General features: G+C 41.0%; 7 protein-coding genes and 1 non-coding gene across 19 annotated transcripts; 5 read left to right on the top strand and 3 right to left on the bottom strand.

Moving 5' to 3' along the window:
- Window positions 1-1,589: 1,589 nt before the first annotated feature.
- LOC130134362 (cullin-1-like) lies at window positions 1,590-10,013 on the top strand. 4 transcript variants are annotated; one of them, XM_056306323.1, is made up of 20 exons: window positions 1,590-1,788; window positions 2,235-2,404; window positions 2,522-2,621; window positions 3,771-3,956; window positions 4,152-4,199; window positions 4,283-4,486; window positions 4,577-4,654; window positions 4,843-4,932; window positions 5,025-5,105; window positions 5,195-5,257; window positions 7,033-7,071; window positions 7,161-7,244; window positions 7,320-7,469; window positions 7,554-7,609; window positions 8,204-8,324; window positions 8,406-8,567; window positions 8,696-8,839; window positions 8,971-9,189; window positions 9,329-9,496; window positions 9,581-10,013. In XM_056306323.1, the coding sequence occupies exons 2-20, from the start codon at window positions 2,265-2,267 to the stop codon at window positions 9,680-9,682; spliced, it is 2,235 nt and encodes a 744-aa protein (XP_056162298.1). In that variant the 5' UTR covers window positions 1,590-1,788; window positions 2,235-2,264; the 3' UTR covers window positions 9,683-10,013. The 4 variants fall into 4 exon arrangements, with proteins under 4 accessions (XP_056162298.1, XP_030473864.2, XP_056162296.1 ...); XM_030618004.2 differs by lacking the exon at window positions 7,033-7,071 and having other exon boundaries at window positions 7,158-7,244; XM_056306321.1 differs by lacking the exons at window positions 4,152-4,199; window positions 7,033-7,071 and having other exon boundaries at window positions 7,158-7,244.
- A 10,984-nt stretch (window positions 10,014-20,997) lies between these two features.
- Window positions 20,998-29,388, top strand: LOC115691390 (cullin-1). Its single transcript, XM_030618000.2, has 20 exons — window positions 20,998-21,177; window positions 21,921-22,090; window positions 22,192-22,291; window positions 23,633-23,818; window positions 24,021-24,068; window positions 24,152-24,355; window positions 24,445-24,522; window positions 24,712-24,801; window positions 24,894-24,974; window positions 25,064-25,126; window positions 26,397-26,432; window positions 26,523-26,609; window positions 26,685-26,834; window positions 26,924-26,979; window positions 27,613-27,733; window positions 27,816-27,977; window positions 28,106-28,249; window positions 28,375-28,593; window positions 28,734-28,901; window positions 28,983-29,388. The coding sequence occupies exons 2-20, from the start codon at window positions 21,951-21,953 to the stop codon at window positions 29,082-29,084; spliced, it is 2,235 nt and encodes a 744-aa protein (XP_030473860.1). The 5' UTR covers window positions 20,998-21,177; window positions 21,921-21,950; the 3' UTR covers window positions 29,085-29,388.
- Window positions 29,389-32,367: 2,979 nt separating this feature from the next.
- LOC115691391 (pentatricopeptide repeat-containing protein At1g03540) lies at window positions 32,368-35,367 on the top strand. Its single transcript, XM_030618007.2, has 2 exons — window positions 32,368-34,539; window positions 34,653-35,367. Exon 1 carries the CDS (start codon window positions 32,628-32,630, stop codon window positions 34,437-34,439), a length of 1,812 nt encoding a protein of 603 aa, XP_030473867.1. The 5' UTR covers window positions 32,368-32,627; the 3' UTR covers window positions 34,440-34,539; window positions 34,653-35,367.
- A 1,711-nt stretch (window positions 35,368-37,078) lies between these two features.
- Window positions 37,079-39,153, top strand: LOC115691392 (H/ACA ribonucleoprotein complex subunit CBF5). Of its 2 annotated transcripts, none has more exons than XM_056306306.1 (5): window positions 37,079-37,262; window positions 37,407-37,561; window positions 38,377-38,435; window positions 38,498-38,629; window positions 38,702-39,153. In XM_056306306.1, exons 1-5 carry the CDS (start codon window positions 37,174-37,176, stop codon window positions 38,759-38,761), a joined length of 495 nt encoding a protein of 164 aa, XP_056162281.1. In that variant the 5' UTR covers window positions 37,079-37,173; the 3' UTR covers window positions 38,762-39,153. The 2 variants fall into 2 exon arrangements, with proteins under 2 accessions (XP_056162281.1, XP_030473869.1); XM_030618009.2 differs by having other exon boundaries at window positions 37,083-37,262; window positions 38,734-39,153.
- Window positions 39,154-56,823: 17,670 nt separating this feature from the next.
- LOC115691394 (zinc finger CCCH domain-containing protein 58) lies at window positions 56,824-65,745 on the top strand. Of its 3 annotated transcripts, none has more exons than XM_056306366.1 (7): window positions 56,824-57,158; window positions 57,316-57,458; window positions 57,778-57,861; window positions 58,020-58,139; window positions 58,250-58,558; window positions 58,641-58,958; window positions 59,419-60,255. In XM_056306366.1, the coding sequence occupies exons 1-7, from the start codon at window positions 57,092-57,094 to the stop codon at window positions 59,497-59,499; spliced, it is 1,122 nt and encodes a 373-aa protein (XP_056162341.1). In that variant the 5' UTR covers window positions 56,824-57,091; the 3' UTR covers window positions 59,500-60,255. The 3 variants fall into 3 exon arrangements, with proteins under 3 accessions (XP_056162341.1, XP_056162340.1, XP_030473870.1); XM_056306365.1 differs by lacking the exon at window positions 59,419-60,255 and adding an exon at window positions 64,675-65,745 and having other exon boundaries at window positions 56,827-57,158; XM_030618010.2 differs by lacking the exon at window positions 59,419-60,255 and adding an exon at window positions 64,675-65,745 and having other exon boundaries at window positions 56,828-57,158; window positions 57,796-57,861.
- A 19,372-nt stretch (window positions 65,746-85,117) lies between these two features.
- LOC115691401 (putative serine/threonine-protein kinase) lies at window positions 85,118-88,952 on the bottom strand. Of its 5 annotated transcripts, none has more exons than XM_056306310.1 (9): window positions 88,654-88,952; window positions 88,475-88,583; window positions 88,016-88,209; window positions 87,681-87,916; window positions 87,148-87,274; window positions 86,985-87,056; window positions 86,706-86,889; window positions 86,483-86,612; window positions 85,118-86,003 (listed from the first exon to the last, which is right to left on the bottom strand). In XM_056306310.1, the coding sequence occupies exons 3-9, from the start codon at window positions 88,167-88,169 to the stop codon at window positions 85,755-85,757; spliced, it is 1,152 nt and encodes a 383-aa protein (XP_056162285.1). In that variant the 5' UTR covers window positions 88,170-88,209; window positions 88,475-88,583; window positions 88,654-88,952; the 3' UTR covers window positions 85,118-85,754. The 5 variants fall into 5 exon arrangements, with proteins under 5 accessions (XP_056162285.1, XP_056162288.1, XP_056162286.1 ...); XM_056306313.1 differs by having other exon boundaries at window positions 88,475-88,562; XM_056306311.1 differs by lacking the exon at window positions 88,475-88,583.
- Window positions 88,953-99,891: 10,939 nt separating this feature from the next.
- On the bottom strand, window positions 99,892-103,835 carry LOC115691412 (uncharacterized). Of its 2 annotated transcripts, none has more exons than XM_056306390.1 (6): window positions 103,349-103,835; window positions 102,716-102,853; window positions 102,432-102,480; window positions 101,156-101,479; window positions 100,521-100,944; window positions 99,892-100,205 (listed from the first exon to the last, which is right to left on the bottom strand). In XM_056306390.1, the coding sequence occupies exons 1-5, from the start codon at window positions 103,750-103,752 to the stop codon at window positions 100,933-100,935; spliced, it is 927 nt and encodes a 308-aa protein (XP_056162365.1). In that variant the 5' UTR covers window positions 103,753-103,835; the 3' UTR covers window positions 99,892-100,205; window positions 100,521-100,932. The 2 variants fall into 2 exon arrangements, with proteins under 2 accessions (XP_056162365.1, XP_030473894.2); XM_030618034.2 differs by having other exon boundaries at window positions 101,232-101,479.
- A 30,889-nt stretch (window positions 103,836-134,724) lies between these two features.
- LOC130136226 (5.8S ribosomal RNA) lies at window positions 134,725-134,878 on the bottom strand. The gene has a single exon (XR_008815220.1). It is a non-coding gene; the product is annotated as a 5.8S ribosomal RNA (ribosomal RNA).
- Window positions 134,879-143,030: the final 8,152 nt, after the last annotated feature.

Here is a 143,030-nt window from a genome sequence, read left to right as displayed (position 1 = left end):
GTGAGGACATACGCCAAGATGGGAACGATGTTCGTCTTCCATATCATGATCATCACGATCAGGAGGAAGGTCGGACTTGTGAAGACCATGGCAACTGCTATTCCTGTTACAGCTATAATCAAAATTCTCACGATATTAATTTGGTCTAGGCATCAACCTTAAGCTCTCAACTAGCCTTGTCATTGAACAAATGTAAGAAAACAATCGTTTATTCAGGAGATATGTCTGGGCTTCCTTACCATAAGCAATATTTCCAAGCTTGACAGTGTTCTTGAACCAAAGGACTCAACACACATGCCAACATGAGGAAGGCGTTTATTTCCGGGATGTACATTCCGCCTTTGAGCTCTTCCAAAGTGCGTGCGACCTTCCCTCGCCGGAAACACCCGAGTGCTACCGACTGTTTGATTATGGAAAAGAAAGCCGAGATCAAGGCCTGACTAGCAACAATTGCCGCCATTGCGGTCACGACAAACATAGGCCAGTATGCCGGTTCTGCGAACTCTAGCCATATGTATATGTAAAGTGCGCGCAAAATATATGTAAGCACGCATCACCTGGAATGGGCAATATTAACAGGACTTACTCGGAATTGAACTGAAAACGACAGCTGCGGAATTCTCGGTCTGCTTTCGAATGTACGAAGCTCGACCAAAGTATGGGAGATCAATGGAAGGATGGCCGACGAGGCGTGAGCTTATTTGAATCGCGCGGACGCCTGAAACCGGCTCTCTGATCAGCCATTTTATTCAAATTTTCCGTCGACAAATTCCCTCCCGACTGCCCCTCCGAACCTAAATCCCGGTCCCGGCACCGATAACTTCCGACCCTTACGAGGGCGACCGCGAAAATGGAAGATTTTTCCCTCACGTAGCAAAGTAAATTGGAATTTGATCTCGCATGTCGCCATTTTAAACCGGCATTATCTAATGCGTTAGGAAACATTTTCGAGTGATTTAATATTTTAATTAAAGTTACCGTAGAATTCTCTAAGTTGTCCATGCCCCACCATGTTGAATGTCTAGTTATGGCAAGACAAGGCGATGTTACGGGCACCGCCCAAATGTTTCCATTGTTAGCAATTTGATAACTAACTATTAGTTGACACTCAGATTGTACCGGAGGATTCGACCCAAAATCCCGAAAAAGAGATCGGAATTTTATAATAGTTAATATTACTCTATTTGTTTCACATAAAATAATGATTTGATAAATATATTTTAAAATAAAATGATCGCTCGTCTCGTCTCGAAATAATTAATCGACGATAAATGCTTTCATTGTCTCAATAATTTATATTAAACATTTTCATGAACGATGAAAATATTTTTCTGTTCACTAATTTTAGTGGGCGACATATACGATTATTTTTTTAGAAAATATTTTTGTTTTTTTTTATCATTCGTTTTTTCCGTTGAATAAACTAACCAACTTCTCTGTTTCTACTTACAGCGTCTTCTCCAAGCTCAACGCACGGCGGGAGCTGTGTCTTCCACCTGCCTTCTTCGCCAAGGTATCCGATTCTGCGCCTACAAGTCTCCGATTTCCCTGGGGTTTCTCCGATCATCCCCAATCCCAATCAGGTCTCTCTCTCTCTCTGGTTTTCGGGTTTTGCTGGATTTTTCGCTTTGCAATCCCGCTTCGAGGCTCGCGATCGCCGGTGGTCCGCCACCGTTTCGCCATCGGATTCCGTCCGGTTGGTCTCGAGTTGATCGGCCTCGGACATCTTGCCGTGCTCTTGTTCTCGGAGGGATTGCACCTCGGTTGTTGGCTTTTCCGCTTTTTCAGGTTGGAGTGTGAGGTTTTATGCTCTGTTTGCTTGCCCAGAAGTGTGGAAAGCTTGTTGATTTGTTTTTGTCAGTGGTAGACTGAAGTTAGGGTGGAGTTGAGGAATTTGAGTTAGAATTACCTGAGGTTAGAAATTCCGGGTGCGGGTTGAGATACGGCGAGTTAGATTAGGAAGCTGATACTGCTCAAGATGATAGTGGCATTATCAAGTTTTGGGAAAGATGGATCATTTAATAGTCCAAGACTTAAACCAGAGTCCTAATGGGATACTTGTAATTATTTGAATACTTCTCCGGCGGATTAGTGATTGTCCTGCTGGAAGCAGTCGATAGAAAATTTTTTGGCCTTGCGGAAGAGTAGTTTTCCTAGGCTTTATTGCATCGTTGGATTTGGTTCAGACTCGCAATTTTTCTTTCATCGATGACTTAATCAGCTTCTGCGTGCAGATTTGGTGTTGAGAACCAAATTGTGGAGATATGGAGGCGAATGAGAGGGAAACAATTGATTTAGAACAAGGATGGGAGTTTATGCAAAAGGGTATAATGAAGCTCAAGAATATCCTCGAAGGGCTTCCTGAGACTGAGTTCAGCACGGAAGAATACATGATGCTCTACACGTAAGCCTTGCTTTTGAATTTGTGACTTCAGGAGTTGTGATAATTAGAATTGTTTTCCTAATGCCTTGATTGGTTTGATTATAGTTGATTTTTTTTCCTTCTCAATCCTCCTGGCAGTACTACTTACAAAATGTGTACTCAAAAGCCTCCGCATGATTACTCCCAGCAACTGTATGACAAGTATAGAGAATCTTTTGAAGAGTATATCATGTCAGCGGTGAGGAAGATTTACTGTCCACGACTCCCTTTTCCTGTTATACTGGTTGTTGTTGGAGTTGCATTCTTGTATATGCCATTGACTTTCTCAATGGCTGGTGTATTAGTTGGGTGCTTTCTTTTTTCTTGTACTTGCATTGCCTAAGTATCAGTTTTGTATAGTAAGTATGTGTCTTCATTTAAAAATTCATGACAGTGTCCTTCAATTCTTTGGAAATTTTCAGAGCTGTTTTTCCTCATTATAGCCTAGTACTTTCTCTTTATTCTTTAGAAACGGTATTTTATGATTGTTTTTGTGAATTTTAGAAAAGATAGTAATTTCAAGATAGAAGAACTGTCGCATGAGGTGAAAGCTTGAGTTGTTTTTGGAGAATAGATAGTATCAACCGACTGAGATTACATAAAGTGGATTAACAAAGAGTCGGCTGTCAGAAGAAGTCTGGTGACAAGGTTTCTGGAAGAATAAATAGCTCCAAAAGAACAGCAGAAAAGCCAAGAATGGTTAATAGATTCAAAATTTTTCTGCAAAGGAGTCTAGTAAAATTCTAGAGAGTCAATTTCTTTATCAGTGCAAAGAGTCATTTATTGCTGCAACTTAGATGTAATCTGGAGGGAGATAGCTCATCATTCTGCTCTACTACCAAGCTAATGTACTATGCCCAAATTTATGGCCACTTAAGTTGATGGTCAAACAAAAAGAAAAGAAGAGAAAAGAAAAAGGGCTGAAGTTTGCTGTTTTATGGAGCTTTGTCCAATATTTAGATGCTAATATGCCTTATTTTCGACTCTGCAGTCAACTCCTCCAGAATTTTGTTGCTTTCTGATTTGTAGCCCATGATTCTAGGGGTTGGCCATTTACCTATATTAGGAGAAATTGAGGAATTGTACATTCTTTCCCCATCCTCCTTGTTCTTGCTTTCTCCTTCTCCTCTTCTCTCAACATGAGATCAATTTGCATATATTGCTTAAACAAGAACGCTATTATTTTATTTTATTTTTTTGGGCGGTCGGATAATTAATTATCTTATGATTATGCGAATGCAGAGTTGGTTATTATCTGTATTTAGCTTATTGGTTATATCTAGCTCTGTCATTTATGTGGCTCCATTCTCCTCATCCATTAAAAAATCTGCTTCTGCTTACAATTTAGGTATTGCCATCATTAAGAGAGAAGCATGACGAGTTTATGTTGAGAGAGCTTGTCAAAAGGTGGGCGAATCACAAAGTTATGGTCAGATGGCTTTCTCGTTTCTTCTATTATCTAGGTCGCTACTTCATTGCAAGGAAATCACTGCCACCCCTTAATGAAGTTGGCCTGACCTGCTTCCGCGAACTGGTATGAATTGTTGTTCTCTTTATTCTTTTTTTTTTTTTTTTTGCGGAATTTAGCTTAGATTGCATCCTAGGATAGTTGTGGCCTTTAGACAGTTCATAATTGATTTGTTGGTTGACTCTAATACAGTCATTTTCAGTTTCCTTCATAGATGCCACGCTAAAATTTGACTATTGTACATTGTTTGCTGTTTTAAAGGTATATCAAGAGTTAAAGGTGAAAGTAAGGGATGCCGTGATCTCATTGGTATATTTGTGTTCATTTAACTACAGTCCCTTTCTGTCTTCTGTGTTAACGTTGCATTGACTAACATACATTGTTTACATTAGATTCATCAAGAACGTGAAGGCAAGCAAATTGATCGAGCTTTATTGAAGAATGTATTGGATATATTCATGGAAATTGGCATGGGAAAGATGGATTATTACCAAAATGATTTTGAAGCAGCTCTGCTGAAAGATACTGCTGCTTCTTATTCCCGTAAAGCTTCAAGTTGGATTCTAGAGGACACCTGTCCTGATTATTTGTTGAAGGTGAATAAGAATTTAATACCTGTCTAATCATTTGCATCTTGATGATGATGATATTTCATAAGGTTTGATGTTTGATATTGGGATTCCCAGGCTGAGGAGTGCCTAAAACGAGAGAAAGATAGGATTTCTCATTACTTGCATTCTAGCAGTGAGCCCAAGCTACTAGAGGTTTGTCCCTTTACTTGTGTTAATTTTAGCTTTTATGGTTCGTCTGATGAGATAACTTGTGCAATTGACTATGAGTATAGTTCGTATCTTTGATTCTTGTTTAGATTTTGAATATTCCAAGATCCAGATGAAATTTGGTCCATACACTTTTTAGTTTTGCTATTACAATCTTTTTGCTCTTTCTTCAGAAAGTTCAACATGAGTTGTGGTCTGCATATGCAAGCCAACTACTTGAAAAAGAGCATTCAGGATATCATGCATTACTCAGTGATCATAAGGTATTCTGACTCCGCTTTTGTCCCTTTATGAGCATCTGATCCTAAATATTTTTTAGGTGTATTTACCTACCAAGTTTTCTGATACTGTTTAGGTTGAAAATTTGTCGAGGATGGTCAGGGTTTTCTCAAAAGTACCAATATTCTTGGATCCTCTCGCTAACATATTGAAGCAGGTCCGTTTCCTGTCATCCATGTTGGATCCACATTAAGTTACACTTGCCTTTGTCAGCCTTTACCTTGTTTTTCATACCTCATATGTCAGCATGTCAATGACGAGGGCACTGCCTTGGTCAAACAAGCAGAAGATGCAGCTGGCAGCAAGAAGGTTGGTTCTCAATTTATCAGTCCATGGCTATGACTTTTTCTTATGAATTTGCAGAATTTTCTCTAGTTCATTCGAATGAGCAAAGTCTCCTTCCATTCTTCTGTATAGTTGGATCATCATCGGACACTGAATTTGCTTGCTTTAATCATCAGTTTCTGCTCTCTCATCTCAAAATGATTCTGCGTCCTTAAGTGTTGTCTTGATGATCCAGAATCAAATGAGTCAACAGAGGGAGACTCAATTGGATTAACATGGCAAAAGAAAACAAGCTGAGATTTTGGAATGTTTTGGACTAAAATCTGATGTCGTTCATTGATGTAGCCTTCTAGATTAAACAAGCTATGCATAAAGTTATTATAACCATAAGATCACTGTCAACCTTTAGTGAAAATGGAATATTTTGATTGTCCATGGCTATCTGGGATAGCCTTTCTAGTTGGACTATTGTCCTTCTTACAGAATAGAGACCTGCTAGGATTCTAGTAAGTTTCGTGTTTTTTTAGTTAAAGCAGGGTGCTAGCTACTTGGAGCAGTATTAGCGTCAGCCAGTTAGTTTATCCCCTATGCTAATTGCAATATAGGCTAGTCGAATCAAAACAGGATTTGTTGCTGACTTAGATCGCCGTTTTGGGAAAAAGTTTCTCCTTCATTCAAAAAGATGGAAATTAATCTTCAAATAAAAAGATTGACCTACAAAAAAATGCAGCTTGCTATGAGAGACTAGTTGAGCATTGTCCCAAAAGGAAATCTAGAAAGATAAGTTTTGCGTGGCAAGTGTGTGTGTGTGTGCGCGCGCGCGCCCGTGTGTCTCAATGTACAAAAAATGCAGCTTGCCATGAGAGACTAGTTGAGCATCGTCCCAAAAGGAAATCTAGAAAGATAAGTTTTGCGGGGTAAGTGTGTGCGTGTGTGTGTGTGCGCCTGTGTGTCTCAATGTACAAAAAATGCAGCTTGCCATGAGAGACTAGTTGAGCATTGTCCCATAAGGAAATCTAGAAAGATAAGTTTTGCGGGGTAAGTGTGTGTCTGTGTCTGTGTCTGTGTGACAACTTCATTTTGGAGGAGAATAACCCAAAGATTAGGAGCCAATATAATATGGTGTTCGGAAAGATGTAAATCACACTAGTGACCACTAGATATGCCATACATTCCAAGATCTGACCACTAGATATGCCATACATATTCCAAGTATACATGTTAGCATAGATAGCTGACACATATGCATTGTTATGTTATTGTTTTAGCATTCGGGCCTATGTGAACCACGATCTGAAGTAGTAATTCAATCATTCAACTATGATTGCAATGCCATACTGTGTACCAAGAGACCTGGCTTATTGCATACTCATGCCTGTACTGCCTTTATGTATAGTAATAAACCACTGTCCGTGAAACACTCGACAGGATTTTCAAAAGGTCTGCATGTACAGTTGTAGTCTTCTCTTGCGCAGATATTGTAAGGAGTTTATTGAAGCTCTAGCAGTCATTTAGTTTGAATTATATGGTGCAATTTTTTATTTAGTATGATGCTTAGGAAATTGTCCTGCGATGCTTTCTAGCTTTAGGGTTTCATAGAGGAACTTACTCTTCACCAAGTTACCATTTGTGTGTTATTTTAATTCCGATCTAAATCCAACTCAGCTTTTGGGACTCGTCATCCTTATCACTCTGTAGTTATAGTGTGTGGTTTGCACATCTATCATAAATGCATACCTTTGTTTTGATTTGTAACATTTTATGAAGCAAGCAATTAGTCCCTTCGTTCCTTTTAACAGGCCGATAAGAAGGATGTAGTTGGCTGGCAGCAACAGTTAATGCAATCGATCTTCCACTTCTTCTCCATAAGTAAATAAATTTTGTTGGACTGTCTAGGAGCATTGATTCAACTCATTGTTGGCAGGATTTCGTGAGGAAAGTGATTGAGCTACATGATAAGTATGTGGCATATGTGAATGAACGTTTCCAGAACCACACCCTTTTCCATAAGGTTCATATCTTGTGATTGAAGTGATTTCAAAAAGCTACATCAGATATAGACTCATTTGGACGTTCCTTTTGACAGGCATTTAAGGAGGCTTTTGAGGCCTTTTGCAACAAGGGTGTTGGCGGAAGCTCAACTGCAGAGCTATTGGCTACTTTTTGTGATAATATACTAAAGAAGGGAGGTAGTGAAAAATTGAGCGATGAAGACATTGAAGAAACACTTGAGAAGGTTTGTTGTTTGGACATTAATTTTTGTAATGTAGTCTAGCATCATTTATTAAAGTATCACAGGTGGTTATTGTACCTTTTGCAGGTAGTAAAGCTGCTCGCATATATCAGTGACAAGGATCTTTTTGCTGAGTTTTATAGGTAATATTTTTAGTATTGGAGGCGTATAGTGCATAGCCTACTGACCATATTGTTGGAAATGAAATTAACTAAATCTTTTATGTCACAGTATCCACAGTAATACTGTATAAAAGATAGTTCATGATATATTGAAATTAGGCTTACTAGTTTTATACATCAAAACTAGTTCTATCAGTTTCCTGAGTACTTTATATCATAGGACACTAGACCCTTGAGTAATGGGTGCAAGTTTACTGAGGGGACCGTGCTAGTCTTTGTGCCAATGATCTTCAAGATGAAGAACCTAAATTCTCAAGATTGATTTCTCTTATATATTAATTAACATCTCTCTTCTGTACTCTATAGTAAAAGAAAAATTGATTACAGTGATTCTGAGAATACACATCAAGCATGTTATTCATGTTTGCAAACAAAATTTATATGCATTAGAATATGAAACTTAGCCATATCAATTTTTCGAAACAAATGCCTCGTCCCACTAAGTGGGATCTGTTATGTGGATCCAATTTAATATTCCATTGTTGTCGTTGTCCATTATAATTGACGCTTGGTGATGCCGTCAAACTGCTTACTAATAATCATCAAAACTGCCAGGAAGAAGCTTGCTAGACGATTTCTCTCTGATAAGACTGCCAATGATGACCATGAGAGAAGTATGCTGACGAAATTAAAGCAGCAATGCGGTGGTCAGTTCACATGGAAGATGGAAGGGATGGTTGGTGTTCCTAGATTTCCTTCTTAAGAACTAGTTTCACCTGCAGCCAATACGTTCCTAATTCACTTCTCCGTGTACCAGGTTACGGATTTGACGTTAGCAAAGGAAAACCAAACTAGTTTTGAAGAGTATCTCAGTAATAATCCAAATGCAAATCCTGGCATTGACTTGACAGTCACGGTTCTGACTACTGGTTTTTGGCCAAGTTGCGAGTCCTTTGATTTGAACCTTCCAGCAGAAATGGTACTTGCAGAATTTTGCTGAGATATAAAATTTGGAGATTTGTTTGATGTTCTTAGGCAATTTCGGATAGTTGAAATAGATTACTTTGCTCTGATTTAAAAGTTATTGTTAATTTATGGTTGTTTCAGGTAAAGTGCGTCGAAGTTTTCAGGGAATTCTACCAGACAAAAGCAAAGCATCGAAAGCTAAATTGGATTTATTCATTAGGGACTTGTAACATTATTGGTAAATTTGAGCCAAAAACCATGGAGTTGATAGTGACAACATACCAGGCAATTTGTTTTTTTGAACTTTTTGTTTTTATCAATTTTGACATCTGGTACTCTTTGGGATATGTTCTTTCTTGTTATGTTTTTTTTTTTTTCGGTTGAAAACTTTTTGTCCCCTCTCTATTGCTTTGTAGGCCTCAGCTCTGTTGTTATTCAACTCGTCTGATAGACTGAGTTACTCGGAGATAACGACCCAGTTGAATTTGACTGATGATGATGTTGTGAGGCTTCTCCACTCCTTATCATGTGCCAAGTACAAGATCCTTAGCAAAGAACCAAACACAAAAGCCATTGCTCGTACTGATCACTTTGAGTTCAACTCCAAGTTCACTGAGAAAATGCGGAGGATCAAGGTATAACCGACTGTTTTTAGATTGTCCTGAATTGTCTGACTTTGTCTTTCTACATCGACCTTTAATTGCAATCCTGTTTTAGTTTTTCTCCCCTAATGTGTGTCGGTGCAATCTTGTTTTGATATTTCCCAACATTCAGATTTCTCTTCCTCCCGTGGATGAGAAGAAGAAGGTGATACAAGATGTTGATAAGGATCGGAGATACGCAATCGATGCCTCACTCGTGCGTATCATGAAGAGTCGAAAAGTTTTGGGTTATCAGCAGTTGGTCATGGAGTGTGCCGAGCAGTTGGGTCGCGTGTTTAAGGTCTTTACTAAACACCGGGTCGACCCATCACCTTCATCCTGGTTCTGTGAGTTTTTGTGTCGACTGATCTTTGTTTTGTTGCAGCCTGATGTCAAGGCAATCAAGAAAAGGATTGAGGACTTGATCACTCGAGACTATTTGGAGAGAGACAAAGACAACCCCAGTCTGTTCAGATATATGGCATGACATTTTCTGGATGATTGTCCAGATCGAGTGACCTCTGCTCCTGCAACGGCACGGGAACAAGTTCGAGATCCCTTTGTGGCGCCGGAAACAATGTAATTGCGTCTCTCCTCAGTGCTGGGAAGGTAGGACCTCAGAATGCTTGTACATTTTGTCCACACGACTGAGCGTGAACAGGTAGAGTTTGTGTTTTTGCCATGTTGTAAAGTATTTAAAGGGAACAGTGCGCCAAAAGTTTTAATAAAACTTATCAATTGAGTCCTAAAAAACTTTTAAAAGTGCAATCAAGTCAAACTTATCAAATTGGTGCAATTTAACTCCGGAAATTGTCCAATGAGTCCTAAATCAATTGTACATATGTCATTTCAGTCATAATCTTTTAAATTTTGTTAATTTATTTTTAATTCTTTGCGAGAAATTCCACTGTTGTCTTTCTGGTCAATTTGAAGGACTATGCCACGTCAATAATTTTCGGTGAAAATTGAAGGACTATGTTGGAATTTCGTGCTAAGGTAGGATTAAATCAACAAAATTGAAAAGTTTTAGACCAGATTTGCGCTCATGCAATAGGTTAAGGACCGATTGGGTAATTTTTCCTCCAATTTGACTAACGGAAAATACTGACATGGCTTCTTAAGATGTGGCGATTTTTATTATTTTTCGAAGAGGGAAGCACTAATGCGACATATGCTTCCTTGGTCCAACATTTTGACACCTGTCAAATTTGTCCACTTAAGGGAAAAATTATCCAAAAAGTCATATACTTATGCTAATTTAGTCCTAAACCTTTTAATTTTATCAATTGAGTCCTAAACATTTTGACAATTTGTCAATTGAATAAAAGAGGATAAATGCTTTTGACGAATTTGTTATCGAGAGATTGACGTCGCATTCTCAACTTCCATTTATTAATTAAAAGATCTTTTTTCATTGTTTATGAAAATATTTGGATATAAATTATTATCGATAACATTTTTAATAATATTTTAAATTTTTTATAGTTTTTATGTTTTTTCCCTTTTCTTTTTTTTTTTTTTTTGTTGTTTGGAGGATCCCAGCACATGGCGGTTGGCCGCTTTGAGCTGAACCACCCATGGCCTAGCCGCAATCTTCGAGCTCAAGCTTGAGCCATGGCTAGCCAAATGATTCGAAGCCAGCTCTAACCAGTTCCGGTTCTACATGAACATGACCGTCGCAGACTACCAAACCTCTATGACCACGTGATGGCTAAGCGACATTGTGCTGCTCAAGCTCGACTCCATTTGCCAGCCATTTCTCCAAAACCAAGGTCAAACAAAGATTTGGGTGAAGAAAAAGGGGAAAAAGAGGAAATAAATTTGGGAGAAAAGGAACACATGTCACTCACCCTAAATCATTCTAGCTAAAATAGATTAAGAAAGTTCATTTAAAAATGCCATGGCGTCAACTTGTCGAGCCAATGAAACAAGGGCCATGCCCTTGCATTAGCCGGCGAGAGCCACCAACCCCTCGTTTGGCCACAGTGAGGGCTGCGAGCCCTCGACTAGTGGCCAGCAATTGTTGGCCAAGACCCTCGCCAGCCATTTCTCTAAAACCCAAAAAAACAGCAAAGAAAAAGGGAAAGAACTATTAAAATATTATTTAAAAATGTTCACATTAGCGCCAAAATGCCAAGACGACAAAGGTCCCGTTAGCATTTTGGTCAATTTTGGCCGGATGAAGTCAATCGAAAGCGTGAAAAAGTTTATAACTTCAAATGAAAGTTTAGGATATTTTGGACAATTTTCCCTACATTCAAGTCCATCCGTTAACTCCATCTGATTTGGTTAGCGAACAATGCTTACATAACTTTTCTTAATGCTTTTTTAAGACACGTGGTGTTGACGTGGCATCTACTAAGTGCTATATTAGAAAAATTCCCAAACTTAAAAGGAAAAAAGATAAAAGAAATTCAGAAAAGAAAAAAAAAATAGTTTTCTATTATAAAATAAATAAAAAAAAAAAAGGGCAGGATCATCGGTTTTGCGGCACCTCGACCCTCGTCGGGTGTACATTTTCGAAAAAGAGAAATTCTCAACATTTTCAGAAAAATCTCTGTCGAAAGATTCTGGAAGCTCCAACACAGCTACCGAGCCTTTTCGAAACTTTATGAAGCGTCAGAACTGGACCACAAAAAAAGGAGAAGCCTCAGCGAAGCTTGAGGACTTCGTCAAAAGCCTTGAAAGATGGACATTTGAAAATGCAACCAACACGTTGTCGTGTGATTTTCCAGCTTTTGTCGAGAGTTAAGATGTCCATATCGATGGAAATTGGGTCTGCATCTAAAGACACATGTCAATGAATCTACTCCTGAAGCAAAGCAGTCATCTTGCTCTCGCTCTCGAATTCTTCTCTCCTCTTGCCCTCTTAAACTTTCCCAATTTCGTAACTCGCGGTTCAAATATGGAGAGAAATTTTGGCAGCTATTTTTCATTAGGTTTCGCAGTTCTCTTTCCAGGACAAAGAAAAATGTCTCGGATCGAAAAATTGAGGCTGAATCTGGACAAGAACAGCACTAAGGTGCTTAGCCTCGCCATCCTGGAGCGAGTCGAACATCGAAAGAAAGTTGTATTGGGTTGTTGGAGAGTCGCGAGGATGTGGGCGGATCTGTGTTTTGGCTGAAGATTTGAGATTTGAAGAATCGAACTCTGTTTTGGTTGCCAAGGAAGCCGAAATCCCAAAATAGACAAATCAATCCTCTCCTTTCTTCATTTAATGAAAAATAAGAGTCGCCGGCCCTTGCCAATGCCTAGATAAGGGTCGTCGGAGAAGGGGAATCAATGGTTTTGCCTTTTTTTCCTTTAAATCTTAGCTTTTCTATTTTTTTAATTCTTATCTTTTTTTTCCTTTCTTTTTGTTTTAAATTTTTATCATTGTCTTATTGTCTTTTCAAAATGGGAAAATGACACAAATGATCCATGAACTTTAGCCCAATATACAATGTAATCCCTGAACTTTTAATTTGTTCAATGTGATCTTTAAACTATAGTCTAATGTGCAATGTCGTCTCTGAATTTTTAATTTATTCAATGTGATCCCTGAACTTTTGATATATGTTTAAACTAGTCTTTGGACTATATGAAAATGTTTAGTATTGTTTATGAACTTAAATTAATAGAAGGATGATATTAATATTTTCACATAGTCCAAGAACTAGGGGTGAGCATGGTTCCAAGATAGAACCCGGAATTTGAGAACCAGACCGATATAACCTATCGATTCTAGGTTCCAAGGTATACATGATAGATTCCACGTTCCAAAATTTGAAAAAAACCTATTTCGATTGGTAGTTTCCTGGTTTTAGGTAGGTGGAACCTGAAATCTGAAATAAGTTTTTGTGTTTTTTTTTATATGTTATCGCGCGATCCCGTGGTATTCCATGGCGTTCGATAATAAGTGATAATGTAGAACCACTAGTCTGAGCTTTCATTTTATGACTAAAACTTTTACTTTTTTAATATTTCATCTTCTTCGTGTGTCTAATATAAGTTGTGGTTAGTGGAATGTAGCAGCAATTGGTAGTCATTAAAGGTGATGATTCACTATAATCATTCAATTAATAATACAGGTGGAATATTAGCAGACCTTGAAACCAACCTTGGAATCGGTAATAGGGTAAGTTCCAAGTTCCAAGGTATGCGGGGTAGGTTCTAGGTTCCTGAAAATGAAATACTTGTTCCAACGAGTAGGTTCTAAGTTTCAGGTGGAACCTGTTCGGAACTTGCCTAAAACCTGGAACCACTCATCCCTACCAGAGACTAGTTTGAACATATACCAAAAGTCTGGGAACCTCATTGAACAAGTTAAAAGTTCATAGACCACATTGCACATTAGGCTAAAGTTTAGGGACCATATTGAACAAATGAAAAGTTCAGGAACTGCATTGCACATTGGATTAAAGTTCATGAACTATTTACGTTATTATCCCTTTCAAAATTTTAAGTTTTTCTTTTTTCTGATGTGGCGCTTGGTGGGCGCCATATCAACGCCACGTGTCTTAATAATGAAATAAAAATCACCACATCAGGTATTTTCATTAGTCAAATTGGACAGAATTAACAAAAGGACTTGATTCCATCAATTGGACTTGATTGCACTTTTTTGAAATTTTTAGGACTTAATTGCACTAACGTTACAAGTTTTAGGACTTTTAATGCATATATCCCAAAAAAATAATAAAAAGTCACGTTAGCATTTTCCGTTAGGGACTCAATTATACAAATTTGATAAGATTTAGAAGTTGATTGCACTTTTTAAAAAGTTTTAGAACTAAATTGTACTTTATCTGCAAGTTTTATGACTTTTGGTGCATGCATCCTAATTTTAAATTGTTCTAATGAGTAGGACGAAATTTTTGTTCCATGTACCGCAAAAGGGGTATAGCCGTGATTATGAGAAGAAATCTATCTAGTTTTCTTTTCCTCAAATTTGGTAGGAAAAAACTCTAATTTGTCAGAGATTGAGGGAAGTTCCGTCATAGACTAGTCCCCTTACGTTTTGTTTGAGCACGAGTCTAATCTTAGTACTTTTGCCTTCAGGTGTTCATCATCTTCGCGAATTGTGATCACAAACTTCTACCATGCTTCCTTTCGGGATTTTAGCTTTCTCCTTCTTTAAAAGGGTAACCGATTCACGATCTTGCAAATTGTCCGAGTTTGCGATAGTTGATGTCGTTTTCAATATGTCGAGTCTTACCCTATTTTCTCTCTGCCGATGCTCGAGCAAACCAGGTATCCTCCGCGACATGTTCCCCCACCATGCGCCGTCCCATCTTCTGGGTGACATCCGAGTACAGAAACACCTCCTCTTCATCAGCAATTTGTCACAAAATGATTTCGCTTTCCATCTCGAAACTGGCTAAACTTGAGTCGTCGTCCATTAACACACTCACGCTTTGTCAACTAGAACCGACACAACATGACTTGACATGACACAAGGACAAGACTCAAACACAATACGAATCTATCGCGAGAAATCTGAATGTGACATGACATGACACTGCTTAACTCGAAACTGACACGAAATGACACGTGATCTTTAATTTTTAAAGGAAAACACTTTGAAACCATATTGAAACATTCATGCAACGACAAAGAATGACGTAAGTAAATCGACAAAAATACAGTACAAAAACACCAATTGCCAGCCCCACTTCTAAATCAGAATCTTTCGCTAGGATTTGTATCTTGGGTGAACAGTCTTCTTGATGGCCTCAATTCCGTCCTTGCCACACTCCTTCCAAGTAGTGTATTGAATTCCTTCATGTCCAATGCACTCTATATGCAACGTAATTTGTCAAACTCATAGCAGAGCGCTGGAGAGCGTGAATACTTGTACCTCATCTCAAATGGATTGTGTCATTAGTGTCACTCTCCAATTTGAGTTGGTCGATCGCCATTGTTTTCATGCAGTCCACGAGTACTTTCCAGATCCAGAGGGTTTTATCGACCCTCTTAGCGGGATCTACCTGTTAACCGTTTTCGAGCACTTGGTAAAAGAAGGTGTTGTACGGAATGTAATCAAGTTCTAAGTTTTTAATTGGCGCACTTAAATTGACGTAATCGAGTTCTAAACTAGGGCCTAGATACGTAATGAATTCCTAAATATATATAATAAGGCAACTTATGGTTGATACGAGGGCAACGTTTCATAGCCAACATATCCGTACTGTTCAAGTGCCATGACCAAATTTCGATACGGTAAATGAAAGGACATTATTGCACTTTTTTGAAAAAGAATTAGGTCCCGATCGCATTCCATGCATGAAATTTAAGAGTTTTAGTGTATCTGAAAAAATTGCTAAAATCAACATTAAATCTATTTTACTTTAAACACACGTAATTAAGATATACACCCTTCATGTAGTGTACATAAAAAAGAAATAAAAAGTTCGCCAATATGACATAATCAAGAAACCTGTGTCAATGCTGAAACTTGGCATTACTATCCACGGAATATGTGTTTACTTTTTGACAACCAAGTTGAATCAACTTGGTGCCTGCCATTTGAGTAGAATAAGTGAAGGAGAATGTCATGGAAGGACAGAAGCACAGCACATACTTGTTGGTTGCACAAAATTTCCTGGAAGAGGTGGAAAAATGAGTGAAAAAGACACAGAAATATCTAATTCCAAGCTCAAGATGTAAATTTCTCTCTTAGATTGATGTTTGTTCAAGAGAGAGATTTAGGAAACTATGATTTGATTGTCACCGTGCATTGAAACTTTAATCGTTTATCTGTTTGTTGCTTGTGCGATTTCATCTTCTAATTTTTCATCGTGCAATCAAATCTTCTATCTTTTTCAATTTGTCCAATCATATTCTTTCATTAGTAATCGTTATTAACATTATTAAATTGATGACATGACGAAAACTATTCATGTGGCGCCTCACGAGCACCACATCAAGGATGGGTAGCCCCACTTGCCCCTCTCTTGTCTCCCTTGATTTTTTTTTTTCTTAAATTTCTGCATTTTCTAATATGTTGGCGTGGTGTTGACATGACATTGCATATGTAAATTTTAGCGATGTTGATGGTGTGTATAATATAAATGGTGGAAGAATTTGATTGCACCACTTAAAAAAGAGATAAAGAACGTGAAGATACAATGAAAAGAACTCTCAAACAGCAAAAGCTAGAGGATTGAACTGTATTTAATCCACTGGCCAAACAAAAAACGAAAAAAAAAACTGTATTTAATCCAAAATTTAACCCAAGGAAAAGAACCACACACTAGAATAAAGAGTTAATATTATGAAAAATCCTAAACGATACAAATTTATCATCTAACATATTTTTGACCTCAAACTAATTTTTTGACCATAAAATATTTACCTTAAACTAATTTTTTGACCAATTGTGACAAATTTACCCTTCTTTAAATTGGATTAATACCATGAAAAATCACAAATTGGTAAACCTGTGATAAACGGAGAGGTAAAACCGTAAACTAATATAGCGTGTCATCTAAACTTAGCAATTTGATGATAAAATTTAACAAAAATTAACTGAAGGTAAATTTGTTACATGTGTTTCAGTTTGGGGTTTTCGGTGGTCAAAAAATTAATTTTGTGTAAATTTATCACAAGTGCATTAGTTTAGGGTTTTCCGTGGTATTAACCCTAAAAAAATGCTTAGAGTCCATTTGAACGATTCGAGTTTGTGATCATGTAAGCATCACGTGTTGGCGAATCTACGAAAACAAAGGATCAATTTCATCGAACAGAAGATCAACCTCAGTCACTTCTTCGCCGCAGCGGTACGAATTTTCCGGTCATCTTCAACGGCGACCTTCCGCCGTTATCAGCTTCGCGTGGATTGAAACGTGGTAGATTGATGTTTCCAGCGATTCACGAGCTCTTGCTTTCGATTCAAGCGATGGTTCTTTCTAAATTCGAATAGCGTGCTTTGATTGCTGACGTCCAGATTGAAGCGAACAGGTCCCTACGTTAAGAAGACGACAATGTTTTCTTGGGAAGCTCTTTTCCTGAAACGCCATTTTTCGGCGCCATTCTCTTTGAACCCTTCTCACGCCCGTAGAACAAAGCACCAGAAATATTCTTTTACGTGCATTTTGAAAATAATAAAGAATTTCACTATTCGGCTTCTAAACTCCACAGATTAACCCAATATTTAATCGAGATTCAATACTTGAATTGTAGGTGTGATTCCACGAAGAAAATCACAGAAGAAAACCCATGCCAAGCACTCGGTTGAAAACGGGACCTCAAGACCACTATTCCACTTGCAGGAGACATATATAGAGTTAAAAAGCGGTTTGATCGATGGAACCTATGTCCATGGGGAAAATAGTAAAGAATTTCACAAGCACTCGGTTGAAAATGGCGCCTCAAGACCACTATATATATATATATATATATATATATATATATATATATATATATATATATATATATATATATATATTGATGATATTATATATATTCCAAGTTTGACCCAATATGGTCCAATTCAAAAGTCCACAATTGACTTTCCAATTCAGCCCAACTCTCCAACGCGCCGTAAGAAAATTGATTTCCATAAAATTCCTTTTTCTGTTTTGCTTGGAATCCTTGGCCCACTGGAATTCTTACACCAGAGAAAGAAATCTGAATTTCCATGGCATATATACATGGGCGTCCACAGACAATAATTTATCTTGAGTTGAATTTCGTTTACTGGATCTCATTCGAGACATATTTTAACATCTATCAATAGGCCTATTCTCTGTGCTTCCCTCTTGCCAACATGTTCGACCCTGGTCTCCGAATCCGTGCTCGTGTAATTAGGTCCGGCCTCGACACCAATGGGTTCGTCGAGAATAGTTTAATTACTCTTTATTTCAAGTCGAGTTTTGCCATTTCCGAGACCCGAAGAGTGTTCAATCGCTTACTCGGCAATTATGTAATGTGGCTTATCATGTGCCAATGATAGAGGCAAAGTTAAATGCCATGGCGAGCATAGTGAATGTTCTCTAAACTCCGATTTGACTATAATATGCTAGTCACGCCACAAGTAGCCCAACTTTTTACTATTGTACAGTCAAGTATCTAAATTTTTTTTTTTCAATCTAGTACCTCAACCTTTCAAAAGGAAGTTAACTTAAAGCCTCCACTAAATTAAGTGCCATGTTACGTCATTTTATAGAAGAGGACTACCTAATTCGATTAAAGTGATGATGTGGATAATCACGTCGTCCTTCTACCTCGATTCGTGTATGAACAGCTCCCCTCCACCCTCGAGGCCGTCATGCCCGCCGCTCCATCGCCATCGCCCGCCACAAAGTTGCCATCACCGTCTCGGTGGTCGATGTTAGATCCCACACCTAGCCACCATCCCCGGTGAGAATGGTCCTTTCCTTGTATTTTCATCAGAAAAATGCAATTTCAATACATAGTGGCAGTTCTAAAATTAGAAGATACAAAATGAAACTTAGATCATGTTAGACAAGGTGATCAAGATTTCCGTTTGTTTCGTGAAACATGAATGATTTAAAAAATATATTCCAAAAAAATAATCGCTTATATCGCTTGTGAATGAACGAAAAATATCTTTATTATCCATGAAGAAATTTAGACATAAATTGTTACCTGTAACGAAAATATTTTTCATTGATTAATTATTTCGAGCGACCATATTTAAGAAAACATTTTCCAGGTCATTCATTGTTTGCAAAATAAACGAAGATCAATCATCTGGTGATCAATTCAACTATACCTCAATGTCCTTCCATAGATTTGCCTTTCCTTTCATGCGAGCACGATCCGTCTCTAAAACTTTTGGGCGGATAAGAATTACTATATATCAGGTAATAATAACCACAACAAGAAAGAGAAGATTGAAGAGGAAAGTGACACTTTCGTGGGGTTACTTTATAGTTTTAGTCCTCTGAGTTGTATAATTTTTACGATTTGGTCCTCTAACTATTTTAGTTTAATGTAGTCCTTTACATTCCACGATATGTGCAATCTAGACCTTCATCTTAGCATTAGTTAACATCATTGATGTGCTGACATGGCTTCGCCATGGCACGAGATAGACACGTGTCGATAACGCAACGGCACATTAACATTTTTAACAACTTTTTTTGTTTTTTAATTACCATGTAGTTTTACGTTAGAGATATGTCGATACCTAAATTTTGGTAACCAGTTTAATTATTCATTGCACAAAAAGATTTAGGAATCGACTCCGATCCCTGACAAAAAAAAATCAATAGTTGCATTTGCATATTAGTTAGCATTTTTCTCTTCATGCATTATTAATCCTCATAATTTTTTGAGCCAGAAAAAAACCCATTATTTGCATTGGACCGACGGCGGATGAACTTAAAGCAATGAGGTTTGGAGCTTAATTTAAATCATTTGGTTTAAACCAGCGGCAATGTAAATTCGGTCAAGCCCATCAGTCCCCATAAAAATTAGGGATGATACCACGAAAAACCCCAACCCGGTAAATTTATGACAAATTTACCCCAAACGAATTTTTTGATCACCAAAAACCCTAAACTGATATACCTGTGATAAATTTACCATTCGTTAATTTTTATCAAATTTTACTATCAAATTACTAAGTTAAATGACACGTAACAGTTGACGGGTGTATCAGTTTTGGGTTTTGCCCTCCGTTTTGTTATAGGATTACCAGTTTGTGATTTTTCACGGTATTAATGCAATTTTTACGGAAACTAATGGAGGGTAAAATTGTCACAAATGTACCAAATTGGGGTTTTTGACGGTCAAAAAATTAGTTCGGGGTAAATTTATCACAAGTGTACCAATTTATGATTTTTTTATGGTCAACAGATTAATTTGGGGTAAATTTGTCACATGTGTATCAGTTTGAGGTTTTTCATGGTATTAATCCTAAAAATTAATAAAGAGGGGTGCCAGGTTGGAAGATACTGATTAATTATAGATAAACTTGGGGGAGCAATTAAACCTGATGCTGTCACAATTTGAATCGATAAGAGATAGTTTCCTATTGTAAACATAGAATGTATCTAGGATTCCAAAATAGGAAAGGAAGGAATCGCGCTCCTAAAGGAAAAACCCACGACTTGAGCCTCTATATAAACAGGCGAGGGCATACAGTACAATGTACGTTCTGCACAATACAAGGAACCACAGAGAAAGAGAGAGAGAGAGAGATCACAGGGACGCTCCGAAGAGAGAGAGATCGTGAGTGGGAGCCGGGAGAGACGGCGAGTGGCAGCTTCCGTCGAGACCCTACGCCGGTACGCCCGTAACATATTTACCTTCCTTTAGATTTCGTCGAATTTTATCTTGAAATTGCCGAGCTGGATGACGCTCGGCGATAACTCGATCGTGAAAATCCATATAAGCTCGGGGTATATTTGTCACAAGCATACGCTATTCTTCGTGATATAAACCCCCGAATAAAAGGTACACGGTGCTAGTGAGTTTCGGTATAATCGGAAGACCAAATTGCAGTGTAGATTGGAGATAGACGATGGTGAGTCGAAGATTTCATCAAAACCCCAAACCGACACGCCCGTGACATATTTACCCTCATTTAGTTTTCGTCAAATTTTATCTCGTAATATCCGAGCCACGTGAAAATCCATATCGGTTTGGGGTAAATTTATCACGAGTGTACCAATTTAGGGTTTTTCGTGGTATTAACTCCTAAATAAGGGTCAATGAAAAGAACCGATGGGGGACCCGGACCCGAACCCGGACGCGGACCCGAACCCGAACCCGGACCCGGGAGACAGAGATGAGGGATTTGACGATGAAAGAATTATATATAAAAAAAAAAAAGAGTGGCAGAGAAAGAGATTTTTCCCCCAGTTGTGCCGTTTTCCTGCTTCACAAATCAATGCACTGTCGGAGGTCTGCGTCTCCCTCCCCACCATCCTCCCCCTCCCTCCCTCCTCCTCCTCCACCGACCGGTGGCCTCCGATCCCCCTAGGGTTCCGCCGATCCTCCATCCCCGCCGCCGCCGCCGATCACGATCAGGTCTCTCTCTCTCTCTCTCTGGCTTTCCTACTTCGTGCCGTGATTGTCCCCTTCCGCAATCTCGCCGCACCGTGGCTCCCCCCGATCGCCGCGCGGCCGCCGCCGACGACGACGACGCCGACGCCGATCCGCCATTGGATTCTGCCGCTCGATTCCGGGTGAATCGACCTCGGATCTGTCGCGCTCTTCCCGGAGCGATTGCGCCTCGCCGTTTTGCCTCTTGGCTCTTCCCCCCGCTTTTTTGAGGCCGAGGCGCGGAGGCTTCCTTTTTTTTTTTGTTTGCGCGCCCCGTCTGTTTGTTTACCTAGGAGCTCGTGGAAACGGCGCCGTGGATAGGGGGGAATTTCTCGGTCCGGTAGCTTTGTTGATGCGATTCTGTCGGCGGTAGGCTGGAGTTAGGGTTGGAGTTGTGGAATTTAGGATTAGAATTCCAGGTGCGGGTTTAGATTAGGAAGCTGATGATGCTGCTGCTTGAGATGTTGGCGGTATTATCGAGTTTGGGTAAGGCGGATCGTGCGATCGTCCGAGGCCTTAATCGGAGTCCTAATAGGATACTTGTTTTGAATTTATTTTAAAATACTTCTCCGGCCGATTAGCGATTGTCCCCTGCTGGATGCGGTCGATTGAATATCCTTTGGCCTTGCGGTGGAAGAGTAGTTTTCCTAGGTTTTATTGCATTGTTGGATTTGGTTCGGGCTCGCAATTTTTCTGTCGTCGATGACTTAATCGGCTTCTATGTGCAGATTTGGTGTTGAGAACCAGATTGTGGAGATATGGCGGCGAATGAGAGGAAAACAATTGATCTGGAACAAGGATTGGAGTTCATGCAAAAGGGTATAATGAAGCTCAAGAACATCCTTGAAGGGGTTCCCGAGACTCAGTTCAGCTCGGAAGACTACATGATGCTCTACACGTAAGTCTCGCTTCTGCATTTGTGACGCTTAGAATTGTAATCCTAGCGTCTTGTTTGGTTTGCTAATAATTGATTTTTTTTCTTCTCAATCCTACTGGCAGTACTATTTACAATATGTGTACTCAAAAACCCCCGCACGATTACTCCCAGCAACTGTATGACAAGTACAGAGAAACTTTCGAAGAGTATATCATGTCAACGGTGAGGAAGATTTACTGTCCATGACTCCCTTTTTCTGTTATATCGGTTGATTGTTTTCCCTTGAATTTACTTCATTAGCTTTGCATGTCTGGAAAACTTGAAGTTGTGATATGGAATTAAAGAAGTTTTATCTAGCGCTGTTGTTGGAGTTGCATTCTTGTATATGCCATTGACTTTCTCAGTGGCTGTTTTTTCTTTCACTTGCATTGCCTAAGCATCAGTTTTGTATAGTAAGGAATTGTCTTTATTTAAAAATTCATGACAGTGTCCTTCAATTCTTTGGAAAATTTTTGGGCTGTTTTTCCTCGTTATAGCCTATTTCTTGCCCTTTACTCATTAGAAATTTTTACTTTTATGATTTTTTTTGTGAATTTTAGAAAATATAGTAATTTCAAGATAGAAGAACTGTGGCATGTGGTGAAAGCTTGATTCGTTTTTGGAGAATAGATAGTATCGACCATCTGAGATTACATAAAATGGATTAACGAGGAGTCGGCTGTCAGAAGAAGTCTGGTGACAAGGTTTCTGGAAGAATTAAGAGCTCTGAAAGAACAGCAGAAAAACCAAGAATGGTTAATAGATACAAAATTTTTCTGTGAAGAAGTCTGGTAGAACTCTAGAAAGTCAATTTCTTGATCAGTGTGAAGAGTCAATTTATTTATTGCTGCAACTTAGATGTAATCTGGATTGAGACAACTCATCACTCTGCTCTACTTCCAAGCTAATGTCCAAGCTAATGTTCTACACCCAAACATAAGGCCAGTTAAGTTGATGGTCAAACAAAAAGAAAAGAAGAGAAAAAAAGGATTGAAGTTTGCTGTTTTATGTAGCTTTGCCCAATATCTAGATGTTAATATGCCCTATTTACGACTCTGTATGGTTGTTCCTGTTTTCGTGGTCAGTCAAATCGTCCAGAGCTTTGTTGCTTATAGTTTGTAGCCCATGATTCTAGGGGTTTGCCATTTACCATTTCATACTTCGGTATATTATGAGAAATTGAGGAAATGTACATTCTTTACCCATCCTCCTTGTTCTCGCTTTTTCATCCTCCTCTTCTCTAAACATGAGATCAATTTGCATAAATTGCTTATACAAGAACGTTATTATTTTTTTCCAGGGGGAAGGAAAAGTGGGTTGGGGGGGGGGGGGGGGTGGGCTGACATTTATTGCTTTTTCTTTGCGTGGGGGTGGGACGTCTAATAATGAATTATCTTATGATTATGCCAATGCAGAGTTGGTTATTACCTGCATATAGCTTATTTGTTGTATCCTGTCATTTATGTAGCTGTTGTCATTTTAGTTTATCATCCATTGACAAATCTGCTTCTGCTTACAATTTAGGTATTGCCATCATTAAGAGAGAAGCATGACGAGTTTATGTTGAGAGAGCTAGTTAACAGGTGGGCGAATCATAAGGTTATGGTGAGATGGCTTTCTCGTTTCTTCTATTATCTAGATCGCTACTTCATTGCAAGGAGATCACTGCCAGCCCTTAATGAAGTCGGCCTGACCTGCTTCCGCGAACTGGTATGAATTATATACAATCTTTCGATTTGCTGTTCTCTTTATATTTTTTGCGGGATTTAGCTTAGATTGCTCCATAGATGGTTGTGGCCTTTAGATGGTTCATAATTGAGTTTTCGGTTTATTCTGATACAGTAATTTTCAGTTTCCTCCATAGATGCCCGCTCTAATATTCGACTATTGTACATTGTTTGCTGTTTTAAAGGTATATCAAGAGTTAAAGGTGAAAGTAAGGGATGCCGTGATCTCATTGGTATGTTTGTGTCCATTTAACTACTGTCCCTTTCTGTCTTCAATGTTAATGTTGAATTAACTAACAGAAATTGTTTACATTAGATTGATCAAGAACGTGAAGGCGAGCAAATTGATCGAGCTTTGTTGAAGAATATATTGGATATATTTGTGGAAATTGGCATGGGACAAATGGATTATTATGAAAATGATTTTGAAGCAGCTTTGCTAAAAGATAGTGCCGCTTATTATTCCCGTAAAGCTTCAAGTTGGATTCTAGAGGACTCCTGTCCTGATTATATGTTGAAGGTGAATAAGAATTAGTTACCTATCAATCATTTACATCTTGATGATGATGGTATTTCATAAGGTTTGATGTTTGATATTGGGATTCCCAGGCAGAGGAGTGCCTAAAACGAGAGAAAGATAGGGTTTCCCATTACTTGCATTCTAGCAGTGAGCCCAAGCTACTAGAGGTTTGTCCCTTTACTTGTGTTAATTTTGGCTTTCGTGGTTAGTCTGGTGGAACAACTTGTGCAATTAACTGTTTACATAGTTCATCTGTTTGATTCTTGCTTAGATTTTGAATATTCCAAGATCCGGTTGGAATTTGACCTATACAATTTTTGAGTTTTGATATAATTATCTGTTTGCACTTTCTTCAGAAAGTTCAACATGAGTTGCTGTCTGTATATGCAAGCCAACTACTTGAAAAGGAGCACTCAGGATGTCATGCATTACTCAGAGATGATAAGGTATTCTGGCTGCGCTTTTGTCCCTTTATGAGCATCTGGTCTTGGATATACTTGAGCTGTATTTACCTACCTTGTTTTCTAATGCTGTTTAGGTTGAGGATTTGTCGAGGATGTTCAGGCTTTTCTCAAAAATACCAAAAGGCTTGGATCCTGTCGCTAACATATTTAAGCAGGTCCTTTATTCGTCATCCATATTTTATCGTCATTAGACTGCCCTTGCCTTTGTCATCCTTTACCTTATTTTTCATACCGCATATTTCAGCATGTTACTGCCGAGGGCACTGCCTTGGTCAAACAAGCAGAAGATGCAGCTAGCAGCAAGAAGGTTGGTATATAATTTTTCAATTCATCAGTCCATGGCTTTGGCTTTTTGTTATGAATTTGCAGAATTTCTGCTCTAGTTCAGTCGAATGAGCAAAGTCTCCTTCCATTCTTCTGTATTGTTGGATAGTCGTCGGACACTGAATTTGCATGCTTTACTTGTCAGTTTCTGCTCTCGTCTCAAGATGATTCTTCATCCTTCGGTGCTGATACAGAATCAATTGAGTACACAGAGGGAGAGTTCCAATTCTTCATATTGGATTAACAAGGCGGAAGAAAACAAACTGAGATTTTGGAATGTTTTGGACTAAAAATCTAATGTGATTCATTGATGTAGGCTTCTAGATCAAACAAGCTATGCACAATGTTATTATAAACATAAGATTACTGTCAACCCTCAGTGAAGATGGAATTTTCATTGTTGCCGACTTAGATCTCCGTTTTGGTAAAAACCTTTTCCTTCATTCGAGAATATGGAAGTTAATCTTCAAATGAGGAGATTGACCAGCTTGCCATGTGTGTCTGTGTGAGAGAGAGAGAGAGCCCAAAGATTAGGAGCCAATAACACAAGAAAGAATCTGCCAGACCCATCATTAAGAGAGATATGGTGTTTGCGAAGATGTACATCACACTAGTGACCATTAGATATGCCATACATATTCCAAGATCTGAATTTATGAGAACATGATTTACTTACACATGTTAGCATAGATAGCTGACACATACATCGTTATGTTATTGTTTTATTAGTCAGGCGTAAGTGAACCACGAGCTGACGTAGTAATTCAATCATTCAACTATGATTACAGTGCTATACTGTGTGCCAAGAAAATTGGATTATTGCATACTCATGCCTGTGCTGTTTCATGTATAGTAATGAAACGCTGTCCATGAAATATTCAAAAGGATTTTTGAATATTCTACATATACAGTTGTAGTCTTCTCTTGAAGAATTATTGTAAATAAACTGAAGCTCTAGCAATCAATTAGTTTGAATTGTATGGTGCAATTTTATTATTTAGTATGATGCTGAAGAAATTGTCCTTCGATGCTTCCAAGCTTTAGGTTTTCATAAAGTTATTTACGCTTCACCAAGTCACCATTTATGTGCTATTTTAAATTCCAATCTAAATCTGACTCATTGTTTGGGACTTGTCATCCTCATCAATCCGTAGTTAGGGTGGTTGCACATCTATGATATTTATGCATAATTTTGTTTTGACTTGGAACATTTTATGAAACAAGTAACCTAGTCCCTTCATTCGTTTTCACAGGCCGATAAGAAGGATGTAGTTGGCTTGCAGGAACAGGTAATACAATCGATCTTCTACTTCTCCTCCATATGTTAATAAAATTTTGGTGGTCTGTTTAGGAGCATTGATTCAGCTCATTGTTGGCAGGTTTTTGTTAGGAAAGTGATTGAGCTACATGATAAGTATGTGGCATATGTGAATGACTGTTTCCAGAACCACACCCTTTTCCATAAGGTTCTTATCTTGTGATTGAAGTGATTTCAAAAAGCTACATCAAATATATACTCATTTGGACGTTCCGTTTGACAGGCACTTAAGGAGGCTTTTGAGGTTTTTTGCAACAAGGGTGTCGGCGGAAGCTCAAGTGCAGAGCTATTGGCAACTTTTTGTGATAATATACTTAAGAAGGGAGGTAGTGAAAAATTGAGCGATGAAGCCATTGAAGAAACGCTTGAGAAGGTCTGTTGTTTGGACATAAATTTTTGTAATGTAGTCTAGCATCATCTTTTAAGTATCACAGGTGGTTATCGTTATTGTACCTTTTGCAGGTAGTAAAGCTGCTCGCGTATATCAGTGACAAGGATCTTTTTGCTGAGTTCTATAGGTAATATTTTTAGTATTGGAGGTGTATTTGGGGGTGCATAGCCTACTGACCATGCTGTTGATAATGAAATTAACTACATCTTCTATGCCTCTGTATCCATTGTAGTACCGTTTAAAAGTTAGTTCATGATATATTGAAATTAGGCTTACTAGTTTTCTACCTATTATTTAGTTACATCAAAACTAGTTCTCATTTTCTTGAATAGTTTAATATCATAGGAGACTAGACCCTTGAGTAATGGGTGCGAGTTTATTGAGAGTACAGTGCGAGTCTTTATGCCAATGATTTTCAAGATGAAGAACTTATGTTATCGACATTTGTTTCGGTTATATATTATATTAACATCCCTCTTCTGTATCTCTATAGTAAAAGCAACATAAGACCATTTCCATGTTCAATTTACAGTGACCGTCAAGAATATATATCAAGCATGTTATTCACGTCTGCAAATAAAATCTCCATGCATTAGAATATGAAACTGAGCCATGGTAATTATTGGAAACAAGTGCCTCATCCCACTAAGTTGGGTATGTTATGTGGATCCACTTACTAGTCTATTGTGGTCGTCATCCATTATAGTTGAATCTTGGTGATGGCATCGATCTGATTACTAATGATCATCAAAACTGGCAGGAAGAAGCTTGCTAGACGACTTCTCTTTGATAAGAGTGCCAATGATGACCATGAAAGAAGTATCCTGACTAAATTAAAGCAACAGTGTGGTGGTCAGTTCACATCGAAGATGGAAGGGATGGTTGGTGTTCCTAGATTTCTTTTCTTAAGAACTAGTTTTCACCTGCAGCAATACGTTCCTAATTCGCTTCTCTGTGATCCAGGTTACTGATTTGACGTTAGCAAAGGAAAACCAAACTAGTTTTGAAGAGTATCTCAGTAATAATCCAAATGCAAATCCTGGCATTGACTTGACAGTCACGGTTCTGACTACCGGTTTTTGGCCAAGTTACAAGTCCTTTGATTTGAACCTTCCAGCAGAAATGGTACTCGCAGAATTTTGCTGAGATATAAAATTTGAAGTTTGGTTTGATGTTCATAGGCAATTTCTGATAGTTGAAATATATTACTTATCTCAGATTTAAAAGTTATTGTTAATTCTTGGTTGTTTCAGGTAAAGTGTGTTGAAGTTTTCAGGGAATTCTACCAGACAAAAACAAAGCATCGAAAGCTAACATGGATTTATTCCTTAGGGACTTGTAACATTATTGGTAAATTTGAGCCAAAAACCATGGAGTTGATAGTGACAACATACCAGGTAATTTGTTTTTTGAACTTTTTGTTTTTATCAATTTTGAGATCTGGTAGACTTTGGGATTTGTTATTTTGTGTTATGTATTTTTTCACTTGAAAACTTTTTCTCCCCTCTCCATTGCTTTGTAGGCCTCAGCTCTGTTGTTATTCAACTCTTCCGATAGACTGAGTTACTCGGAGATAATGACCCAGTTGAATTTGACTGATGATGATGTTGTGAGGCTTCTCCACTCCTTATCATGTGCCAAGTACAAGATCCTTAACAAAGAACCAAACACAAAAACCATCGCTCCTACTGATCACTTTGAGTTCAACTCCAAGTTCACTGACAAAATGCGGAGGATCAAGGTATAACGGACTGTTTTTAAATTGTCCTGAATTGTCTGACCTTGTCTTTCTACATTAACAAAAGTTAATTGCAATCCTGTTTTAGTTCTTCTCCCCTTATTTATCAGTGCAATCTTGTTTTAATATTTCCCAACATGCAGATTCCTCTTCCTCCTGTGGATGAGAAGAAGAAAGTGATAGAAGATGTTGATAAGGATCGGAGATATGCAATCGATGCCTCAATTGTGCGTATCATGAAGAGTCGAAAAGTTTTGGGTCATCAGCAGTTGGTCATGGAGTGTGTTGAGCAGTTGGGTCGTATGTTTAAGGTCTTTACTAGACACTGTGTTGACCCATCACCTTCATCCTCGTTCTTTCATTTTTTATCGACTGATTTTGTTTTATTGCAGCCTGATTTCAAGGCAATCAAGAAAAGGATTGAGGACTTGATCACTCGGGACTATTTAGAGAGAGACAAAGACAACCCCAATTTGTTCAGATATCTGGCATGACATATTCTGGATGATTGTCCAGATCGAATGACTTCTGCTCCTGCAATGGTATGGAATCAAGTCCGAGATCCCTTTGGTGGTGGCCCCGAAAACAATGTAAATGCATCTCTTCTCAGTGCTGGGAAGGCAGGACCTCAGATTGCTTGTACATTTTGTCTACACGACTGAGCGTGAATGAGTAGAGCTGGTGTTTTCGCCATGTTGGTAAGATTTAAAATTATTCCAATGGGTAAAGTTGCGCCAATTGGACCATCTTAACATCTTTAGTTAGTAACGCAAGCTCTTTTTCATGCTTGTTCAATAATCCCTTTCTGCCTGTCCCGAGAGAAGTTTATTTGGAGTAAGATATGTTTCATTCCTATGTTTTAAGCTATCGGCCATCCGGTGAATTGTTGTTTCGTGAACCGGGATTCAGACAGTCAGAAATTTATGTGGTGGTGTATAGCGATGTTGATAAGGTGAAAAGTATCTGGTTTTCTTTTCCTCAAATTTGGGAGGACAAAACTCTAATTTCTCAGAGATTGAGGGAGGGAAGTTGCCAAATCGATTAGTCCCCTTACGGTTTGTTTCAGCGCAGAGTCTAATTGAAGCATTTCTGTCTTTTGGTGTTCCTCATCTTCACACATTGTCATCACAAACTTCTACCATGCTTCCTTTTGGGATTTTAGCATTCTCCTTCGTTAAAGGTGTACCGATTCGCGATCTTGCAAATTGTCCGAGCTCGCATTAGTCGGTGTACATGGAGTCTTACCCTTTTATCCTCTACCAACACTCGAGTGAACCGGGTATCCTCGGTGATATGTTCTTTCCATCTTGAATCTGCTTAACCCTTGTTCTCGTCCATTTGACACACTCTTGCTATGTTTGCTAGGAGGGATAGAAGTATATTGGAATGCAAAATGTTTACGAAACTCGGATCTTCTCTTTTTCCCTCAAGAGAGAATTACAGACTGGGCACTTTTTCGTCTAAACTTACATTACCTTCATTTTTCTCTTCTTTTTCCAAACATAGCGTAGATCTCCTATCGATCCTTTGCCCTTCGTGAATTCGTTGTCGACTAGACACTAACAAGACATGAGAACCAAGGCTCGAGCGTGAGAGGAATTTCTTATGAGAAATCCGAACTCTACTTGACATGACACTACTTAACATAATGACAAGAAAAGCGCTTCGCAACCATATCGATGTATTTTTGCAATGACGGGAAGTGATATGAATAACACGAAGCACGAATTGTTACCACTATTTTCGAACCGAAATCTTTCAACAGAGCCAATATATGTCGTCGGTGAACAGTCTTGATGGATTCAATTCCGTCCTTGCCACACTTCTTAGCGGTGCATTCGATTCCTTAGTGTCCGATGCACTCTATGTGCTGACATAATTTGATAACTCGTAGCAGTATTGCTGAGGATGAAATTGCCATTGTTTCAGGCAGTCGATAAGCACTTTCCAAATCCGGAAGGCCTTATAACCCCCTTAACATCGGATCTACCTTCTAGCGTTTTCGTTAAAAGAAGATGTTGTACAGAATGCAATTGAGTTCTTTTAAAGTACTTAATTGGTGCACTAAAATTGGTGTAATCAAACTCTGCACTGTGGCCGAGAAAAATAATCAATTTCTAAATCTATACTAAAAAAGGGCAACTTAAGGTTGATACGTGCGCGACGGTTTGATTTCCACCGTAATATTGAAGTGCCACACCCAAATACCGATACCGTTAAGCGCAATGACATGATTGTGAAAAAAAATAATATTAGATCATTGCATTTCAAACATGAAAAATTTAGTGAATGTGAATAAATGGTTAAAATAAGCATTAAATCTACTTTACTTTAAACACACATAATTAAGATATGAATACCCTCCATGTAAGTGTACATATAAATACAAATAAACAAAAAGTTTCACCAATATGACAACAATGGCAGTGCTGAGAGCTTGGCATTACTATCAACTAAATATTTATTTACTTAGTTGATTCAGCTTGGTGCCTGCCATTGGGTAGAATAAACGAAGGAGTATGCTGTTTGTTCAAGAAAGAGGTTTAGGAAGCTACATACGATTGTTATCATGCATTGATCTCGAATAATAATAATAATAATAATAATAAAATTGATGGAATCTATTAATAAAGCCTGATTTGAGGAAGAGATTTTTTCCAAAAGTGGCATTTATTATTTATTTGTGTTTTTGATAGTTATTTCGGTGTTAAATATAACTCTAATAATTTATTTGTTGTTTGTCCGTGCGATTTGGTCTTCAGATTTTTCATTATGCAATCAAATCCTTTATTTTTTTTTTTCAATTTGTGCAATCAAATTCTTCCATAATTTATCATTATTAAATTGATGACATGATGCATTTAACATGAAAAAAACTACTCAATAAATTAGAAAAATAAAAATGGAATTTAAAGAGAGAGAAACGCATCCCGCCCCAAGGCCCATTGGCGAGGATGACATTATCCACGTTGGTGACTCGCGAGGGACTCAAGACCATCTAGCAAGGGTCCAGCAACTCCGAGCACCATCAAGGTTGTCGAGCGCCTACCGGTATCATGCGAGAGTCGGTCCACTTTTTAAAAAAACCTAAAACTTATCATGAAAATGCAATCAAGTTCTAGAATTTGTCACGAAAGTGTAATCGAGTCCTAAACTTTTTAAAAAGAGCAATCGATTCCTAAAACTTTTAAAAAGTGCAATCAACGGAAAATTTTGATCTGACCAATTTCACAAGTTTTAGGATTTGATTGCAATTTTTATAAGTTTTAGGACTCAAAAGCACTTTCATGACAAGTTTTAGGACTCAATTGTACTTTTTAAAAAATTTATGACTCAATTGCATTCAAGTCCTAAAACTTGTCGTGAAAATGCAATCGAGTCTTAAAACTTTCAAAAAATGCAATCGATGGAAGGATTTGATTGGTTCAATTTAACAAGTTTTAGGACTTCATTGCACTTTTTAAAGGTTTTAGGATTTAATTACATTTCCGTGACAATTATTCGATCACGCGGCGTTTTTTTTTTCAGTCAGAAACCCGGCTTTCATACGACATTATGTGCATTAATCCCAGCGACGCCGACCGCCTATATAAAACAAATGATGGAATAATTCGATTGCAAAAGAACGAGAACCTGAAGATCAAAGGAACTCTTATAGCAGCAAAAGATGGAGAGGATTGAACTGTTAACTCAAATCCCCGGGCCATTGACCAATGTATGAATCACGTGGAGGTCACGTGCTCTCATCTGCTCATACGGGTCGGGTCGGGTCGGGCGGGTCCGGATCTCCCGCCGGGAGCAGTACATCCACCTTCCCGTTGCAAGCGGGACTGCGTCCAGAGCAGAGGAAAGCGCGAACACTGCTTCGAAACGTGGTCGAACGATGTTTCTCGGTCATTCACGAGCTCTTGATTCGATTCGGGCGACGTTGTCTTTCGAATCGAACGATGTTTCTTGACTGCTGACGTCCGGATTGAGGCGAACCAGCTTCTGGGTCGAGAAGATATTGGTCTCTTGGTTCGTCTCCTTAACGTTTCATGAAGCTCTTCTTGAAGCGCCATTGCAGCTCTCTGCCCTCTCTCGCCGCCCTCGACATACCCAGGAGTTTCTCGTCCGACAACGCTGCCGAAATCGTCCGCCTCTGCAGAGCGAGGGCGCTTGCCGACGCCGTCCGGCTCCTGAACTCCACGGATCCTTCCGGCGTAAGCAACAAGCCCGGCCTCTACGGTTCCCTCCTGCAGACGTGCGCCGCGGCCGGCTCGCTCGACCCGGGCCTCCAAGTCCATGCTCGCGTGATCAAGTCCGGCCTCGACGCCGATGGGTTCGTCGGGAACAGCTTGATTACTCTGTATTTCAAGTCGAGTTCCGACATTTCGGAGACCCGGAGAGTTTTCGACGGCTTGTTCGCTAAGGACGTGATTTCTTGGACGTCGATGATATCGTGGTACGCGAAGGTGGGGCAATGCGAGGACTCGCTGGAGCTGTTCTGGGAAATGCCGGGGAGTGGGATTGAGCCGAATTGTTTTACTTTATCCGCGGTCATCAAGGCGTGCTCGGAGCTTGGTAGAGTGAGGTTAGGTTGGTGCTTTCATGGGGTCGTTTTTAGGTATGGGTTCGGCTCGAATCGCGTTATTACTAGTGCTCTGATAGACATGTATGGAAGGAACTGTTGTTTGAATGAAGCACGCAGGGTGTTTGATGAGTTGCTTGAACCAGATGCTATTTGCTGGACTTCCGTTATCTCGGCGTATACGAGGAATGATTTGTATGAGGAAGCATTGGAGTGCTTCTATTACATGCAAAGGAACCATTTGAAGCCAGACAATTTCACATTTGGAAGTGTATTGACTGCTTGTGGCAATTTAGGGTGGTTGAAACAGGGCAAACAAGTACACTCCAAAGTGATCACCTTTGGTCTTTGTGGACATGTTGTCGTCGAGAGCAGCCTCGTGGACATGTATGGAAAGTGTGGGTTGCTTGATGAAGCTCAACGTGCTTTCGATAGGATGATCAACAAGAATTCGGTTTCCATGTCTGCATTGCTTGGAGGGTACTGTCAAAGTGGAAAGTTCGAGACCGTAATTCAGCTTTTCCGTGAGATGGGTAATGCTGATCTCTATGATTTTGGGACAATAATTCGTGCTTGTGCAGGTTTGGCAGCTGTGAGGCCAGGAAAAGAGGTCCACTGCCAGTATGTGAGGAGAGTTGGTTGGAGAGATGTTATCATAGAATCAGCTTTGGTTGATTTATACGCAAAATGTGGTTGTATAGATTTTTCCTATAGAATATTTGTGAGGATGCGTGTCAGAAACTTAATAACATGGAACTCAATGATCTGTGGCTTTGCTCAGAATGGAAGAGGTGGAGAAGCTCTTGAAATATTCGACGGAATGGCTGAGTCAGGGGTCAGACCTGATTATATCAGCTTTGTTGGGGTTCTCTTTGCCTGTAGCCAAACAGGTTTGGTCGATCAAGGGCGACAATATTTTACTTTGATGACTGAAGAGTATGGGATCAAAGCAGGAACAGAGCATTACAATTGCATGGTAGATCTTCTTGGCCGTGCAGGTCTCCTGGAGGAGGCTGAAAAATTAGTAGAGAATGCCGAATACAGAGATGATCCATCTCTTTGGGAAGTTCTTCTCAGTGCATGCACCACCAATACAAACTCTGCTTCTGCAGAGCGCGTCGCAAAGAAAATTTTGGAACTGAAACCCGATCACCACTTGAGTTATGTTGTTCTGGCAAATGTTTACAGATCTGTTGGAAGGTGGAGTGATGCTTTGCAGATTAGAAGCCTAATGGATGATAGGAAGGTCAAGAAGATGCCGGCTATGAGCTGGACATAGAATTTAAACCTGCAGTTTATTGGATGAATTGTTTACACATTCACATTAAGGTGGTAGCAAATCGCCGAATCCATTTGGCAGCAGAGCAGCACACAATAAGGTAAATTTTTTGTCATAGCGGGCTTTATTTTTTGAATAAGTTGAACTATTGTTTAAAAGCATCTCTTTGCCTAATCTTGCGGAACTTACTAACTGGATTACCACTGTGTATAGCCTTAAGGCCAATCAACAGTTGTTGACACCGTCATCTATCTGCCGGCACCATCTGCACTGGGAGCCTGGGACAATGATCACCACAGGTGTTGCCACCGTCATCGATCTGCCAGCACCATCCTCACCAGACCACAGACTGCTGGATTTGGCTGTCTCCAGAATCAGACTGATTACCAACTAAGCTTTTTGATGACTCTGTTAGGAAAAATCCCTACGGTGTTTTGAGAATGACAAAACATTTTAAGTATACTGCCATGTGTAACCGAGTGTGCAGAAGATGTTGCCTTCACATACATGGATTTATATGCAGATGATGTTAGTAACAGGACGGGCGTCCAAAGTGGCTCTACAGAAGGTGAACAATGAATTGGACGTGGAATATGTTAATGACTGGACAGACTTTTGAAATGATGAACTAGTTATTGGACATGAGATATGTCAATGTCTAGGACTTTGCAATGCGAATAAAATAGAGGACATGTGATTGTCAAAAAGTTTGGATGGAACAACAGAAGTTGAACTGACTAGAGGACATGGAGACGTCGGTGGGCTTGGGTGGACCTTGCAGATGGTGAACAAGCTAAAAGACATGTGATTGTTGAAGAGTTTGGATAAACCAAGTAGAAGGCGAACAGTCCACAGAACATAAGTGAATATGCTTGGTGGCACCTAAATGTAAAAGGAGAACAAGATTGGTTATGCAAAATCTTGGATATACCTGACTGCAGAAGATGTTCTAGCTACAGACCGTTGTAGAAGCAGAACTGACTATTTTGGAAAACTGTTCCTACGGAGCTGAGAGTGAAGTTCCACAGTTGCAAACGACAGAACCAATGCTACTCGTGGGATTCAAAAGTCACTTGATGTGCAATGGCATTAAAATTCAACCAAAGGGCAGAAGTTTAGTTGGGAAAAGAACGAACAAAAAACTAGTCTATGTTCTGAATGTTCATCTTCTAGCTGTTCTTGTGTGCAGAAGCTATGTATATCTGGATGTATTTCTACGTAGAGATCTGTGCATCTACAATTTCTGTATATGCGGTCAACGTTGCAAGAATTTCAATAGATGATTCCAGCGTTGATTTGGGCTGTTACGACTCGGAGAGAGGTAGGTCGCTCGAACAGGCTAAATCACTATTAAGATGCTTTGCATTGCTTCTACTCTTCACTCCCCTTTATATTCAATTGACAGAAGTAGTTGTTTTTGTATGCGCACGGTCGTTCTATGCACGTTGCACATACTGTCTAGCACTTGAACGCGAAAGAGGTTAGGATTTCCTCGTCCCCTCTCGGTTGTTTGTGCCTAATCCGTCTATCATATATTAGGCTCTGATATGATAAACAAATCGCAATCAGTCAAGTAAAGACGCAAAGCACAACTGCTACAATAATCTTGGAAAAAGACCAGAGTGAAGTGATTATATACGACTATGCAGACGTAAAGCACGATTGCTTATGTTTTTCTTTGATAATGATGCGAAGGTAATTACATATACATGAACATGCACGTTTTCAAACTAGATGGATCCATTGTGACATGATAACGTAAGCACCCGTGTGTTGTTGGAAATTTTGGGTAGCTAAAAGATGTCTTTTTCTCAAACTAACATGCTCACTATAAATGTAAGGAAAATAAGTAACTCTTTTGAAATCTCAACATGCTTTAGCTTTTCTAAATAGTTTTGCAAATTTGCAATAATTCATTTCATGAAAGAGAAAATGGCATAGATGGCCTCTGAACTATGGCAAAATAAACAAAGTCGCTCCTGAACTTTTTTTTTGTTCAATGTGATTTATGAAATTTTGATATCTATTCAATTTATCTAAAATGTTCAAAATTGTCTTTCCATTAGTTCAAGTTAACGAAATTCACTGGTTTAGTTTCCTGTTCGATACATTCAAACGATTGAAAAAAAAAATTTCATATGAGTTAGGGTTAACACCGCAAAAAATCCTAAACTGGTACACCTGTGATAAATTTACTCCAAACTAATTTTTTTATTATCAAAAACTCCAAACTGGTACGCCTGTAACAAATTTATCCTAAACTAATTTTTTGACCACCAAAAATCCCAACTGGTACATTTATGACAAATTTACCCTCCGTTATATTTAATTAATACCACGAAAAATCATAAATCAGTACACATGTGATTAACGGGGGATACAATCCCAAAGTAGTACATCCATTAATTGCCATGTGTCATTCAATTCGGAAATTTGACTGTAAAATTTAACGGAAACTAACGGAGGGCAAAATTATCACATGTGCACCATTTTAGGGTTTTTGATAATCAAAAAATTAGTTTGAGATACATTTATCATAAATGTATAGATTGAGATTTTTCGTGATATTAACCCTATCAGTTATCCACGTAAATATTTAAACTCCCGTGCATGTTTTTGTTTCAAAGTGAAACAGACAGGCGAGGGCGTGGGGCTCACGAGCCCCGGACACGCTCTCCCTCTCGCTGTTCCTGCTTCCGTGGGTCTGAAAGAGAGAGAGAGAGAGAGAGAATCCATGGAAGGACTGAGCGAAGAAGACAAGCGAGCTCTTCGCGGGAGCAAGTTCGCGCCTCTACCTTCCTTGCCGCCCCCTTCTCGACCCAGGTACGCTCTCCATCACGCAGTCAGTCCCCATTCGAAACCCTTCTCCCCCCCCGAAGAAAACTATGGGTGGGGGGAAAAAGATTGGATGAATTCTGTGTTTGAATTGATTCGAATGCGCGAGAGCGGTCGGCTTGCGATTCGCAGGTTGGCGCATCCCGGTGGGGCCATCAGGACGAACAAAGCGGCGGCTCTGGCCAAGTTCCTGGAGCGCAAGCTGCAGGAGCCGCAGGGGTTGGCGTCCATCGACCCCAATCTCGTCGAGCTCGCCGTCAAGAATGCCAAAGACTGTGCCACTGCAAGTAATTGTTTTTTGTGCAAATTTCGCTGGCCTGTGCTCTTAATTGATTTGGGTTTTCTTCTGATTGTTGTTATATTGCGCGTTTTATCTGGTGTGAGAATTTGGGAATGATAATGTTGATATAGATAGTTGTGGCTCGGTGTGGTTGTAATGGTGATGGCGTGTTGTTGGTTGATGATGAGAAATTTGATCTTGCCAATTGTTCATTTGTGAGGTTTGGCTTCCTTTCTTGGTTATCAATAAAACTTTGTAGGTATCGGTTAGCTGATGGGGTTTTAAGGCTTAATGTCAAGTGGGGTTTGTTGCATTCAAATTGCTTTCCGTGACGATGCTGTAATCGTTCTTTATTTGGACTCAGACCAGGCTGTGAGGCATTGCCTTTGGAAGCTGACAATTCACTCTTTTGGTGTTGTTACAGCGTCGAAGTAAATCCGTGTCCTAATGGATGCTAATGTTCCCATGGTCTCTTTCTTGAGTCTTGGCCACATTTTATGCTTTACCCATCTGTTATTATCAATAGAAGGGAGGATCAATTTGGAAATAGTATTGCTCTGTGCTTAGTTTATGTTCTTGGTTGATGCATGTTGGTAAAATCATATGTCAGCTCCAGGTTCGAGCAAAAAGTTGCTCAGCTAGAGGGTGGAGTTTCTACCCTTCTTGTTTTGGCTTGTGTGGTATGAAAATGTGACCTTTCTAATTTGTGAATAAAATTTTGACCTACAAAAAAATTGTGAATAAATTGTGCGGTGCTGAAGTCGAGGAAATTAGTAACTAATTCAGACTGATGGCTAAGCTTTTAATCTCCCTTTTCCTCAGGCAGTATCTCAACTTCAGGAAAAATAATCAGACATGTTGATTCCTTCGATGATCCTCAGGTAGGAACTGCTTGTGCTTATTTGCCTGTGTCTCAGTTCTTGGATCTTATACGCTTGTGCAGGATCATTTCGATGCAGGACAAACTGGAACTAGTACAGAGACGAACAGCAATAGGAAGAATAAGAAAATGATGAAGAAGGATAAGAAAAAGAAGAAGAATAAGAAGGATGATAAGAAGATCAAGAAAAGAAAGGTACTTTCTCAATACTGCTTCAGCTTTGTTTGTTAGTCGCTACCTAATTTGCCTCCCTCCTGCCACTGCTAGTTTTGCCAATTTGGAAGTTTATTTCATTGTAGATACCAGAAGATGTTGTATGTTCTGTGAAGAAGAAGTCCAAGAAGATGAAGTTGAAATTGTGAGGGGGGATGATTTTCATGGTAAAGCAGAAACAAATTGAAGTACAAATCCAGTTGCGCTAAATTGCGAATCTCCCGGAGGAAACACAAATGTCGTTTCCTAAGGTAATTTGAGGATCTAGTGGCGAAAACTAGGACAAGTCAAATGCAAAGGCTCTTTCCCCCATATGTGCTGTTTCATTGAATGTTTTTGCGACATTGAAACAGTTGTTTACCTGCACATTTCAGTAGTTCCTCAGGTAACAACTAGATTTTTAGTTCATTCTTTTGGAGAAGATGGTAGTCACGTATTTGGAAATGAGTACTTGGGGAATTTGTTTTCGGCCTATGAAGAGCAATTTAGACAGCTTTTTCTTACCAGTTTCATGTTTCCTTGATGGGCTTTTATAGGTGAAGAAATGTGACTCAATTCATAGGGTGAGATTTATGTAAATTTGTAATGTCTGCAAGGTTGTAGTTTTGGATCTCGCATAAACTGTCATCCAACATCGCTTTCAGTTCTCTCATTTGAGGAGACTGATCAGATGTCCGGAATTATAATTCAAGAGAACTCTGGATATCAGAATATCCTTGACCAGAAAATGTTCGATTTTGGGTGCGCAATCACGTTGCAGATGCTGAATATTTCGAAATACTACTTTACCATCTTATTAGGAAAAAAAATGATTGGAAGAAAAGTTTATACAATAACAAAAGCCACCCATCATTACTGGCAGTTTCTTGTGCATAGCACAGTTTCCCTTTAGATTTAGGTCTTGTTCTTTTGGGCCAAACTTCAGGTTTAAGTCTTAAGCACGTTTTAGCTTGAAAAGGAAGCAGAAAGCTCTCTCTATGCACTTTTAGAAGTTACAGTAGTCTGTTCTATTGTTGTTGAAGAACTTTGATGGTTGAATCTCTGTTGTGTTTGCTCTTTCAATTTGGGACTTTCGGTGGCCACATGGGCCTGAAAAGCATATTCTGGTGGAAGCCCACAAGACTCCATGAGAGGAGTGTGAAAGAGGATTGTTTGAGATGCTTAACATGTTCTTGAGTATGAAAATTGGAAACAAGGAAGAAAGATCAAGCCGTCAAAACAAGGAAAAGAGAGAGCAAGAAAATTAGAATGAGAGTGGTTTTCGAGTGACACGCCGTTTGCCAATCGTTCCATTCGACCTACCGCAGCCCTCCTGATGGTGAGGCTAAGGTAGTCCCGGTGCACCGCTCTCCTCAAATCATTGTCTGGACAATGGAAATTCTCGGGTTTCGACCGATTGAATTCTTACCTAGCGCCATAGTTCTTGTATCTGAATTGACAGATGATGGTGCATCAAGAAATGAATTAGAACTTGACAATTGGGTTCTAAAACTCATGCAATGAATCCACTAATGTCAACACAAGTTCTTTTCGAAAGAATAAGAGCAAGTGTTTGATTGACAAAAGGGAAGGAATTGCTGGTAAATTTTGTCTGTCGGATGTTTGTTCGTGTCTTTTCCATTTTGGGTGTGTTCACGGGTGGTTGGTCTCTTTAAATGACCGTCTCCGCTTTTTGAAATTTGATGCAGACTCCATAGTCAACACCTTCGATAACTATACCTCGAGTTTGACGGTAATAACTGTCCTGCTGTTTCTATCCTTGCCGTCAATGTTAATGCTTCTCGACTCAACCAACATTGACTTGATTGAGATCGACTCGACTACCGTTCAGACGGAGGAAAACTGTTCCCGCCTTGTCGATTTAATTCTATTAGATTCTCATAATCAATACTGGTGTTTGATTATTGATTGTATTCATGATCAATAACATGTTCTATTAATCCGTCTATACTCATCCTCCTGGTTCAGTTCTCAATTCTACTTTGGAACCGTATTGGACCGGATCGAGTATATATACTTTTTTTTTATATTTTTATTTCTTCGAAAAAATTAGTAAATGGTGAACTAAATGCTAAGTGAAGCACATTTTGTGATTCATCTTTTTCAATTTGAGAATCATTGCATATATATTACTTAATTCAACAAGAAAAGATAGCATCAAGTAGTGGGAAAAAAGAAGTGATCGGTTCAATTAGACCAGACTGGCGATCCAGTTCGGTTCCCGGATCTAGGACCAACCAAACCGGTCCCTGGTTCCCAATTTTGGGAACTGATCACCTTAGAACCGAACCGAACTGGAAACCGATAACCCCTATTAAATTTCATTAACTTCAACTCTTTGATCAAAATTGACTCCTTTAGGATGCAAACAGATTCACTTCAGAAAAATATGAGCAATTGAATTAAATGCCTAGTCAACAGGTAGCCATTTGACAAAGGCTCACATGTTTCATCATAAAGTAGTTCAATCATCGTAAATATTTTGATTATGATTATAATGTTTTACGACGTTTTACAACGACTTATTTCATTTTGTCGTAAGCTTGTGCAAAACGTTGTAATAATCTAAATAATCTAATTTTTTAACCTTTTATAAAGCATTACAACTTTTTCTTGTAACCTAACTACCCTAATATATATTTTATTTTACGACATTTTCTAAGGGTTTTCAATTTTTCATTGTAAAACAGTTCAAAACGCGGAATCATGGGTATTTAAGTAATCCAATTTTTGGTACTATATGACGTTTTACATAACAGTTTGAAATTTTTTTTGTAACCCAATGCAAAAGGTTGTAAAAATTAAAATATCCTAATTTTTATTAATTTACAACATTTCGTCGTAACGTAATTCAAAAACAACGTAAATATTCTGATATTTCGATGATTTTTCGATGATTAATATTTTATGACATTTTACAAAGGTATACGACGTTTTACATAGTAGTATGGCGTTTTGTTGTACCCTAATGCAAAACTTCGTAAATATCTAAATGTCCTACTATTTATTAATTTACAAAGATTTGTAAAGGCTTACGACACATCCTAAACTTTTTAATATTTTAATTATTAATATTTTATGACGTTTTACAAAGGCTTACTACGTTCTGTCTTAACCCAATGCATAATGTCGTAAATATTTATGTTAAATATTTTACGATGTTTGAGAAAGCATTAGGACGCTTTGTCGTTATCCAATGCAAAATGTTACAAAATATTTAAATCTCCTAATTTCCAGTAATTTACTACATTCTTAAAGTGTTTCGTTTTACCACAGTTCAAAACGTCGCAAATATATTGGTATTTGATAACATTTTACAAAAGCTTACCATATTATATTCTAACCGCAAAACGTCACAAATACTTAAATAATCTAAATATGTTCGACGATGTTTTACAAGGGCTTACGACGTTTTGTTGTAACCCAATTTAAATCGTCATAAATATTTCGATGTTTAGATATATTTATTTTTTAATAATTTACGACTTCGTGCCAAAACTATTGACTTCTCGGCATGACGTCGTTCAAAAATTGGAAAAATATTAAAGATATTATTTTTTCGACAGTTGAGAATGGCTTACAACATTCATCATAAGCAAAATAAACCCTAATTTAAATTTTGGGATGTCTTGCAAAGGCTTATGACATATTGTCATTACCTTAGTTAATTTAAAATGCTGCAAATATATCAGTCTGTTCTAGTTTCTAAAATCTTACGAAGTTTTATAAAGATTAACAATTTTTTTCCGTACCCACGAACCAAATATATTCGATGACTAAATATCTACTATTTCACGACGTTTTATATAGCTCTTATTGTGGTGCACTAATGTTCTTTTTTGTTTTAAGTTCTAGTAATTTCTTCAATTTGTGATGTTGGCACACGGAAAGCAAAACAATTTGCTAAAGTTATTCGTGCAAGAAATTACTAAAATTGTCAACACACATTTCAGATTCACCAATATTTCATCTGGATATGCAAACGAAGAATTGTTGCCGCTTATTATAGAAATGCACTTGATAATAAATAGCTACCTTAAAAAAGAAAAAAAAAGATAACTTAAAAATAGAAGGCATCTTCTTGTCGCCGGTCAAAGCGACCACAGGCTTGCCCCTGTGGCCGCCATTCACATACGGGGAACGGGGAGATGGGGAATTCGAAACCCTCTTCTTCAGATAACGGGGTTTATGGGTTTTGGGGTTTCTCTGGGTGGGCTCACTAGGGGCCCACCAAACCTTTCATAAGTGAACTCCTCATAAGTGAACTCCAAACTCCTCACTAGGATAACTTAAAATATCCTAATGTTTATTAACTTACAATATTTTCGTGTGATTTATAACGTTTTGTTGTAACGTAATTCAAAAGCAACGTAAATATTCTGATATTTCGATGATTAATATTTTATGAAATTTTACAAAGGTATACGACGTTTTACGCAGCAGTACGGCGTTTTGTTTTGCCCCAGTGCAAGACGCCGCGAATATCTAAATGTCCTACTATTTATTAATTTACGAAGATTTCTAAGGGCTTACGACACGTCCTAAAACTTTTTAATAATTTAATGATTAATATTTTACGACATTTTACAAAAGTTTATTACGTTTTGTTTTAACCCGATGCATAATGTTATAAATATTTATGTTAAATATTTTACTGTGTTAGAGAAAGCATTAGGACGCTTTGTCATAATCCAATGCAAAATGTTATAAATATTTAAATCTCCTAATTTCCAATATTTAACTACATTCTTAAAGTGTTTCCTTGTACCACAGGTCAAAACGTCGCGAATACATTGGTATTTGATAACATTCTACAAAAGCCTACAATGCTATGTTCTAACCACAAAAACATCGCAAATACGTAAATAATTTAAATATGTTTGACGATGTTTTACGAGGGCTTACGACGTTTTGTTGTAACCCAATTTAAATCGTCATAAATATTTCAATGTTTAGATATAGTGATTTTTAATAATTTACAATGTCGTGCCAAAACTAATGACCTCTCGGCAATAACATCACTCAAAACATTGGAAATATATGAACGATATAATTTTTTCGACAGTCGAGAATGGCTTACAACATTCATCATAAGCAAAATAAACCCTCATTTAAATTTTAGGATGTCTCGCAAACTGTCACACCCTTAGTGTCTCAATAAGGCTCCACCCATCGAATCAGCGGGTATGCTCCCGAGCTTAGCTTAAGTGGGGAACCTCGTAATTCGGGCGCAAAACACGTCGCGGACCAAACGCGGGTGTAAATCCTACACCGGCTTTTTCTTCACGCCATGCAGCTTCCGGCGCTTCCGACTCTTTCAAACCCGGAACTTCTGATATTTCCACGACGCACGGGCATTAACATTTAGATTTGCTTATGATTTTTTTTTTCCCGTAATTTCCCGAAATTCGGATGATATTGTATGTCTGACAAGAAAGTGAGGCAAAAGAAGAAGAAGAAGAACCCTATTGGCTTTACTTTGGAGCGCGAAGAGAAACGGACGAGAGATCCAACAGGGAACCACAAAGCAATTTCGAACCGCTGGCGTTGGGCCGGACGCGGTCCACATCATCCAAATGGGCCCATACCGACGCAGACAGATAGAGATAGAAAGAGAGAGAGAGAGAGCCACTCCAAAATTCCAAATCGCAATCCGAACAAAAGTTGACTCCGACAAGAGAAAACATTGGGGAGACAATAAATAATGTAAATAAGTAAATAAATAATAGTATAAATAAATAAATGGTTAAACCAAATAGAGGGCAAGAAATTTAATCAATGGAGCGAAGAAAAGAAGAGGTTCGAAAAAGCGCCACTTGTGGTGGCCCCGCCATCCCTCTCCCCAAAGTCAAAGCAAGACCCCACGTTTTCACCTTTCCACCTGATGACCGGCTGCTCCTCTTCTCCCCACTTCGCCCCACCGTGATATTTATGGGCCCCTTGCCATCGTGCTGACACGTGTCCCCTACTCTAGAAATAGGGATTTTGTCGACAATTTAGATGCAGCTTTTCAATATAAGTATATATATCGGGTGTTTTATGTGATTAGTGTTTGCATGGTAAATTTGTGCGTACCCGTTAGGCTCGTCAAATAGGTGAGTCGGATAGGATCGAAAATGGTCCGATCCAAATTGACTTATTCAACCCATTTTGACATATTTTCATGCAATGCAAATTTAGTGATCCATATCGATCCAATTGATACCCAACATATTCGATCCGAACCATATTGGTAAAATACTTCCATAACTAAACAAATTTAGGAAAACTCATACCAATACTAAGGTGAGAGTGCCGTGTGAGCGAGCGCGAAATTAAGTGAGAGCGAGAGAGAGTGAAAAGGGAGTGTAAATTGTGAACCCATTTAACACTCATACTATCAAATTATTTCATTCGTATTTTAGCTCCATAAAAGTTCAAGAAACCTCTATTTTTGGCCATATTTACTTTACATTATGATGGCGGGTTGATTTATATTATATCTGAGTTATAGAAAAAAAAAAGAACCGATCTAAATTTTCGAGATAAGTGCATTGGAAATCCTAAAACTTGTTATAAAAGTGCAATTGAAACATAAAACTTTCAAAAAGTGTAATTAAGTCCTAAAACTTGTCACGAAAGTTCAAATCGAGCCATAAAACTTTCAAAAAATGAAATATAATCGAGTCCTCAAACTTTCAAAAAATGCAATCAACAGGAGGACTCGATCAAACCAATTTGATAAGTTTTAGGACTTGATTGCACCACATTTACCGTGACAAGTTTTCAGTGTTGATTGCACTTTTCAAAAAATTTAAGATTAAATTGCATTATGACGACAAATTTTAGGACTTTAAATGCACTTATCCCCGATTTTTTTTCACCGAACAGCACTGCACGAGCAAATCGCTAGTTGCATACTCGTCGTATTTCTCCAAATCATTATCTACGGATGCGGAAAAAGGAAATGAAATTTAACAAGCGTTTTGAAAAATTTCAAAACACTAATTAAAATTATGTTTCTCTTTCTTGTCTTAAGCGTGAGCAATATGATAACGTAAGCTGGAATTATATTCCCTTGGGGTGTGTCCAAAACCGCCGTCTGCCAAGGCGCGTCGCTGGATTAAGGGGGGTACGGCTCACCTACCGGTTACCGGCTCGACCGGTCGCTCCTGGGGTCCCACGTCGCGTGCCCGGATTCAAAGGGGCATTTACGAACCTGCCACCAACGTGTGGGCAAGGTCAACGTCATTCCCACTTCAGCGGAGGACCGACGCCGACACTCGAGAGATCTCGGCCGCCCATCCCTTGTGAAGGGAGGACATCTCCGCCGTCAATTTACTGAGCTCGCAAAAAGAGCTCACGCCATGCTCTGGGCTACCGAGTACCAATTCACCCGTGTCGCTGAAACTTGCATAAAATATTTTGAGTTAATATCACAAAAAAATTCCAAATTAGTATATCTGTAACAAATTAATCTCAAATTAATTTTTTGACCACTAAAAACTCCAAACTGGTACACCTGTGATAAATTTACCCTCAATTAGTTTTTATTAAATTTTACCGTCAAATTGTTGAGTTAAATGGCACGTGACAGTTGACGGGTGTAACAGTTTGGGATTTTATCCTCCGTTTCTCACAAATGTACAAGTTTGTGAATTTTCGTAGTATTTATCCAATTTAACGGAAATTAACGGAGGGTAAAATTATCACAAATGTACCGGTCTAGGGTTTTTGGTGGTCAAAAAATTAGTTTGAGGTAAATTTGTTTCAGGTGTACTATTTGGGGTTTTTGGTAGTCGAAAAATTAGTTTGAGATAAAATTGTCACAGGTGTACCAGTTCGGGGTTTTTCGTAATATTAACCCAAATATTTTTCACTCATGAAAAATTTTGTAATATTTACATTATGAATTTACAAAAATAAAAACATGCTGTATTTCGCCATACAAGTAGCTCATCTACTTTGATATTAGATAATTAAAATAGTCCATGGTATTGTGTCGTGTGTAATTGTGTAAGTTTAATCGATTATATATATAAAGCAAAACTTTAAGTTTGTTTAACTAGTAATTGCACTTTTTTTTTTTTAAAAAAAAGTAGTAATTGCACTTATATAGATGCTATGAACATGTTTAGGATAATGTTAACATGCTTACGTTGGTAAGGGGTGGTTCTCTCGGTTAGGAGGGGGTTTATATTTTAGGATAAAATAAGATAAAGATCATTAATCGAGGAGTTATTATATTTTAGGATTGAATAAGTGTAATTGTCCAAAAGGTTTTAAATTTACTGTGCGGCGGCCAATTTAGTCATAAACACACGATATATGTGTTGACTTGTTCTCAAACCATGACTGATTTCTTGTGCTCCTGTAGATTTATTTGTACTTTTAGATGGTGCATTCGTTCATGAAATTTAAGAAAATACCAAAATTGTAGCTCGCTTTTGAGCCAAATATCACTGCCATACCTCTATTTTCAAAATTACTTTTATCATACTTTTAGACAATACACAATCGTAAAAAGACCGTATTATACCCCTTAAAAAGAATAGTTAAGCCCCAAATTCCCCTCAACTTCCTGGCTTCAATCACTCGACGTTCTCATCACCCACCTCTGTGCATCGTGCCCCGCTGTTGCTAATCCTCGTGCCCGGCTGTTGCTAACCGCCATCCCGTCTTGACAGCTCTAATCCCGTCCTGAATCCTGTGTTGTTAAAATCATATAGTTCGATTCAATTCACACATAAAACGATGTGATTTACGGTTATGAATTAGAGATGCGTTAGAATCATGAATGTATCTCGTGATGTGATGGGATACGATTTGGTACCATATGCCACGATTTGATCGGACTCCTAGAAGTCCAATTGCTGGGCTCCAAAAGTTTTGACATTAAAGCTTTATACACATTACATGTTGCGAATGCTTAAATATTGCAATTTTATTGATAGAGGCATCATCTTCTTGAATTTCTGAGTGAAAACCATTTATTTGTATGTCTTATTACATTTTTTTTCCATATGTTCGCAACTAATATTTAAGATTTGGTAAGATGTCCTTCTTTTAAGTTATTCTAAAAGTTTCCGTTGAATGTTATGATTCACAAATGGAGACTCAACTTGAAAAATGAATATTACGATCCATAATTTGAATCTCGGTTTGACAACATTGTCGGCAACCACCGCTGCTCCGGCCTTGCTCTATGCCTCAACCATCACCTGGCTTGTCACTCGCAGCCTCGACTCCCTTCTCTTCTCCCTGTCGTCCGTTGTTCGCAGCTTGGACAACCATGACGAGGTCGGCAACCTCAGTCGTGGTTATCGACCTTGATCATGGTCGTTAGTGACCTCAGATCAAGGTCGCTGCGTTGCCACTCAGCATCAACCTCATTCCAAGGTCCAGCCAACACTGACAACCTCAGTCGAGGCCATCCCTGGCTTTGATGGAGTCGATTTGAGTTCGTGGACGCCACGGTGATCTCTTATTTGGTGACGATCAACGGCAATAGGTGGTACGGTAGCTGAGTTAGGGTTGAGTTGAGTATGAGGGGTTTCTAATGGTGGTGGATTCGAAATTTGGATATGGGTATTTTTGGAACGAAAATGACAATTTCGTAAATAAAAACAATAGAATTTGGTGTCCGCGTACAAATTAGAATTTGTAAAAAAAATAGAGCTGTGAGAATAGTCATAAAATGAAAAAAATGAGCAATAATATTAGTATTTTCCCTTTTCAAAGTTTTCTCCGGGGTAATTGTCATGTTGAAATGTTAATATGACGTCGGAGGTCCAATCGACATTTTTGACTGCTAAAATTTTCTAATTAGAATTCAAAGTCTATCATTCTACTAAAAAGGAGCATGTTCCTTCTAGTCCCTTTGACAAGTTAGATCGGTCAAATAAGAACTTTTTCCTTATTGATACCGACCTAATGGTTAACCTAAACCAATCCTTTTGAATTTTTTTTTTTAAATGCCGTGATTGATACGATCCTTATTTTTATGCAATTGCCTAAGGTTTGGTACCTCACAATTCTACCATGCAATCCTTTTGACTAGGCTATTTTAGGAAGCAATACAGAAAACGCTATTTCGGATAAATCGAAGCGTCCATTTCGAACGATTTGTGTACATCATACTTCTCACGTATTTGGGTGTATTATAAAAGTAGGACGCTATATCGGGCTCAACATGTAGGTCAAGTTAAAATACTCGTAATAAAACAAAAATAAAGTACTAAATAATTTCATAGTTACTTTTTTCTCCTATACGGGTACTAATTTTACTAATTAAAGTTGCCAATTGTATATATACACACACACATGTTGCAAAATTGTTGCCCATTGAAATAATTTATTCTCTCCTTAAACTCAATCTCCACATTGGAAATTGCGGAATACTAAGCTCCGTTTATTTCGTAGAAAATGAATGATTTGAAAAATATTTTCTTAAACATAATTTCTTGTATCGCTGACAAAAATGAATGAACAAATAGACATAAATTGTTATTGATAATGAAAACTTTTTCCACCGACTAATTATTTCAAATTATACAAGCGATCATTTTTAATTTTTTTTAAATCATTCATTTTTCGCTAAACAAACGGAGTCTAAGAGGAAAAATTATTTAATATAGAGATTACGAGTGATAAATCTCGTTAATAAGAAATTAACGCATATAAAAGTATAGCAACACATGGTCAACATTCTCCTAACAACTCCTCAAATGCAAGAATTAGTAGTATCTCTCAACATTGAGATGCTATAGCTACGTGGCAACCACTTAGTCTTATGAAATAATTTGTAAATACATAGATATTCCTAATTTAAAAATAAAAATAATAGGAGAGCTTACTTCTCAGATGGTTATTGGTCAAGAGATCAGACCAGGGTTACGCCGGCAGTGAATATCCAATTGTTCTGTCTGTATTCCACCGTCCGAAAAGAAGAGAAAAATGAAAGCGATTATTATTTTTGTTCTTTTATTTTCGGCCAATTTTTCGTTTTCAGAGTTCGATTAATCTCGGCATCTGTTCGTGGAATGCTAGACCGTCATAGTGAAATCCAAAGTAACATATAATAATAAAAGAGCTTATATACTTTTTTTTTATGAAGTGTCGTATCACCCTAATGACTATTCATCGACACTTTCTAGGAATTTATGCAGCATGTCATGTTCTATGAGGATACAACGGTGACGGCGGCGGCGGCAGCAGTGTCGATGACAATAAAAAAGATATTAGATGCGACGCGCTGCAATTGGAGATCGGTCCCTCAATGATCCACAGAACATCTATTCAAATTAGGTTATTCTTATTGGTGGGCGGTGGATCACGGAGATAGATAGGCTTCTCTTTAAGGCTTCGGATGTTTCGCGAAAAATAAATGATTTATAAAATATTTTCCTAAAAATGATTGCTTATATTGCTTGAAAAAGTGAAAGAAAGAAATTTTTTTTATTGTCCACAAAAATATTTAGATATAAAATATTGTCGATAATGAAAACATTTTTTATTGGTTAATTATTTCAAGCGATACAATCAATAACTTTTTAGATTTTTTTTTCAAATCTTTTATTTTTCGCGAAACAAATAGAGCCTAATTGTTAAAGTGAGAGAAAAAGGCCAAACGATGAGTTTAATTTGCAATTCAAACTTTATGCCACATTAGTTTGCTTTTGCATGTGATTTTCCTAAGATTCGTATTAATTGGTATAAGAGCAATTCACTATGATTCTTAATTGCGATCGAGCGGCGCCGGTGGTGACATCAGTTGTCGCAATCAAAAGGCGGAAGTGTGAACAAAGGCAACAATTCGAGTGAGAGATAAATTGCAGAAATTAAACCGGCCCACGGACGATTTATGCGGTTTGGCGATGCGCCCACATTAACGTGGAGAGAATGACCATCGAGATGATTCCACTATAATTAAGGTGGAGGAAATTATTATTATTGCAAAGTGTTTTCTCACCCTAGAAACCTCCAAAATCCACAAGAATCAATCACAAGAAAGTAGTTTTTCTGAAACTCTCAACTCTCTTGGACAATGATTCTCAAAGCACTTGTAATCTTTACGGCACGACCTCAGATTGCTCTCTCATCGCAAAGAACAATGCAAGTCGCCGAGGACGACGAAAAATTGAGTGGGGGAGAGTGCCACAAGTCCTTTGTAAGTGCCTCGATTCGGGCATCTCTAGAGCACATTGTTCGTGGCCCTTGGGTCCTTTCACATTTTCTTATTTTTCGTTAACTTCTAGACGGTGCTAATCTTAAGTACAAGTAGGCTCCGATTGTTTCGCGAAAAATAAATTTTTTAAAAGATATTTTACTAAAAATGATCGTTGTATCGCTTGAAATCATTAGTCAATAAAAAAAATATCTCCATTACTGACAATAATTAATGTCTAAATATTTTCATGGACGATGAAAATATTCTTCGTTTATTTATTTTTATAAGCGATTCAAGTGCTTGATGTACACTGCATTGTTGTTGATTAATACAACGTAGAGCATTTTCTCGCTAACCGTTTTCATTCTTGCTATTTCACAAACGATCTACAAATTATGCATACACACCTTAGTATCAAGGTATTGCGCCCTTGAGTCGGCCAGCGTACAATCATTATCGAGGATAGTAAACGCGGCACAGTCCTTTGAATAGTGTCAACGGGTAGATTGTGGTACCTGGCCACCTCGCCAATTGAGAAAATATTTTAGTGATTTTATAGCGTGGCAAATATTTTCCAAAAGGAGAATATTTTCCGCCAAACGAACGAAGCCTTAGCGATTTTGTAGGGTGGCATCAACGGCTAATGCGACAGGCATTTTTTTACTTACATCCATTCACAAATTGACACATGTCAATTGATGTGGAATTAAATAGCATAATTAAAAATTGCTTCTTCTTCCTTCTTCAATTGCTAGCTCCTTATTCTTCAACTAGCCAATGGCCATGGACGACGAGCTAGCCAAGCCAAATTTGGAGGCACCTACCGTGGACTAATGGCGTCACTAGCCACGGATGAGCAAGGGTCGCGGCATGGCCGAATTTCTAGATTTAGAGCCTTGGCCGCGAGCGCTTATCATGGGCGCAGAGCAGTGGCTGGCCATATATGCCACGAGTGAAGACAGCTCCCGAGATAGATCTGGAGGCACCGGCCATGGATGAGCCGGCTAGCCAGGGACAAAAAGAGGAAGATGAAGCATAGTGGTAGGCCATGGATGAAGAGAGAAGACAAGGCCGACCATGGCTTGGTCGTACAACAGTGCTGGTGACTTCAGCGGTGGCGACTATGGGTGGAGGCGCGGGCCGAACGCATTCAGGCATCGGCATTGCTTGTCCATGGCCGATCTCTGCGGTATTTATAGACGAGCCATCGATTGTGGCTGACCCTTCCGATGTGTCTTCAGATTTGTAAATGAGCCGCCATTTAGATTTGGAGGCACTTGTTCGAAAAATTTAAAGAACATACATGAAAATGAGAATCGTTGGAAATTTGTTGGGAAAGATGAAAATATAAAATCAATTGTCTGAGGCGTGCAAGCATTGTCCTTGAGGATAATTCCGCCCATTAAAGTACGAAATTCGGTGCTATAGGCTCTAGCGGTTATTCTCTTACGATACAACGTACCTTTTTCTTTATTTTGCACAAAATATTAGAAGGAACATAAACAACTGAATTGTATGTATAACCCAACAAAAAAGGGCAAGAGCATTCAAATGAGAGTAAAGATATTAATGTTGTTATATATATGTATATATTTTCAATTATGATCGGAGTAACAATTAATAAGTAAATGAAAGAGAGCCGTTTTCCATCGTCAATTATTGTATTGAATTGAAAACCGTTACAAATGATTACTGACGTGGCACCACGAGATCACTGAATATTTTCTCTCGTCAACTAGCCTAGGCATCGGGCCAGGTGCTTGGTTCATCCGGGGATAAGCTAGGCCGCCATTTTCGATCTTCTGTCCCAATGCCAATCACTCCAGGTCTCCTCAAAACCTTCGAACTTGTGTTTAAGGGACAAACTTCAAGCCATATCACCATGAGTATTGCGAGGTTTGCCTACGTTGGCGAAAGAATAGCGCACAACGAACCTGATGTTTGCATCGCGAGTGAGAGCGCACAGTGGATTATTAAAATCCTAAATGCAAGTCGTGGCATTGGACCTCACATCGATGGCACGGGACATTGACGCAGCATTTACGTAGCCTTTGCTCTCCCACTTCAATATAGCTATTTTTGGGATGTGGTTCCTCCAGGTTCATATCCGTTGGTATCGTAGCAATCCAACGTGTTTCCTAGTCACAATCGAGTGGCAAGGATATATGGTGGCATTAGTGCTGGCGCGTTCAATCCAGCCATAGGATAAGGCTAGTGCACAACTGGCCCCTAGAGACGTACGGGATATGAAAACATGGTGAAACTTTGTTGCGACTCGAATCACACAATAAAGGCATAGGACCTCGCCGTAGGATTCATACGGCATTGGGCTCTTTCACCTTGATAGCTAACTTCTGGACCGTGATTTTCCCAAATCGCTAAACTTTCATAGCGCGTTATTATTTAAATTACATCGTCATGTATCCCCCTCTCCCACTATATATGTGATCATGGTGCGTCATTCTAATTCAATTCTCATTTCATGAGCTGTAGTACCTTATTCATTTTCATTTTCATCACTTATTGCAATTCTTTCTTCTGCTTCTGCTTCTTCTTCTTTTTTCTGCTTTTGTTTATGGAAACTCAAAGAAATAAATGTCACCCTCCATCTTATTCATAATTAACTAGTTATCTCCATAAAAAGACTCTAGATCTGTACTTGTGCATAAAGAATGACTCTTGATCGGTTTCCATGTTAAACATGATTAAGACATACATTAGTGTGCTCACCACATGCCAATTGCCATAAAGGGTGACCACCAACTGATTAATTAACATTTGAAACAACGTTTACTTCTTTATAAAGAAAGGAACAGCCACATACAATTCATGCCCACATGAGGATGTGACACCAGAAATATAATAATAATCTCCAACTTGTATTATTAAATTAATTTGACCAAAACCCATAAAAATTCTCCAACTTGTATTAAAGATGAAGCCACACAAATTTTGTTTCCATTTGCAATTTTAATAATTTCCACCCAAAAAGTCAAAAAATGGGAAGAGTGTGGGATCAGCCTCCTTCCTTAGATCCTCACCATATATATTTTATTTAAAAAGACATGATACTTCAAAAAGTGGCCCCTTTTTTCAACGCTCGATTAAATATTGAACAAAAGAAGTTTTAATTTATTGGATTCACCTTTGTGGAATAAGAATAAAATCTGACCACATGCATACAAAAGCTTATGGTACTATCTCCAATTCCAAACTCTCCTTTCCCATTTTCTCCAGGAGATCTTTCTTACCACGTTTCATATTGCCTTTCTGTATTAAATATTGAGGTCTATTTCCTTTGGAAAAAAGAACAGTTATATCATACTATAGATTTATTCCAAACACCGTCAGTAAAAAAAAGAGAGTTAAGACCCCGAAAAATTCCAAACTCATACATCTGTGATAAATTTACCCCAAACTAATATTATGACCATGAAAAACTCCAAACCGGTACACTTGTATCTACCCTAAACTAATTTTTTGATCACCAAAAATCCCAAACTGATATATTTGTGATAAATTTACCCTCCGTTAAATTAGATTAATACCACGAAAAATCACAAATTGATAAACCTGTGACAAACGGAGGGATAAAACTCCAAACTGGTAAACTCATCAACTGCCACGTGTTATCCAACTCATAAATTTGACGGTAAAATTTAATGAAAACTAATAAAGGGTAAATTTGTCATGGGCGTACAAGTTTGGGGTTTTTTGTGGTAAAAAAATTAGTTTGGGGTAAATTTATCACATGTGTACCAGTTTGGGGTTTTCCGTTATTAATCCAAAAGAAAATTCTCCATATTACTAATGATGAAGGCCGTATGTGGAGAAAATTTTCTTTACTGATAATGTTTCTAAGTACAGTCCTTGTCATATAAAGCTTATGTTATGAATGAATGTGATTAATTTTTTTTATATGTTTTAATTTATTAAACAAAAATTACTTAATTAGTCTAATCAAACCAAGGTGGACCACCAGCTCCTCAAACATATCATATATATTAGTGAAAGGACCACCACAATGCAATAAACAATTTCATTTTTTTATTTCTACCTTACGATCATGTGTCCAAATACAAGTTTATTTAAAGATTTTTAAGCACCGTCTGATCCAGAGGAGCCAAGCAATTATAATCTATTGCTACAGAATTATTGCAAGGTTCATAATTAATTTTTATTTAATATTGGTGGAGAGAGGTGCCCAGAAAATGGAAAATAAAAATAAAAAGAGGAGGAAAACATTATACCCAAGTTCGCGGTGTTTGTTTTCGGAGACTAAATTTTAGTTGTTTTTTTTTTTTGGTCAGAGAATAAATTTTAGTTGTTGTAAAATCAGGAATGATGGACTGAGAAAATAATTAACAATTATTTTAAATTCGAACTCGGGGGGGTAATGTAATCAAAGATTGTAAGTACGGTCTAATCTAAAGATAGGCATGTCGCGTAATATTTTTTTGGTAAATTATTGATATTAAAGTTTCTATTAAATTAAATTAATTTAACGTAGAGTAGTGTTTCATAAAACAATAAATTTTCTGTGAAAGCCCAATTCAGAATATTCGTCGTATTGCTTGCTTCCGTGCGTTCATTTGCTTTATTTTTATTTTTTCTAATATCGGTCGATTTTCAAGCAAATTCCAATATTTTGACTTGAAGATTTGCTAGATCTCAACATTTACAAGTTAAAAAAACATTTATAAGTTTAATAATACAATGGTAATTTAATTTTTTTTTCTAAAAATACCAACTGCAGCAATATATGTGGATTGTTATGGGAGATCTTATATTTTTTTACATTTTTTTAAATTTAGATCGTTCAAAATTTGCTGATCTTCTTACATAAACATTCCGTATGGCCAAATTGATTACAATTCCTTAAAAGCAGAGACTTCTTTGTATATATCCCAAATGCAAACCCCTAAGGAATCATGTGCAATTAGAATAACAACATTATAGTAAATCGTTTTTCAAAATTGATTATTCATCGCGATATGACAAATTATATGGCAAAAAACCCGAGACGACAAATTTTAATGGGTGGTTAACAAAATATACGATTGTCGGTTTTCGATAAAAGTCTATTCAATGAAAATCTACCATATCACGTACGTTAATTTGATAAATCATTCTAATTTCACTCAATCAATCATTTTACGAAAAACAGAAGAGAAAAGCAAAGAACTCTCAATTTGCATTGTTGAATACTATAAGCATCCCGTTCCCATCGTTAACCATTTTAAAGAAAAATATCCTCAGCTCGAATTTCGCGAGGGTCCGGAAATTTAAAAGCGTGTATTATTTAAATTTAATATTAGAGGAGTCATGGATGCGGTCTTACGAACGGAACATTCGTTGATGCACGCTAAATTAATCACATGTATTCGTGATCATTAATCATGATTAGTTCTATACAAAAAAACAAATTAAAAAGGTTAACCTCTTTGAAATTAGCGTGTCCAACACCATAATAATGCATTCTAGCAAATTTTTTTTTAGCAATAAAAAAAAATTGCACTCTAAGAATATTTATTTATTTAATTGATTATTGGCAATATTTAGAAGGGGGGGAAAAAAATAGTTGGTCGAGAACTCTGACAAAAGTCAAACTTTCCAAGTAAATGCTCCTGAACCAGGGGCGGTGGTCCTTTTCCGACAAAGTTCAGAAGCAAAGGAAAGGCCCCACGCGCGCTCCCGTGGGCGCGACCGCACCGGATCCCTCCCCACCCCGAGCGCTCGCTAACTTCCTTCTAACTTCGATATTTGGCGCGTACAACAAACCACCTTCGCCTCACAAAAAACAGGAAAAGAAAAGGGGGGTCCAAACAAATTAAAAAAAAAAAAAACCGAAATTCGAAAATAGAAAATTAAAAATAAAAAAACGAAATCCCCGCATACATTCCCCGCATAAGCAAAGAGGAAATAAACAAAATTAAAAATTGAAAAGGAGGTAAAAAATTGGAATAAAAAAAAAGGAAAAAGGAAACTGAAAGAGCAGCAGCACAAAGAGTGAAGAAGAAACATCTCTTCTCTCTCCTCTCTCTCTCTCTCTCTCTCTCTGCTTCATCGCGCACGAGCTCGAGCTCCGCCCCCCCCCCCCCCCCCACCTCCGCAGCTCGGAGCACCGCCGCCCGATCGGACCCCATTGCCGCCGCGGCCGCCGCCCCGCCGCAGCGCCGCGATCGCCCGATCGCCATTCCGCCGCCGGTCCCGACGAGCCCGGCGTCCCCGCTCCTCCCACCACCACCACCGCCACCACCGCCCGCACCACCCCCCGGCCCCACCCCGACCGTACGATGGAGCCGTACGGCCCACCCGGCGAGGAGCCGCGGTCCGATCCCGGCGCCGAGACCGGCCTCGAAGGTGAGTGGCGCGCCTCGTTCGGCTCTGCATTTCGGCTTCTTTCCTTTTCTCCGGTCTTGCGGGGCGTCGCCGCGCGGCCCCGACGATTTTCGGCGGCGACGCGTGCCGGGAATGCGAATCGTGAGCTTCGGTCGGTTTTCTCTTTTGCGTGTTGCAGAGCGCGTGTGGCGGTTGGAATTGGGAGGCGCTAAATCGTACCCGGAGAGGCCCGATGAGGCCGATTGCATCTACTATCTGCGGACAGGGTTTTGCGGATACGGCGCGCGCTGCCGTTTCAATCACCCGCCCGACCGTAGCGCGGTACTTCCCTGCCGCCTCCCTGTGGTTCTGCAATCCGATCGTCGTTTTGGTTGTTCGTCGGTTGGTCGTTTGTTCGATCCTTTTTGATCTTGTTTTGGACTGGTGTGATCTTGTCGTTTTAGATTAGTTAATTAGGCGTTGCGGTTTGATTTTGGTAATGCTGTTTGGACAGTGAATGACGCTAGTTTGACAAAACTTGTTGATCAAGGATCTGAAAATGTTTGGCATGGAGTAACTATGTTCGGAATAGACAGACGTGCGATCTTTCTAGTTGCCATTTCTGGGTGTCAACTCAGATGTCATTCACCAAACAATGTAGATTTTGTACGCTTCTCAGGTGCTTGGGGCTACACGAGCTGGTGCAGTTGAGTATCCTGAACGCTTGGGCCAGCCAGTGTGCCAGGTAATACATTTGGTCTTCTTTTTTCCCTCTGTGTAGGTATGCTCAGTGCCGGATGTGCCGGGGCATGCTCTCTGTTTTTCTTAGGTAGTGTACGACGAAGGTTTTTGTTCCTCTCTAACGGGCTCTGGTTTGGATGCAATGCATTTTCTATACTGCAGTACTACATGAGGACGGGTACATGTAAATTTGGTGTGTCCTGTAAATTCCACCATCCTAAGCAGGGAATTGGTTCTGCTGTCCCTGTCGCCCTCAATTTTTATGGTTACCCATTACGCCCGGTTCGTATAACATCACTCACAGAGTTTAATAAATAGATGCCTTGTTATGTATCATTATCAGATTCGCTCCACATCTAATTCTACGAAAAATGAACTTTTAATGATTTCAGGGCGAGAAAGAGTGTTCCTATTATGTAAAGACAGGGCAATGTAAGTTTGGTGCCACATGTAAATTTCACCATCCTCAGCCAGCTGGAATCCAGGTTCCAACACCAGGAGCAGCACCACAGATTGCTCCGGTGGCTGCTCCGGTGGTGCCATCTGCAGTGTATCCTACTGCGCAGTCCCCTGCTGTTCATTCGTCTCAACAGTATGGTGTTGTAGTTGCAAGGTCTCCTGTATTGTCATCATATGGCCCCTACGGTTCTGTTTTTCTTTCCCCCAGCATGGTTCCTTATCATGGTTGGAGTCCTTATCCGGTAGGTGAATCAAAGTCCACTATTTCCAACTTCATGCCCTATTTAGTGCATGCGCTCTTTAATTGTATGATGTCTTCCTCAGGCAACGGTTGGCCCGGTTGCCTCTCCAAGTGCTCAACCTTCTATGGGGTCGGGTTCAGTGTATGGAGTAACCCAATTATCTCCACCGATGTCAGGTTTCCCTGGACAATATCAACCTTTACTTTCCTCTTTCGGTGCTTCAAGTGGTTACCAAAAAGATCAGTCATTTCCAGAGAGGCCTGGCCAACCTGAGTGTCAATATTACATGAAAACAGGATATTGTAAATACGGATCTTCGTGTAGATACCATCATCCGCCAGATCTGATTTCACAAGAAGCAAGTGTTTTGCTTAGCCCCATTGGCTTGCCAATGCGTCCAGTAAGCATCTTTCCCTTGTCCTTTATTTTTCTTGATTAAGTTACTGGTTCTATGGAAACTCTGTGCTGGTCCTAGGTTCTCGGGCCAATCCTGCTCTGTCTACTTTAAAAGCACATGTTAAGAATGGGACTAAGCTGGGCTTTGATGCGGGGTTTAATCTGTGTTTTTTTCTTTTTATCTTCCCCACATGTTCTTGGGAGAATCTTCACAATGCTTGACTAATAATTGACAATAAATTTCCACGATGTTGCCTTCAATACTTTGTGATCCAACCTCGACTTTTATGGTTGTGAAGAGAGGAAATTGCCGACTCAGTTGAGATCCTATCCTGGGGGGATGCGTATATCTCACTACTTAGAGATGGAGTATAGAGAACATAATCTTTCTAGCATACTACTTGAGAGGCTTATTTTCATGACCACTGAAAAGATGTCTTTGAGCAATGTTCTGTTGGTTACAGGACATGATATATTCATGGACAACAAGCTCCAAACTGCAATCTGCAGCATTTAGCGGTTTTAAAGTTCAGCCAATGATGTGATCTACCTGGAGTCTTCCCTACCAATGTCCATAATTTAACTTGTAATACCCACATGGATTTTCTATTTCCAAGCATTTGTCATCCTTTCCATAGTTCTTCCCTGTTCTGGGTTTTCTCAAATGTGTTTGAGTTACAGTTCATGATACTATCAATTCCTTACTATTTTGTTGCTATGGATCACGATTCTTCAAGTGGAAAGAAGATGGAAACTCGGTTTTTCTATCCTGCCAAGTTCGTGATGCTAGTGCGAGCGTGTGTATATTATATATATATATATATATATATATATATATATATCTAGTCCACTCTCTTCCCTCTCAATTACTACAAACTAGCAAGATACAGTTGTATCTTGAGGAGTCCCAGAGTCTGTAATATAAGAGTTTTCTTTCTCTGCAAGCATGAAGAGTGAGACTACTCCATTAACCATATCTACTTCTTGAGTTATTTGTGGAAACTACCTCTGCTTATCATGTCCTTTAGGGGAAGGCTTTGTGCTTTAGTGTTATAAATGCTGTGGAGAGAACTACGAGCCAAATAACCTGCAAGAGTATACAAAATCATCATCTTCCCAAGAACTTAGAAATTTTATGGCATGAGGCTTGTTATTTTTGGACTGTGTAACCATAAATAGAAGTCAAATTGCATGTTATCTTTTAGTGTTATTGGCAGCCAATGCTGGTAGGGGAGGTCTCGTATCCCTAGACTAGTATAGGAGATTCAGATTTTCTGGTACCTTCCAACCCCCCACGTAAATAGTAGACGAATGAGCTAATAAAGCTCAACATAATAAGTGTAGCTTTGTTTGCCCAAAATTGTGTTTTCTCTATTGTCTAGTGACTAATGTGTGTTGTTTAGCCATTTTTCGAAAAGTGGAACCTACTGAAACTGTCTATTGCTAATTGACGAGTAAGTACGCAGCAGTGGATCCTGTTGTTATGTATTCAGTGAGCCATAATGCCTTTGTCTGACTGAAGTGTTTCACTGAAGGTCTTCTATGTTAGGGCGATGATGCAGCTCACAGGAATGATCAAGTTGATATTTCGCATGATGTTTCCATTATCATTGAGTTGATGCAATAATTTACCTTCACCAAAACTTGGTGATTATGGAAATATGGTGACACCTATCAAATTGATCGATATTGTGGGCTGCATCGGCAAACGGTGTCAGTTTTTTACTGGTGCAATTGGTAAGCGATCATCTGACTAGCAACTCAGCATGATATTCATGCAGAGACTTCTCTCCAATACCTAGTGAAGAGTTTGCTGAGATAAAGATTCTTTTACAGTTAACAATTTAGACTTAACCGTAAATTTTGGGAGAAGTTTCTCCCTTTCAAAATTGAAAATCAAGAGTAAAATCTTTCACAAGAGTTGCATTACTCCAGTTAAACTCATAGAATGTTAAATGATAAGTTGTTCCCGTAATTCTTTTCTATTTTCCGTTCAGATTTTTAGATCTTGAAAGAAATATGAATTCTTATGTTCAGCCTTTTCTGACTGATTCAGAAGTCTAGGAAATCTAAATTGAGAGTTCCATGTGTTCCTCTGTTATTGATATTGCCATTCTATGCTTAAGTGGAATGCATCTGGACTTATCATCGATGTGTTACATGAAAAATGTCCATTTAGGAATCTGAGAATAACAAAAGTAGCAGATAAAGAACTGATAAGGTATTGCTTATTCTGTTGACTTAGCTTATTGTGGCAAGTGAGAAGATGGACTATATAGGGAAGGCAATGGTAGATCTAATTCGGTATGCAAGAGTGCACATATTAACATCTGACATTGTGAAAACCACCCTTTGTTTATTTTTTTCTTAAATTTTTGGTTGGCTGCTTGCTTGACATCAGTGTTTGTTTATGTCTGTTTCTGTGTGATGTCTGCATATCGTTTGAATACTCAGTCTACTCTTTCCACATGGCTTGATTATCATTTGCAGTATGCATCTTGCATTCCATGATACCTAATCTTAGGCCTTAAAGATCAAATTAGGTTTTCTTATAGAAACTATGGCCTTAGTAAGAATCTTGTAAATACATGATGCTAAGAAAAGGTAAATGGGTAATAGTTTTTGGAGTAAATCTAATCTTGGGATAGGTTTGATATGAGTTCAAAAGGTGAAGATTCATTTTGATAACCTCAAAAAGTGGGGATAAAATTGAAAAATGGAGAAAAAGTGACAATTTTTATTGCAATTTGGCCTAGATAAAAAGGAGAATAATCATTTTCTACATACATGATGAAATTCTTATAAAACCTTCAAAAAGTTGTTTAGCTTATAATTGAATTCTCGATTTGAATGCAGGGAATTCTGTTTTCAAATTATAAGATATCCTAATAAGCTATGATGATAGCTATATTTATAATTCGGTACGTGAAGTCTTGCTCAATGTGTGTTGACACCTTGCTAGTAATAAGAATACTAAATGCTCGACATATCAAAAAAGAATCCTTGCAAACGAACTTTCAATAAGCTATTTTTGGACAAATTAAGTTTAGGGTATTTGTACTATGTTTAATAAAGAAATGTTTTCATTAGCAAAACACTTAAAAGAATCATTACAGTATTGCAAAAATAATAATATTTTTTATTTGGATGTTTAAAAAATCTCTTTTGTCTTGACTTTTATTTTTTTTGGTAAGGTTGTCTTGACTTTTATTTATCTTTCGCCATTCCAAGAATCCAATGGCTTCTACACTTGGCTGTACTCAATCCACCAAATATTATGACGAACTTCAGTAAAGTTTGATTCAAAACATACCAAAGCACAAGGCTTACCTTTCTTTTCAAACCAAGCTTTACGCTTCAGGCATTCTTTATGTCTGTTTCTGTGTGATGTCTGCATTTAGTTTGAATACTCAATCTACTCTTTCCACATTGCTTGATTATCATATGCACTATGCATCTTGCATTCCATTGGGTATCGAGTCTTACCACAAAGGTGCTTATCTAAGATAAAAGCTTAAGCGTTTCAGAGTACAATCTAATGCTGGATGACATATCATGCCTCCTGAGCAGTGATAATACCCCTACACTAGCCCCAAAGGAGTCTCATAACTCTACCTTATTTTGCATCTTCCCACTATTTATCCTTCTAAAAGATAGCTGGATCAGCTCAAGTATGGCTAGACTAAATTGAAAAGTACATTTTGCCGCCTGAAGCGTGTCCACTGTATCAATCTGCCCCATCTAAGTTTAATTTTATCTCATTTTACCTCCTACACTATTAGAACTGTAGGAGTTTGCCTCAAGTTCCTGCTACTGGTGAAGTTTTTGTCTAATCTGATGCACGAAGCATGTAATCCACAATTGCTGTAATGAATATGAAGAGGTTGTTTTATGTGAATCTTGGCGATTAAACTGTGAAACTTCAGCCAAGAGTTTCTGTATCAGTCCCAATCAGAGACTACTATTCTTTTTTTTTTTTGGTCAAAAGAGACTACTGTTTAATAATTGCAAATATTGATTCTATGCAATCTCTTTTGGAATTATATCAAATTGGCAAGTAATTGAGTGTGGCATGCTAAAAAGGGTGACTCAATAGAAATTCGCTAGTGAAAAGTACTTCAGGCAAGCTAATGTAAATTCTGAAATTGTTGGGGTAAAGTAAAGGAAAAGAAGATTTCAGGGGAGAAAAAAGATTCAGATTGTGCATACTTCATGAAATGAAGTGTGTTTTTTTTTCTAAACTAAATTTCAGTCATGTTATAGGTGTTTGCTTCTCTGTTCTTAGATGGATTGCAGTGTGCATGAGATCTGCATCCTGCAACTATATTGAAAATTAGGAAGTGTTCATGATGCTTGCCAGTATGTTTTGTGCTATAATAATACAAGCCAAGGTATTTTTCACAGATCATGGTTAATTTTTTTGAATAAAAGTATGCCTATATCGATACATAGCGTCGTGTCTCACTGTCATGTAGGTTTATCTAGGCAAATTTACCTCAGTCAAAAGGGTTTCTTCTCTTCTGCACACATGTTTTTCCCAATTTATTTTTAGTACTTAACCCTGATGCTAATTGCTGACTTGTTGATTGTTATCCTGCATTTCATTCTCATTACAGCTATGACAGGAACAGAATGTAGCTAATGTCTTTTCTTCTGCAAAAGCAGATTTATTTTTGTATTTTTTTAAGATCTGTCAAGTGGTATCTACCAAAAATGACCATTCATCACATAATTCCCAAATAAAGAGTTCCATTATGGAGTCCCATAAGAGCTTTATCTCCAGTTGAATGGCTATTCCCGCTTTCTTATTTGACTTGCGATACGTCGAATATGCGATTGGCCTGCAGGTTTAAGTTGTCTCACTCAACTTGTGTTTGCATTTGTTTGCGAGACTGGAGTATGAAAATCATGAAATTGCAAGTTTACTATTTCCAAGCTGTTCTAGAAAGGATAATTGAATACGTAGGCATTTGGCTGGGCTTCTTCCTACATGATAGTGATGCTGATGCTCACTGCTTGTGACTTGCCTTTGGCAGTCAATATAAAATTTAATAGGAAGTACGATCCCTGGAGAGTGAGTGGACTTTTTCTAATGTGCCTTGCTTATTGCTAATCTGGTTATGTTTAGATGCTCCCTGATTGGGTTAGGGTGCAGATGGTATGCGCTTCCCTAATTAAGACAGGCACAACTGCAAGCTCATACTCAATTTATGGACACTAACTTCTCTCGTCAAGAGTGAATTTTATCACTCTATGTTGTATGACTTTGCCATCTTCTGCAGTCCCTCATGACATCCTAGGCATCTTCTATTGCTGCTAAATGGTACGCTAGTGACTTGATAGTTAAGACTCAGAAGGTGTGGCACGCATATAGGTCGGCTGGCCTTTCATATCTGCATTGTCTCTAATTTCATTACTCTGACATCCCATCGTCGTGATTGTTCATTTAGCTTTTCTCCTTATTTCTATTCTCCCTCCATTTTTACACAATAATATGGGATCGTTTACTTTGATATACTTATCACGGTCGTATTGCTACTTTTAAGTTCATGATTTGTGTGACTGGGCATCTCAACTTACCTTTTTCTCATTGTCTCCATGAAAATTTCAGCTGTTGTAAAGCTACTCTTGTTCGTTCATGCTTGTGCTCAGCTATTCATGATTAATTTGAGTAACCCTACCATGACTTCTTATTTTGGCCTTTTTTTTTGGTCAATTAGGGTGCGCCACCCTGTACTTATTTTGCGCATCATGGAGTATGCAAGTATGGGCGAGCTTGCAAATTTAATCACCCAATGGGAATGCTGAGTTACAGCCCATCTGCATCTTCTCTGGCAGACATGCCCGTGGCACCCTACCCAGTGGGATCTTCCATTGGCACACTAGCTCCGTCTTCTTCTTCTTCAGAATTGCGGCCTGAACTTATTTCAGGGTCTCTCAGGGAGGCATCATCTACAAGGTCATTCTCATCAACGACTGCATCCAGTGCATCAATTGGTTCAGTTCTATCGAAGAGCGAAGCCGTTTCTCTTTCTAAATCCCAAAAGTCTTAGTCAGACTCTGGCTCTTCACCTGGCAACAACAGCAGGACTACTGAAGATCAGAGTACAATATGAATTAAGGGAACAAAAAGCTTTTCACAATACGTAGTTAGCCCAATTTTTGATGAACCAAAAACATCACATTTTTTGCCGAAACAGACCCAAGTAGGAGGCGCATTCTCAGATTCTGGTGCCAACATTCAGGTCTAGCAGACCGCTGCAGCTCGTCAGTTCCACTCTAGTACAATTTTTAGTTGGCCACACTTTTTTCTTGAATAAGCATGGCCAATCGACAAAGGATTAGCACAAGCTATATAATTTTCCTTCATTGCTTTGAATATGGGCAAGGGAGTCTGCAGTCTGAAACTTACAATTGTCTGCCCCAAATTTTGAAGGTTGCGTTTATTTATGACTAAATGGCGAAGATTGCTGGTACTGTCTTTCCTCATTAGACACATCTTGATGTTGCATTTCACGTCAATTTTGGGAACAAGCTTCCAGTTCAACTGAGAGAGAAACTTGAAGTTCTTCCCCTTCCCCTCTTTTTGTGCAGGGTGTATTATTGAATAAAAGCAGTTGACAAGAGAATCCAAGGACTCACTCCGGGTTCCTTTACCTGATTAGTAGATATATCATCCTCTTGGTACAATGACTGCTTGACTCGGTCTTTGAAATTATACCAAATACAAGTACATGAACAGTCTCTCTAACTTCTTTGTTGATTTCAGTCATGTCCCTTTCTTCCGAGCATGAACCTTGCTTCTTGTGATTAGTTCTGACTATCATTGATCGGCAAAATTGCTGAGTTATTCTTGCTGGAAACTGATTAGCTTGCTCGAGTAGTTATTATGTTTCTCTGGTACTAAAAATGAGATACAGAGTTTTGAGTGCATTTATGTATGACAATTGCTTGCTAGAAAGAACAGAAAATCCTTAAATTCACCTACGTAAGTTGGGTACTTCCAGAAGGCTGCTGGCATTAGTTGTTACAATGCGTTTTTCGTGTAAAAGGTAGTAGCATAAGGTATTTAAGGCGTCAAAGCCTTAATTAGTGAGCGATTTGGCTTGAAGTTTTCTGACCTTTGCGATGAAACTCCAACATTGTCTTCGAATTACGTTTTTGGCTCGGATTACTAAAGAAATACCAATTTTTTTGCTTATTCTTCTTGTTTGCGGTTTTCGCCTTGTTTAGTTGCTTTTATGTTCAGTATTAATGCTATGTTGGTGTTTTACATGAACAAGGAGAATGTGCATGTATGCGTTTCATTTGGATTTTCATCTTGTCATAATCAATGCACTAGAAAGTGTCTCCTGTATCAGTAAATCAGGAGTTTACCCACTTTGATCCTACCTAGTCTAATCAACAAGGTTTTGCATCGGATTGTCGAGGGAATGACGACTTTTCTTCTCGTTCCTTCTAAGACTTGAGTTTTCAGTTCGACTGTCTTCTCGATATGTGAAGATGAAGCAGAATGTGCATATATGGTGAAAGCATGATTAGATCTATTAGGGTCACATGCATATTCTGCATCAGCTCATCATGTCTTTCGGCTCGGTACTTATGGAATCTCGACTGTAACTTCAAACAAGGTAGCTAAAAATGGCGACAAGAAAAGGCAGCGCAGCAGTGTCCCTTTCTTTTGTAGTTCTTGCTATTCCGAGAAGTCTTGGTTCGCCAAGAATCACTAGTTCAAAGGTATATGAGTAGCCCCAACTTCACACTAAGTAGGCCCGTCGATATTATTTTGATACATGCAAATATAGTGATCGGAATTGCTTTGGCATGGTGCTATGTTGTATTGGTAGGCCAATCTCGGACGGCGTTACACTCTCTCGGGCGATTCGAGATTCGAGAGCTCTTGCTGCCATGTTGCTGTGACAATCCATTCATCTGAGGGCAGAGAACGATTGTAGAGACCGGAGGGTTAGGATAAGGTGTGTCTCGTGTCGAGTGTTAGACAGTCGACCCATGTCCCAAACCAGAACCGCAGAAGTCCAGACTGAAAACTCCAACGAGTTCCAAGTCCCGCGCGGCTAGCTAGCCTTCCCATACTCACTCACAAGAATCTAAGAGAGAGAAACTCTAGAGAGAAGCTCTCGAATGTATTTCACTTGAGAATGAGGGGTAGGGAACACCTTTATATACAAATATAAGGTTAACCGTATCCGTAAATCTCTCCTTGATCTAACGATGGAGATTGCACCTCCTTATTGTCCAATCAAAGGCCACCTCTCTATCGGCCAATAGAATTACAAGGATGAGGTACAATTACAAAATACCCGCCCCTAGAGTATTCTAGAACATATCAAGAAATTTATAGTACATAGAATACCCAAGGTCCGCTTTCTCGTTCATGAATCGGTCACGGTCCATCGTTCAGAAAACCTCAAGAACGATCCAATTCTGTGGGCCGTGACACTTAGATCTTTCTAATCTTGATTCTTAGTGATCTACTAAAATGATTCGAAATTTTGAAAGTAGACTTTGAGCTGATCTAGATTGATCGAACATCTTAAGTAAATTTTAGGGAAAGGATAATGATACAAATAGTCCATGAATTTAAATCTAATGTGCAATATGTGCAATGTAGTCCGTGAACTTTTAATTTGTTCAATGTGGTCCATGATCTTTAACTCAATATGCAATGCTTTCACTGAACTTTTAATTTGTTCAATGTGGTCCATGGACTTTTGGAACATGTTCAATATAGTCCTTGAACTATATAAAAATGTTCAATATTGTCCTTCTATTAATCAAGTTTAGGGATAATATTTAATTTTTTTTATATAATCCAAGAACTAAATTGAACATTTACCATAAGTCCACGGATCACATCAAATAAATTAAAAGTTTAGGGACGATATTGTACATTGGGCTAAGTTCAGGGACAATATCGAACAAATTAAAAGTTCAGGAATCATATTATACATTGGGTCAAAGTTCATGGATCATTTGTATTCTTTTCCCTGTAGGAAAATTATACTACTGGGTGTGAGTCTACGAGCTGAAAAATGGTATATGGGCACTTCTATGGTACACCCAACGTACCCCACAATGTTATTTTGTGTAATTGTTATTAAGTATAAAAATGCCATAATCAGAGTAAAAGAATAGTCGAAAAAGAGGTTACACGGACATTATTATCAAATCCATCGAGAAGTAGTGTCAATTACGGATGTATTTGTTTTAGGAGGTGGATTGATGTCCCGATTAACTTTGTGACAAATCATAAATCTTATCTGATGTGACAAAAATGTACTTTTGAAATATCATCGTGATAATTACGAAATATCGAATACTAGAATTTCTTTTTACATTTTCACAGGAAAGATATATCGATGACCCTAGGTTTTCTAACATTTTATAAGTGAAAGGTCGGATGAGTTATCTAGAGCGTCTAAAAAGGCAAAAAAGTAATGTGAACAAAAAAAGAGAAATTACAATTTTTTTTCCCTACGAACTAAGAAAATAAAGGTTGTGGGGTTGCCTTAAAATCTTTTTGGGTCCCTTGCAAAATTTCTGGGGATCTTTGAGGACATGATGTCTAGGGACAAGTTTTTCATTACTAAGTTTTTAACCAGTCATTCTAATGCGGATTAAAGGGTGAGCACCATGTCCGGGGGTGGGGAAAAGGCACCCAAAACCCAAAAAATGACCAACTTTTGATTATTATTGACATGTGATTGACTTAGTCGATGAGAGCAGAGTTTGGTCATTTATGAATCGAATTATCGGTAACTTAAAGAGAATGGACAACTTGCTAGTGAAGTCATTAATAATACACAACGTGAAGTTATCGCTGTGAACTTTGAAATTGATCGGCTAAGTCATCAACATCGACATTGACATCGACATCAAGTGATGGACACAAGGATAACCGCTTGGTGGTTGTTTGTCTTGCCGCTATTTTCAGACTGTTGTAATTTCTTATTTGTAAGTGTTGCTAGATAATAAGAAATTACGAAATAATTTCTTGTGGATAATGTAATTTCTCGTAACCACTAGGAAGTTATTTATTTTTTTGAATTTAGTACCATCTGTAGAGGGTTATAAATACCCCAAGTATGTTCTTTGTAGACCCCCCGAACAAATAACCAAAAAACTTATTATCTCTCAATTATCTTTCAATTTTTTTGTACCTTGGCTGTGGTTTCTAAATTTTTCATTGTCGATTAAATTCCAACATGTATCTTAGTTATATTTTTCAGATTTGGCTGTCGATTAAATTCCAACGTGGTATTATTATGTCATCATCACTTTGTTGTCGATTAAATTTTAGCAAAGCTTTTATGTCATTGCACTTCATCGTTGATTAAATTCTGTTAAAGCATATATGTTCCTTGTGCTCCATAGATAACACTCATGTTTGGAATAGGTACAAAACTCATCTTCTCTAAATAAAATCGAAGAATGAATTTTGGTGAAAGAAATTTCATCGTCGATTAAATTCCAGTGAAACATATTTTTGGCACGCCTAGTGGGACAACTTGTGGTTTGATTTTTTAGGAAATTCAATGCCAAAAACAAGGAATCATCTAGAGCCACTGATAATATGGTGGGTAACAATCCCAGTTGTAGTGACAAGGCAACGCACGTGAATCTTCAGCCGTTAACCAAGAGGTAGAAGAAGGTCAATGCGAGAGGGCATACCTGCCCCGATGTCTCATTGCACCAAATCCTTATACGTTGGCCACCATGAAGAGATTGTTTGAAGAACAATGGAACAATATGGCCAATTACTTTGTGAGTCACGTGTTAGTCGTGATTAAATCGATCGTCATTAATGCCATGAGTGATGTTCTCTCAAGGCCAAGATTGTCCAATCAATTACCATTACACAATTCAGTGATAATAAGGTGCATTCCTAATCCCTCTCCATTTATTGATGCCAATAATGTTAGTCAAAGTACTTAACCCCCTATAAGAATTATGTAAATCTGAATCTTTTAATCAAGGTTACATTGATGAGTATAATCAGGCTGATGTTGATAAAAATAACCAAATTGGTGACAATAATTTGTCAAATCAAACTGGTCAATAGGCTGGTCAACTACCAAGTGTTGATGTAAGCCTAGTGGCTCGATTGGTTCCACCCAATGTGAATATTCCTATTAGGCCTAACATGTCGATTAATGTTCATAATCTGTCAAGACCAGCATTACTGCCTAGTGGGAAAAATGACCAAGCAAATCCACAATTGAACTTAACCCTGTTTGTCAAAGAAGCTCGACAACGATTGGGGTTAAACAGGGATATTATCATACCTGTTTACAAAGAACCACGTCCGGAATGGGTTGATAACCAGCCTATTCCAAGAGGCTTTAAAATCCTTGAATTTGCCATTTTTACTGGCGAAGATGAACAATAGACCATTGAACACATTGGTCGATTTATAGCCCAATGCGAAAAAAACAGGGACAAATGAGTTTTTAAGAATTAGATTATTTCCTTTATCTTTGTCAAAAATTGCTTTTACCTGATATACTAATTTACCACCTAATTCGTTGTAATTAGGCAGAGATAGGAAGACAATTCCATTCTCAGTTTTATAGAACGATACTAAGATATCAATTGTTGATTTTGCCATACTCTATCAATATAATAGCCAGTCAATCAATTGGTTTGTTGCTCGATTCAAAAAGGCTAGAAATAGATGCCATACTTCACTCTTAAAGAAAGAATTCATAAATATAGCTTTCATTGGATTGAAATTCAATTTTGAAGAAAAATTAGAAGGCCAAGATTTTGCCAATTTATCCCAATTGGCAACGAGAGGGTCTAAGTATGAGTAACTACTTAAGGACACAGATAAAGGGCCACGTGAAGACTTTACACAAAACATGGCTTTCATGCAAAACTATAAGTCAGAGGATGAATCTGACCACATTGAAAGTATTACAATTGCTGTGGTACAAGTGGTGCTCGACAAGCCTTATATTTGTCGATTCTTAAAGCCTGCCAAATAAAAGAAGCAACAATAGCTAGGGCTAAAAGACACTCAAGTTTACACGTTCGATGTTGATAAATTGGACAAAATCTTCTACTTACTTTTGCAAGATGGCCTAAGTAAATTAACCAGAAGGCCAAGTAACTCCAATTAAGGAAGATTTAATAAACAAAAAAATATTGTAAGTGGCACCATTTATGTAGCCTTAATATAGTTAATTGTATTGTTTTTAGAAAACAAAAAATCAAGAGGCAATTCGGTAAGGAAATATAAATTTGTTGATGACAAGTGGGCACATGATGACTCGTGATTATCCAATTTTAAAAAAATCGTATAATCAATGAATCATTCAATTTATTTTAAAAGTGGACATATGTTTACGCAAGAAGGCTTAATTAAAAAAAAAGCACCAACTTTACCTTAAGTGACAATTCTGGCTGAGACTTTTTTTTGTCTCATAAAAAATCATTAACTTTCAATTAAATATCAAATTTGGCCTGAATAATTTGAAAATTTCACATCACGGGGGCGAGATTTAGGACTCGAGCAAAAGTTGGTGCTTTTTATTGAGACAAAAAAAGTTCGGGCCAGAATTGTCACTTAAGGTAAGATTGATGCTTTTTTTTTGGAATTAGCCCCCAAAAATGATCAATTTTTTGTTATTATTTAATCGATGAGAGCAGAGTTTGATCATTTATGAACAGTATTATCGGTAACTTGATGAGAATCGATAACTCACCAGTGAAGTCATCAATGACACACAACGTGAAGTTATCGATGAGAACTTTGAAGTTGATTGACGAAATCATTGACAACGACAATGAGCAATTAACAAGAGGATAACTGCTAAGTGGTTATTTTTATTGCCGCTATTTTAGGATTGATGTAACTTCTTTAAGGTAAGTGTTGCTAGATAATAAGAGACCGTAGAGTAACTCCTAACAGATAATGTAACTTTTCATAACCACTAAAAACTTCTTACAAGTGTGTTCATTGTAGACCCCCGAACAAACAACAAAAAATTTGTTATTTTTCAATTCCTGTACCTTAGCAGTAGTTTCCAGATATTTCGTCATCGATTAAATTCCGATGGGTATCATAATTATAGCTTTCAGATCTTCATCGTCGACATGGTATCTTTATGTCATCACACTTTGTCGTTGATTAAATTCCGCAAATCTTTCGTCGATTAAATTCCAACAAACCTTTTTACGTCATTATACTTTATCGTTGATTAAATTTCGTTGAAGCAGATCTGTTCCTTATGCTCGGGTTAAGGACACCAGGAGCGCCTTAACTTTTATACGGCGTTCACTTGAGTACCATAACTTTTTTTTAGCTCACTTAAGTGCCACTTCCGGATAAAAAAGATCACTTGAGTGCCATCGGCCATTTGGCAGCCGGAAAATTCGACGTGGATGCCGGTCGTCCTACGTGGATTCACCGGAGCTGACGTGGATAATATTTTAATATTTTTTTGAATTTGTGAATTTTTTTATTTTTATTTTTGTTTTTGTTTTTCCTTTTTTTTTTGCAAATTTATTTTCAATGCCGACGAGGGTCACCGATGACCCTCGCCGGCTGCGAAGGCCTCGCCCAGATTGGGTGAGGGCCGCCTTGCCCAAGGTCGCGAAGGCTGTCGCCAGATCTGGGCGGCCGCGGGCGAGGCGGCTTCACCAGATCTGGCGAGAGCCTTCGCGGCCGCGAGCGTCGCCTTGCCCGTTGCCGACGAGGCCGTGATGTCTTTGGGCTTATGGGTGTGAGCCAAGATGAGGTCAGCGGGGAGGGGCCAGAGGGCGGTGAGGTAGGAGAGGGTGAAGAGGAAAGAGGTGACGGTGAGGTAGAAGAGGGTGGACTTGTTGGTCTTGGCGGCGACATAAGTTAGAGGGTTTGGGCAAGAGCCGGTCTTGGCCATTGTTGCCAAACAAGAAGAACAAGAATTGAGAGAAGAAGAAGAAGAAGAAGAAGAAGAGGAAGAGGAAGAGGAAGATGAAGATGAAGAAACTTGTGGTGATGTTGCAGGAACCGGGCGCCAGAGGGAGGCGATCGACGACCATTCTCGGCCTACCGAGGGGAGAGAAAATAGGGGGCTTCGACCAGAGGAGGAGGAAGAGGAGCCTGAAGGAGCGAGACAGCCTCGCCAGATCTGGCGAGGTCGTCTCGCCTGCGGCCGGCAAGGCCACAATGGCCTCGCCGTGGGCTTTTGCGGCCGTGGGTGAGTCGCCCTCGCCAAAACTGGCGAGAACCTTCGTCGCCTCACCGCGGCCGGCGAGACCGCGATGGCCTTGCTAAGGGCTTTCGCAGCCATATCGACCGATGGCGAGGCGGCCCTCACCCAGTTTGGCCAAAGGGCGAGGCCTCTGGCGACCCTCGCCAACCTTGAAAAGTTGGACATGGACTTTTATTTGGTTGTGTTTGGTCACATTTGGAGATTCTTCTACATCGAACCTCGGATCGAACGGATATAATAAGTGTGTTTTGTCGCGAAAAACCCTCGGAAACTAAGTGGAGTAATTATGATGCGGGGTTACAAGTTAGGTATCGATTAGTCGGTATCGTGTAAGCCGATTGATCCAAACTATTTGTGAGCAAAACCATAACTTGTAGAGGACTAGAAAAAGGCCTCACGCTTCAGAAACAGAGGGAACTAATAAAAGCCACAATTGTTGGAACTTAGCTTAGGTGTCCCCCTTCATAATTGGGACCAGTTGAGTGTTCCACCCCCATAATGGAGACATGGTGACTCATTGTCACAAATAATAAGCAAAGGACAAAGAAAGAGTCGGCCAAGGAGGGAACCGAGAGAAACCAAGTGAGAGAAAGAGGAGAAAGCCACATTAAAAGCTCTTAATGGCTTAGATTTGGCAAGATCACTTCATTATGCTCTTTTGGCCATTGTTCATTAATGCCATTAATGCTCAAGATTTCTCTAGATCAAGTTCATGATGGCACTTGACTTTAGGGGCCATATCACTATAACTTTGCCTTTTCTTCAAGCATGGACTACTATAAATGGAGAAGGCCGCCACTTGAATGGGAGCCTCACACGCGTACACACACCAACTGACCATTCTTCTTCTCCTTGTTGTTCGGCCATTAGGAAGTTAACGTCCAAGACCCCGCTTTTCACGTGCTTAAGCCACATGCCACTTGCTTTCTTTATTTCTCACGTGTTCTAGTTTTATCGTTTGAGTAAGTGAATTCCCTAATATCGAGAAAGGAAGTTAAGATGCGTTGTGATGTGGTTGCTTGGACCGTATCTCGGTCACTTGGTTGATTATAGTTGGTTCTTTCCATGGTTTGCCTATGCTTTGTGTTTGATGTTCACATCTTGCTATAGAAAACGGGGCTTGGCTGTGATGTTCACGTGAGGTAGCCATACTTGATGTTCTTTTGTTATTTTTTGGCATGAACTTTGCTATTGATTTGCCATTGATACCGGTACGGTAAGAGCCGACTCATGTTAACGGCGATCGATTCATCCTCGGTTAACATTAGTGAGTTCACTTATTGAGTCTCCCGACTCATTTCCCGTTGTTTTTCTCTTTTCAGGTCCGTAGGATGGCATCTCCCCCAACCCGTTTTGGCAACCCCATAGAGATGCAAGTTGAATTGCTCACCGTGATCGATGCCCGTAAAGGCCGCACCTACCGTCGGATTACAACGTATGTTATGGTGGACGAGGGCCTCGAAGAATTGGTCCCCCACACGTATGTGGCATGATACTGCCTATCTAACGGGGACTGGATTGGATCCCTGCGCGGGTTCAGTGGCCCCTTCGACAGTATGGGCGGGCCGGCTTCGGGGCATGCCGCGGATGGGGCGTGAGACGGCTAGGCGGAAGGGTTGTGGGGAGGAGTAGCACAAGTAAACGAGAGCGCGAAGAGATGGAGTAGTGGGAGTCGGATCACCTCAAGCCGAAATTTTGTTATTCATAGTCAGCCTTGTTCGGAAATGCCTTTGCAATAGGCGTGTAAAAATATGCGTGGTTTGCAAGGGCTTGTAAGATGGCCTTGTTAAAATAAGCACGAATCATGTAAATATAACGTGCGATATTTGCTTATGATGTTTTGTGATGTCTCATTTAATATTGCTTCCATTTGCGTATTTGAAAATGAATGGGACGTACTAATGTATTTCTACGAGTCATGGGCTGGAACGGGTGATGATCGGTCAACAAGCATCAATCTTGATTCCGAGTCGGGGCGTGACAGTGGGCTCATTTTTAGTATCAGAGCAGGTTTTCCCTCCAGTAGGTGTAGTTTGAGGCAACTTGCAATTGGTCTATTCGACGAGGGCAAGAGTAGCGTCGGGGCCATACGACCTGATCATTGAGCGGCCTCTGATGGAGGTGGCACTGGGGTCATGAATGCCTGAGCATTGTGCGGCTTCTAAAATGAAGTGGCGCTGAGGCAATAATACCTGATCATTGAGCGGCTTTTGACAGAGGTGACGCCGAGGCAAAAGGCCTGATCATTGAGCGGTCTTTGGGCAGAAGTGCCACCGGGGTATAACCACATGAACATTGAGTAGCTTCTGAATAGAAGTGGCGCTGGGGTGAAGGGCCTGATAATTGAGCGGCTCTTGGCAGGCTTTTAGGATGGCTAAAGAACGAGAATAACCGAACTGTGCATCGAATTGTGGAAAACGGTTCTGAAATCCAAGCGGAAATAAAAACTTGGAGTGATAAGGTGCGTTGAAGTTGTGGTAGTTAGCTAGGAAACATCTTGCGCATGTGATTGTTCGACTGATTGTTTGTTGAATAGGCCTTGGTTGATAATATTTTGATCACTGACCTGTTCTTGTATTGTAGAAAGACCTATTAGAATATCAACGGCAATATGAGTGCTCAGGACTTGGCCACGACCTCGAAAGGGAAATCAAAGCAAGACCCCCGAATAGATGGAATTTTGCAGGCTCTTGCGACCGTTGGAGATTTACTGGGACAACAGGTTTAGCAACGGCTACCAAATGTTGAGAATGCAGCGGTAAACGGAAATGGGAATGGTGACCGTACAATGCACGGGTTAGTCGAGCAATTCCTGAAACTGCGACCCCCGAAATTTGTCGAGACAGGAGATCCCGAAGAGGCGGAATCCTGGATAGATGAGCTACAAAAGATATTTGAACTGTTAAAATGTTCCGAAGAAGAGAAGGTGACTTTGGCAACATACCGGTTACAGAGTAACGCCAATCATTGGTGGAAGGCGACGAAGGAAATCATGTTTTCAGAAAATACTGCTGTAACTTGGAATGCCCTTGTCGAGTCATTCAACGGAAAGTATTTTTTCGAATGTGTTCGGGATAGAAAGGTGAAGGAATTTCTGCAACTCCGGCAGGACAATATGACGGTGGACCAATACGAGGCAAAATTCGCTTAACTATCGAGGTACGCCCCTAAACTTATTGAATACTCGGTGGATAGGGCAAAACGATTCTGTGATGGTTTAAAACTAGATATCCGGAGTCAGCTGGTACCTTTAAACTTGAAGGACTATAATGAATTATATGAACGAGCCCAATTGATTGAGAAGGATTTGCTGGAGAGGGTGACTCTGGCAGGATCCTATTATTTTGCTTCTCGAGCGAATCAATGCTTAAGCAAGAGACCTTTGGCAAGAGGAAAGCGTTCCTCATTCCTAATAAGAAGCAAATTTCCCAAAGGTGACTACTGATACCTGTTCTGTTTGTGGAAGATGATGTAGGGATGCTCCGTGCCCAATTCGCACGGGAGCATGCTTCAGGTGTGGCCAACAGGGTCACATGGTAAGAGACTATCCACAAAGACAATAGGGAATGCCTTCACAACAAAGGTAGGCGACAACATCATATGGAGTATAGCCTCGTGATAACAATGGCGATGGTCCTCCAGCACAAGGACGAATATATACATTGACTCAAGAAAATGCTAAGAACTCCAAAGTAGTTATTACAGGTATGGTTTTTCTCAACAACCGTGTTGCATATGCGTTAATTGATACTAGAGCTACTCATTCGTTTGTATCTAAGCAATTTGTGTGACTGGCAAAATTTGAGACGAAACCATTAGAAAATGCACTTAATTTTTCTACTCCAATGAAAGATGAAGTGTAGACCACCCTAGGATGCCAAGGGTGTAAGATTATTATAGGTGGGTTGGAGAAAATTATAAATCCGGCAGTACTAGCCATGTATGATTTTGATATTATCATAGGCATGGATTGGCTCAGTAAACAGCGGGCCAATATAGATTGCTATAGCAAGGTAATCCAGTTTAATCCACCTAATTATCCTTACTATACATTCGTGGGAAATGGAGGAGGACCTTCTGCTCCTCTGATTTCTGCATTAGAAGCAACCCAACTTTTGAAAAAGGGGCATCAAGGGTACTTGGCAATAATAGAAAATAAGTCAAAGGAAGAAGAGCCAAAGTTGGAAGACATCCTGGTGGTACAAGAATTTCCGGATGTTTTTACGAAGGAATTACTAGGACTACCTCCGGAACGAGAAATAGAGTTTTCCAATTGAAGTAGCCCTTGGGACGGAGCCCATTTCTAAAGCTCCTTACAAGATGGCTTTGACAAAGTTGAAGGAGCTAAAAGTGCAACTGCAAGAGTTACTTGACAAAGGATTTATCTGTTCAAGTGCATCTCATTGGGTGCACCAATATTGTTCGTGAAGAAGAAAGACGGATTACTACGACTCTATATTGATTATTGACAATTAAATAGGATTACTATAAAAAATAAGTATCTACTGCCAAGAATCGATGATTTATTTGATCAACTCCAAGGAGCATCTATATTCTTCAAGATTGACTTAAGGTCGGGATATCATCAACTGAGGATCAAGAAGGAAGATATTCTGAAAACAACGTTTAGGACCCGATATGGCCATTATGAATTTACCGTTATGCCATTCGGCTTGACAAACGCACCAGCTGCTTTTATGGATATGATGAATCGAGTATTCAAGCCATACTTAGATTGTTTTGTCATAGTATTCATTGACGATATTCTGGTATACTTGAAGAATTCAACCGAGCATGAACAACATTTGAGATTGGTACTCCAAACGCTCAGGGAACACACACTTTATGCAAAATTCAGCAAGTGCGAGTTTTGGCTATCTCGCGTGGTGTTTCTAGGCCACGTGATCTTGGGCGAAGGAATATCAGTGGATCCATCCAAAGTAAAAGCGGTAATCAATTGGCCGAGACCAATGACCGTAACAAAAGGTCGAAGTTTCTTAGGCTTGGCGGGATGCTACAGAAGGTTCGTGGAACGATTTTCTAGCATCGCTATTCCTCTAACGCGATTACTAAAGAAAGAAACAAAGTTCGAATGGACCGACAAGTGTAAGCGGAGTTTCCAAGAATTGAAACAAAGATCGACTACTGTACCTGTCCTAACTATACCCAAAGGACCAGGAGGATTTGAGATATACATTGACGCCTCTCATAAAGGGCTAGGCTGTGTATTGATGCAGTTAGGCAAGGTAGTGGCTTATGCCTCGAGACAATTGAGGCCATACGAATTGAATTATCCAACTCATGATTTGGAGCTTGCTGCGATCATATTTGCCTTGAAAATTTGGCGGCACTACTTGTATGGAGAGAAATTTGTCATCTATACGGATCATTAGAGCTTAAAGTATCTATTCTCTCAGAAGGAGTTGAATATGAGGCAAAGACGCTGGATGGAACTTCTTAAGAACTACGACTGCGAAATATTGTACCATCCTGGCAAAGCAAACAAGGTTGCCGACACTCTTAGTCGAAAATCGGCCATCGCTCAGTTAATGGTTAAGGAATGGACCTTGCTTGAAGAAGCTCGGGATTTGGATTTCAAAATTGAAGTTGGACGACATCAAAGTCTATTAGTTGCTCTCAGAATTGAACCAGAAATCATATTGAGAGCCAAGGCATTACAATAGATAGACCCCGAGATTCAGAGGATTATGAGAAATCCGATTTTCATATGACTGATGACGGAATATTGAAGTTCAATGGACGCCTATGCGTGCCTAATGATGAGCAACTTAAAGAAGAGATCCTGACGGAAGCCCACAAGAGTAATTACAGTATTCATCCTAGCAGTACCAAAATGTACCAGAATTTGCGATAACATTTCTGGTGGAATGGCATGAAGACGGACATAGCCAAAACACGTTGCTAAATGCTTAATGTGTCAGCAAATCAAGGCTCAACATTGCAAGCCTGGAGGATTATTGCAACCGTTGGAAATTCCAGAATGGAAGCGGGAACATATTACGATGGACTTCGTAATAGGATTGCCAAGAAGTCAGAGAGGAAATGATTCAATATGGGTGATTGTTGATCGACTGACAAAATCAGCCCATTTTCTTCCGGTAAGAAAGAACTTTTCGTTGGAAGATTATGCCGAGCTATATGTTCGCCAAATTGTACGACTACATAGAGTTCCAGTAACGATTACATCCGATCGAAATCCTAAGTTTACAGCTACTTTCTGACGAGGTCTTCAAACCTCTATGGGAACCAAGTTACAATACAGAACTGCTTATCATCCACAGACGGATGGCCAAACAGAAAGGACCATCCAAACTCTCAAAGACATGCTGAGAGCAAGTGTCATTGATTTCAAAGGGAGTTGGGATGAACATTTACATCTCATAGAATTCGCATACAACAACAGTTATCAACAGAGTATCGGAATGGCACCATTCAAGGAACTATATGGTCGAGCTTGCAGAACTCCAGTCTATTGGGACGAGGTCGAGGAACAGAAGGTCACGGGTCTAGAGCTAGTCCAACTCACTGTAGAAGTGGTACAAGTGATTAAGGATAAACTTAGAACTGCCCAAAGTTGACAGAAGAGTTATGCTGACAGACGTAGGAAGTCTCTAGAATTTCAAGTAGGCGACCACGTGTTTCTTAAAGTGTCACCCATGAAGAGTGTTTCGCGTTTTTGGGAAGAAAGGTAAACTCAGTTCCAAGTACGTAGGACCTTTTGAAATTCTAGAAAGAATATGAAATTTGGCTTATTGGTTGGCATTGCCACCACAACTTGCTCAAGTACATGACGTGTTTCATGTATCCATGTTGAGAAAATATGAACTCGATTTGGCACACGTGCTGAATTTCGACGAGGTTGAATTGGCCAGTAGAGTGTCTTATGCTAAGGAGCCGGTGCGGATCGTGGATCGTAAAGAACAAGTGTTGAGAAATAAAACTGTTTTCGTTGTAAAGGTCCTATGGCGACATCATAGCATAAAGGAAGCCATCTGGGAAGGTGAGGAAATCATGAAACATTAGTACCCACATTTATTTGAGGAACCATGTACGCGTTTAAATTTCAATGACGAAATTTTATTAGAGGGGGAGAATTGTGACATCCCCGAATTTGGACCTCGGTGGCCAAAGGTAAATAGTGATAAAAGAATGAGCAGGTAGTTCAAGCCGAGGGTGGGTAATGGAGTGGATAACATGGTCGGAACGAGTGTACTGATGGTTGGTCATGGTTCGATTGAAAGATTGTCCATGAATTGGCCTAGGGATCGACAGTGGAATGACTCATTGATCACGCAAGACAATTAGAGTGATACGATTGTGGATTGACCCTTCGATCATAACGGCCGTTAGTAGGACGATCCGGGATAGCTATGGATTAGTCTTGTGTCGGCATGTGTCGGTCACGGGTAATACCACACGGCCATGCATCGGTCACGGATGACTATGAGTTGATTCCGGGGTACTGAAGTCCACGAGGCTACATGACAACCGATGGTAGACCATGGGTTGTTGACACTTAAACGTGGATCGGTCGTGAATCAGCCACGGATCGTTGAGGCAGGCCATGGACGAGCCATGTGCCAGTCCACGAGCCTAATGGCTTGATCGCGGACTAGGCTATGTGCCATCCCCACTGGCCAGGCCTCATGCCCGGACATGACCGGCCATTATGCCCGTCAGCTAGGCCACGGACCGACTACGTGCCCGATCGTGTACCGGTCATTGTGCCTGACCCTTGTGCCAGGCAATATGCCCGTCAGATCCGGCTTCGACCTAATTCCGTGCCCAAGAGACTTGGCCATGAGCCATGCATGGTGCCCATTCGTGTGCCAATGCATGTATTTAGTCCGTGGACCGACCCCTTGCCCATGCAGATCGGCATTGTGCTCGGCGCGCCGCTCGTGCAGCCCGGCATTACGCTCGTGCGCTCGACCATGTGCTCGGTCGTGTGCCCGTGCAGCCTGGCAGCGTGCTCGGCCCTGCGCCCAGCCAGGCCCGATTGCACAGGCCACACGCCTGGGCAACCCGACCGGCCCGAACTTGCATAGTTGGACTTTGGCTTTTATTTGATCGTGTTTGGTCACATTTGGAGGTTTTTCTACATCGAACGGGTATAATAAGTGTGTTTTGTCGCAAAAAACCTTCGGAAACTAAGTGAAGTAATTATGATTCGGGTTTACAAGTTAGGCATCGATTAGTCGGTATTGTGTAAGCTGATTGATCCAAAATATTTGTGAGCAAAACCAGCACTTGTAGAGGACTAGAAATAGGCCTCACGCTTTAGAAACAGAGGGAACTAAGAGACAAAAATTTGATCAAGTCAAATTTTCCACTAAAAGCCATAATTATTGGAACTTAGCTTAGGTGTCCCCCTTCACAATTGGGACCAGCTGAGTTGTCCACCCCCATAATGGAGATATGATGACTCATTGTCACCAATAATAAGCAAAGGACAAAGAAGGAGTCGGCCAAGGGGGGGAGCCAATAGAAGCCAAGTGAGAGAGAGAGAGAGGAGAAAGCCACATTAAAAGCCCTTAATGGCTTAGATTTGGCAAGATCACTTCATCATGCTCTTTTGGCCATTGTTCATCAATGCCATTAATGCTCAAAATTTCTCTAGATCAAGTTCATGATGGCACTTGACTTTAGGGGCCATATCATTATAACTTTGCCTCTTCTTCAAGCATGGACCACTATAAGTGGAGAAGGCCGCCACTTGAATGGGAGCCTCACACGCGCACACACACCAACTGACCATTCTTCTTCTCCTTGTTGTTCTGCCATTAGGAAGTTCACGTCCGAGACCTCGCCTTTTACGTGCTCAAGCCACATGCCACTTGCTTTCTTTATTTCTCACGTGTTCTAGTTTATCGTTTGAGTAAGTGAATTCCCTAATATCGGGAAAGAAAGTTAAGATGCGTTATGACGTGGTTGCTTGGACCGTATCTCGGTCACTTGGTTGATCATAGTTGGCTCTTTCCATGGTTTGCTTATGCTTCGTGTTTGATGTTTACATCTCGCTATAGAAAACGGGGCTTGGCTATGATGTTCACGTGAGGTAGCCATGCTTGATGTTCTTTTGTTATTTCTTGGCATGAACTTTGCTATTGATTTGCCATCGATGCCGGTACGGTAATAGCCGACTCATGTTAACGGCGATCGATTCATCCTCGCTTGACATTAATGAGTTCACTTATTGAGTCTCCCGACTCATTCCCCGTTGTTTTTCTTATTTTAGGTCCGTAGGATGGCGTTTCCCCCAACCCGTTTTGGCAACCCCATAGAGATGCGAGCTGAATTGCTTATCGTGATCGATGCCCGTGAAGGCCGCGTCTACTGTCGGATTACAACGTATGTTATGGTGGATGATGGCCTCGAAGAATTGGTCCTTCACACGTATATGGCATGGTACTGCCTATCTAACGGGGATTGGATTGGACCCCTGCGCGGGTTCAACAGCCGCTTCGACGGTATGGGAGGGCCGGCTTCGGGGCATGCCGCGGGTGGGGTGTGAGACGGCCAGGCAAACGGGTCATGGGGAGGAGTAGCACGAGTAAACGGGAGTGCGAGGAGATGGAGTAGTGGGAGTCGGATCACCCTAAGCTGAAATTTTGTTGTTCATAGGCAGCCTTGTTCGGAAATGCCTTTGGAATAGACGTGTAAAAATATGCGTGGTTTGCAAGGGCTCGTAAGATGGCCTTGTTAAAATAAGTACGAATCATGTAAATATAACGTGCGATGTTTGCTTATTATGTTTTGTGATGTCTCATTTAATATTGCTTCCGTTTGCGTATTTGAAAATGAATGGGATGTACTAATTCATTTTTGCGAGTCACGGGCTCGAACGGGTGATGATCGGTCAACAAGCATCAATTTTGATTCCGAGTAGGGGCGTGACACATCATAGAACCCGTCTTCCCTTAATAAAACCGAAGAACGAATTTTGATGAAAGTTATTTCATCGTCGATTAAGTTCCGGCGAAACATTTGGACAAAACAAAGATTGGACCAATTCCAAGTAGAATCGAGAACCGGCGATTCCAAAATCTGCCGGGTCGATTCGAAAACGTAAACCAACTTACCCGGAAAACAACGCTATACCAATTTAGACTATTTTATTTTTCTCAATGCTCAATCACATTTTGAGTATACATCAACTTGACCCTACTCTTTTGGGGTCATCTACCCTGTTGACTGCAAGTTTGGTTACAATATCAATTAAGACCGTGATGTAATGGCGAATAGGCTGTAAATCCAACAGAGCAGTACTAGCAATTATGTTTTAACTTTTGAGACTTTACCTTGACAAAGAGATCTTGTGTTAAAGTGTTTTCATTGAAAGCAAGGAGCTCCTTGTAATCATTATTTAAAAAAACCTCATGAAAGAAACTCTAACATGGTGATTATTTGCAAAAGTTACAATTAACCTTTTAATGAATTGATTTACCATATTGATATTACTCAATAATTGATTTGAAGTATTAAACATTTTAAACTATAATTATGTATTTTTTTTTGGGTCGAATTAAACTATAATTAACGGCACAACGAATGTTATATCCTTTAAAAAGACTAAAACAAGTTTTCTAGTATAAAAAAGAATAAACTGGTTTCAATCAGAATTTAAAATTAAAAGAAAAATAAAAAGAAAGCGGGGAGAAGCGCCACTAAGGGCCCGTTTGGTTCGAACTTTTAAATCGCAACTTGGGGAATGCAAATACCTTTGTGAAAGCCACTTGGGGAAATGTAAGTGGTGTTTAGTAAAAAAATTTTGTGAAGCTACTTTGGCCTAAGTAGTGTTTGGTAAATTTTTTTTTGCAAAGGGCTTTGGCAATTTTTATTCTTAATATTCCGGTTTGCCCCTATTCTTGTTCATCTTCTTCACCGTGAGGGTGGCCGGTGAGCGGATCCGGCCGGCGACAGCGCTCAGGCGTCGCCGCCAAACCCGAGCGACGGTGCACAGGCGGTCGCCCGCGAGACCCAGGCGACGGCGCTGGCGGTCGCCCGATCCCGAGCGGCCGTCGCCTTGGTCAAGTGACCTCGCCGCCCGTCGCCGGCCCGGCTTCCGCTCGCTCCGGCCCTTCGCAGGCCACCTTCACGGTGAAGAAGATGAACGATGAGCAAAACCGGAAAATTGAAATTTGAGTGAGAGCGATTTGGAAAGGAAAAATAGGCTTAAGCATTCCACAAATCTTGAAAGCCCAAAACTTTGGGCTTTCGCATTCCAACGGCATTCCAAATCTTGCTTTCGCTTTCGAGTTCGGAAAGTCGAACCAAACGCCAGTTAGTTTTGGGAAGAGAGGCTTTGAGGCCCCTTCCCAAAGCTAAACCAAACGGGCCTAAGTTGTCGAAAGCGAAAGCACATCCATTGGGCTAGGGCAATGCACCCAAGGAGCCGCGACGTCAGGGCCACCCGACCCTAGGCTGCGTTTAGGATGAAATTGGAAATATAATAACTTAAAAAGGGCCAGAATGAATTTTTAAGAATTCATTAATCCTCTCATTGAACATTTTGAAAAACTTCATACTCAAAGTAAGTGGTACTTAGCTTGAGCTTTGGGCTACGTTAAGACAACTTTGGACTCGGCATAAATTTTATCAAACGGCCTAACTTTCACTAATGGTCCTTTGAAAGCTCGAAACTACAGCGCACCCAAAGTCATTTTCCCATGAGTTTTGCATAGTGGAAAGGAATCATACACACATGGTCCCCCGCTTTGGCATTTTCTTGTCACAAATCACAATCATCTCCTTTTTGGGACTTTCACTCCAGAGGAATGAAGCCAATCAAAACGCAGTCCCCATTTACTGGTTTTGAGCAGTACACATGTCATGAATGGCCACATTTAGTAGGCAATGACCCCCTTTTCCCATTCCCTATGCCTCCCGTTTTGGGTATCCATCCAGCTCATGTCTCCCGCCCTTTCTGCTGATCTTTTTCCTGTTTCTGATCGCTCAGCATTTTCCAAGGACACAACACTTTCGGCCAGCTTTTGCACTCTTTTCCCTTGTGGCTCCACGAGTGTTTGGGTTGATGTAGATCTCAACGTGGGAATGTCATGAGAGCTGATGCTTGTTTGAATGCGCAGAAGTATGTCTTTGGCTCAATTGATATTCTAAAATCGTCATGGTTATTTGACTTAATGCAGGTAAGGAAAAAAAAAGTTCAGGTCTGCAGCAGAATGATGCTTTTTTATTTCTTCCTCGTTAAACTAAAGTAGAGAGTTTAAATCTAATCTTATGGTTTGTTAAGACTCTTGGAAGAAAATGAAGGGCATACAAGAAGAAGCCTTCGTAGTTGCTGTGCATCCTAGAAAGTCACGGGATCTCGGTGTGCTTTAGATCAATCTTCCTTCTGGAAACTATTATTTCAGATCATCAAATACAATCAATTCATGACGTTTAGTTTGGCTGCAATATCCCACAGATCCACACGCACAGCCACGCACTGTAATTGCTCACTCCCCGCCTATAGCTTCTAATAGCCAGGTCCATCAAGTTTACAGCTTTGCTCTCACTTAATGGACCCCTATAGCACAAATTTTAACAACCCTGGATGATTAAGACGTAAACAACTCGCTGCCCGGAGTAATTGTGGCAGTTCCTTCGCCCATGACTGTCGTCAAAGCCATCTCTTTCTCCCGAATCCTCTCGAGCTCCCACGCAATCGCGTCCATCTTCGGTCGCCTTTCGCGAGGGGAAATCATGCACAACAATGTTAACCTCATCAAGTCCCTTATTCCGTCCATTGTGAAAGTTCCGACTAGCCGAGGGTCCACAAGGTTTATCAAACTTTCATGGGACTCCACCTAATATTGAATTTTCCGAGAGTAGACGAGAAAAGGTGATCACTGATGATGCTCTTTACAAGTCACTTTTTAGAAGGTAAGATATGGATGGTTAGGAAGGTTAAACAAGCAACCTGCTTTCTTCATCTCTCTCTCAATGCTATGCAAGTGATGGAAATTAAATTGGTATTACCTTACTTTACAACCAAGTTACTCAATTGGGCATACAACAATAATAATAATAAAAAAAAGGAACTTTTGACGAGAGAGTGAACTAGAGCAAGAGAAGAACCGGTTGCATTGTGATAACCTTGTTTAGGGAAATGATCCGACGATTCAAGATCTTTACTATAATTTTGCAGGTGGAAAGTATAGAATTTCAATCGATCAAGTTGTTGATAGTAGATTGTGTTGCATCTTGTTATGTGAATGTCAGGAAAATAACAAGAAGAATCGTAACTAGTTGATTGCATAAAGGTATTAGGTAGAAGTATATTTACCCACTGGATTAAGCTTTCATGCCCTGACAATATCATATTCGGAGCTGCTTCTCCGGTAACAAGCTCCAAAAGAAATACTCCGAAGCTATATGCATCGCTCATCTCAGAGAAACCACCCAATTCTCCTGCCCTAATTAGTGGAAACACATTACATTTCCATAGAAAGTAATATTTTGTTCTTTCCAACTTGAATAAAAAATGATGCAAGAAGAAATAAATTTACTCTGGATCTTGGAAAACACTGACAGATGCGCGAGATGGACCTGCTTCTATCTTTTTCTTTTCAAGAAGTTTCATGAGCCCTGCATCTGCGACTTTAGCTATGAAATTCTCATCAACCAAGACATTAGCCGTTTTGAAGTTCTTGTGCACCAATGGAGGTCTAAGGCTATACAAATGGCATAAGCCTGCACTGGATACAAATAAAAGTGTTCTCAAGTCAGAGAGTCTGTGAGATCATGCTAAATAATCTTCTGAAATCGGCTCATAGCTGTGGATCTACCTTTAGCAGCCCCAAGAGCAATGGAGATCCTCTGCTTGAACTCTAGCTTAGTCGAAGATTCTTGTCCTGTGTCTGCAAGAGCGGTGAAGTTTTTCAGTCATGATTTTTAAGTGATTTTCATTTTCCATTACTGAACCAACAAGCTTTTACCATATTTTCATACCATAAAGATGGTTGCACATGCTGCCATTTGGTAGGTATTCGAAGACTAACATCTGACACCCATTTTCAAGGCAGTAGCCCAAGAGAGTGACTAAATTACGATGGCGAATCTCTGACAAATATGATACCTGTTTGGAGACAGAAAACATATTAATCTGGATGAATTAAGGGCAAAAGACATTCAATAAAAACTTTTGCTCCAATAAGGGGCACGGAAATTGAAAGCACTGATAATCTCCATTCGTGATGAACACTCGTGGTGATGAGAATGCTATATGTCAAGATAGAGGATCTTAAACAAATGAGACCATTATGCATAACGATCCCTAGCTTTTAACCGTCATCTCTACGTTAAGAAGCTTTAACTGAACAACAAAGGTTAGGCAGTACTGATGTAAAGCGCACACAATGTATGTAAGCAAAAAGCTAGAAGAGCTTGTGTACTCGGGAAAGGCTCCAGTTAGACAAGGTATGAGTGAAACAAAGGTTCTAGATACTGATCTAAAACAAGTTAAATGTTGCATGTACTGATACCTCAGTGACAAATTCTGGTTGAAGCACACCTGTGCGCCTTTTGATGGCGACAACCGTTCCATCACGAAGTAAACCTTTATAGACCAAACCGAAACTTCCATGTCCAATGAGATTGCTCTCATCGAACTGCCTGGTAGCTAGCTCCAACTCTTGCATTGTAAACTGTCTTGCTCCCTGGGGCCCGGATAGCGGCGGAGCTGCTCCTGAACTAGACCCACCTCCCCTATTCCAGTCAACTGTCACAAGGAAGAGAATGCCAAAGTTCATACAGAAGAGGTAAATCCAAATGAATAGCTTTGACAGATTGTCCCTTTTCAGTTGGACAAAGAACTTACCCAATGCAGATGGATCAGAAGAACCCGTCTCGGAATTCCTGTTAGCTGAAGAATTCAGCTTTGACATGCAAAACCAAACGAGTCCAACTAGTACAGCCACCAATGCAAGTGCCCCGGCAGAAACTGCGGCTACTGATGCTAGTGAACTTGACATGGCTTTGGCTTCACTGCTTCAGTAAGCCTAATTATTGAACCTGCCAAGAAGAGAACAAGAACAGCTCTAGTAGCACAACCAGTGCAAATGAACCGTGGTACTGTGATGTTGGGGTTTGCAACGGGGAAAGAAGAACTAAGCGCAGTGTCTGATACTGGTGTGAGTTCAGAGGCATTAACTGGGTCAAGTAGTCCTCATTATTGAGGAAGCTCTAATATATAAATGGGACTTGCACATTTATAGTGGTTTTCTTGCCGTGGGTGAAGATAAATGTAGCTGAATTCTGGACATGAGAAGATCAATACATTCGCTTTCTCAAAGGACCTCACTCTGTGGCTATGCACAGTGCTCACTCCTCAGCACCTCCCCAGAACATCCTCCTCGAAACCAAAGCTTTTTATTTTATACGATTTCCTGGAGGAAAGTTCAATAATTATCTAATAAGTAAGATAATCTCAAGATAAGTCGCGGTTCCATCTCTTACCGCTAGAAAGATGCCTGTGTCACATTGTGACGTAGCTTTGCAATATCTTGATCCCCACAAGATTAAACACGCAAAAGGAAATTTCATTACTGCGGTTAATCTGAGGCCTTTCGAAAGGTAGGAGATTATTTTGTTGAGTTCAGGGATTCTTGCAAATGGACACTGCCAAGCACATAAGTGTATGTATGCAGGAGAGATCCAAAAGATTGTTGGAGGTTCAATGGAGAACCTCTCCATCAAGAAACTGCAGATGCCCACTTGGTTAATTTTTGTACTGAGACTGTAAGCATGTACATTTTTTCCTCTTTTTCTTGTGGGTTTTGTTTTTTCTTTGTTTTGAGATGTACACATTGACAGGTATGAAAGTGACTTTAAGTTGGACAGGCTCTCCGGAAGACATAATAATTGAAGGGGGGGAGAGGGGAATCAAAAGAGAAAAAGGGTAGTTATAAGTGTTTCGATTTGAAGCCTCTCTCCTGAATTTGCTCTATCTTCCTTTTTGCCTCTTTTTGTCATCTGATCTGGAAAGAAAGAGAGTTAATTCATATTTTTCTTTTTTTTCTAGTATAGAGAGATATCAGAGTCTTCCCTGATGGGGTCATGACAGCTTAGCCAACATGACATTGCAGAAGCAGCTTAGCAGATTTTTTGGTTCTTTCTTTTTCTTGGGCTTTGCTAATTCTTTTAGATTCATTTTTTCCCTACTCAGGTAGCAAAGTTGTTGGTTTTTACAATTTGACAAGGAGGCTTTTTTTTTTTGCTCGAGGAAAAGGTGGCTTATTGGTTGGCTCATTTTCGTGGAGATTTTAGCAAGAGCTTGTAAGACAAGAATTCTCTCTCTCTCTCTCTCTCACACACACACACACAAACTAGCTCAAGAATTGTTTCTTTTCATGTTTTTGTAGCTGGTCTTGCCTGGATTGAAAGTGAAGGTGACTGGAGGGAAGGGAAATGTCATTTTATGCAGAGTATAGGCTGGAATTAAGAGGCCCATGTCCCACAATCACAGATCCAGAGAGAGAGAGAGAGAGAGAGAGAGAGAGAGAGAGAGAGAGAGAGAGAGAGAGAGAGAGAGAGAGAGAGAGTTTGTTGGGGAATGATGCAGTTGTCAAGTAAGATGCTGTTTTGACATCTTGTCTGAGGCTGACAGCATGTGGGGGAACGGGGGTCTTTTGTACATGACCTCAGTGATTCCAAAAGATCTGTTTCCTTTCTTTGTTGTTTTTTGGGAGGGGGGAAATTTTTCACTCCCATTTTATTGTTCCTCTTTCATTCATTTCTTCATGCATGGTAACACCAACATTTCCACAAACCTAACAAAACAACCTTTCATCATCTGTCCTCCTTTATGTCTTCCCAGCTGTCCTCATAACATCCATAATTTAGAGTCCACAAATACAGAAAATGCTATAAACAATCAAATACTATAGCAGATTTATACCAAGTACGCTTGCGTTAATTTTCAATTGGACCATTCTGCTTCTTCTTCATTACCTCTTCTGTTTTAATATACCATGAAGACTTACAAACGTACCGTGAGAATGGGAAGATCTGTGCTGTACTGGCCTTACCATAATTTCAACTGTGGCTCTTGACTTCCAACTCACGCATACTATTATTGGCAAAGGAATCACAGAAAAGTGACATTGTCATCTTTATTTTCGCCATGATTGGTACGAAAGTGTAAACAGATCTGTGTGGGTTGGGATCATCATGGATGTGTCATTCATGCATCATTGATTCCATCACAGTTGGCATATGAAACTCTTGTTTTGTTCTTCTCTTCTTGTGAAGACTTTTGACTTTTTCTTCATTTCCCTTCCCAGATCGACCAGCCTATCGAGAATTCCGCGAGCCGCGCTGTGAAATTTGCGTCTAACATTGTTCTGTCAAAAGTTCAGTGGATCTCACAGTTTCTTGCTGGACTAACAGACTCGGGAAGAAGCATCAAAGTAGCTTCCATCAGGCAATGCTAAGCTCCTCAAATCATTGAATCACTTCCCAGTTATGGTTTTACCTTCTAGAAGACGCTGAACGAGCATGACTCCGAATGATTCCCCAGAGAAAAATGGGAAAGCAACAGCTGAATGACTTGGAGATAAAATGTTTTTTGCCCCTAAATGCAACAACATAAAAAACAAATGGAAATTTATTGCTCGCAGAAGTTTGTCTCTCCTCTCTTATCACTTGCCTTCGTGCAAACAAGATTCCCGAATTTGGACGTTCTTAGCATTTAAAAAAAACGGAAGAAAAATCAAAATAATAAAATGAGTTTTATTAACAAGTGGCTCTAAGGCACTCGTTAAGTTAACTAATAGTAGAAATAGAAATATGGCAAATGCTACGAAAAACCCCAAACTATGCTCATTGTGGTATAAATACCCAAAACCTTTTTTTGTGTCATCAAAAAACCTAAATTTTTTCATTGTGACACAAAAACTCTAAACTTTCTTTATGTGATGGAAAAAACCCAAACTTAAATATGTGTGTCATATATATACTCTATTTCAGTTCTATCTAAGATATATTTGTCACATTGATATAAGTTCGCGGTTTTTTACGACACAAAAGATAGTTTGGGATGCAAGTTTAGGGTTTTTAGTGACACAAAAAAAAGTTCGGAGTAATTGTGTCACAGTAGGCATAATTTATGGTTTTTTGTGATATTAACCCTTAAAAATAATAATTTTTTCAAAGTGCTTTGGAAATCAAAGAAGTATACATTTGAGAAAGTTTCATTTTACGAATAATATTTTGAAAGACTTAACAAGTGCTCCAGGCGCATTTTTAACATTTTCCTAATAAAATAAACCGAAGGAAATGAAAAAATGGGTGAAGGGAAAAGGGGGACAAGTTGCATTCTCCACATGCACTGTTTCCATGTCTGATCCCGGTTCCTACAAGCATTTACAGACAACAACACCATGAATAAGCTGGTTCATCTGAAAGTCTCCAAGAAACTACAAGAATTCTTGTCTTTCTGTTCACCAATAGTGAAATACAAAAAAATACTGTTTACCTTCTCTAAAGCTTCTCCGTCCTTGCTGCTTCTGAAAGCTAAAAATTGGAGTAAAAGCTACAGATGACATTGAGGGGAAAGGGGTTTTCTTTTTCAGGATATGAAAATTTGTGCATGTTCTTGTCTCTGTTTTTTTTCCTTAAGTGGGTCATGGGTGAAAAGTTGAAAAACCAAAGATTCCTCGTTAAAGCCAGATGCAGAATCACAACCTCCCACCTGAAAATCTATCTTCAGGCGAAAGTGGGTTTTGCGGGCATTGGATACAACAGACATCAACTCGACGTGCATCTTATCCTTAAAAAGCTTTTTGTCAATCTAAGATTTGATGGCCCTGCGTCATCAATTTTTTAATGTCCTTTGGATTAACACCACCAATGAAAAGCGGGAAAAGTACCGATTCAGTCGTAAGCTTATTATTTCAACTATAAATTTTTCAATTTTGTTAATGTAATCATAAATGTTTGTGCGAAATTTCAGTGTTGTCGATCGGGCCAATTGACGCCGGAATAGCTAACGTGGCGTGTAATCATCATTGACCATCCTACGTGGCACGCTGATTTGAATAATTTGCAGATCACCACATCAGCCATTCTGGTGGCAATTGGCTAGAATGACTACATTAGAATTTCTCGTAAAGACTGAGGATTATATTAGCAAAATTGAAAGTTTTACGACTAAATTGACATTGGTACAATAGATTTAGGCCTAGCTGGGTAATTATCATATGGAAAGCTTTACTTAGAACCGGCAAAAAGGAATACGAACCCGATAATTGAACAAACCAACTCTGGAAAATAGATTATGGGTGAACTTTTGTTCAATCCATGAAAAGGGTCAAGCCAACCCTAGACCCGAAAACTTTCGAGTTAAGTTGAGTCAACCGGTTTGACCCCATATATCTTAGGATTAAAACCACGAAAAACCCTAATTCTTAAATTATAATTTGAATTTTGAAATATTCCAAGTCTTGTTATCTTAAATATGTGCAATATCTTAAAAAATATAGGATAAGTGCACTAGAAGTCCTAACACTTATCATGAAAGTGCAATTGAATCCTAAACTTCCCAAAAAATGCAATTAAGTCCTAAAACTTGTCAAATTAATGTAATCGAGTCTTTCTCTTAACTCCGTCCAACTTGGCTAAATGGAAAATGCCGACGTGATTTTTTTAAAATATTTTCTCTCTCCTATGTGGCGATGATGTGGCTAAAACATCAAATTTAAGGCTAAAACGACTTTTTTTTTCCAAATCTAATATTTAATACAAATTTAAAGTAAATTAAATTAAAAATAAGCTAAATTTATAATACATAAAAAAAAGAAGAGGAGTGAAAAACCAGATGACGAGAGTGGGGGAAGGCTAGCAAGGGCCTAAGTGAGGGTTGCTGACCACTGGCTGAGGCTCGGTGACCCTTGCCGTTGGGATAGAAAAAATAATAACAAAATGAGATTTGGATCAAAATGACGTTGTTTTTGGCACGTTAGTGCCATGTATGATAGAGAAAATAATAAAAAAAAAGTCACGTCAGCATTTTCCGTCAGCCAAGTTGAACAGAGTTAATGGAAAGACTCAAATGGTCAAATCCAAGGCGACAAAACTAAGAATTCATCGCCTTTGGTCGACCCTAAGGTAGCAAATCTGAGAATTTGTTGCCTTGATTTACCCTAAGATGAATATTTTTTTTTTGTTTTTGTTTTTGGGTATGCCTAAGGCGATAAAAGTAAGTTTCGTTGCCATGAACTGTAATTTAACACAATAATTTGTGACCTTAGGGTACACCTAAAGAGATAAAATTGAATTTTATTTTGTTGCATTTGATTGAACTTGCAACGAGATTTTTTTTATAACATGACAGAAAATTGCATCGAATTTTTATTATTTTAAGCAACGTAAATAGTAATCATCACAGACAAACATTACATGATAACACATATGTTGCAAATGGAAATTGAATATTTATTTCTACTTGTCAACTAATGTGACATGTGTGGTATCATTAGTGAAATGTAAATATTCTATAGTATGATTAATGTATAACAAGTGTAATTATTTGATATGATTTTAATTTACTCATATAGATATATAATGTGAAGTTGGAATAACTATTAATTTGTATAATAGGAAGGGTTAATACTACAAAAAACCCCAAACTGGTACATCTGTGATAAATTTACCCCAAATTATTTTTTTGGCCACAAAAAAACCCAAACTGGTACACCTGTGACAATTTTATCTCGAACTATTTTTTTGACCATCAAAAACCCCACACTGGTACACCTGTGATAATTTTATCCCGAACTAATTTTTTTACCATCAAAAACCTCAAACTAGTACACTTATGACAAATTTAGCCTCCGTTAGTTTCCATTAAATTTTACTGTCAAATTGCTAAATTTGATGACACGTTGTAATTAACGAGTGTACCAGTTTGGGGTTTTACCCCACTGTTTGTCACAAGTTTATCCATTTGTGATTTTTCGTGATATTAATCCAATTTAATGGACACTAACGGAGGGTAAATTTATCATAAATGTGTTTGGGGTTTTTAGTGGTCAAAAAATTAGTTAGGGGTAAAATTGTCACATGTGTACCAATTTGGGTTTTTTGGTGGTAAAAAAATTAGTTCGGGGTAAAATTGTCACAAGTATACCAGTGTGGGGGTTTTGGTGATCAAAAAAATAGTTTGAAATAAATTTGTTACAGGTGTACTAGTTTGGGGTTTTTTGTGGTAAAAAAATTAGTTCGAGGTAAAATTGTCACAGGTGTATCAGTTTGGGATTTTTCGTAGTATTAACCCTAATAGGAAATACTAGTAAACTTTTTAACCATGAGAAGTCAGACAAACCAGTTCAAAGGTTATTTACAAACCAATGCAATCATTTGCATAAGCTTTTTATTTATTGATTTGATAAAGTTCTCTTCACTAGACTTGCAAGTCGATTATGAGCTTCTACCATTTTTTTGACACTAGTTAATAGGTTAGCTATCATGTTTCTTATTCTTATGTATACATTTTTCTTATAAATTAATTAACTTTGTTATCATAAGTAAATTAATCGTGCTTGTCGTTAATTATAGAGAAAAATGGCAATGCTAACATAAGTTACACTAGTGATTGACTATTTATTTCAATTGTGCCAACTAAAACCACACATGTGGTATATATCAATAAGTAAAATTCATATATTTTGTAGTATAATTAATCGTAGAAGAAATTTGTAGTATAGCCAGAAATATTGCATTATAATTATTACGAACAATTTAATTAATTTTAGGATTAACATAACAAAAAACCCCAGATTGGTACACTTGTGATAAATTTACCCTAAACTAATTTTTTGACCACCAAAAATCTCAAATCGGTACACTTGTAACAAATTTACCTTCCGTTAGATAGGATCAATACCACGAAAAATCACAAATTGGTAAACCTATAACAAACAGAGGAGTAAAACCCTAAACTGGAACACTCGTCAACTGCCACGTGCCATCTAACTCAATAATTTGACGGTAAAATTTAAAGGAAACTAACGGAAGGTAAAATTGTCACAGTTGTACCGGTTTGGGGTTTTTCGCGGTATTAACCCTTAATTTTACATATAGATAAGTAAATTTTGGAATACTAGCTTTCTAGTCTTTGACATTGTCAATTAGAAGTGCAAAAATAATTAAGATCCTTAAAACCGAACTCACTTTCTTCATATTGTGTATTTTACTGACTATTTCTTTCCATGATTTATTGATTCAAATGTATAAGACAATTTTGGTTTATATGTAATAGTACAACATTATGATTCAACTAAGTCTCATTACATCACATACAACTAATTTAGTAGAAATAATATAATGCTTTCGTTTGGCGTTTTTGGTATTAATATCACTGACGAAGTAAATTAAAAAAAAATATTTAAATTATTTTAATTACTGGATATATTCATAAATTCCTCAAAATTTGTGATTTTGTCCATGTACAGTTGTGTATTGTCATAGTGCATTTTTTTTATATATTCATAGGGTGTTTATCAACTTTTTTTTATAAAAGTTTGAGATTAAATGATCATAGGTTTTGCTTAATAAATAATATAGCTAGCAATATTCTTAAAATGGAAGTTTTTAAATCAATGATCATTGAATTTGTTATCTTCACATTTTAATACCATTTTACATGGCTAGCCGCGATTGCCTCCGGTCTTCGTACCTTTAATTTTCTCGTCAATCTGCGTTTCCTGTTAAAAAATCAATAAAGGACCCTTCATGTTCTTTATCAATTTCCATATCGATCCACGTTTCAAAAGGTACTTTGTCGACAATTTTCAATGAAACAAATACTAATAAGCACGATGTTGGCTTTCAATGATACTCTTTAAAGACATCATCTTTAGTATAATTTAAAGATATTGTTTCGTCCGAGACTTCTAATCTATAAATTATAGGGTCAGCCATCGGTTTCAAATTTCTATTTATTTGTTATTAAGATGTGTCAAGCAAACTAATTCTGCAATTATTTAGAAGTTATCACAAATTTGTGATTAATACGTAATTTTTCCGTTTATTGGCTTGGTGAAGATGTTTACTGTGTAAGATGTCTATCCACATACAAAAGGTATGACTCTTTTTTCGACCAAAAAAATAGGGTCAACTCGGTTTGAATAGGATCAAATAGGGCTTGAAGAAATCTCGACCTATTTCTTTGAACAAAAAAAAATCATCTCGACCTATTTGAAATGACCAGCTTTTCGAGCCGGGCCGGTATTGAGCCGAACCCGGATGACCCACATCGAGACTCACAACCCTGTGCACTTGCGAGGTCTCTTTACATGTTGAAATATTTATTATTGGAAAAAGTGCATTGCAAGTCCTAAACCTTATGTAGGAATGTAATAGAATTCTAAATCATTCAATTGATGCAATTTCGTCTTAAGCTTTTTTCACTAAACGCGATACAAGTCATTTCGATTAACAATACTGAAAATCACCTATGTGGCTCTCATAAATTGCCCATTCAAGTCTTAAATTGCAGTTGTCAATGTAGATTTTTGACTTGATCACATTTTTAGTAAAAGTTGATGACTTGATTGCACAAATTAAAAGGCTTAAGACTTTATTGCAATTTTAAATAAAATTTTAGAACTTCATTGAACTAATTGAAAATTTTAGAATCCAAATACAAGACTGAGGACCTCTAATGCAAATTTTGCAATTTTCGAACAACGTGTCCACGTCCGATTTCAACATTTTGCGCAAAATTTGGTGATGGATGTGTACATATATTATGACTAGACATGACCTTGCACGTTGCACGAGAGTAAATGATAAAAAGAACTATTGTATTTTAATACTTATCAATCAAGAAATAAGCATCGGAACAAATTTGCGTGGTCATTCACGGTTCAATGAAAAAGACAAGTTTTATGAGAACATTCTATAGTCTTCAAGGTGAAGAAATCATAAGAGATGATTCTTTTAGCAATACTCATCTCTCTAAAAGAAAAGGTCAATTAACACCTTCAGGATGTTGGCAAATGCTATTAAATCCAAACTACTCACAATCGACACCTTTCTAGAAACGAGTCGAGTTTAATTTCACGAACGACAGGGGAAAACACAAAATTTTCCTCGATGTCCTTAATGTTGCCAGCTAGGGCAAATTAGAATCTTCAAAGGGTGCATGATGGAGTGCTTGATTAACCTCGCATGAGGGTCACAATGACTTCATCTTGTCATAATTTGTTTTCATTTTGTTCTGATTTCTTTCCTGGCTCTAAAGCTTCGTGTGGGGAACAAATCCAGGGCAGCTCGCACCGATGAGATCAGAGCACAAAAGAAGGGGGCGTGACCCACCAAAGATTTAGCCACGCTCTCTCGTGGAAAGAAAGGTGGTGATTGAGATGGTACACCTCGCGTTTCTCTCCTGTGAATATTAGTGATAGGACCCCAGAGTGATGCCAAAGACAGAAAAAAAAAAGGAAAGATATTTGAACATGAAAGTGATTGGGTTTGGTGAAATATCTTTTTTTCTTGATACGATCATGGTGGTCATTTTCCACATTTACCAAATCGAGAACAAGTAAAATCAAGGGAAAATGACTCAATCGGTCCTAATAAACTTTTCACTTTTGTCGACTGAGTCATGAGATTTTGTGCGAAATTTCCAATCTAGTCATTCCGGTCAATTTTGGACAGAAATCGTCGACGTGGCGGTCTAGTTCTTGCCGGCTGTCCTACGTGGCACACTGCGACGTCGGCGATTTCCCGATAGAAGTTGGCCGGAACGACTATATTGGAATTTTGAGCAAATTTTAATATTTTATTGATAAAATTAAAAAGTTTAGAATTAAATTGGCATCCGTATATTATGTTTAAAATAGATTGGACAATTTTCCTGGTAAATCAAAATACGAGTTGTTTAAAAAGTATGATTAGAATATGAACTCCATCGGTCCAATCAGTCATGACCATATCATATACTTTGAGGCCACTTTTCGGAATCGCATAAATCCTGTTGAATATAAAATATGCATTAAACTTTCTTCCGCCCTCTTTTGACCACTTTTTGGGGTGCGAGCGCTAATGTTTTCCCTTACGCTGTCAAGGGACGAAAGAGCCGCGAAATAACGGTGATAAATCCCCGGTTTGGTTGCACCACCGCCGACCTCGTGTCGTCCAGCTGAAGGGTCAATGGACGTGATTGCTATCCCAAATGTTATTGACAAAAATCACCAAACACCACCATTTCCGGCCAAGAGAAGAGCCTCCATTGGGGAAACCATAAGTCCATTCTCACACCCCCGTGGTAAAAGGACTATGGGAATCCAAGGCCAAACATGTGCTGCCTCAAACTTTCAGTGGGCATCTTGTATCGATTTTCCTTTGCTTTTTGTCGGGACTCGTTGACATTCAAGGCTTATCCTAAAGGACGGAAACCGATAAACGGGTGAAAAGGTAGTGTGAGAAATTGAACCTGAGACCTTTTGGTTTGATATCAATTTAAAACACGTGCGCAACCAAACGGCTTAAACTGTGTAAGGCCGCGTTATGGTTCAACTTTCCAAAGGGACTTTAGAGGCTCTTGAGAAAAATCGGAGTCTTTGGCAAACTTTTTGGGAACTTCTTCGGCCAAATATTAACCTTGGCAAAGCTGAAAGCCCAAGAGAGGTATGTTTGGGCTTTCGGCATTTTCGGAAGGCCATGTCTCAGAATTAATAATTTTTTTTCTTTCAAAATTATCCTCACCAATTTTTTCTTTTTTTGATTTTGCCGTCATAAGTAACTATTCATCCTTTCCACGTGGTGAAGCTCTGTCAAGAGTTGCAGAGGCCGGTCTATGTTCACTGACAACCTCGGCTTGGGGAGGTTAGGGTCGCGCAACCCTAGTAGCCCCAAGCCAAGGTCACACAGTGTGACCTAGGCGATGGCCGCCTGGGGTCATGCGACCTCAAGTGGCCCTTGTTAGGGTCGCGCAACCTCCGTGCGGGGCCACTTGGGGTTGCAAGGGTCACATAATCTCGGCGAGGGCCACCCCAGGGGTTACCTTAGGTTGGGCGATCTCATACGACAGCCACCGACACAAGATCTAGCTCGCCGACAGCCTGAGCCCTTAGCCGGAGTCAACGAAGGGTTTGGGTTTTTTTAATAAAAAATAGAAAAAGTCCTTCACAAAAAATATTTTTACAAAAACTATTTTATCCAAAATTGCTTTACAAAGGACTTTTAAGTCACAATTAAACAAACACACTTTGGCATTTCGGAAAACTACATTAACTTAATATCCTATACATTTCCCCTGGCGAAGCAAACGCAGCCTAAATATAACGTGTATAACGTGAAATGTATTTGACTTTCATAACATGCTTTTTGTTAGAAGTTTCATTAGCTAACGCGGCTTAAGTGTACATAACATGACCTTTAGCCTTATAATTGTCATCTGACCAACTTAAGTCAACAAGTAAATACTGTCTAAAATTTTTGTCTTGTAAGTATTGAACTGTCATTCTTATTTGCGCCCGCAGAACATTAAAAACTAAGTTATCTATTGAACTCGTAAAATTGTTTTTCCCCTACCATGCACGGCGTTTGCCAAAAAGAAAAGAAAAGAAGCATTCAATCAGCAGATCCCTTGCAAGTTCCACCAAAATTAATGGTCTAGATCTGTCTGGCCCTCAAAACAACGCATCACAGAAACAATCTGTATCAGGTTGGGGTAACCGTAACAGGACATTAAGGAATGGATTCATTTGGATAACAGACTAAAAGATTATGTAGCGAAATCAAGTGATCAAGATGGGGGCATGCTGTGACTAGAGTTCCCCATCATTCAATTTGCACGGACAGACCAACTTTGCAGTAGAGGAAGAGAGTCAACCAAATGTACTGACATAAGCAGACCCTCCTTTCTCTTCCTCATGTGCATTGTGGACAAGAGTACAAATATTGTTGAGGATGCATATACATGAGATGGTATGCCGGGAACTAAGTACACGACATGACTTAGAAACCTGCAGCAGAACTGCAGCTCCTGCATGAAGACCAATCTGCGAGACAAGACCGTTAATGGTCAGGAGTCAGGACCCAGGAGACCAACTGGATTTCACAACTCAACTATGACTCCACTGCAATAACCACGGATGACAGAAAATTCTCAAGCTATCACAGCATACAAAGTTCAACTAGTGTCATCTTCGCTATCTGCACTACCTTTAGAGATGAAGGAAATTCAACAATTGAGTATTATCACCCATTTACTAATAATCCACTTAAAAGATAAACCAATTTTGTAGACGGGTTTTGATACGCCTAACATTGAGCATATGTGAAGTGTAATCTCTACAAAAAGTGGTTTGTATCACCTGAACGGCAATGCCAATTGTTCCAACGAGAAGATTTGGAGCTTCAGTATGGATATCTTTGCCAGATTGGGATTGGTCAATATTCCTCAGAGTCAATTTGCAGACGATACTGCAAACCACCATCTTAGACCGGAGAAAATCTGCTGTCAGTGATTACCAATTCATCTCAATCATCCATTTCACCATTTTGAGATTCAGGCCACATCACCGTTCATGTATATTAAGCAGACTCGCATTTGAAGCAGTTTTAGATCTGCAGATTTCCTCTAATCAGCATCCTGTTAATGCTTATATATGCACCTCCTACATGATATCCTCCTCATCCTGGACAGAAACAAAATCCACCTTTGACAGCTATTGCAACTTCCTGTACTCGACGACTGCATCATATGTTTCCATAGAGAGCGAACTCTCAGCAAAACATCTGCAACAACAATTACAACTAGTATATGTTTACACAAGAAGATATACAACAACACGCAGAAAGCATCAATTTGACATTAAAAGGTAAATCTCCCCATTGGGACAAAGCCCTAGTTCAATCAAATTCTAATCTGGGAATCAGCATCAGAAAAAGCAAGATAATCTATCAAAGTCTTCCTTCTACCCATAAACACACACACATGGTATTCTACCTTTTTGCAAACAGCATAAGACTCCAAATCACAGATGGAAGCAGCTTCCATGAAACTTCGGATGTAATTCACAAACCTTAATTCATGCCAGAACATATTGGTCTGTTCATGTAGAAAAGGCCGTAGAGAAGCAACCACATCTTCACCCAGCTGTCCATGTGGGACATTTTGTTTCTTCTCAAAGGTCGAAATAAACACTGAGGTCACTACATGAACTATAACAGAAGGATCTGGGTCCCCAAGGATGGCCTCTAACTCCCTCCGAATCCATGATTCTATTCTCTGTCGAATCCTTTCCTTCCAACCACTATCTCTTGGCAAGCCCTGGAATGACAAGAACAATTTTGAAGCTATTACAAACCAAAAAAGGGAAAATGAGGAGGTGAAGAGATGAAAAATTTACCGAACTAAAGAATTGACGATCTATGAGAAAGGGGGAAAAAAGCAGTGAAGCTTGATTTGAAAACCATATTCTCAAACCATAAAGGCGGGTTGGTTGAACTAGGAAGTGGGTTTGGATCCAGTCCGATATTCTTCCCCAAACTCTCACCGGTCAAAATCAGTTGCGTCAGGTTTTAACCAATTCAACTCTCAACCCAGCTCGACTGAATTATACACTACTCAAAGTTTTAGCATGCTGGAACAGGAAGTCCACCCCTTGGAAAATGTTCACCCAAATTCAAGAGCTTAACTGAATGTGCTCTCTTTGGATTAGATTAAAGGTCAAATGATGGATTTCAAATTCACTTGTAGGCTATACTTCTGCATGAAACATTAATTTGGTAGGGAAAAAGGATGAAACCCATGCTCTTGAGGAAATGCAACCTTTTGCCAACTGAGACTATGTTTGTGTCTTTGGGCGTATTATCACATTTTAGACATTGGATATGAATTCAACAGCAAAAATTGAAGAAGCAGTTTAACTGGTTGAGCTGTGAAATACGAGCTTGTCCTGACCCTGCACTGCTCTGGTATTTAAAACACCGGTGACTAAAATTAATCAAGAAACTAGATTAGGACTTACAATTTGTGCAGAGAAGTGACAAAACTGATTCTCTCAAAAGCCAAACCAAAAACGTTATCTCCCCATGAATGTAAATGCAAAAGCAGTCCCTTCATTTGTATGAACAGAAGCCACATACTTCTTAAATACAAAAAAAAAAAGTAACAGATGACTAGTATACTAAGAGCATACCTATTACCTAGACCACTAAAGGATTTCGAATACACAGAGAAGAAAACTGACTGAAATCAGTGGTATGGTAAGTTTATATACCTGAGAGTTCCTGGAAGAAGGAACAGCCTGCAAGTGTCGGTTGTATATGCTGGACAGAAGAAAAATATTGCATTCTCAGAAAATGGAACAACAAAACGAGTGGCTACTACAAACTATTCAAATATGGGTATATATAACACAGGTTATTGAGGATAGAGATGACACATTTAATCGTACTCCTAAGACAGGAACATATTATCCACAATAATGCATGCGACTGGATGTCAAATAGACTGAAGTGAACCAATCTAAAACTGACCATTTTCACAGTTGTTTTTGTGTACCTGGCACGCCATTGGAGTTTTCTTGTGGCTAAAACATCAGGAGGAACAGAGCCCGGCCTCCCAAATGATCTTCGCCATGGATCTGGTCTGGTTCGCCGGGTGGAACCATTCAACTCATCTCTTGATCTTCGGATAGCTCTATAAAGCAAAAATACTCGACTTTTATTCACGTGCCAACGAAACTCGTGCATGAGGTCAAAACACAATAATACAACATTGACCATAGTTGGGATTGGTTTACGATAGCCCTTAAGGTTCGAAAGAATCTGAATTCTCCAGCATATCTAATGTTTTAACAAAGTTCTGATTTGATGATACTTTCACAAATTAGAATCATTTTATTAACACGATCGTTTGTAATTTGAATAACCAATGCAATCATCTACTCCCTGAACATCCAAACTCAGTACTTGAGGCTCATACTTCACACTAAATCAGTAGATTCGACTTCAAAGAACGCCCCAAATTCCAACATCTAAATGCCCCCTTCCAATATTACGAAACACAACATTCCAATGAAATTGCAATGCACTCAAATGGAAAATCCGTTCAAAAGCCAATTCACCGCCCACCAAATAAAAAAAAAAACAAAACTTTCGGGAACTGGAACGGCGGACAAAGAAAAACCCTAACCCCCGACGAACGACGGGGCCCGAACCAGCTCCTCGATCGGCCTCGCCGCCCTCGTCGGCCGAAGGCAACCGCTCCTCGAGAAAACGCCCGCGACGGCAGGGGCCGGCGGTCTCGCGAAACCAGGAGCCGAACTCGGCGTTGCAGAGAGGGCACCTCCTCCTCAGCCCGCTCCACCTGCGGATGCAGTCGATGCAGTAGGCGTGCAGGCAGTTGGCGACGACGGCAGCTCCGCGCCCCCTGGCCTCGATGTCCTCGAGGCATATCGGACAGGATTGGCCTCGGATCGAAGGGAGGATCGCGCCGGAGAGGGATTTCTCGCGGCGGCGGCGGCGGCGGCGACGAGAAGAACTGAAAGCCCGTTGTCGAGAAGACGAAGAAGAAGAAGAAGAAGGTGACGACTCCATGGAATCACAGAGCACGGAGGGAGCGAGCGAGACGGTGAAAGGTTGATCCTTTAGCTTCGGGACAAGAAAGTGAGTCGGCGATTAGCCCCCATTGAAATGACTTTGAACTCACTGGAATATAAAAAAGGTAAGTGCAACGGAAAGTTGAATCAAATCCCTTTAACTTATCAAATTGATGCAATTACGTCCTTCTATTAACTCTGTCAAGATGTTAAGGTGATTTTTTTTTCATTAGGTTCTCTTTCATGCGGCGATAACGTGGCTAAAATACGAAAAAAATAAACTAGAACGACATTGATTTGGTCAAAATATAATTTTTTAATTTAAATACTATTTCAATTAGATTAAAAATTAAATTAAAAGAAAAAAAGAAGAAGAGGAACGAAGGAAAACAGTGAATGCCTACATGGCCCTCGCCACAGCCTCCCTCACCATAGCTAGGAAGGGCCGGTGATGGTGGGGATGGCCGACCAAGGATCGATAAGGGTCGTCGGGCCCTAGCTAGTGGCCAAAGACCAATCGCAAGCGAGCGCCTTCTATGCGAGGGTTGCTGGCCTTGGCCCACATCTAGCCGAGCGTCGCCAGTGGCGACTGACCCCCACTAGTGGCAGCTCTTGGCTTGATCTGAACGAGGGTCGCCGGCCACTAGTGTGACATCCCCGAATTTGGGCTTAGGAGCCAAGGGCAAGTGATCAATGAATGGGCAAGTAGTCCGAACTGAGGGTTGGTAATGGAACGTGCAATATGGTCAGAACGAGTGTACTGAGGGTTGGTCATGATTCGATCGAAAGATTGTCCATGAATTGACCTAGAGATCGACAGTGGAATGACTCTTCGCTCACGCCAGACGATTAGAGTGATATGACTGTAAATTGACCCTTCGACCATAAGGGCCGTTAGTGGGACAGTCCGGGATACCTATGGATTAGTCCGGTGTCGGCATGTGTCGGCAGCGGGTGATGCCGCACGGACATGCATCGGTCACAGATGACCATGAGTTAAGTCCGGGATACTGAATTCCACGAGGCTACATGACAACCGAGGGTCGACCATGAGTCGTTGATACTCGAGCATGGACCGGTCACGAGTCGGCCACGGATCGTTGCGTCGAGTTGGATTGGCCATGGGCGAGCCATGTGCCGAGCCACGAGCCTAATAGCTAGGCCGCGGGCTTGGCTATGTGCCAGCTGCGCCGACCAGGTCTCATACGGTCGTACTCGAACATGACCGGCCATCGTGCCCGTCAGCTAGGCCATAGACCAGTTACGTGCCCGGTCGTGTGTCAGTCATTGTACTTGACCCTTGTGCCAGGCAACGTGCCCGTTAGATCCGGTTTCGATCTAGTCCTGTACCCAATGGACTTGGCCATGAGCCATGCCTTGTACCCATGCATGAGCCAATGCATGTGTTAGACCCATGAACCGGCCCCTTGCTCGTGCGGGTCGGCATTGTGCTCGGCACATTGCTCGTGCAGCTGGTGTCGTGCTCGGCGTGTCACTCGTGCAGCCCGGCACCGCGCCCGTGCACTCGGCTACACGCCGGGCCATGTGCTCGGCCATGCGCTCGTGCGGCCCGGCAGCATGCCAGGCATGCGCCCGGTCAGGCCCAATCAGACAAGCCACATGCCTAGGCAACTCGGCTGGCCCGAATTGGTCACCAATGGACTTAGACCTTTGATTGGTCATACTTGACCATATGTGGAGGTCCTTCTACATCAAACCTCGGGTTGAACGGGTATATCAAGCGTGGAAAACCCTCGGAAAATAAGTTGAACGAATATGATACGGGGTTGCGAATTTAGTATTAATTAGTCGATTTTGTGTAAACCGATTGGCCCAAGTTATTTGTGGGTGAAACCAGCATGTTCAGGCAATCCAAACAAGGCTCACGGTTAAGCTAGTGAGAAGAACAAAATAGTTGACCAAGTCAAATGCCCTTTAAAAGCCATTTAAGGCCACCATTATTGGACTTGCTTAGGTGTCCCCCTTCTTTATTGCTGAGCAGCTGAGTTGTTCAGCTTTATTAAGGCTGCAAGGTTACTCATGGTCACCAATAATACATATAAAATAAGGGAGGGGGGGAGTCGGCCAAGACAGGGAGCCCAGAGAGAGAGAGAGAGAGAGAGAGAGAGAGAGAGAGAGAGAGAGAGACCAAGAAGAGATAAGGCCACCTTAAAGTCTCTTAATGGCACTTCATCATATCCTTTGGCCATAGTTCATTAATGCCATCAAGGCTTCCTTGACTTGGATGCCCTACCATTATTGCCTTGCTTCTTCTTCAAGCTTGGCTTTCTATAAATGGAGCAAGAAGCTCACGTGAAGGAGCCCCCACATACCTCACGCACACACACTTCCACCAACCAGCCATCATCTTCTTCTTTTTGCTTTCTTGCTTCCTCAATTCACGCCCAAAGAAGCCCCACCAACCTTTCCTTTTGTTCGGCCAACTAGGAAGCCACGTTAGAAAATTGCCTAAGGCCTCGTTTTTCCCGTGCTCAAGCCATACGCCACTTGCTTTCTTTCTTCTCACGTGTTCTCATGTGCTCTAGTGTTATGTTGAGTAAGTGTATTCCCTAATATCGGGAAAGGAAGTTGCGATACATTGTAACATGGTTTGCTTGGGCTGTTTCTTGATTACTTGGTCGATTATAGCTTGTTCTTTCTTTGACAAGTGATGTTCACATGTGATAATCATGTTTGATGTTCTTTTGCTGTTTCGTAGCACGAACTTTGCTATTGATTTGCCATCGATGCCGGTATGATAAGAGCCAACTTATGTGAATGGTGATTGTTTCATCCTCGCTTGATATTAGTGTTTTCACTTATTGAGTCTCCTCAACTCACTCCCGTTGTTTTTTTCCTCTTTTCAGGTCTGTAGTATGGCGTCTCCTTTAACCCGGTTTGGTAGCCCCATCGAGATGAGAGCAGAGTTGCTCACCGTAATTGATGCCCGTGAAGGCTGCGCCTATCGTAGGATCATCATGTACGTGATGGTGGATGAGGGTCGCGAGGAATTGGTCCCTCATATGTACGTGGCATAGTACCGTTTGGCTAACGGAGATTGGTTTGGACCCCTACGCGGGTTCAACGGTCCATTTAACGGCATAGGCAGGCCGGCTCCAGGGTAAGCCGCAGGTAGGGCGTGAGACGGCCGGACGGATGGGGAACGGGAGGACCAAGAAGCGAGGAGCAAGAAAAGCCGTAGTAGAGTTAGGGACCCCAAGCCAAAGTTTTGTTTGTTCGCTAGTTGGCTTGTTTTTCGGAATCGCTCTTGAAATGGGCATGTAAAATATATGTGTGCGGTTTACATGGCCCGAGAGTAAGGCTTGTGAAAATAAGCACGTATCATGTAAATATAACGTGCGAAGTTTGCTTATGTTGATATTGTGATGTTCTATTTATATTTGCTTCCGCGTGCGCATTGATTAAAATGAATGGGACGCACTAATTTGTTTCCGCGAGTCACGGTTCCGTTCGGGTCATGTTCGGTCATTAAGTATCGATCGTGATTCCGGGTCGGAACGTGACAACTAGCCGGAGCCCAGCGACCCTCGCCGACCCTTGGCCGACCATCCATCATCATCACCCGCAATGGCGAGGCAGCGGCGACAAGGGCAACCCTCGCCTGGTTTCCCTTCCTTTTTTAATTTTAATTTATTTTAGAATTAATTTTAAATTTCTTATTAAACATCAAATTTGGACTAAAACGACGTTGTTAGCCACGTCAGCGCCATGTAGGAGAGAGAAATAAAAGCCATGTCAGCATTCCATTAGCTTGATTAGACAAAGTTAATGAAAGTACTTGATTGCATCAATTTGATAAGTTTTAGGACTTAATTGTACTTTTTGTAAGTTTTAGAACTCAATTGCACTTTTATGACTAGTTTTAGGATTTTCAGTATACATATCGCTATAAAAAAAGTTAGATAAAAGAATATTATTGTTTATATAATTTAATTACTTCAGAAAGAAATTTAAAAAATCAAATAATCTTTATAAGCCTAGGCAAGGGCTGTCACGTCACGGTCAAGACCGTGACCCATGGCTTACTTTACGACGTCCCGTTTATTTTTATCTTTCTTTACGAACAAGCGGAAGCATGAAATCGGGACAATCACAACAAGATTAGATAACGAGGTTAAGACAAGCATCGTAAGCAAATCTTGTATTTACATGACAGCTTATATATACATTACAAGCCAAACCATTTTACATGTCCCTTCTTTTTACGGGCCAATTCACACACATATTTCCGCTATAACAAACACGGTTAGGTTATGCCTAGCCCCGCTACTGTGGTTTTCTTCAAAAAAGGTCCTCCACAAAAGTTCCTCCCAAAACGAGCTCCCAAAAAGTTGCATTCTTCCCCTATTACTCCGGTCCGCCTACACACCACTCATGGCACCCTCGGGCACGGAACTGCCAGGTCCTCCAAATGGTCCGTCAAACCCAAGAAGGGGTCCCATTAGGTCGCCATCCGCCCACGTATACTAGGCCACATAGGTATCCGGCACGGGATTATCAAATCCCTCATCCACCATCATGTGAGTAGTGACGCGGCAATATGCGCGATTCTCACGACCGTCGATCACATCTATTGCCTCTACCTCTATCTCAACCAGGGTGCCGAAGCGGACGGGAGGGGCTGCCATCCTACAAGTATGGGAAAAACAACGAGGAGTGAGTCATCGACTCAATAAGTAAATCTTCTAATTTCAAGTGAGGAGAAATCAATCATCGCCGGACACGCATCCAACCTTATCACCCCGGGTATCGATGGCAAATCAATAGCAAATGTATTTCTTACCTTGCCTATGTACTATTCATGGTGCACACAATTGCCAAGAGAACATCAAGCATGGTATATAAATGATGCATGCATAAATAGAACATACGAGATTCATTCATTCTTAACCAAAATCCCTCGGTTCTTCCGAAATTTATCGGGTATCCGAAATCCATTGGGCATCCGGAATTTACCAGACATCCGAAATCCATTCGGCAACGTCTCGAAATCCATCGTAGACGACTTTAGTCCCACGTGTATCCATGCATCACAACCATCAAGCAATCCATTTCTTATCTTTCTTTAATAGCCCATGCAAGCAAGAGCCCGAAGGCATGAGTGTAAGTGTGATTCATGGACAAACAAATCGTAATTAACTAATATGTCGGCCACGGTTGAAGGCCCATGACTTGATCCGACACGCCAAGCGACAAACCAAACCGACTTAGGTTGGATCCGATACGCCACAATATCGAACCTTTGCCAACCAGGTTTCGGTCCATGCGCCCTAGCATACATACAAGATATATGTTCCCTCTTTCGCGGCCGAATCGTGCATCACTCGAACTTATAACGTACAAGAATAAACAACTAGCAAGCATCACGCAAAGTCCAAGCACGGATCGTGGACAAACACTAGCCAACAACGCATTTCATCATCCTATTCCGAGATTAGGGAATCTACTTACACTACTCAACAAAAACGAGATTTAGTGAGGACCGAAATGAGAAAGTGACGTGAGGGAGAGATAGAGATTGGCGTGAGAAGAAGGGGAGGGGCCGGACGGTGGGGTAGGCATGAGAGAGAGAGAGAGAGAGAGAGAGAGAGAGAGAGAGTGTGGCGTAGATGATGGTCGTGTGAGGAAAAAGGGGACTAAGTGGGGACAATGGCTATTTATAGTGTGGTCCACTAATGGTCACTAATGAAGAAGAAGCCAAAATTCTAAGTTAATGATGGGGACGGCCTTGAAAGTTTTTAGCCATCATTAGTCTTCCTCTTCAAGCTTTTTATGAGAACCGCATATTGCTAACTTGGTCTCTCAGTTGCTAACCTAGGGTCATTATACCCTATTAAGTCATTCTAGACCAAGACGATGATTGTCTTTGGCTTTTTCCTCCTAGGCGTGAACCTCTCTCCTCTCTTGGTCTTGGACGTGTGTTTCATTGTCTTGGTCTTCAAGACTCAATTATTGGTGGCTTCTACATTATTGGCCCTATCTCCATTATTGGCATCTTCCTCAAGAATCTACAATTATTGTTGTCTTCTTGGACAAGCTCTATTATTGACAATTTGCTAAAGAAGTTGTCCATTTGTCTCTTAGTCCATGAATTCCCCCTTTGGGCGTGAGTCTCTCTCTATTATTGGCCTTGCAAGACAACTCCATTATTGGTGCCCAGGTTCTATTATTGGGGATTGGTCTTCATTATTCGTTCTTGTAGAACAAGTTCCGTTATTGGTGCCAAGTCAAGTCAACTTGTTTTCTTGTTCCAAGAAGCCTTCTAGGCGTGTGATCCATGTGCCTTCTCAAGAGCACTCAATTATTGGGGTTCTCACTAATTCTAATGGCACTTCTTCCTTTGGGCACTAAACTTTACCTAAGATTTAACTTAATGAACAACTAAGGTAATTAAGGGTTTCAAGTTCCATAAACGATCGACCATTCCATTTGAAATCGAGGTTCGGTGTAAAATTATATCCAAACATGATTGGACACAATCGAGTCAAATACCGGGCTGAACGGCGCAAGACCGAACTAGTTTGATTGTCCTAGCGCATGGTCTATTTGGTCAGGCTTAACGGGGCGCAGGGTCTGGCCGCATGGACGCAAGGTCGAGCACACTACTGGGCTATACGGGCGCCGGGCCGATTGCATAGGCACGAGGCCGAATGCACGGGCACGGTGCCGGGCCGCATGGACGATGTGCACACGAACAAGGTACCGAGTGCATGGATGGAACATACAGACGAGAGATCGGTTCATGGACCAGACACTTGCATTGGCTCACGGGCGGCATAACGAGTGGCCCGTGGCTAAGTATGGTTGGCATGGGACTTGCTCTGGGCTAGACCCAAGGGGCATAAGGCTTGGCACAAAAGTTAGGCACAATGGCTGGTACACGGACTAGCATAGGGCCGGTCCATGGCCTGACTGACGGGTACACGACTGGTCCATGGCCGGGCACAAGGCCTGACTTATGTGGTCGGCACAAAACCTGGTCCCCGACCAAGTCACAAGGCTCTTGGCTTGGCACATAGCTCGTCCATGGCCTACTTGACTCAACGCAATGATCCATGGCCGATTCGCGACCGGTCTATGTTCGAGCATCAACGATCTATGGTCGACCATTAGTTGTCATGTAGTCACGTGGAATCGAGTATCACGAAATCGATCCATGTCGCTCGCGATCGGTGCATAGCTAAGCAGAATCACCCGCGATCGACTCATGCCTGTGCGGCCTCGATTCATGGCCGTCCGGGATTATTCCACTATCGACCCTTATGGTCGAATGGTCGATCCATGGTCAAATCACTCTAACCGACTTGCATGATTAGGAAGTCATTCCATTGTCGATCCCTTGGTCGATCCATGGACGATCCTTCGATCAAACCATGACCGATCCTTTAAATACCCGTTCCAACCATACCAGCTAATCCATAACCGACCCTCGAATCGATCCTATCGCCAATTCCATGGCCATTTTCCCTTAGTCATCTCGGTTCAAATTGGGGATGTTACATTTCTCTCCGCCTAATAAAATTTCGTCCTCGAAATTTAAACACATATCTGGTTCTTCAAACAAATGGGGGTACTGACGTTTCATGATTTCCTCACTTTCCCAGGTTGCTTCTTCTGTTCCATGGTGACACCATATGACCTTTACTACAGGAATGGTATTATTTCTTAGCATTTGCTCTTTCCGGTCCATGATCCGAACTGTCTTCTCTTTATAAGACACTCTGCTGTCTATTTCGACCTCGTTGAAATTTAGTACGTGTACCGGATCGGGCTCATATTTTCTCAATATCGATACATGGAACATATCATGTACCTGAGCAAGTTTCGGTGGCAACGACAACCGATAGGCCAAATTCCCTGTTCTTTCTAAAATTTCAAATGGTCTGACGTACTTGGGACTCAACTTACCTTTCCTTTCAAAGCGCGACACACCCCTCATGGGTGATACTTTAAGGAAGACATAGTTACCTACTTGGAACTCTAGTGGCTTCCGACGTTTATCAGCATAACTTTTCTATCGGCTTTGGGCAGTTCTAAGCCTATCCCTAATCACTTGTACATCATCCATTGTGAGTTGTACCAGCTCTGGACCAGTGATCTTTTTTTCCCTGACCTCATTCCAACAGACTTGAGTTCTGCAAGCTCGACCATATAATGCCTCGAATGGTACCATTTTGATGCTCTGCTGATAACTATTGTTGTATGCAAATTCAATGAGATGCAAGTGTTCATCCCAACTTCCTCTGAAATCGACGACACAAGCTCGTAACATGTCTTCGAGCATCTGGATGGTCCTTTTCTGTTTGGCCATCTGCTTGTGGATGATAGGTAGTGCTGTATTGGAGTTTCGTTTCCATAGCGGTTTGAAGACTTCGCCAGAAAGTAGCAGTAAATTTGGGATCTCGATCCGAAGTGATCATCACTGGGATTCCATGTAGTCGCACTATCTGCTGAATATATAGTTTTGCATACTCTTCCGATCAGAAATCTTTTCATACTGCGAGAAAGTGAGCTGACTTTGTCAATCTATCAACTATCACTCGAATAAAATCATTTCCTCTTTAACTTCTTGGCAATCCCATTACGAAGTCCATTGTAATGTGTTCCCATTTCCACTCAGGGATTTCTAATGGTTGTAATAATCCTCCATGCTTGCAATGTTGTACCTTTATTTGTTGACACGTCAGGCATTTTGTAACGTGCTTGGCAATACCTCTATTCATGTCGTTCCACTGAAAATGTTGGCGTAGATTCTGATACATTTTAGTGCTGCCCGTATGAATACTATAATTACTTCTGTGGGCTTCCGTTAGGATCTCCTCCTTAAGTTGTTCGTCATTGGGTTCGCATAGGCGCCCATTGAACTTCAATATCCCGTCTTTAGTTACATGAAAGTCAGGTCTCTTCTTTTCTGGGAACCTTTTCTGAATTTTCTGAATCTCCGGGTCTGTCTGCTGCAGTGCCTTGGCCTTTGATAACACCTCTAGTTCAATTCTGAGAGCAGCTAAGTTTCAACCTTGCGACCATACTCCCTCCGGAACCTAAAAACTTTGATTTCTCATAAGGTGCCGACGGAGTCCTAAAAGCAACATCCGTCGATCCCTAGTCGACATCGTTTATGGTTGAGACTAGGATGGTATATGATCGTCTCCGAGCCTCTAAATTTCGTTCTTGATTAATGAAAACATCTTTAGCAAATACTTTCGCCGTTGTTTTTTTTTTGGTAAGGTAAGAAGTATATTAATTTTTCAATGCGCAACATACAGAGAGTGTAGCCGAACACAAAAACCTCGTACCTAAGGCGACACATAGGGGTGTCCCGATGGGTGCAAAGGTCTTGCGACTAAACAAAGCAGGGTAGCAACAAGTGCGCAACAAAAACAAAGGCCAAAACACTGGCCAGCAGAAAAACGAAAGCTAAATACAAGGCATCAACAGGAGATCACTCAAAGATAGAAGGCGAGATGCCCCAATTAACTTGGATCCTTCTATTACGGAGAGTGTCTTCAACAGGCTTAAAAGAGAGACCTTTATCCCTTACAACCTTAGCAAGGTGGTTGCGAAAGACCGGCAGAAAAAAGATCCGATTCCTGAATAAGATATGATTCCGTTCCATCCAAATGATATGGCACAGCGCACCAAGAGAAAAACGAGCAATGTGCTGGGGAAAGTTGTGACCACCAATGAAGCGGATGGCCCAACGGAGATTTTCTTGCCACGTACCATTTCGCCAAAAAAGGTTACACTTAGCTGCCTAGAAACGCGTAAGGGTACTCGTGATAGTGAACCCGAAGAACAAATGGTTAATAGAGTCTGGCCTACGTCGGCAATAAGCACATGCACCTTTCGACATTCTGTGATAACTCAACAATAAAACTTGCGTTGGGAGCCTATTGAGAGAGAGAAGCCACATCAAGAAACCATGTCTCGGTGCAATGTTGCAGTCCCACATGAACGAGTTCCAGGTCACAATCTGTCCCCTATTTTTTATCAGTTCCCAAGCCGAGGCAGTGGAAAAAACGCTCGAAGAATGTCCCTGCCAAACTACCCGATCACACCTCTCCCTGTCAAGAGCAGGGATAACTTCCGTCTAGGAGTTGATAGTTTCAAGTACATTTGACAGTTGCCAGTCCGAGAAATAGAAGTCCCGCACTAAAGCTGTAGCGCCCCCACCTCAGGATCATTAACGCGACATCCTGTTCATTGTTATCTTTCTTTACACACAAGCTGAAGCATAATTTCGGGGCAATCACATTCAGAACAACAGCGGAATTTAGACAAGCAGCATCATGAGCAAACCTTATGTTTACAGTGTATGCAAACATGTTTTAACAAGCCCTTCGGGCCATGGCAAACAACACATATTTCACACGCACTATGAATAGCAAAACTCGGCTTGGGTGATCCTATCCCCTCTACTTCGTCTTCTCGCTTCTAACTCCATCCACATCTCCTCCCCGTTTCCCGTCCGCATGGCCGATCTACACCCCACCCGTGGCATGCCCCGGAGCTGGCCTGCCTACACCGCCAAAAGGTCCATTGAACCCACATAGGGTGAACATCACCGAAATACCCATTCTGGGTAGTTTTACACGGTCCGGAAATGAGGCTGTCGTACTACTCATATCAAGTCCAAAAATTCTGAAATTAAAGTATGTAAAACTTCAAGATGTTTGGAGAAACTTTCAAGAAGGAAGTGTTTGGAAATTCGGATCACACAAGTCGCCACAAAAATAACAAAACGAAGGGGTACAAAGGATCCGAAATTGGGTTTTCCAGAACAAGAGTAAAAAAAATTGGTTCCAATTGAAAAACTACCAAACTTAAATCATAGCCATTTCCCGGGGACTGAAATTGAGGATGTTACAATTCTCCCTCTCTAAAAGAATTTCGTCCCCGAAATTTAAAACGTACCTGGGATTTAACTTACCTTTCCTTCCGAAGTGTGACACACCCCTCATTAATGACACCTTCATAAAGACATGGTCGCCTACCTGTAAGCGATTTCTGGCGCTTGTCAGCCTAACTCTTTTACCGATTTGTGCCGTCCTAAGTCTTTCTCTACTTATCTGGACAGCATCTATGGTGAGTTAGACTAGCTCCGGACCCGTGACCTTCTTTTCCCGACCTCGTTCCAACAGACTAGAGTTCTGCAAGCTTGACCGTATAATACCTCGAATGGTGCTATCTTGATGCTTTGTTGATAACCGTTATTACAGTTGGATTCTACCTTCCTTTCTGAAGGTAGCCCTGCTTAGGTTTTTCAGAAAACGCCGAAAAATTTCTTTATGGAAAAGTCTTCTAACTGTGACTTCCTCACGCTTCCGCTGCGCCACTCTGATTTATCTTTTACCAACCTTAAATATTTCTTATGCTTACTTGGATCTTTCGGGTATATTGAAATATCGTACATAAATACTATGATAAAATAGCACAAGTACAGTTCCAGTCACCCGATTTATCAAGTTTCCGTAATAACATTCTTGGAGTTTTCCGCTTCCTCTGGAGTAATTGCATAAATCCTTCCTTGAGCTGGAGGACGATTATCATGCGGTGGAACTCCGTTTTGTTGCATCACCTGTGGTTGTTGTGACTGCTTCACTTGTTGTCGTTGCGGGCAGTCCTTTATGCAGTGGCTTTGTTGACCACAGCCGAAACATGCTCCCGTTTGTTTTGGACACGGAGCATTTCCATGAAACCTTCCGCAAGTATGGCATGCATCGCCTGCAGTGGAAATTGGCTTTTGATTTTTTATCTTCTTGTTGGGAGTGGAGAAACGTTTTTCTCCCGACATCGGTCTCTTGTCATGATGCTGGTTGGATTGAGAAGCCAGATGATAGGGCATTCCTTAGTTAGTCACAGTGGCAGCTCGTTCCAAGGACTCTTTCTCCACCAGCTGGGCTCGTTCATACAGCTTGTTGTAATCCTTGGGGTTCAACGGCACCAATTGACTCCGGATGTCTGGGTTCAAACCATCTCAGAATCTTTTTGCCCTTTCCACTGGATCTTCAATAAATTTAAGGGCGTACCTCGACAGTTAAGCGAACCTTACTTCGTACTGGTCCACCGTCATGTTGTTCTGTTGAAGTTGCAAAAATTCCTTCATCTTTCGGTCACGAGCACATTCGGAAAAATACTTTCCATTGAATGCTTCAACAAAAGCATTCCAATTGACAGTAGCATTCTCTGGGAACACGATTTCCTTGGTCGCTTTCCACCAATAGCTGGCATTACCTTGCAGTTGATAGGCTGCTAAGATAACTTTCTCTTCCTCAGAACATCTCAAAAGCTCAAATGCCTTCTGGAGTTCATCGATCCAGGATTCCGCTTCTTCGGGATCTCCAGTTCCGATAAACTTCGGGGGTCGGAGCTTCAGGAATTGCTCGACCAATCCGTGCATCGTACGGCCACCATTTCCATTTTCATTTGCTGCCACATTCTCAGCATTAGGCATTCGTTGTTGGGCCTGCTGTCCCAACAGTTCTCCCACGGTCACTAGAGCCTGCAGAATTTCGTCTATTCGGGGGTCTTGATTTGACTTCCCCTTCGAGGTCGAGGTCGCAGCCGGGTCCCGAGCACTCATATTGGTATTCTAAGGGATCTTTCTACAACACAAGAATAGATCAGTGATCATAAACAAATATTAGCACACAACCTATTCAACCACAATCAATCATTCACATGCGCAGTGGTGTTTCCTAGCTAACTACCCCAACTTCAGCGCACCTTATCACTTCATATCTTTATTTCCGCTTGGATTTCAGAATCGTTCTCCCCCATTCAGTGCATAGTTCGGTTTCTTCCTCTCTTACCCATCATCCTAGAAGCCTGCCAGGAGCTGCACCTTGTTCAGGTCTTCAACCCCGGCGACCACTCTTACTAGAAGCCGCACCTTGATCAGGCCTCATGCCCCGACGTCCACTTCATAGCCAAGAGCCGCTCTTTGATCAGGTTCTACATCGGCGACCACTCCCCGCCCTCACCGGATCGGATCCTTTCAGGATTCCACAGCCTCTTCTTGGCTCAACACCGAACTTACACCTACTGGAGGGGAACCTGCTCTGATACCAAATTAGACTGTAACACCCCCATCTCAGGGTCATTAACGCGATCTCCCGTTCATTGTTATCTTTCTTTACACACAAGCGAAAGTATAATTTCGGGACAATCACATTCAGAACAACAGCGGAATTTAGACAAGCAACATCATGAGCAAACCTTATGTTTACAGTGCATGCAAACATGTTTTAACAAGCCTTTCGGGCCATGGCAAACAACACATATTTCACATGCACTATGAATAGCAAAACTCGGCTTGGGTGATCCTATCCCCTCTACTTCGTCTTCTCGCTTCTAACTCCATCCATATCTTCTCCCTGTTTCCCATCCGCATGGCCGATCTACACCCCACCCTTGGCATGCCCCGGAGCTAGCCTGCCTACACCGCCAAAAGGTCCATTGAACTCACGTAGGGTTCCAACCCATTCTCCGTCAGTGTAGCCATGCCATGCTACATACGGGTGAGGCACCAAGTCTATTAGGCCCTCATTGATCGTCACATACGACGTGATCCGGCGGTAGGCTCGGCCTTCTCGGGCATTTATCACGGTGAGCACTTCGGCTCTCATTTCCACGGGGTTGCCGAACCGGGTCGGGGGAGACGCCATTCTTTGGACCTGAAAAGGAAACAACAGGGGATGAGTCGGGGAGACTCAGCAAGTAAACCTACTAATATCAAGCGAGGACGAAGGGATCGCCGTTAGCACAAGTCGGCCCTTACCGCACCCGCATCGATGGCAGATCAATAGCAAAGTTCATACAAGAGAACATCAAGCATGGCTATAACATGTGCACCTTGCCATTTAAGTCTCGGTTCTATCTCCGAAACAAACGTTAGACACGAAACATGATTAAATCGAGAAATGAACCAACTACAACCAACTAAACGACCGAGAAACGGTCCAAGCAAACCGTGTCACAACGTATCACAACTTCCTTTCCAGATATTAGGAAGTTTACTTACACAACGACTAACAAAACTAGAGAACGAGTTAGAGACGGGTGAGCTCGAGTGATCTTCGAGCTTTCTCCTTGCTTGGCCGACTAATACGAGGCACACAAAGGCCAAACCGTGGGCTCTTGGGTAGAAACGAGGAGAAACATGGGTCGGTTCAGGACTTCTAGGGCGTGAGGCTTCTCGGGCCAAAACGTGAGAAAATCAAGAAACAAAAGGGAGAGGAAGATGGTGGATGGTGTTGGCGTGAGAATGGCGTGAGAATGAAGAAAGAGAGAGAGATGGCCGTGTGTGTGAAAAAGGGGAGGGGGGGCTTCTCCTACTTATAAGACTCCAAACTTGCTCCTCACTCAAGACCATTAATATTAGTCATGTTGATGGTGCCTCAAAGTCCAAGATAATTAATGATATTCATGATGATGGGGGCCTCAAAGTCCAATTTCCATTAAGGCTTGTCAAGATGAGAGTGACCTAGAAAAATCTAACCACAATTGGCTTCTAGATCTCTCTCTCTCTCTCTCTCTCTCTCTCTCTCTCTCTCTCTCGGCTAATCTCTTGAGCGGGCTCTCTCTCTCGGCTACCATTTTCCTTGGCCGACTCTCCTCTTGGTTCTAGCAATAATTGGTGTCCGAGGCATTAAATGCAAGGGACAACTCAGCTTATCTTCATTAATGGCATGTCATCATGATAGGGCCTCCAAAGTCTAAGGTCATTAATGCATGTCATGATGAAAGGGGTCCCTAAAGTCTTATGGCCAATAATGGAGGTTTCTTGAGGAAGATTTGACTAGGTCAAAGCTTATCTTCTAGTTTCTTCCCAATTAAACAAACGTGGAGCCTATTTTGGCCTTCTAGAAATGTCGGTTCGACTCACAATAACTCAGCACCATCGGGTTGCACAATAACAACTAATCGACATTTAAGTCGCAAACCCGCATCATAATCAATTCCATGATTTCCGAGGGTTTTCCACGACAAAACATGTATAATAATCTCGTTCAACCCGAGGTTCGGCACGGGAATGTCCTCAAATATCACCAAAAGACATCAAGTCGAGATTCCAACTTTCTCATATAGAAATTGATAAATCTTTGAAATCTGACAAAACCGGACAGCTTTGCACTGTTCACGAAATCGGACTTGAAAACATAGTAAATGGACTCCGAAAATTCTCAAATTTGAATATGTCATAAAAAAGGCCTTAACAAACATTTCTCATGAAGAAAAAAAATCGGAATCTTTCTGTAAACACCATTTTTAGTAGCTCAAAGACAGACTAAAAATAGTTTACTGGAACAGAATTCTTGTTTCTCAAAGTAAGATCTGTCCAGAATCCAAATCATCTTGAAAAATTCCCAAATTTATATATGTTATATAAAAAGAAGTTCTCAACATCTTTTGTGAAGGTAACTTTTCCAAAATTGTCCCAGAAAAGCTTGTAGAAAATAAAGAAAGGGTGAACATCACCGAAATACCCATTCTGGGCAGTTTTACACGGTCCGGAAATGAGGCTGTCGTACTAGTCATATCAAGTCCAAAAATTCTGAAATTAAAGTATGTAAAACTTCAAGATGTTTGGAGAAACTTTCAATAATGAAGTGTTTGGAAATTCGGATCACACAAGTCTCCACAAAAATAACAAAACGAATGGGTATAAAGGATCCGAAATTGGGTTTTCCAGAACAAGAGTAAAAAAAATTGGTTCCAATTGAAAAACTACCAAACTTAAACCATAGCCATTTCCCGGGGACTGAAATTGAGGATGCTACAAAAGCCCTTCTTGGGATACCAGAACGGTAAATGTCCCTATCAATGAATAGCTTATAAAGGGGGCCTCTGTGGTGCCAAAAATCAAACCAGAATGAAGTGGAAACTCCATTACCAATCTGCCATTTAATTGCAATTGAAATTCCTGGCGGATGTCAAGAATGTTTTCCATGTCCAGGAGTAGAAAGTTGGCTAGGAAGCAACCTAAAATTTTTTAATTTTCAGAAAGGTGGAGTGTATCCTCTTGCACCGTAACGACTCCTTATCCGTGAAGAGCACCTATATATGCTTGACCATTGCTGCATGATTACAATCAATGAGTCTATGAATACCCAAGCCATCTTCTTCTTTCGGGAGGCAAACAACACTCCAAGAGACTTTGGCACCTCCAACACCCAAATCCGGTCCTTTCCAAAGAAATTGTCTGAGAATCAACTTAATCCTCGATAATATAGACAGAGGGAGAGTGAAGATGCTAGCCCAGAATACATGTATGGCATGAAGGACCGACTTAATAAGTTGTAGACAGCCAGCAAAAGATAGGAATCGCTGAGACCAAGAGCGTGCTCCAGCGGTAATGGAGTTCACCAGAGAGCTACACTTAGACTTGCTCAGCCTAGAAGCAGTAACGGGTACCCCAAGATACTGAAAAGGGAGTGTACCTTCATGAAAGCCGAAGGATTGCAGAATCTGATCTTGTACAGCCGCCGACCCACTAGAGAAGAAGATCTCACTTTTATTAACGTTCGACTTTAGACCAGACTACCTAGAGAATAAGTCCAGGCCATCCTTCAAAAGAGTGGTTGAAGCCATATTTGCCTCAACGAAGAGGAGGACATCATCGGCAAAGAACAAGTGAGTTAGGCTAGTGGCCTTACACCACCAAAAGAACTTGAATCCCGATATCCGTGTTTGAGCATTGGGGATGCTAGTGAACACTTCCATAGCTAGGGTGAAGAGGTAGGGAGACATAGGATCCCCTTGTTGAATACCTCTACCACTAGCAAAGAAACCATGGAGATCACCGTTAATGGCAATCGAAAATTTCGGGGAGGTTACACACTTCACGATAAGCTTGATGAACATCCGAGGGAAGCCAAAAGTTTACAAGACTATCTCCAGAAAGCCCCAGTCAATAATATCATAAGCCTTCTGAAAGTCAACCTTGATAGCGCATTTCGGTAAATAAGGCTCGTGATGAAAACCAGTGAAAAGTTCTTAGGCAAGTGGGATATTGTCACCAATCCTCCGCCTTTTAACAAAGGCGTTCTGGGGACGGCTAATAATAGAAGGCAGCACAGAAGCAGTTCTATTCGCCAAAATCTTGGTTATTCACTTATAAACTGTGTTGCAGCACGCAATGGGCCGAAAGTCATTCATAGCGGAAGCATTGGGCACCTTCGGCACAAGCGCGAGTATAGTAGTATTGGTCTCCTTAAGCAAGGAACCAGATTGAAAGAAATCCTTGATATCCAACGTGACAAAAGGACCCACAATTTCCCAAGATGATTTAAAGAAATCGACATTGAAGCCATTAGGGCCTGGGGCCTTACCTTTAGCAAGGGAGAACATAGTGTTACGGATCTCAATATCAGTCACCTCCCGAGAGAGAAATTGAGTCTGATTATCATCAAGAACGCGCTCAACCACAGCCCAAATATCCTCAATAGTTGGTCGAACGGTTGAAGAGTTAGCAGCAAGTAAATTCTCAAAATGTGAAACAATATGATGCTGGACTAAACTCGGGTCAGTGAGGACAGCACCATCATTGTCGGATACCGATAGAATACGATTATGAATGTGCCTCTTGTTGACAAAATTGTGAAAGTACTTCATGTTTCGGTCTCCTTCAATCAACTATTTAATCCTCTACTTCTGTTTGAAGAAAGATTCCTCTTGGAGTCTAAGTTCCGAGAAAACCTGGAGCTGTTCCTTTTCAAGATTTGCTAAGACCCGGTTAAGGGGGTCAATGGCAAAAGTATTTTGAGTAGAAGTTAAAACAGAACTGGCCTGGGCGGTGCGGGTCGAGATATCAGAGAAAGATTCCCTGTTAAGTTGTTTGAGGTGCCCTTTGAGTATCTTAAGCTTCTGGCATAATATGAACATGGGAGTTCCAGCAACTTGGGATTCCCACACCTGAGTGACAATAGTCGAGAAAGATGGGTGAGACATCCAGTAGTTGCAAAATTTGAACGGTTTCCTGGTTGATAGGGAAGGCACAATTCCGATAATCATAGGAGTGTGATCAGAGACTCCCGGAGCCAAGAACATAGCCTCCGAGAAGGAAAATGCTCTGCTCCATTGCTCGTTAATGAGGACTCTATCAATCTTCCTTTGCTTACGAAGAGCGCTAGAGAAGATCAACTAAGTAAATCTATGACCAATAAATCTTAAATCATCAAGGCCTGCTTGGTCTAAGCAAGTGCCGAGTTCATCAAATACAGGGATCTAAACATTAGAGCTGCCTAATCTATCCGAATGGTGTAGGATGGCATTAAAATCGCCATCAACTAGCTAGGGATCAGTAGCAAATAGAAGACTCGATTGGACAAGATCAGACCAAAGAGTTCGCTGAGCAACAAAGGTGTGTTCCCCATACACGACCGAAATATAGCAATTCTTATTCATAGCCAATAGACGCAAGTGCCCGTGAATAACCTGAGAGGACATAGAAAGAACTACCAGCTCTACCGCTTGAGGTTTCCATCCAATCCAAATTCTTCCACGAGGAGAGAAATTATACTTAGAGGTCTACATCCAACCCGGCATCAACCCAGCATAAATCTTATCAAAAAGAGACGGATTGACCTTTGTCTCAAAGATACCAACACAAGAAAGATTATTAGATCTAACAAGGGATATAATCTCAGTCTATTTCAGGGGGTCTATAAGACCCATAATATTCCATACTCCAAAAAACATATATACAAGGAAAGGAAGAGACAACCGCCTTTTCGTGCCACCCCGTTTCTTAGACTTCGGATTGGCTACCTTAGCAGTCAAATGGCTGCTCTCAGGATTAGGGATAACCATTGCGGGATCAGGAGGAATAGGGTCTTGGCTGCCAGGGTCGGGATCACCTCCTTGATGCAACAAGGATCTCGATCTAGTATTCGGCGGGGCAGGGGAAGGGGAATCCTCCTTTAAGTCACTGCCAACATTGCTGGCTATATCCCCTTCGATGTCTTCCGAGTTAGACGATGCCGCAAAAGTGGCCCGAGAATTCATATCAAAGTCCGGAAGGGTATGTACACCCGCAATAGCAAAACTGTGTACGGGGTCAAGAGTATCTGAACCTAGAACAGGGGAGGTCGCCAAGGTAGAGATTCTCGAGTGCACCACACCATGCCTCTTCCTGACTGTCTCCTACGTACCATCCACCAAAGGAGGAACATCATCACTAACAACTGCTTAATGTTGGCGCCTTAAGAATAACAGTGGGCATTTCACTGGTTGGAGCACATCTATGGCCGAATATACCACAAGCCATACACGACATAGGTCACCACTCATACTCCACCTTGATCGACCAAATATCATCATTCAAGATGACATCAACAGAGTCAAGCAAAGTCTGAGTCGCCTTGATCTCAATGCACACTCTAACATATGAAATCATTTTCATCTTTTCCGTTTGCTTATCCACATGCAAAGGTTTCCCAATTGCACTAGCCACCGCACTAATTCCCGATGCAGACCACAAAGCATAAGAAATATTTCTCAGTTTAACCCATACGGGTAAAGCCTCATGTTGGTTTTTCTTTAGCTTCAATGCCGGGTGCCATTGTTGGAGTATCATTGGCACCCTGAGGATAGTAATTGGACCACTATCCAAAATTTTCCAACGAAAAGCTTCATCAGAAATATGAAAGAAGAAAAAACCATCAACATTTGCCAAGACATCAACTACATGTGTCCCTCATACATTTTTTACCGCATTCTCAGTCATCTTAAAAGGTAATGTCTTGCCAACATAGTAGCCGACTAAGCATTCCATCCACTTCGGGTTGGTATCCTCTAGAATCTCTTCAAAAATTTTAACAACCGGTTTACCATCAATCATAGAGGGTGAGATATAGGATAGAGTATACCCCTTCTCGGCGGACCTAGCAACAGCAGCAGCCCATGAGCACCGAGTAGGTTGCTGCATTAGGTCTTGGAGGGGTGGCTTGGCGAATGCTTCCCCCTGCTGCGGCTTCACCTAGCCATAGGCCCTGTTTTTCCTTGCGAGTCTTTGTTCGTCCCAGCATCAACAGAATCACTTCGATGTGGGTTGGACGAATTCCTTCCACGGCTACGACCGCGACTATTAGGACGTTGTCTCTGCTGAGCTTGAATTATATCAGTGGAAGCACCCGCTCCTTCTAAACCAGTAGAGAATTTCACCTTCGCCGGTTCCATAGGGGCAGACCGCGGGATAGCTTCAATCGAGCCAAAATTAACAACAGAGGGATACTTAGAAGGCACCTTAGCTTGCTTGACTTTTGCCTTAACCATAGAAGGCTTCGGCAGAGCTCACGAGAAGTGAGTTTTTCTGCCATGGATTCCATTACTCCAGATCTACCATGGAGCACGCAGGGGAGCACTGAGCAAGAATTCTACCGTATGGATCAAAGATGAGGTGGAAGCGACTACCATCACCGAATCACAGCCAACACTAGCAGGCCGAGCTTCAGGAACAGCAAATACACCCGAATGCAGAGTAAGACTTGGGAAGATCACCAGATCTACCAACCAGCCAGCCAGGAAACACCGAGCGAGGATTCCAACGGTTAAAAGTGAGGATACCAACTGGCGAATCCCGATCCCGAAGCTCAGAAGAAACTGACGGGCAGATTGACCAGGAACATAGTAAGGCAGACGGGTGAATAGTATCGCGGGCACCAACAAATCGAAAGAGAAACGAGGGAGACCTGATATGAACAGTACCAGGCGCTGGAGAAAAGCATATGCTTTCGCAGTTGTTTTTTTTTTGGTAAGGATGCTTTCGCAGTTGTTTTTTTTTTTTGTAAGATAAGTAGTATATTGACTTTTCACAAAGGAAGATACATAACAAGAGTCGTACACAAAAACCTCGTACCTAATGAGATACTAAGAGTATCCAAGGGGTACAAAGGTGTAACGACCAAGCAAAGAAAGGGACCTCCAAACGGAGTCGAGGACAAACCGGCAATACATCAACCAAAGAGGGATGAAATCAAGAAAAAACAGGGGGGGGGGGGGCTAGGAAGACCTAGAAGTGTCCTCAAAAATAGAGGGGGAGATGTCCCACGCTGTTTGCAATCTCCTATTGCGGGGATGATCTTCGACACGGTGGAAAGTGAGGCCCTTATCTTTGACAACCTTCATGAGGTGCTTGATTAGAGCCGGCACAAAGAGAGATTTACTGTGGAAGAGGATGTGGTTCCGTTCCGTCCAAATGATATGACAAAGCGCCCCAAAAGAGAATCGAGCAATACGGTGGTGAAAGCTCTGACCTCCAAAGTTCTGTTTGGCCCAGAGGATGGTTTCTTGCCACGAACCATTCCGCCATGATAGGTTGCACTTGGATGCCTATACGAGCGCGATCGACCCCGTAATGGAGCATCCAAAGAAGAGATGATCAATGGAGTCTGGCCTACATCGACAAAAGGGACACATCCCTTCCAAGATTCTGTGATAAGATAGAAGAAAAACCTGAGTTGGGAGGTGGTTGAGCGTTATAAGCCAAAGAAGGAAGCTGTGTCTCGGCGCTAGAGACCGGTCCCACACGAAAGAATGCCAATGGACCACTTGTCCGGCGGTTCTAATGTTCTCCCAGCCAGAGCAAAAGAGAATTCCCCGTTGGGGTGCCCTTGCCACACGAACCGGTCCCTCCTGTCCTCAACAAAGGTGGGGATAGCTTCCGGCCAAGCTATGATGGAGTTCAGAACTGTTGATGGTTGCCAAACTTGAGAGAAGAAGTCCCAAACTGTTACATGTCTCGGAATGCTGGATCGGTAGATGTCTCTATCCGTGAAAAATTTGTATAACGAACCTCTATCATGCCATGGGTCAAACCAAAAGGATGTTGATCTCCCATTTCCAATCCGCCATTTGAAAAACAAAAAGTGGTCAGCTCGGGTGTCTAGGATTTTCTTCCAAACCCAAGAGCAAAAGGTGGGTTTCAAGGCTACCCAAAAATTCTTGTTCTTCAGGAAGGTAGAGTGGATCCATTTGCACCACAGAGATTCGTTATCCGTAAATAAGATCCAAATTTGTTTAAGCATGGCTGTCCGATTACAATCTAACAACCTACGGATCCCCAATCCACCCTCATTTTTGGAAAGACAAACCCCTCCTCCCATGGAACTTTAGCGCCACCCACACCCAAATCCGGTCCTTTCCACAAAAATTGTCTTAGGATCAACTCAATTCAGGACAAAACAGACTTCGGCAAGGAGAAAACAGAAGCCCAGTAGATATGAATAGTATGCAGAACTGATTTAATTAGTTGAAGCCGCCCAGCAAATGATAAGAACCGATGGGACCAAGAGCGGGCTCTAGCCGTAATGGCGTTAACCAATGCATTACAATCAGCCTTGCCAAGTCTAGATGCAATGACGGGAACGCCTAAGTATCGAAAAGGTAACGTACCTTCTTGAAATCCCATAATCTGCCGAATGTGTTGATGTAAATCATCGGATCCTCCCGAGAAAAAGATCTCGCTTTTGTTTTCATTTGGCATTAATCCGGACCAACTTGAGAATAGGTCGAGTCCCTCCTTCAAGACATTAATAGAAGCTATGTTTGCCTCAACGAACACAAGGACATCATCGGCAAAGAAGAGGTGAGTCAGCTGCGTGGCTTTGCATCGCTAGAAATACTTGAACCGCGGGAGCTTTGTTCTAGCGTTGATGATTCCGGTGAGTACCTCCATAACAATGATGAAGAGGTAGGGCGATATAGGGTCTCCTTGGCGAATACCCCTACTACTAGCAAAGTAGCCATGGAGTTCACCATTAATAGCTACCGAGAACATAGGAGAACTAACACAGGCCATGATTAGCTTGACAAACAAAGGAGGAAAACCGATGGCTAGTAAAGCCAGCTCAAGGAATCCCCAATCAATAGTATCATAGGCTTTTTGAAAATCAACCTTGATTGCACATTTCGGTAGGTAAGGATCATGATGGAATCCCGCAAAGAGCTCCTGGGCGAGCAAGATATTATCACTAATCCTCCGTCCTTTGACAAAAGCATTCTGGGTGGGACTGATAATAGATGGAAGCACACATGCCATTCTATTGGCAAGGATCTTGGTGATGCATTTATAAATTGTGTTGCAACACGCTATAGGCCGAAAATCATTCATGGCGGAGGCATTGGGAATCTTCGGCACTAGGGTGAGAATGGTATAATTTATCTCTTTGAGCATAGATCCATACGCAAAGAAATCTTTTATAGCTATAGAGATAGACGGACCAACAAATATCCCATGAAACTTTAAAGAATTCCACATTGAAACCATCAGGGCCAGAGGCCTTACCTTTAGCCAGGGAAAACATGCTGTTTCGGATTTCAAGGTTCGTTACAGGGCGAGATAGAAACCGGACTTGGTTCTCATCCAAAGTATCCCGGAACAGCTCCCGCAAAGCAGGGATTTCAGGTCTAACCACCTGGGTATTTCCATTAAGCAAAGCCTGGAAGTGTTGAACAATATGCTGCTGGAACACCTGCGGTTCAGAGAGGGTAGATCCATTATTATCCACCACCGATATAATACGATTGCAGAGATGCCTCCTGTTTACATAATGGTGAAAGTACTTGGTATTTAGATCCCCTTCCTTCAACCATTTGATCCGCGATTTCTGCCTGAAGAATGATTTTTCTTGAAGTCTCAGCTCAGAGAAGGATCGGAGCTACTCCTTCTCAAGCTCAGCCAAGACGTGATTCCGGGGGTCAGCCTCAAGAGCTTCTTGGGTGCGAGCTAAGGCTACCCTGGCATGGGCAGTACGGGAGGAGATATCAGAAAAAGAATCTCTATTCATCTATTTGAGCCGCCCTTTTAAGAGCTTAAGTTTCTGGCAGACCATGAACATCGGTGTCCCCACAATCCATGCCTCCCAAGCCTGGGCAATGATGGTTAAGAAAGCCGGGCGTGTCATCCAGAAGTTAAAGAACTTGAAGGGCTTCTTGGAGTTCGGAGGGGTCATAAGTCTGATGAGAATAGGCGTATGGTCCGAGACTCCAGGTGCAAGGAAAGATGCCTCAGAGAAGGAGAAAATATTGCTCCAATGTTCGTTAACAAGGACACGATCAATCTTCCTCTGTTTACGGAATTCCCTAGAAGACGCAGACCAAGTAAACCTGTGTCCAACATACCGAAGGTCATCCAAACCCGCTTGATCAAGGCAATCATCAAACTCGTTAAAAGCCAGGATCCAAGCATTTGAGCTGCCAACTCTGTCCGAGTGCGTACGAATGACATTGAAGTCCCCCGCCACCAGCCAAGGGACATTACTAAAAGAGGCACTGGACTGAACAAGGTCAGCCCAAAGAGCTCGCCGGGAACCAAAAGAGTGTTCACCATAGACCACCGAAAAGATGCAAGACTTATTAATGGACAAGAGCCGCAGATTGCCATAAATGACTTGATTAGAGGAGGCTATAATCATAAGTTCAATGAACCGGGTGTCCCAACCAACCCAAATCCTACCACGGGGTGATGATTCATAGTTGGAAGTCCACTTCCAACCAGGTAAGAGCCCAGTCGAAATATCATAAAAAAGGGATATATTAACTTTCGTCTCAATAATACCAAGGCAAGAGATGTTATTAGATCTAACAAAGGATCTAATTTCCGCTTGTTTGAGGGGGTCAACTAGACCCCTAATATTCCAAACTCCAAAAAACATATGTACAAAGATAGTATGTAGGGTTACCTCTTTTTCTTGCCAGGCCGTTTCTTTAAGGATTTCGGGATGGCCTTCTTTTCTGTGGAAGGACTACTCTCAGAGACTGTGACAGATTGGGTAGCCACTTGTTGCTGAGCTAAGGGACTAGGCTCTCGAGTAATAGGGCTGTGATCCATCTTTGGAGCTAGCATCACTCTCCCTCTCGTAAGAGGAGGGTCAATGGGAGGGAGGGGCACATCCTCATCACTACCTATCTCACTAGCAACTTCATTCTCACTTTCCGAATCAGATGACGCCACAGGGGTGGCCTGGAGTGACCGATCCAGGTCCTTTCGGTTCTGTATGGCCGTCTCCTCCAGATTTGATATCAAAAGCGACGCCACCTTGTCCGTTTGAATGGGGATCGATGGAGGAGGGTCCTTGTGTTTCAAGTTACCCTTCTTTGTTTGCACCTTCACCCATCCCTCTTCCGATTGTTGAGGAGCCACTTCAGCACTAACAATGGACGGAACCTTCTGGATCTCGTCAGAAACACTTCTGGTAGGCTCACATTTGTGACAAAAAATGCCACAGATTTCACATGCCTTTGGTCTCCATTCATATTCAACTTTGATGAGGCGCAATGTACCATTAAGAATGACATCAACTGAATCAGCTAGAGGCTGAGTAGCCTTAATCTCAATACATACCCTGGCGAAAGAGATCATTTTCATTTGTTCTGTCTGCAAATCAACATATAATGGTTTCCCAATGGTACTAGCCACTGCACTGATTCCGAAAGCAGACCAGAGGGCGTACGGGATCGACCTTAACCTGACCCATACAGGAAGAGCTTTGTGCTGCCCTTGTTTAAGTTCCAGGCCCGGATGCCATTGTTGTAATATCATTGGCACCCTAAGAAGAGTAATAGGGCCCCCATCAATGATTCTCCGACGAAAGGAATCATCCGGAATGTGAAAGAAGAAGAATCCTTCATCATTGGCCATAACATCTACAACATATGGTCCCCACATTTTCTTAACCAACTCCTCGGTTAGTTTGAAGGGCAATTTCTTTCCTACATAGTATCCAACCAGGCATTCCCTCCATTTCGAGTTGGCATCCTCAAGGATAGCATCAGAAATTTCTACCAAAGGTCTACCATTTATATTGGAAGGATGGACATAAGAGAGGTTATAACCTTTCTCATATGTCCTTGTAATGGTAGCCCAGGATCGCATTGCAGGTTTTGGCTCCCGTTGTGGTCCTTTAGAGGAGGTCCTTGCTCTGCTCTGGTTACCTCCTTGCTGTCCTTCACCATTCAGATTGGGAGGTTGGGACATTGAGGGTCTAATAGCAGCAATAGAAGACCCACCATCTTTTGGGGTTGCAGCATTACGGGGTTGCTTTGAACGAGCTCGCCCTCTGCTCTGGCTTCGTCTATTAGTACGGGTGTTAACCTGTTCATAGGTTATCGGCATGCCCATACCCACATTTTGAGCAGCCAAATTGCTACTGTTAAGATCAACCTGAGCACTTGGGCAAACATCATTGCTAGTGCCCTCTATCCGGGACTCAGGGAGATGTTGTGAAAGCATCTTAATCTGGTTCTCTATTCTCTTAGCCACAACAGGCTTGGGAAGGGGAAATTCATTCACAGACATAGTAGAGGATTTCGTGGCATCTCACACCAAATCCATAAGAGAAGAGATACGAGTAACTAACCAAGGAATCCGAGTAACCCAGCAAAATGGGGGTTGAGGCGACCGTGTAAGAGGGGTCTTCCAAGGATGAAAGGCGACCTCTTGGGGCAAAGCACAGGTTCAGATTCCATACAGAAACCTAGAAACCACCGAAGAATAGAATCAGGAATCTTTCCAGAGCATGGAATCCCAAATCTATTCCACGGGTCACATCACTAAACAAGAAGAGAAATCGTTCGGTGGGATGATAAAGGCAACCGAGAGGATCCTTGGTTCCAAAAATCAGCCCCAAAAACCACCGGAATTGGACTGAGCCAGCAGTTTCCCAACGGGTGAACAGTGATCGCGAAGCTCAGAAAACGCACCAGAGCTGCGAATCCAGATCTGATCCTCAGGCCTCAAGACTCCACAAGAGGAGAAACCGTTTGGAGGGATGATATAGGAGGTAGGGAGGATCCTTGTCTCCAAAAATCAGCCCCAACGGACGCCGGAAGTGGCCGGAATTAGTGGATTTTCACCGGGTGAACAGTACCCGCGAATTGCACAGGCGGGAGCATTTCAAGCTGGGCGCGTGAACAATGCGCGAGAGGGTTGGGCGCAAATGAAAAGTATGCTTTCGCAGTTGTTCGTCTTTCATAAATCCAAGAATTTTTCCTCTGACTATGAAATACGAATGCCCCCAATTGTTCCTATTAATCATTACTCCAATCCCGAAGGCCAACGTAATAGGACCGGAATCCTATGATGTTATCCCATGCTAATATATATATATAGAGCGTAGGCTTGCTTTGAGCACTCTAATTTCTTCAAAGTAACAACACCGGAGGCACGACCTGGCCAGTTAAGGCCAGGAGCGTATCGCCGATAAAAGGGACGAGCCAATCGGTGTACACCGTGAGGCAAATCGGTCGACCCAACCCAAGGTCCAACTACGAGCTTTTTAACTGTAACAACTTAAATATATGCTATTGGGGCTGGAATTACTGTGGTTACTGGCACAAGACTTGTCCTTCAATGGATTCTCGTTAAGGGATTTAGATTGTACTCATTCCAATTATCAGACTCAAAGAGCCCGGTATTGTTATTTATTGTCACTACCTTCCCATGTTAGGATTGGGTAATTTGCGCGTCTGCTGCCTTCCTTGGATGTGGTAGCCCAGGCTTCCTCTCCGGAATCGAACCCTAATTCTCCGTCACCCGTCACCACCATAGTAGGCCACTATCCTACCATCGAAAGTTGATAGGGCATAAATTTGAATTATGCGTCGCCGGCACGATGGCCGTGCGATCCGTCAAGTTGTCATGAATCTCAGAGCAATGGGCAAAGCTCGCGTCGACCTTTTATCTAATAAATGCATCCCTTCCAAGAGTCGGGGTTTGTTGCACGTATCAGCTCTAGAATTACTACGGTTATCCGAGTATCAAATACCATCAAACAAACTATAACTGATTTAACGAGCCATTTGCAGTTTCACAGTCTGAATTAGTTCATACTTACATATGCATGGCTTAATCTTTGAGACAAACATATGGCTACTGGCAAGATCAACCAGGTAGCATTCCTTCACAATGTCCGCCAAGCATGATCCATCATGAAGCCCGAGAGCTCCACGTAGTCAAAGATGAGGCAAGAGCGTCATTCCAGTAAAGCGATAAATGCTTAGAGATTTGGGAACAAGGGCTAATGACCCCTTACCCATGAAGAAAGTTCCGCATTTGAGAGAACAAGCAGGCACTCGCGGTCCATCCGAACAATCACATGAGATATTCGTAGAACGCAAGCCCTGCTATCTAGTCCAACCAAGCATCCAAAAGGATGTTGTGATGGAAAGGACAACGTAATGCACAACTTTCCATCGCAATAGGTATGCAACACAGGAACCCCTATTTTGCATCCAACGTTCGTTCGTGGAGCAATAATTCATCGAAAGTGAGGGAAGCAGTTTGATGCACCAGCACGGAGCCTGCCAACACACACATTCTTGTCATCTTTCACACACCATCGCGTACACTGGAAGTAAACCAAGCCGACTAATCCATAACTCTCCAAGCATGAGAACTTGAGGATCACACGGACTCATCGAACGAGGCCACATCCGCACTGCTTGACACGAGAACAGCAAGATCTTGTCCCTAATCGTGGCTTCAATCTCCGTCCCTATCTCGCTTCCCCTTGGCCATTAAGGCCTCAGTCATGGTGTGATCTCGGCTCAAATCAGGACTTGATCGTGGGACAATCATTGCACCATCGTAGCTTATTCACTCACGCCGCGAGGCATGGTCTCATCTTACCGAAGGGAGTCATGGATTCATCGATTCCCAAGGAACTCGATCATCGATTCATCTTGTATGGTCGCTTGGCTTGTCGACGACCCATGCACTCGGCCATGATACTTGCGTGAGGGGAGCCATGCGATGCACGGGTCATCCATCCGTCCATCCATCTTTGTTTAGAGGTGCTCTATTTGATCGGTCATGACTTATTTCATCGGTCATTGATCCATGTTATGACTCAATCTTATGCCCATAACATAGGTCCATGCATTGCCCAACAATTGTCCGAAGGCTGATCATGGCCTTCGAGCACCTCGACCCCCTAAAGAGCCCTATGAGCACGGGTCATCCGTCCGTCCATCCATATTTGTTTAGAGGTGCTCTATTTGATCGGTCATGGCCTATTTCATCGGTCATTGATCTATGTTATGACTCAATCTTGTGCCCATAACATAGGTCCATGCATTGCCCAACAATTACTCGAAGGCCGGTCATGGCCTTCGAGCACCTCTATCCCCCTAAAGAGCCTTATGAGCAATTTTGCTCTCAGCAAGAGGAGACATTCACCATGTTTGAGATGGCATCACGTCTCTAAAAAAATATAGAAATTGAATTTTGATGAGATTTTTTGCAGGGATGCTTAGAAAAATGTGAACTAAATTATAGATGCATCAAAAAAAAATTTGACACTTTGTAAATATTTTTTTTATTTTTGGTATTTAAAAAATTATAAAAATTAGGAAAAATAGTTAGGAGGTGGGAAAACAAATGGGGGAGCTATTTGATGACTCAAACAAAATTTAGGAAGAAGAATGGATTCAATTGGATGAGAAATGATCGGTAAAGTAGCGATCGGTTCCATGAGCCTCGTGCGAGACCGATGCACTCAGCCATGAGCCTCGTGCAGGACCGATGCACTCGGCCATGATCATCGGCCACGTCCCATGTACTCGGCCACCATGCTCGGGCACGACGCACGGCCATGAACGATGCCCGGGCACGATGCACGAGCACGACCCTCGGCCATGAATGAACGATGCACAGGCAGGATGCATGGTCATGAATGATCCACGGGCACGATGCACGGCCATGATCATCGTCTACGTCCCATGTACTCGGGCACGATGCTCGGGCACGACGCACGGTCATGAACGATGCCCGGGCACGATGCACGGGCACGACCCTCGATCATAAACGAACGATGCATAGGCAGGATGCTCGGCCATGAATGATCCACGGGCACGATGCACGGCTATGACGCTCAGCCATGAACAATGCATGGGCACGACGCTCGACCACGAACAATGCACGGGCACGAACACGGCCTCGGCCATGAACGATGCATGGGCACGACGCTCGGCCATGAACAATGTGTGGGCAAGAGCACGGCCATGAACGATGCACGGGCACAATGCACGGGCACGAAGCTCGGCCATGAACGGTGCATGGCACGATGCACGGGCACGAGCACGGCCATGAACGATGCACGGGCACGATGCACGGCCACGAACGATACACGGGCACGATGCACGGGCACGAACGATGCACGGGCACGATGCACGGGAACGATGCTCGGCCATGAACGATGCACGGCACGATGCACGGGCTGCCATTGCAATCCGCATTGGTCCATGCCTCGAGTCGATCGGCAGACCGGCTCACACCGTTCCACATCTGACCGAGGCATATTGCTGGCCCTCATCCGTTTCCCTTCCGATAATTTCAATCACTTTTTGACTCTCTTTTCAAAGTCCTTTTCATCTTTCCCTCACGGTACTTATTTGTTATCGGTCTCTCGCTCATATTTAACCTTGGACGGAATTTACTGCCCGATTAGGGCTGCATTCCCAAAAAGCCCGACTCGCTGACAGTGCCTCATGGTGCGACAGGGTCCAAACACGACGTGGCTCTCACCCTCTCTAGCGCCCCCTTCTAGGGAACTTGGGCCCGGTCCGTCACTAAGGATGCTTCTCCATACTACAATTTGAATGCCGAGGGCGTCCGATTCTCATGCTGGGCTTTTCTTGGTTCGCTCGCCATTACTAGGGGAATTCTTATTAGTTTCTTTTTCTCCGCTTATTGATATGCTTAAACTCAGCGGGTAGCCCTGTTTGACCTGGGGTCGTGTTGGTGAAAGGTAGATTCGTGGTGCATGTGCATGAGCGACACGCATGACATTGATCATTGGGGTCTCGTCAACCACCGAATGTTGTGGTGCTAATTGCTCCAATGCTCGATTTTGGGCCAACCAGGACAAGGTCATCTCGGGAGACCAACATATGCACCCAAGTCCCGCCCGCCCAATTCAAGGCTAGGGGTTAGGGGCAACGCCATGTGTGACACCTAGGCAAACGTGCCCTCAACCGAAGCTTCAGGCGCAACTTGCATTCAAAGACTCGATGGTTCACGGGATTCTACAATTCACACTAAGTATCGCATTTCACTACTTTCTTCATCAATGGAAGAGCCGAGATATTCGTTGCCGAGAGTCGTTATGAATAATAGGAGATTGCATGGCATCCCGCACACGCACCATGTCTGGGGTGGCGGGAGCATCGCTCTCTTGTTGAAGTTCCTTGGCGCATTCCGCACCGGGGTTTGTTGTGCTGCCGAGAAAAGCCCGAGCGCTCGTAGGTACCCGTGCCATCCAAGCGTCTGGGGAAGTTAGGCGAGGCCCGCTGTCCCCATTGAGTTTGTTATTGGTTCTCTGGGCATTCTGCTAGGTAGGATTCGACAATGATCCTTCCGCAGGTTCATCTACGAAAACATTATTACGACTTCTCCTTCCTCTAAATGATAAGGTTCAGTGGACTTCTTGCGATGTCATCGGCGGCGAACCGCCCAGGTCGCCACAATTCGAACACTTCATCGGACCATTCAATCGGTAGGAGCGACAGGCGGTATGTACAAAGGGCAGGGCAGGGACGTAGTCAACACGAGCTGATGACTCGCGCTTACTAGGAATTCCTCGTTGAAGACCAACAATTGCAATGATCTATCCCCATCACGATGAAATTTCAAAGATTACCCAATCCTGTCGGCCAAGGCTATAGACTCATTGAATATATCAGTGTAGCGCGCGTGCAGCCCAGAACATTTAAGGGCATCACAGACTTGTTATTGCCTCAAACTTCCTTGGCCTAAGCGACCATAGTCCCTCTAAGAAGCTGGCCATGGAGATGTATATCCACATAGCTAGTTAGCAGGTTGAGGCCTTATTCATTATCGAAATTAACCAGATAAATCGCTCCACTAACTAAGAACGACCATGCACCATCACCCATAAAATCAAGAAAGAGCTCTCAGTCTGTCAATCCTTACTATGTCCTAGACCTGGTAAGTTTCCCTGTGTTGAGTCAAATTAAGCCGTAGGCTCCACTCCTGATGGTGCCCTTCCGTCAATTCCTTTAAGTTTCAGCCTTGCGACCATACTCCCCCCGGAACCCAAAAACTTTGATTTGTCATAAGGTGTCGGCGGAGTCCTAAAAGCAACATTCACAAATCCCTAGTTAGCATCATTTATGGTTGAGACTAGGACGGTATCTGATCGTCTTCGAGCACCCAACTTTCATTCTTGATTAATGAAAACATCCTTGGCAAATGCTTTCGCAATTTTTTTTTTGGTAAGGTAAGAAGTATATTGACTATTCAGCAACTTATAAGGTGATAAGCCGAAACACAAAAACCTCGTACCTGAGGCGACACAAAGAGTGTCCTGACAGGTGCAAAGGTGTAACAGCTAAATGAAGCTTAAAAGCAACCCGTGTGCAGCACAACCCAAGGCCAGAACAACAGCCGACAAATAAAAGACTAAAAAGGACAGCAGAGACGTCACTGGAAGATAGAGACGGAGATGCCCCATTTAACTTGGATTCTTCTATTCCTGGGGGTATCTTCAATAGGCTTGAAGGAGATAGCTGTATCCCTCACTATCTTGGCAAGGTGAGTCCGAAGGGATGGCAAAAAGAGGTTTCGATCCCTGAAAAGGATATGGTTTCGTTCCATCCATATGCAGTGGCACAACGCCCCAAAGGAAGCTCTAGCAATACGCTGGTGGAAATTGCGTCCACCAATAATCCTGATGGCCCAATTGAGATTTTCCTGCCATGTAGCATTTCTCCATGAGATATTGCATTTTCCTGCCTAGAAGCGTGCAAGAGCACCCGTGATTGTACACCCGAAAAATAGGTGATCAATTGAGTCCAGCCTTCGACGGCAAAAGACACAAGAACCTTCAGAGATCCTGTGGTAAGATAATAGTACCACCTACATGGGGAGTCTATTGAGGCATATCAGCCACAATAAAAAACCATATCTTGGTGCAATGCTATTATCCCATACAAACATGTTCCATGTTATTTCGTGTCCCCTAGACTTGGTAATCTCCCAAGTCGAATAGATAGAAAAGTTACCAGAGGGGTGGCCTTGCCATATGAACCTGTCTTCACTTGTCGTGTCCAGAGCTGTGTTGGCTTCGGACCAGGAGTTTATAGTATTGGTAACATTGGATACCTGCTAGACATAGGCATGGAAATCCCGTGCAGAGGCACTTCTCGAAATACCTAAGCGATAGATATCCCTATCCGTGAAGAGCTTGTAGAAGGGGCCTCTTTGATGCCAACAGTCATACTAGAAGGATGTAATGGCTCCATTTCCAATTCGCCATTTGAAATGTTGCTGGAATGCTTGGCGGATGTCCAAGATCTTTTTCCATACCCAAGAGCAGAATGTTGGTTTGGGCACAACCCAAAAATTTTTATGCTTGAGGAAGTTGGAATGAATCCACTTGCACCATAAGGACTATTTATCTGTGAATAGCAACCAGATGTGTTTGAGCATTGCTGCATGGTTACATTCAACCAATCTGCGAATGCCCAGGCCACCTTCTTCCTTCGGGAGGCACACCATATTCCAAGAGACTTTGGCACCCCCAACACCTAAGTCCGGTCCTTTTCAAAGGAATTGTCTAAGAATTAACTCGATCCTCGATAGGACAGATAAGGGTAGGCTGAAGACACTTGCCCAATGTACATGGATGGCATGAAGGACCGACTTAATGAGTTGGAGGTGGCCAGCAAAGGATAGAAATCGTTGGGACCACGAACGTTCTCTAGCAGTTATGGAGTTCACCAATAAGCAACAGTCGGCATTGCTAAGCCTGGATGCAATGACCGGTACTCCAAGATATCAAAAAGGGAGTGTACCTTCAAGGAAGCCGAAGGATTCAAGAATAGAATTACGTAGCTGCGTCGATCCGCCTGAGAGGAAAATCTCACTTTTGTTCAGATTCGGCTCTAACCCAGACCAGGACGAAAATAAGTCAAGTCCTTCCTTGAGAAGAGTGGTGGAAACCACATTAGCCTCCGTAAATAGGAGGACATCATCAGCAAAAAAACAGATGGGTTAGGCTACTAGCTTTGCACTGCCAAAAAAACTTGAAACCCGGGAGCCGTGACCGAGCATTGAGGATGCCCGTGAAAATTTCCATGACTAGGGTAAAGAGGTAGGGGGATATAAGATCACCTTGACGAATATCTCTACCACTAGCAAAGAAGCCATGAAGTTCACCATTGATGGCAATCGAAAACTTTGGAGAGGTAACACATTCCATGATAAGCTTAACAAATATCCGAGGAAGCCAAAGGTTTGTAAGACCATTTGGAGGAATCCCCAATCAACAGTGTCGTAAGCCTTTTGGAAGTCTACCTTGATTGCACACTTGGACAGGTATGGCTCGTGGTGAAATCCAGCAAAGAGTTCTTGAGCCAGGAGAATATTATCCCCAATCCTCCGCCCCTTAACAAAGGCATTCTGGGAAGGGCTTATGAGAGACGGCAGCATAGAGGCAATTTTGTTTGCCAAAATCTTGGTGATGCATTTATAGACCGTGTTGCAGCATGCAATGGGTCAGAAATCACTCATAGCCGAGGCATTGGGTACCTTTGGCACCAGCGTAAGAATGGTAGTATTGGTCTCCTTAAGCAAGGAGCTAGATTGGAAGAAATCCTTTATAGCCAATATAACTGAAGGGCCTACTATATCCCAGGAGGATTTAAAGAAGTCTACATTGAAACCATCAGGGCCCGGAGCCTTGCCTTTCGCCAGGGAGAACATAGAGTTACGAATCTCAATGTCGGTGACATCTCTAGCCAAAAATCAGACCTGATTATCATTTAGGACTCGCTCAATTACTGCCCGTAAATCCGCAACAGCAGGTTGGGTATTTGAGGTATTAGTAGCTAGCAAATTCTCGAAGTAAGATAGAATATGGTGCTGGACCAAACTCGGGTCATTGAGGATAACACCGCTATTATCAGATACTGAGAGGATACGATTGTGGAGGTGTCTCTTGTTGACGAAGTGATGAAAGTACTTTGTATTATGGTCCGCTTCCTGCAACCATTTGATTCTCGACTTTTGCTTAAAGAAAGATTCCTCTTGGATTCTGAGAAGCGAAAAGCCAGGAGCTGGTCTTTTTCAAGACTCGCCAATACCAGGTTAAAAGGGTCAGCCTCAAGAGCATCTTGAGTGGAGGAGAGGGCTGACCTGGCTTGGGCGGTGCGAGAGGATATCTCAGAAAAGGCTTCCCTGTTCAGTTGTTTCAGGCGCCTTTTAAGTAGCTTCAGCTTTTGGCAAAGCACGAACATGGGAGATCCAATAAACCGGGTTTCCCACACCTGAGTGATCAATACTGTATAAGATGGATGAGACATCCAATAGTTAAAGAACTTGAAAGGCTTCCTAGAAGAGTTTGGAGGCACAATTCTGATGATCATCAGGGTGTGGTCCGAGACACCGGGGGCTAAGAAAGTGGCCTCCGAGAAGGAGAAATCTCTGCCCCACTGCTCATTTATTAGGACTCGATCAATCTTTCTTTGCTTACGCCGAGTACCCAAGGATGTTGACCAAGTAAACCTATGGCCAACGTATCTAAGATCCTCTAGGCCAGCTTGGTCTAAGCATAAACCGAACTCCCCAAAAGTGGGGATCCAGGCATTAGAACTGCCTATCCTATCCGAATCATAACAGATAGCATTGAAGTCACCCGTAACCAGCTAGGGGGCATTAGCAAAGCGAGAACTCGTTTGGATAAGATTCGCCTAGAGAGCCCGCCGAGAGACAAAAGTATGTTCGCCATAGACCACCGAGAAATAACAAGTCTTATTCAAAGCCATTATACTCAAATGTCCATGTATAACCGGAGATGACAGAGAGATAACAACCAACTCCACCTCTAGAGGTTTCCACCCAATCAAGATTCTTCCCCAGGGGGAGCAGCTGTAATTTGAGGTCCATACCCAACCCGGAATCAACCCAGCAGATATTTCATCAAAAAGGGACGTTTCAACCTTTGTCTCAATGATACCAATGAAAGAAAAGGAGTTAGATATGACAAAGGATCTAATTTTCAGCTTGTTTCAGGGGGGCCATAAGCCCCCTAATATTCCAGATTCCAAAAAACATATTTACATGGGAAGGAAAAGCCTATCACCTTTTCTTGCCAGCCCATTTTTTTGGCTTCGGGTGGGCTACTTTAGCAGTTTTGGGGTTGCTTTCAGGATTGGGAGTGATCACAGCAGGGGCAGGAAGAGTAGGGTCAGTAGTGCCCAAACCTGAACCACCATCTGGGGGCAAACCAACTTGCGAACTAGAGAGTGGCGGGACAAAGGAGTGATTCTACTCCTCAGAATCACTTCCAACTTTGCTGGCCAACAGCCCTTCAGAGTCAGAAGAATCCACAGAAGTGGCTGGAGAAAGCAAATTAGGGTCAGGAAATGACTGAGTAGCCGCACGAATGGTGTTGGGTTTAGCAGGAACAGAACCCACTAGAAAGGGGACCGCTACAGCGAGGTTTTCCGCTTGTAGAGCAACATTCTTCTTGCGGACAGTCTCCCATTTTCCTTCCGCCGGGAGAGGTGGATTCTGGGCAGCAGGAGTTGGAGAGGGGGTATCATTGTTGTCTGTGGGCGTCACCCTAATAGGGGGACATCTATGCCTGAACGTACCATAGACCTTGCATGAAACTGGTCTCCATTCATATTCCACTGCGATTGTCCATGTTTCACCATTCAAGATGATTTCTACAGATTCAAGAAGATTATGACTTGCCTTAATCTCAATACATACTCTAGCATACGAGATCATTCTTATTTGCTCCGTTTGGATATCTACATGCAGTGGCTTACCAATAGCACTAGCCACAGCACTTATGCCAACAGCGGACCATAAGGCATAGGGTATATCCCTCAGTTTTACCCACACCGGCAGAGATTGGTGCTGATTCTTCTTCAGCTTCAAGGTAGGGTGCCACTGTTGAATAATCATAGGTACCCTTAAGATGGTAATCGGGCCACCATCCAGGATGTTCAGCCGAATAGATTCATCTGGAATGTGAAAAAAGAAGAATCCATCCACATTCGCCATGACATCAACAACATGTGCTCCCCAGACATTTTTAATGGCATTTTCAGTCAACTTGAAGGGTAATTTCTTACCCACAAAATAGCCAACTAAACATTCCCTCCACTTGGGGTTAGTGTCTTTAAGAATCTCATCAGAAATTTTGACAATAGATTTTCCATCCACAATTGTGGGAGGGATGTATGAAAGGGTATATCCCTTTTCAGCTAATTTGGCTACAGCAGCCCATGAGCGTTGGGCTGTTTACTGCTTAGGGTCCTGGGGGGTTTCTTGGAAGTTGCTACCCCTATACTTAAGCTTCGCCTTGAGGTTGGCCCCTGTTTAATTTGGGGTTTCGCAGAGGTTCCAGCTTCAGTTGCCTCAATACTCAGTGGGTTTGCCGAGGATCGTCCTCGGCTACGTCCGCGTCTTCCATGTCGCTGTGCTTGCTGAGCCACAGCGGTGGATGTCCTTGCTTCTACTGAAGCATCGATGATTTTCAGTTTCGCGAGTTCCACAGGAGTTGTAGGTCGCGGGATGGCATCAGAAGAGCCAGCTTTGGCAATAAAGGGGGCATTGACAACAGAAGAATGCTTAGCGGGTCCCTGCTTTTGCTTAGCTTTCGATCCAGGGGCCTTCAACAGAGGCTCCATTTCGCAAGATATGGGATTTCTAGACATGTAGTCCCTTATACAAGTTTAGCTATTTAACAAGAGAGCACCGCACAGGAGAGGACCAAAGAGTATCCAGAAACCAGCGAGTCAATCCCTTAGAACAGCAAAACGCACCGGGAAAAATTCCAGAGCAAAACCCAGAAAACCCAGATTTGTTCCACAACCCAACAGAGAAAAGAGTTCAGGAATCTCAACGGACGAAAGAGAATGTACTCACTGCGACCCCAGGCATCAAAACTCAAAAGAATCCAGCGGCTAGATCGACCAGGAGACTAACAAGCCAAACGGATGAATAGTTCTGCGGGCAACAGCATCCGAGAGAGAAGCTGAACAGTACCAGGGGCGGGTGAAAAGTATGCTTTCGTAATTGTTTTTTTTTTGTAAGGTATGCTTTCGCAATTGTTTTTTTTTTTTTTGGTAAGGTCAGGAGTATTATAACTTTTCATCGCAATATACAAAGAGAGTAGCCGAACACAAAAACCCCGAACATGAAGAGACACGGAAGGGTGTCCCGACTGGTGCAAGGGTGTACCGACTTGTCAACGTAAAGAAGCAACACAAGTGTTGCAAACCAAGGCCAAATAACGGCCAATAGAATACGAAAAGACAAAAAAAACCAAACCAACGCAAGGGGATTACTCAAAGATAGAAGGCGAGATACCCTAATTAGATTGGATCCTTCTGTTGCGTGGGGTGTCTTGGATAGGCTTGAAGGACAGACCTCTGTCCCTTATGAGTTTAGTAAGGTGCACGCGAAGAGCCGGCATAAACAGGGGTCTATTCCTGAAGAGGATATGGTTACGTTCCGACCAAATAATATGGCAAAGCGCCCCAAAGGAGAAGCGGGCAATTCGTTGGCAAAAGTTGTTTTCACCTATGTACTGGACGGCCCACTGGAGGTTTTCTTGCCACGATCTATTACGCCAAGAGAGATTACAGTTTCCTGCCCAGAATAGTGCCAGGGTACCCGTGATTGTACACCCAAAGAATAAATGATCGATAGAATCCGGTCTACATCTACAGAATGCACAAAGACCTTACAGGATTCTACGATAATTTAGCAAAACAACCTGAGTTGGGAGCCTGTCTAGAGTGATGAGCCACAGTAAGAACCCATACCTTGGCGCAAGACTACGATCCCAGATGAACAAGCTCCATGGAATAGTCAGGCTTCTGTTTCTAATCAATTCCCAAGCCGTGGCCGTCGAGAAATTACCCGAGGATTGGCCTTGCCAGATTAATTGATCAGGCCTCTCCCCGTGAAGAATAGGGATAGCTTCTGTCCAAGAATTAAAGTTTGCAGTATATTATAATTCTGCCAGTCGGAAGACAGGAAATCCTGGACTAAGGCGTTTCTCGGGATACTAGAACAATATATATCCCTATTAGAGAAAAGCTCGTAAAGGGGGCCTCTGGGACGCCAATAATCAAACCAGAAAGATGTTGAGTTTCCATCACCAATCCGCCATTTAAACTGTAATCGGAATTCCCATCAGAGGTCGAGAATTTTTTTCCAAGCACATGAGCAAAAAGTTGGCTTGGGTGCTACCCAGAAATTTTTGTTTTTGA

This window comes from Syzygium oleosum, unplaced genomic scaffold, assembly GCF_021117445.2.
Source record: "Syzygium oleosum isolate NSW1041296 unplaced genomic scaffold, Sole_v2.1 Sole_v2.43, whole genome shotgun sequence".
Taxonomy (NCBI): Eukaryota; Viridiplantae; Streptophyta; class Magnoliopsida; order Myrtales; family Myrtaceae; genus Syzygium; species Syzygium oleosum.
This window is presented reverse-complemented; position numbering and strand designations above follow the sequence as displayed.

Coding starts and splice junctions, on each gene's coding strand:
- LOC130134362 (XM_056306323.1), top strand. CDS start 2,265: ATGGAGGCGAATGAGAGGGAAACAATTGATTTAGAACAAGGATGGGAG. Junction 4,933..5,024: donor CATTACTCAGTGATCATAAG/GTATTCTGACTC, acceptor GATACTGTTTAG/GTTGAAAATTTGTCGAGGAT. Junction 8,840..8,970: donor TGATAGTGACAACATACCAG/GCAATTTGTTTT, acceptor ATTGCTTTGTAG/GCCTCAGCTCTGTTGTTATT.
- LOC115691412 (XM_056306390.1), bottom strand. CDS start 103,752: ATGGAGTCGTCACCTTCTTCTTCTTCTTCTTCGTCTTCTCGACAACGG. Junction 102,854..103,348: donor GGCCCCGTCGTTCGTCGGGG/GTTAGGGTTTTT, acceptor TTTGCTTTATAG/AGCTATCCGAAGATCAAGAG. Junction 102,481..102,715: donor AAACTCCAATGGCGTGCCAG/GTACACAAAAAC, acceptor TCTTCTGTCCAG/CATATACAACCGACACTTGC.
- LOC115691394 (XM_056306365.1), top strand. CDS start 57,092: ATGGAGCCGTACGGCCCACCCGGCGAGGAGCCGCGGTCCGATCCCGGC. Junction 57,159..57,315: donor CGCCGAGACCGGCCTCGAAG/GTGAGTGGCGCG, acceptor TGCGTGTTGCAG/AGCGCGTGTGGCGGTTGGAA. Junction 58,959..64,674: donor TTGGCTTGCCAATGCGTCCA/GTAAGCATCTTT, acceptor TTGGTCAATTAG/GGTGCGCCACCCTGTACTTA.
- LOC115691390 (XM_030618000.2), top strand. CDS start 21,951: ATGGCGGCGAATGAGAGGAAAACAATTGATCTGGAACAAGGATTGGAG. Junction 24,069..24,151: donor GGGATGCCGTGATCTCATTG/GTATGTTTGTGT, acceptor TGTTTACATTAG/ATTGATCAAGAACGTGAAGG. Junction 27,978..28,105: donor TGAACCTTCCAGCAGAAATG/GTACTCGCAGAA, acceptor TGGTTGTTTCAG/GTAAAGTGTGTTGAAGTTTT.
- LOC115691401 (XM_056306310.1), bottom strand. CDS start 88,169: ATGTCAAGTTCACTAGCATCAGTAGCCGCAGTTTCTGCCGGGGCACTT. Junction 87,057..87,147: donor CATGTGCAACCATCTTTATG/GTATGAAAATAT, acceptor CCGCTCTTGCAG/ACACAGGACAAGAATCTTCG. Junction 86,004..86,482: donor ATGAAAGCTTAATCCAGTGG/GTAAATATACTT, acceptor ATTCAATATTAG/GTGGAGTCCCATGAAAGTTT.
- LOC115691392 (XM_030618009.2), top strand. CDS start 37,174: ATGGAAGGACTGAGCGAAGAAGACAAGCGAGCTCTTCGCGGGAGCAAG. Junction 37,562..38,376: donor CAAAGACTGTGCCACTGCAA/GTAATTGTTTTT, acceptor CCTTTTCCTCAG/GCAGTATCTCAACTTCAGGA. Junction 38,630..38,733: donor AGAAGATCAAGAAAAGAAAG/GTACTTTCTCAA, acceptor ATTTCATTGTAG/ATACCAGAAGATGTTGTATG.
- LOC115691391 (XM_030618007.2), top strand. CDS start 32,628: ATGAAGCTCTTCTTGAAGCGCCATTGCAGCTCTCTGCCCTCTCTCGCC.